This window comes from Ischnura elegans, chromosome 7, assembly GCF_921293095.1.
Source record: "Ischnura elegans chromosome 7, ioIscEleg1.1, whole genome shotgun sequence".
Lineage (NCBI taxonomy): Eukaryota > Metazoa > Arthropoda > Insecta > Odonata > Coenagrionidae > Ischnura > Ischnura elegans.
The window spans coordinates 15,057,507-15,201,685 of NC_060252.1; the positions used below are offsets into that span (position 1 = coordinate 15,057,507).

At 38.0% G+C, this 144,179-nt stretch overlaps 6 protein-coding genes across 8 annotated transcripts in view; 4 read left to right on the plus strand and 2 right to left on the minus strand.

The window, feature by feature from the left end:
• The window catches only part of LOC124162054 (Krueppel homolog 2), a 9,327-nt gene extending 6,460 nt beyond the window's left edge, over positions 1-2,867 (plus strand). The window contains exon 6 of the mRNA XM_046538393.1: positions 1,550-2,867. Within this exon, the coding sequence (XP_046394349.1) occupies positions 1,550-1,775 (226 nt within the window). The 3' untranslated portion in view covers positions 1,776-2,867. The remainder of the gene's footprint in view (positions 1-1,549) is intronic.
• Positions 2,868-7,537: 4,670 nt separating this feature from the next.
• Positions 7,538-15,291, plus strand: LOC124162366. Of its 3 annotated transcripts, none has more exons than XM_046538876.1 (4): positions 7,538-7,624; positions 11,471-11,614; positions 13,316-13,665; positions 14,194-15,291. In XM_046538876.1, the coding sequence occupies exons 2-4, from the start codon at positions 11,490-11,492 to the stop codon at positions 14,268-14,270; spliced, it is 552 nt and encodes a 183-aa protein (XP_046394832.1). In that variant the 5' UTR covers positions 7,538-7,624; positions 11,471-11,489; the 3' UTR covers positions 14,271-15,291. The 3 variants fall into 3 exon arrangements, with proteins under 3 accessions (XP_046394832.1, XP_046394833.1, XP_046394835.1); XM_046538877.1 differs by lacking the exon at positions 7,538-7,624 and adding an exon at positions 7,641-7,949; XM_046538879.1 differs by lacking the exon at positions 7,538-7,624 and adding an exon at positions 10,521-10,542.
• A 6,265-nt stretch (positions 15,292-21,556) lies between these two features.
• On the minus strand, positions 21,557-27,346 carry LOC124162357 (40S ribosomal protein S3-A). The gene is made up of 4 exons (XM_046538868.1): positions 27,246-27,346; positions 26,629-26,948; positions 26,075-26,262; positions 21,557-21,832 (listed from the first exon to the last, which is right to left on the minus strand). The coding sequence occupies exons 1-4, from the start codon at positions 27,273-27,275 to the stop codon at positions 21,648-21,650; spliced, it is 723 nt and encodes a 240-aa protein (XP_046394824.1). The 5' UTR covers positions 27,276-27,346; the 3' UTR covers positions 21,557-21,647.
• A 163-nt stretch (positions 27,347-27,509) lies between these two features.
• Positions 27,510-39,491, plus strand: LOC124162039 (cathepsin O-like). Its single transcript, XM_046538369.1, has 7 exons — positions 27,510-27,735; positions 27,815-28,047; positions 31,617-31,752; positions 33,409-33,557; positions 35,002-35,043; positions 36,316-36,584; positions 37,266-39,491. The coding sequence occupies exons 1-7, from the start codon at positions 27,550-27,552 to the stop codon at positions 37,301-37,303; spliced, it is 1,053 nt and encodes a 350-aa protein (XP_046394325.1). The 5' UTR covers positions 27,510-27,549; the 3' UTR covers positions 37,304-39,491.
• Positions 39,492-47,395: 7,904 nt separating this feature from the next.
• On the minus strand, positions 47,396-114,649 carry LOC124162156 (tryptophan 2,3-dioxygenase). Its single transcript, XM_046538576.1, has 9 exons — positions 114,469-114,649; positions 82,357-82,610; positions 70,124-70,191; positions 56,013-56,078; positions 55,222-55,359; positions 54,867-55,088; positions 53,962-54,211; positions 52,680-52,773; positions 47,396-47,796 (listed from the first exon to the last, which is right to left on the minus strand). Exons 1-9 carry the CDS (start codon positions 114,492-114,494, stop codon positions 47,577-47,579), a joined length of 1,338 nt encoding a protein of 445 aa, XP_046394532.1. The 5' UTR covers positions 114,495-114,649; the 3' UTR covers positions 47,396-47,576.
• A 2,861-nt stretch (positions 114,650-117,510) lies between these two features.
• LOC124162219 lies at positions 117,511-119,581 on the plus strand. Its single transcript, XM_046538679.1, has 2 exons — positions 117,511-118,063; positions 119,027-119,581. The coding sequence occupies exons 1-2, from the start codon at positions 117,710-117,712 to the stop codon at positions 119,546-119,548; spliced, it is 876 nt and encodes a 291-aa protein (XP_046394635.1). The 5' UTR covers positions 117,511-117,709; the 3' UTR covers positions 119,549-119,581.
• Positions 119,582-144,179: the final 24,598 nt, after the last annotated feature.

A 144,179-nucleotide genomic window follows, 5' to 3' on the forward strand; every position in this document is an offset into this window, starting at 1 on the left:
TTTTCATATAAAATCGTTTCAGACTTGTCTTGGTGGAATATGTCCATGATAAAAACCACAAATCGTAATTTCAGCACTTTCATATAAAACTCAACTACCAACCATGGTTTCCACATTCTATGTCATTTTCAAGGTTTAACCCTTTCACTGCTGTGGACGTACCTAGTACGTCCGCACGGCAGACTGCTGTGGACGTACTTTTTCCTCCTCCCTGCCATGCGGTCAGCACTTTCGCCGAAGCACTTCGAAGGGTCGCTAATCCGCGACCCTATCCTCGACCAGCTCACCCACGCAGGACCGTCTCCTCGACCCTACGAGCAGGCAGCCTACCTCCCGAAAAGTGACCGCTCTGACTGCAATTTGAAAATCAATCACTCAATACGATCATCAAAAACTTATTGTTTTCATCGCACTCCTGCCGATCATGCAACCAAGTACGTCTTTGAACCGTGTTTCTGCAATGAAAAATAACGGTTTTGTTAACTTTGCTAAAATGGCCATTTTTCCGGTTGTCCGCAGCCACATTTCTAGAAAAGTTAACAAAATCGTTATTTTTCATCGTAGAAACACAGTTAAAAGACATGCTTGATTGGCAGGATTGCGATGAAAACAATCATTTTTTGATGATTGGATTGAGTGATTGATTTTCAAATTGCAGTCAGAGTGGTCCCTTTTCGGGAGGTAGGCCCCCTGCTGGTAGGGTCGAAGAGACGGTCCTGCGTGGGTGAGCTCGTCAAGGATAGGGCCGCGGATTAGCAACCCTTCGGAGGGTGTACCACACCCATCCTGGAAGTACCTGCTCCATGGGCCCAGGAAACGCATTTTAACATTTTCGCTGCATGTGAGGAGTAGGTTTTCGGAGATTGAACAGCAGCGAAAGGGTTAAAGGTATCCTTGAAAATGACATAGAAAGTGGAAACCATAATCGGAGGATGAGTTTTGTGTTAAAGTGTGGAAATTGCCATTTTTAGTTTTTATCATAGGTATTTTTCAATGTAAAATTGCTATTTCATTCACCATAGGATGGTCATGACAGTCTGTATAAATTTTGGCAGGATTTAAAGAGGCATTCAATTGTCTAGAGGAATTCAAAATAACAATCTGCGAACCCACCATCCATTGTGAATCTCAAAGACATGCACACAATTCTCCCGCTCCTTCACCCACCCACTCTATCGATTCTCCTTTATTTTCCTAACTCCCAGACTAAGATTTCAGACCCCCAAACATTCGGCTTTTACCCCCACCATGCCTCCTATCTATAGTGTGTCCTCTCACCCTTCTAGAGGGCAGTTAATATGAAGGTGAAAGAGGTTCAACAGGAATAATTTCATGTTTTTTTAATTAGCCTTTAATGTTTATAGTTTTATCTTGCATGCTGTTGGGCACGATATGGTGGAAGTTCTTAATATTATTAAAATAAGACATTGCAATATTTCCGCTGAGTTTTATTATTACACAACGCGTTTCGTCATTACAAACAGCACTTGATAATGTTTTTTCTTGTTGTAACTTTGCTTTGTGCTCATCGCTTGCTTTTTCTCTTCAGGGGCAGAGCTGGCCTGCTGACGCCATTCATCTATTATCATTTCCTGTCCATGCGCTACTCATCCCGGCGCAATCCCTACACAAGGAACATGTTCAGAGACTTGCGTTTTGTGGCTGACAAGTATGCAAACCAGCCAAATGTGCCGTCGTTCATCCGTTCCCTCCTCACAAACATTGTTGCCCTAGTGTGCCGTCTCGCACCCCCAGAGCAGCATGTCGAACAGTGACGAGATGTGGAGTGATCTATGAAATCAGTTCAGCTTTTAAGGAAGTTGATTTGAGCGGGATGCAAAGACTGGAATTTGTATCGAACAGCAATGCTTTAGGAATCATCAATTTAATGGCAAATTGCCAAAGTTTTTTTTATTCAGTATTACCAAACAAATTTTTGGTATCTAAGTTTCTGACATAGATTTAAAACTTGTTGATAAATTTTCGATCATGAACTGCCATTGCTGAAATAGAGGTGTAAAAGGCTGCTGCAAGATCTTGTATTTATCTTTTCTACTGTTTACAGTAGATTTCAAGAGAAAATATATTATATACATAATTCAAAAGTCAATTATGACATTTCACACTTTATATCAAAGAAGGAAACTTTGGTCATTATCTGAACCACTTTTCCTCTATTCCCTCAGATTAGATTTGTTGAATAATTATAAGTAAGGAACAGAGCATGCATGATTTCAGGGTGTCTATTAGAATTAACTTGTTTTTGTACTTTAAGGTGTTCTTTATTCAGAAATTGTGTGTAAGCTGTTAGCCCACTATTTGTTGGTTTGTATGCAGCACAGTTTATTTGGAGTGCGTGATTGCTCAGGTTCTATATACATTCCCACTATGCCTACCGTGCCAAATATTCTCCATCCGGTTTCATTATTGTTTTAAGCTTGAAATTATTTTTTATATTTGGCACATTGTGTGAGTTGATGAATTTTTGTCTGAAAACTCTTATTACCATTTATAATGAATAATTCAAGTTTTTCCGATTGAATTTTGTCTTATTATAACATATAGGAGGGTTGAAGTAACATACATAATTTAATTTTTGGTTTAGGGAAAGTTCGCCAATTGTCTTAAGTATTATTAAATTTTCACTGCAGTGGTCGTGGCTATCTATTCTGCCACTAGTTCATTTTATTAGCACCAAGCAGTCTGGGGACTGGGAGAAGGCAATGGTTGTGTTTTTGTTGTATTTATGCTTAACATTCATGAACCAAGTTTCATTTTTATGGCTAATTTTTGTTGATAATTTTTAAATGTTATCAATTTTATGTATTTTTTCCATACTTATTATTAAAACTGAATTTGTGAAAATACTCTAAAGCTATATAGTTTCTTTCTGAATGATAATTGAAGCTGACAAAATGTCTTCTACAGAAGCTTTTTATTTATTATCGCAAAGGTGATCAAACAGCTGGAATTGCTGAGTGGAAGTATGAGCTCTAATGCAGATTACATATGTTTCCTCTCTGCTTTCTTCATCCAGCTCATTGCACACCTTAAGTGTGTCCAACCAAGTTTTAAGTCTGCTCTTTTCCTTCAACACTTCCTCAGCAACCATCACTCGGTGATGGATTTGAGTATTCCTCAAGCCCTCATTGTCCTGGTCGTCTATCTCACATATCATGTTGTGATGTTTTTGTCACTAGGGTTTTGATGCCAACGAGTGTGGCCCCTGACGAATTTCTTATTTTAAGAGTTATTCTGAAAAATGTCTCTTCCTAATATCAAGGTTAACCATCATCATTTTTGTTCATCTGATTTCTATATATTTTCAAATGAAGACATCTTGTACCAATATGTATAAGTCATGCACATCATGAGTCACAATTATGCTCCATTGAAATGTACCAGTGTTGACCAGTTATCTTTTAGTATGTCTAGGTATTTCAATAATCATTGCCAACCAAGAAGACATTTTGTCCTTGGTCGTATTAGAAGTGGTTGAAGGTTGATTGTCTTCTCCAAATAAATCCTTATACATATTGACTCTTATTTCTGTTATTTTCCACTATATATCTTCAAATTATTCATCTCTGGTGAACTGTTAAACCTCGATGTTGAACCTTGTGGAGAACTGTTGAAAACTATAACCTCTTCACATGTGAAAGGTGTGATTTGGAATCAACTCTTTCAAGAAAGGCCTTAAATTAATTCTACCCTTACATGGAGATGGCTATGTCCTCTCTATGATGTTGATCCATTCCACTTTACCATTCATTGAGTGTCCTACATTATCAAGTAAGCCAGCATAATGGAGGATTGTTTATGTAAGAGTGTGGTTCAATGAATGCAATGAAGTGGTCGAGTGTATTGGTTCTTCTCACAACCAGTAAAATGGGTTTATTTCAGTTGGAAATAATAGACATAAATGCTGTTGTAAAGTTATCTAGCATTTAAAGAATGAGAAGGAGTTAATAATGCATATTATTGGAAATCTGAATGAAAGTCTGCGTGAATCACTGTAATGTATTTACTTGGTATCGAAGGTATCACTCTACCACTTTTTTTCTTTATTTTTTTATGAAATTTAAGTCTGGTATGCTCTGGTTATCTTTTCATATCAACTCCTCTCTTCTCTTTTACATGTAAAACCATTTTTATATGTGTCTCATGAGGCCTTCTGTTAAAATTTTTCTCATCCTGCAGCTTATTCTTTGATAATTCTTTTTTTGCTTTACATCTGAGTGAAGGAGTCTCAGAACCAGGGCAGTGCAGAGGAGTCACGTATCGGACAGCGGATTTCAGTGGCAAAATTTTAAATATTTATTACCAAAATTTGTTTGGTTTTTCTAATTATGTATATTGTTGAATAATAATTATTAATTTATAAATTATTAAGCAATAATATCAATAAAACTTCTTCATAGTGAACCTGCAAATGTCGTTGCAACTGCTGCATCTAAAAAAATAGCTTACGAATGTATTACGTGGTGGTGGGGGTGAGGAAGAATTGCAGAAGGGAGGAGAGCAAATTGAATTTTGCCCACCCTGACAAAGCTCTTAGATTCGCCGCTGGAGTAAAGTCTACCATTTGATCAATTACTTCTTAACCCTTGGGCAGTGGGAGTTCACGATTTTAGCTGCCAGCCAGTTCAGAAGAGACCCACTGTGCAGGAAGCACCCTTTGCCATGAGGACTGGCCTGGTAGAGTTAAGACATTCAGTGCGGGGCACGTCAATAGACGTGGTCATGTCCAAGCCGAAATACGGAGCACGTCTGGTCGAGCCAGGAGCCCTTTCTCTGCCTTCGCTCGTAACTAATATCATAGAGGAAGTATATTCTATTTATTCTATGCTTATATCCACTTCCGATTGTGGGTTTGGCCTTCAGCAAGCTTCCCTCTTTCGAACCCTGTGCGTGCTGTTTGTAGAAAGCAGTATTTGAACAGAAGTTATGGCCCAGAAACCTCCCTCTATTTTTCTTTCGTTTTTGAACGGCCGATTTTGATGACTTAAATGAAAATCAGGCCCACATTGAGCGTGTTAAGCCCCTTAGCAATCCTTATGGTGAGGGAAAGTGCTCAAGATATCCAGATAGCAGTGGTATCGGAAACCCAGGGCAAGGGGTAAACTGTCGAGGACCGGGAACCAAGTCAGAGACTTATAAGCCCGCGCCATCTCAAGAGGGGAAGGACTGAGGAAGGAAAAGGGATAGGAGGCATTGCCGCGATGAAGCCCGTTGACACCTCCAGGGTAGGAATAGGAATGGAAGGGAGGGATAGGGAATACCCTCACCGTTATGAGAGCCACCAGGGCCCACTACTAACGAGAACATGATTTAATGTTTCTACAGAAAGGAAAAAAATTCCTATGAGATAGGAAATTTCTACAATTTTCTGTAGATATATCCAGATAGCAATAAAAATTTTTTGTTAATGCTGTAGCCAGCGTGCAAAACGTATATGAACGTTCCCACACTCTGAGGGTTAAAGGGTGCATCCAGCCGCACTTCGCTCAGTGATGACTTGATCATGACGTCATCATCACTCATTAAGAGCTCACTAAATGCAATGATTCACAGTATAACTGTCACTTGCTTTCCTCCCTTGTTCTCCTAGGAGATCAGAAGTGAGCAAAGATTTGTGCGATCACGAAAATGGTGTATGATCAGTATAGTGACGTCATGACTTTGGTAGTTAATCTTTTAGGTGACTCCCCAATACAAGATTTTATTTCCACAAATAATATTTAAAGGTAATTGGGAAATATCAGAAAGCCACCTGTCCAAGCAGACACTTGATCGCTCATGGGTGTACTCAGTATATATTATAAAAAAGTTAACATTGTGGTTCTGCAATGTTCGGGCTGGGTGAGGCTGTGTGCCCCCAATATAATGACCTTACTTGTTATCTCATCATTTCACCTACCGCAGTCTGGAGCAAATAACGGACCACTTGGGAGTGACCCGGAGCCAGCAAGACAGATTGTGGACATAATTAGTGGCTGATTCAAGATCTACAAAAAGGCTTCACTGATAACGAACTGATAAACACTTTCGCCAGAGTGGTACATCTCCCGTCCCAGCTTCATACTGTGGTGAATCACAGCTAGGTTTACCTAATACGTATAGCCAATGCCTAGAGGTGGTGCTTCTCTAAATTTCCTTCTGCCAATAGGAAGTGAATGGTGGTGACATGGAGGAATATGGGCTAGCTATCTTTCCACCCGACTTTTGCAGGTAGATCACAAGAGTCCCTTCATTGTAAGCCCTCCCTCAGTCCCAGTGTCTGTAGCAGTTGTCATCCACCCACTGCCGAATCTCCGCACTGCTAATTTCTGATACATCTGTGATCAGATGAAGCCACCTGCACAATCCATGTGGTTCCAAAACTATTTTTTCTGACCATGTGGTTTTAAAACTATTCTGTAGGGGCCTAGGCAAGTGCAGGATCAAGTAGCACACTTTATGTATGCATTGGATACAAAATAGCATACTGATGAGTTTGCTCAAATCGCAAGAGAAGGGCTGAGCTGTGCATGGTTAGCCATTTTGCTTGGTGGCATCCAGTCTGGCAAAAGAGATTGCTCCATCCTTGTGCAACAAAGTTCTTTTGACGTTATAAGGCAGCAATTCTTCCAGTTTTCCTTCCAAGTTTATCCATTTTACTGGACAATATTATGCCAATGTTCCAGATGGCTTCCTCAGGTGAATTTGGTCATCTTTATATACACCGTTTGTGGAGGTGTGACCTGATTAGTTGAGATCTTTGAAGACCTGTTTCCATACGCTGGCAAGAGTGTAACCGTCTTCACGGTTGATGTTCCTGGATGTTTTGGTGATTTCAATTGCCTTCCCGATGATCCTTGGTGGTAGTAGTGGCCTTCTTTAGTCAATAAGGAGACGTTGTCGAAGTCAATGTCATGAGTCGGTCCACTCCATTGGTGTTCCGCCACCACTGACTCTGGGTGAATTGTCTATTTTATACGGCCTTTCTGTGTTCTTGGACTCGGCATTTCAGTGTTCTTGATGTCTGGCCAATTTAGGAATCACTTCCAGTAGCACCACACAGGTTACCATCTATATGATGGATATAGGATTTCAATAAATAGTGACAACTGCAAAATGAGGAAAAATAGTAAAACTATATCATGTAAGTCACAGGTCAGGTGCATTTGTACTCAAAACTTGGAAATGATTCTTTCAATCTCTGAAAACTTCTAATGTTAGTTCATGATATTTCAAAATATTTCACTTAGGTCGTATTTTTTTAACATTCTGCGGATTATGAAACTTGCTATGACCTTGCATTGCCTGCATAATTAATAACATACCATTTCAAATTATTATCAATGCCTAAGAATAAACATAATATATTTTACTACCTACAATTAAATAAATTGACTCAAATGATAGAAAAATTATTTTTTAAAGTAATTTATTACATTTTTTTCTTCCTTTTTTATCATACCTCACAAGCGTAAAAAAGCACTCTTTCACAGTATGCTTAATTTTACCGCGTGAATTCAAGTAACGACCTATCGACTCATATCGACAACGATATGTCGCTTGACCAACCAATGGACGATTTCTCTAATTGCTAATTGGGTTGAGAAATAAGAGCAGCTGACAGGTTAGTGAGATTTTCGAAGTACGCGATTTGCTCTCATTAGATTGCTAGCATTTCCCGAGCGCATAATTATTGGGACTGCCCTCCTTATTTTAGAGAGTTGATGCGGTTGATATACTTCGTTGCAATTCCCCGCATCCATTCGTGTGAACTGGTGCTACACCGTTTTTCCTCCTCTCTTGTTGGAAAGACGCCAGCCAATCCATTTCTTTGTGATGAATATCTGTGATTGCTATTTTGTTGTTATTTCGGAAAAAATACAATTGCTCGTTTGTTTAGGATAATGCATAATATAATAGTGTTTGCGGTTTGAAGCGAACTCCCTATGGTGATTCCCTTGATATTATATTTAATAATTATTTATGAATTAGTTCTACATTGACTTAAATGCCATTTCGCGTGGAACAACAAATATAAGCGACTTCGTCGTATTAACTGTGAATACATTTTGAATACGATTGTAGTAATATGTTTTACGTAAGTTGTAAAAATAGTCATTTTTCCTTGTATTTATAGAGGTATTTTTGTTTTTGTGTGACCATCCTGTTGGGTTTATTTCTTGATTTTTTGTACTGCGTTAAATTTATTTAATGTGGGGATTATTTCTGTTACATCGTTTTCCTTCGCGTTAAAATCTAGTTTCTCCTACTTTTCCTGTATCATTTGCGATTTTCTAAAAGTATATATTAACTTCCGTGTATGATTCGTTTAAGATAATGCTCATGTGATCTTTGTGCCTCAGGAACTTGGTGAAGTACTTAGTAGCCTTACTAAGCGTAAGGTTTATGTGACATCATTTTGCTATTCGCCCGACGCCTTTTCCGTCGTGTTGACGTATTGTCATGAATTGACGAGATATTGAAGAAAAGTGTCGGCGAAATGGGAAAACTTCCCCGTTTACTTGATTGGAAATAGGCCTAATCAATTTCTAGTTTTCCTTGCCTTTCTGTGGTTCTATTTTTTTTACGGCATTTGCTGTTTCGGTAAGGGTTTTGTTTACATCTTCACTTGTAGATGCTGAATTGTATTTTTGACGTGGAGATTCATGTTGAATGGGTTCGGTGTATATCATTGAGAAAAAACGGGGTCAAGCCTTGGAAGCCTTACAACATTTAGCATGGAAATACTCTTGATCTCCCCTCAATGAATAGCTTGTAGCAGTCATTTTTCTCTTGATAAAATGTTCTGATGAGAGTGTAAAGGGGTTTTACGAGTTAGATTATCCAACATAATAGGAGTCATCTTCAGCTAATGAGACATTGCGTATAGTAGAAATTTGTTAAGAAAGCTTAATATGGCTTCACTCTAATAAGAAACCCCCTCTATGTGGGGTGTGTGAGTTTATTTTTGAGTCCGTTATTGTGTTAGATGATAAATTTTCAACAGATTTATCTATAAGGTAATAATTAAAGACTGGGTTTCTTAATTACCTTTCTTTTGGTTAGCAATATCCATCAATTAAACAACATGGTTAGGAATTTGATTTATCCCCATCATTGTTTCATGATGTGAGTTGGTAGGTGGTATAATTTCTTGCGTATGTCCTTTGATATATTTAGTCTCCAACAGGTAAAAATATTGTCCATTATAGATGAATATTTCTTTATTTTTTCATTGAAAAACTGGGGAATCTGTGATCAAAATTTTGGGCGGTGTCTAGCGTTACCATAAACGGCCCTCTTTGGGCATGTGATACAGCTGAAATGACTTGTTCTAATTCTCCTTTCCTTTATGTGGTTCTCATTTTTTGGTTTATGGCATTTGGTATGGTGCGTTTTTTGTTTCTCTTGTTGTTTGCTACTCTTTTATGTTTTATTTAGAGAGCGAAATGAATGTGTAATTTACTCTGTGGGTGAATGTCTTTCAACAGTTGTCATTGCAGGACAAAGAAATGTTAGCTATCACAATTTTTTCCTAATTTCATTGATGAGAGGCTTTTTCTGTAGACAAATAAAAAAAATAAATTAATTTATAAAATGAAAGCTAGGAAATTTTTCTGTCAATGGGGACTGCATAGAGACAGCCCAATTCCATCCCAGAGAAGGTTGATTTCTGTTGCCACTTCAGTCGCATTTTTATCGGTTTCCAAATATGTCCACTGCTTGGCGATGATTGCAATGCAATCCACTTTTTTAAAAATATTTTGCAGAATAAATTTTAAAATTGTGAGAAATAGCACAGGAAAGTTTTAAATTTCATAGGTCACATCATCATGTATATAAATTTTGGATGATACCCCTAACTACACCTTATTCCCCCGTGAAACTCTTATCAATTTGTCCATCAGGGATGCGAGTGGCAAATTTTGTAAACCTATTTAAATGCGCGGTGGGTGACAACACATGCAGAGGTTGACTTGAGGATCCTCCTTTGTAATATCCGTGATATTTGTATATCACGGATATTACAAATGGCATTGCCACAGTGGGAGATACATATGGGGGGCTCAGGCTGCACACACCCCCCCCCTTGCGGGGCCATCTGCATTGCCTTACATTGCAGAACCACAATTGTATCTTTTTTATGTCATATGATGGCATTGTCTTGTATGTGCGTATTATTAGTTTAAATAAATATTTCTTAAACTTTTCGTGTGACTTAATTATTTGTCATTAATACAAAAGTAAAGGTAGCTTTTGAGGTTTTTTATCCGCTACTGCGTTACCATCAAATTAATATAAAAATTTTGATGCTCATCTGAAAGATTCTTAGGTTGAAAACCCTAAGTTATCAATTATGCATTAAAAAGGACTTGTAAACAGTTAAAAAATTATGTCTTCAATTTTGATAGTTAAGTTGAAAGAAACATCATGCTTAAGATGCACAATGCAGCTGTTTAGTGCTGTATAAAAAATTTTGGCACTCATGCAAGGTCTGCACCAATACAGAAACCGATCAAGAACTTCTGCTCAAAATTATAGGTGAAATGAGTCTGGTGGAAAGATTGTAAGAATTACAGTCGCATCCTCTTTCTTCAATTGATGGTGGTAAAGTTGCACCATGGTAATGAATTAGCACTGAGGCCCATTGTTAAAACTAGAACTTATGGAAACAAAGTATGTAGTTTTTCAGAGGCTTCTTCCTGACAACCTGGCTTTCAGCCGTTCACGGTATAGCACTGGATTCTGAAGCGTCCGTTCAGTATGTTCCTTGTGCTCAGTAGTGGACTTTGAATAAGTGTTGGAGACTATGCAATGACTGAAAATAATTTTGATCAGTGAGAATTCTTTGTTTGTTAATGGAGAATATGATAATGTTGGTATGGAAGGTGGGAGACTACCCACAAGACTTCCAATGCTAGGGTATCAGATGCCTTTCCAGAATACTCCCATGCCTGAGCCAGTGTGAATTTCAGCTATCGCAGAAATAGTGTTGAAATTATTACATATTGCATGCCAATCTGCTATCAAAATTATACTTTTCTGTAGTCTTCTGAAGACAGAAATATTACTCACAATCTTACTAAACCTGTGTTTTTGCCCATCTGCTATTATGTTTTTCTGTAGGTCATTGCATTTTAGATGATTAAAAATAATGTGCTACTGAGAATGAAATCGATGAACTTTGTAATGCATTATCAGTCCTTGATATAAGTACACCCTTACCAGCTCTAGAAAAATTATTGTGTGTTCGTTAATGGTCATTCAAAAATATCATTTGGTTCTAAAATACTTCTTGATTGTTAACTAAAACTTGGAGCTAACAGTGGAAGATGGTAAATGGCTTCTGGAATCATATATTATTTTATAATTATCATGAGTTTTAATTAAGGGATTTTAGTTTTATCATTAGGTAAATAATTTGTCGATGTATACTTTATCCTTGCTCAAAACCTGTTATGTTTTCCAGATGACAGACCATTGATCACATGGAAACAAGCTTATGGACAAAATTATTAAAAAGACACCAGGTCATCACTATGAAACAGAGTAGCCCAAAACTCTTTGATATAGTTGGAAAACTGCCAGAGGAAATATCAATCAGCATTCTTAGGTAAGCCAGGATGTGTAGATTGTTGTCTCATTGCAAAATCACACGTTGATATGGTGCTCACTTGGGGAATTATGCCATTTGCACCACAGAAAAACTTTATAGGGCGGAGAATGAGAACTTGGAGGGGATTATTAAAGTGCATACTACATCCAAAGGTGTGAGGTGAGGAAAGGCTAGGGATGTAGCTTTTGGGAGGAATTTGCTATCAGCATTGTGGGGTTGGTGCCTAGAGGTTAGTGGAAAGGGCATAAGTGCATTGACCCATTTGCATCTACTAGCATAATGGTATGCGGCCTGAAGCCGGCCACAAACACCTCAAGTGTACCAGTACGCAGAATTCATAGTGATACATATCTATCAGTTGATCCTGCTGCAATCATATGAGTTTTTTTTTGTAAGTTTTTGGCCAGATAGTCAATAATAGTCAAAATCAGTCAATAAATACTCTATTAAATGTCTTATTCAAACCAACACTACGAATGTGTTCAAATTCTTTAACAGTCAGCAGTGTTTGGTGTCGATTTGAATCCCAGGGGATGGGAGCAAATGGGTTGAAGAGCAGCCGGCACTAGCCAGTTAGAGAATGTGGCTGCCATTGTCATCTACATACCATGTTTGATGCGTTTACCATTAGCCTGCACATTAAAATACATCATCAAACTTTGCTGAAATCATTGGCTACCAAAGCATACAATTAGTCCTTTGAATTATAAATTTCATATACATAATGGATAATTAATACCTTTTACAAGAAATTAAGAATACAGTAGGCCCTCGTTTTACAACATTAACCCATTCCAGAGCAAATTCCATCGTATGTAGAATCGCGATTATTTCTGATTAAGGAATAACTAAAATGAGCATTAGCAGATATAAATAAATATTTCAATGTTAATTAATGTGTTCCGTCAAGAAATAAGGCTTAGAATTAATAATTTAAGACATGTTGTATGAGTGGAGTGTTCTGAACAATACCTTGTATGTGAGGTGGCCTAGGGAAAGGAATTTTAAAAAGTGCACGCAAAATCAGCTCACATAATATACTGTATGTGTTCTGTACCTATGTATCTTTCTTCTCACAAATTCTGAAAAATTAATGTCTTACTGTCATGTTTATTTCAAATATCAAGTTTTTATAGCCATTAACATCATAAAAGCTGATCTGTATATTTCGCTTTACCAGAGAGAAAACAATATGATGACACATGCCAACAGTAGGGCGCTTAGAGAGCACCCTTTACGTCAACCTCTTTGGGTGACCACCTCTGGTGCTGAGGCTGTTTTTTGCGTTAAAATACATGGTTTCTCGGGTATCTGTATTCATGATATAATTTTCTATTGGTCCTACATTTTTCTGTTACACCTGAATATTTTTCTTTGAATAAATTGTGATACTGTTTCAAATGTATTTAAAATGTCTGAAAATGTTGTGTGGCTAAATACCCGGGTATCCGCATTTGGGATGCAATTGTATGTATATGCATGCATAGGTTTATATTCTGTTTTTAGAGTTATTTTTTCTCTACTTTTTGCATTTACTGAGTCTTGATGCAGTGTTTTTTTTCCCTTTTGAACCTTTGTCAAATGATTTTTACTGAATTGTTGTAAACCTGTAAATTATCTCATGGGCCAAATGGCCCACGCTAATAAATTAATTGAAATGAGTTTCTCTTATAATTATTGCTATTAATTTTCTTGTAGGTTGCTGGACAATGCCTCTCTGCTGTCATGTGCACTGGTGAGCAAAAGGTGGTTTTATGTCATTCACTCGGATTCAAGTCTAAGGTTTAGAGTGTTCAACCGCCTGCGTAGATTGCGCTGGGTGAAACAAAAATATGGTGAACCAAAGGAGCCCAAACAATTGCCTCGCATTGTAGCCTATGGGCTTGATAGAGTGCATTCAGTTTATGAAAAGTATCAAATGTATCAAGATAGAAAAGAAAAGGAGAGAGATAACAAGAGGAGAACTGCAATCATGAAGGATAACAGCAAGAGAAGAATTTTTGCAGATTACATGAGAAGAAAAATTTTTAGGGAGCCCAAAATATTGGGTAAGAGCAAATTTGTTGCCTTTGAAAGAGAAACTAAGGGTAGGAGAGCTAAAAAATCTATGATAAGTGAATTCCGTTGTGTATTTTAATCCTGCTATGTTATCCCTCAATGTGAAATGGGCAGAGCACATATTAGTTGTCACTTTACTGTTCTGTGCATATATTCGGTGTATTACCTTTGATGTTATGCTCATGAAAAAAATGGCAATGGCATAGAACTTACCAAAAATTTCAAGCTACTTCAAAATCGACTAATCCCCCAAGCGTATGTTTCCATTCATTTAACCTGGCCTTGCTTTAATGAATGCCACTGTTGATTTATGACAGTGGGATCTCATGATGAATGTTCCATTTGTTTAATTTTCTGTCAATTTCCTATAAAAGTATGCCTTTTCTAATTGTTTCCAAGCCCATATGAGTGCAATCACTAGCCAGCCCTATCTCCTCAAAATAAATATGTAACATGAATGGGATGAAATAAAGCATGTTTCAAATTTCTTCCACTAATAAATTAACCTTCCTTTTCAGTGCCCGGTTTGAATCCACCTCCAGCTGAAATAAGGGTATACCGACGAAACCCATTCAGTGATGACGATGCTTCATGATGACTCTTTTATACTATAACAATACTCAGACTGATTATGGAGCAGTGGCTGCATCCTTGAATTGTGTCAAATGTTGGTAAATGCCATAAAGCCAATATAGATTCATGATGGTGCATGAAATCATACGCAAGAGGAAGAATAGCAGTTACAATTACATGTTTTATTTCTATTACTTTTGTAATGTGCCTGATATTTTTGTGTTAGCTATTCTTCCAGTTATAGGAAAATCTCAAACAAATCTATCTCTTAATTTTTGGTCTAGTCATTGATATTTTGGATTACTGGATGTGCCTGTAGAATTGAACATGATGTAATGCGTTTCAATTTGCAGCATTCTCATCTAGAGGAGTTAACATTTACTCTCTCTCCCTGGAAAATGTGTGGAATGTTAAATCTAAGGTCTCCCTGGCATGAAGCAGTAGAGATGTGCATGTCTGATGGAATATATTATGCTTCTGTGATTATTTTATGGTTAATGAATAAGCACTCCATATTTAATGTTTTTACACTTTTTACTGCCACAAACTGCCTTTTCAGGATGAATTATAATGACTGCTAAGCTTGTTGCCGTTAACCTTATGAAAATAACTGCGATTGGCGGGTGGTCATACTTTAACATGCATTCGATGTGTCCGTCTGATGATGTTCACTTCAGCAGTTCAGTGTGATGAAAAGCACGCTCTTTTAGTGCACCCCAGCTGAGAGTTAATTGCTGTCATGACTAAAATCCATGCATGTATTTAGTGTTCAGAATCCTTTCATGTTGATAGTGAAGTCGACTGGCCTTTTTAGTCATGTTTGAACAACTTCTCTTTGTGATTGTGCTCCTCTATTTTGAATATAATCATGTTTCTTTAGGTGTATATTTTTAATATTTATATGTTTGTGTATATTTATTGTGTTGATGAGTCATTTTTGTGATCAGTTTATGTTTATTTGCACAGCTTTTATAGAACCCTTTTATCCATTATTAAATATGAATTGATTTTGTAATCTTTTGTTAATAAATATTTTAACCATTTAAGTTTTGTAATTTTTTCCCTATAGGAATACATATTTCATATCTTTCCAAGATACTTAGAAATGGAACAAATTCAGGATCATGTGGTCACACAGACCTCTTACACGGCAAATTATTGTATGGGGGAACTTGAAGATCATTACTCGTAATGAAATTAATTTTTTTATTTTAATTTTGAACATTCAGTAGGCACTTGAAGTATGTAGGTGCTTAAAAATATGAATTTAAATTCCAACAATTTTATCAGTTTTCCATAGACAACACAAACGGAACTCTCCATAAAACTAAGCCTTGGGTGATATATATCACCCAAATCCTTAACCCAAGGGATCAAATCAGTAATCCAAAGGGTAGCATATGAAGGCTAAATTCCACCACCATTATGATCAGCTAAATATTCTGCAGCTCATTTCCAAAAAATGTAATTCCCTAGTAAAATGTTTTCAACCTCCAGAGCCAATAATTAAAGAAGCCCTCCAGAGAAACCATGGAGGACTTCCATCCATGGTTTCTCTGGAGGGCTTTTCTAATTATCGAGTCATGAATTTTCCCATTTCACTAGGTAGAAATACGAGGGAAGTTCACAGTCTTTAAATTTCAGATTTTCTCCATAGGTACATATTATGAGTCATGGAATTGCTCCCAGATGATGACATGATTACCTACCGCATTCCTCCGAATATAGTCCCTCCCTAATTTTGGCTTGAGTTTCGGGAAAAAATGAAAAAAGTGGGTTTGAATATAGTCCCCCCCTTAACTTTTATCACAGGCATTTTTGGAAAAAAAGGGGGGGACTTTATTCAGACATATACGGATTGTTTTAATTGACTAGGCTGCAGTTGAATCTGATAAATGTAGGATATACATTGACATTCAACTCGGCAGCTTTGGATTCATGAATACAGTTTTCTTCTCTATACCTTGCAGTATTCAATTGATGCAGACAATATAGGTATAATATTGTTCCTCTTTGATTACTTGATATCATTACAAGAAAGGCACCCTTGCTCACATGAACAGAAAAAGAAAACAACAGAAAACCAACCCAACCTCTATCTATACGACATCTTATCATTGCCACCACTGTCCATTCCAGAATATAGTGCTAACCTCGTCAGTCATTTTCATGGCCTCCTCTTATTTCCAAAATGCAAATATGTACATAACCCTGAGAAAATTTTCCTCCAGAATATTACAGCATTTGCCAAATAAATATGGCCCAAAATTTGGTATCACTTCAGTTACAGATCTTAATCCTTCACATAATGTGACAAGAAACTTGTGCATTCAACCCTTCCTTTCTACCTACTCTCTTTTGTCTATAAGTAAATTATCTATGTCTTTCTTTTGATTCACAATTGAGAAGCCTCCCTGCATTGTCTAATTGTAGTGCCTAGCACTGCAGGGGTCGCCATAGGCTAAGATACATACAATCAATTATCCTCATCTGAAATTATAACATACTAATGGATTGCCTGATGTTTGTTATCATGTCAAACAGAAATTAAGATCCACAAACTCCCCTTAATACTTCATAAACTCATGCCAACTAACAATATTAAACTTTTTAATTAGAATAATAACTTATCTAAGCTGAGGTGGTTTCCTATTATTTTTTTATTGCCTAAATCGAAAGATTATTACTCCTGGAGTACGTATTTCATGCTTTTAGATTTTTAAATGACGATATCTATTTTTTGCAATTAAATGAAAAGTGAAAATTTAAAGAGCGCGAAAACGCGACGGGTAAGTATGAATGCCAGGAAAAAGTCCGTGTGACGTCGTTCCGGTTCCCACTGCCGCAACTGAGGTGACCTTGGGGCGAGGCTGAGCGGATACGATGCAGGATGCTAGCAGGTAGCTGAGTACCATGCTAGCTGGTAGCGCTTGGCTTTAATAAGGATTATTAATACCTAATCAAACGAAGAAAACTTTCCGACCTTAGCCAGTTTTAATAGGAGATTATGAAGACATGTTTCCCTGAGCTCTGTGCCTCACGCATGCATTGGTAACCTCAGACGATGTAAAACTCTAATTTACTCGTATAGAAACTAGGTCTGTGACATCACGTGGAGTGGCATCACATGGGTGCCAATCTGGCCTTTTTCAAATGAGGATAAAATTGACCCTTGCCATTAGTCTAAACCGGTATTTCTAAAACCAAATATGTAATTTGTATATTATGAATACACTAATGGGGGGTTACGAATCGCAATCAATGCCTTTCGTTTTCTTTGATGAAGGAAACTACCCTATGATGAGGGTCAACTGCTCTGCCTTGCAGAGGATTTGGCATCCTTCAGATATTGCCACACACAAAGACTTGTGATGCAGCTACTAGAGTTGGAAACCACCTCTCTGAAGGCAGGATTCACACAAGTAGCCTAATCTCTACTAAATGAAGAAATACTTTCAGGATCCTAAAGAGATCCAATATCAAAACTATTTGCTTTAATCATGATTGAGTTAACATTTGGTAAATGTAAAAGATTTGGTCAGTCTGAAATAACTACAATGCCAAACCCTGAAAATTTAGCCTAGCATACATAGAATAGGTAGGTCAGACATTGGAAACAAGATTGAGAGAGCAACCAAGATGCCTCCAACTGGAGTAAGTCAACAAGGTAAAAGTAGCCTAGCTAAGTATGCAAGAAAAGGTATCACCAGGAGTAGACTATTTCCCTAATCCCTTACGTACTGGGATTAGGTATACCATTAATGAAGCCACTCAGGCATGGATGCATGATAACATTATAAACCAAGACACTAGCTGCAGCATAAGCAGATGTAATTGATCATTGAAAATCAGAAGGGACAGTTGGCCAAGCAGGAGATCCCGAAAAACCAACACGCACCTCAAGTATGTATTAATCAAATAGTGTGAAGGAAATGGATATAAGTTCCTGATGACAATGTGCAATTCCCATATCAATACATATATTGGAAGAAGTGTGAATAAATTGTCCAGCAGGGAAATTCTCACCCCAATTCTTCATCAGGAATTATTACCCAGCAAACATGATTATTATCCTCTAAAATCCCCCATCCACTTTTAATGGCCAATGTCCAATAAAATAGGGCTGAATTAAAAAAATTCACAGCAACAATGATAAAAACTTCTTCATGGCCATAACTTTGAAAATTGTTGAATTTGTACTAGTCACACGGCGACCTGACCAAGAGGCTGATTAAAATGGAGCAGAACCATATGACATAGCAGCCAATAACCATTACATTATCAACCATCATACTTTGAGCAAATTCTTCAATCCTCTCTCTCCTTAGCTTTTAACCACACCCACAAAGGGGAATCTTACTTCCTACAGAATTGACCTCTTTCATAAACGCTAGTTATTATTCAGGAAAGATGTCAACTGCATGCCTGAAACTGTAGCATCTGGACTGAACCTCCACACTTGCCACTATCTTTACAAGACTTAGTTCTACTTCCAACACCAAGCATTACTAATTCAGTACTAAAAAACAATTTGTTCCAGATGCCCAACAAATAAAAAGGGACTAGGGACTATTTACAGGAACTAAGCAACCCATTCAGAAAATCAACTCTTGGACTACTCGTATATAGCAGAATTGGAAAGGAAGCTGAACAGCCGCGGTCTTTCTACCTAAATGCCCGCGAAACAGAAAAAATTCCAGGCACCAATTCCATGTTAGGAGGGAGAGGGGGGGAAGACTTAAACCACAAAAATGGCTTCATTTGGAAAGGACCTTGACAAGGATGAGGAACTCAAATGTGCCAAGATTCTATTCAATTGGAGCCATCGAACTCATAAAAATTATAAGATGGTGCAACACAGCCCTAACTGAACAATGGTGGGAAAAACAAAGTTTACAAAGTGCTTCATGAAGGGAGGAGGGCTAGCTGGCTACATTTTTCCTCGCTTAACCCTTACCCTACTAATGACGAAAATATGCATCAGAACATTTCTTGACCCAGGGGGCGAAAGCCCCTCGAATCAAATAGCGTAAATATATGTTCCCTTTCTCTCCCCCTTTTATGACTGTCGCGGGTTCTCGAAGTCTTAGTTTCTGGACCCAGCAAAGCGGGACTTTAGGCCGTACCCTCGAAATCCAGGAGCAGGTACCCGGACCCCTCGTCTTGTATTATCCCTCTTTGTGGTAAGGATCATTCAATAATTCATTCAGTCAGTTTTCGAATTAAATATTTGTTCCTTTCTCAAAAATATAAACTAAGAATTGAATTCTTTGTCTTTTGAGCAGGGTTTACCATTTTTGAACGAAGTTTTCAATAAATATAAACTTATATCTCAATTTCAGTAAAATCATCATGACATGGAAATTGTTGCTGCATTAAATGCAGTAATATGGACGGTAGAGCTTCGTTCGAAATTTGACTATCTCAGAATAAAATGAGGAATTGAGTTCCAAGTCTGCAATTTACATTCAAGCAACAATTATCCATATACCTAGCTAATTCATACAAACGAAGCATGATTGACCACAAACTAATGCCGCTGGTAGGGTCATAAGCCCGGAAAGGAGGGAGCCAAACTACCTTTGGAGTCTGAGATAATGGGAAGTCTCCCCTAGTAAGGGTCGAAAAAGGTTGGTGCTGAGAGTGCAGGATAATCAGCGAGGCCCTTCTTAACGAATGTCACGCAAAACTGCTCCCAACGGAGGGGACGGAAGAGTCTCTTGGGGCTCAGTACAGCAGTGGTGCTGATGCCAGAACTCTATTTCAAAAGGCTTAAAAATGACAAAAAAAATGGTGAAAATGTTATTGTGCTTTTTAACATTTCTTGAGACGACAGCCTTCCCTATTGCCACACAAAAACGACAAAATTACATATTTACTTGGTAAAATGCGAGTCTTATGTAACAATGGCAGAGATTATGTACCAACATAAAGACTACTGTACACACTATTTTAAGTCAATAAAATGGAGATTTTTCAGCACATAAGGTTCTTTTAAATGGTCTGCCCTAATTGAATGGTTAGGACCATGAGATAAGTTGTTAATTGCGAAAGGCGAAAATGCATCATTTTGTAAATGTTAGGTTGCCTTCTCCTGTGTATTAGGATTATAAAAAGGACTACTTACAATTAACCAATGCTGAACCCTACATATCAAACGATTTTGTATACACTAGTGGTTTTTTACCATAGCCAGCAAATTATGACTCAAATCACATCCGGCACATCCCCACTGTAATTCCCATTAGCTGTAAATTTATGTTAACTCATGAAAGAATTCAAAGGCCAAGTGCAAATTTCTACAATACAATCAGAATTGCTATTCACCGCAACTGAAAGTGCTTATTCTTCTCAAAATCCCCATTGACAGTTAATTGTATTACAGACCACTCCCACAGCACTCATCTACCAACAGTTGCAAGCAACTAGTGCAATCAAAATGGCCAGCAATAACAGGTAAATACAGAAGAATCCTGATTAACATTTTTCAGGGGGGAAAAAATTTAAAACACTAAATGAGGACCTGCCATTTTTTTCAGGTTTTAGGGTCTGTAATGATTGGAATGGCTTTGTATGAATAAAATATATTATTATAAGTAACTAAAAGGTGCTGCATGCAGCAAAAAATTCATTAAGTATTCTCTACCCAATGAAAGTTTTGAAAACATTACGAGAAAACCATTATTGTAGAGGCCCTCGGAGGATAGCTTGTGTCATCAGTCGTCACGTATCATCGAAGTGAAGGATAAGGTAGTTTGAGGTTGAGGGATGACTGCTCAATTAGATCACATCTGATACAAAAAGTGCCTGGTGTTTGGATCAGGAGGGGAGCGAAACATTACGAGAAGACAAATCACCCAGCTTGCGAGTTGAAGGTCCCAGCGCTGCATTCGCAGAAGAAAGCAGTCGAAGAAGCGTTCCCCAGTAGATTATATCGACGATTTGGATTATCATTTGCATGAATCATCATGAAAAAACGTTAAATCTGACAACAAAATCTGGAAAAAATTTTACGACCATAAAATATGAAAAACGCAAAATGCGGAAACACTAAATATGGATCATTTTTACATTGTCATAATAGGGCATGAATCAGGACCCAAAAAATAAACGCTAAATGTGGAAAAACGTTAAATGCGAAGACGTTAAATCCGGATCCGACTGTAATGCGTTTTCACCAAACATCTGAACACAATAAGTCTAGCATAAATTAAGGCCATACGAATTTCATGACAGAAATTCAGCAAGAAACATATTCTCAACCAAATGAAACTCATGGTGCTTCTCATAAACAATGAATAAAAAAGATTTGGAAGGCATATTTACAGTTTATTTCTGATCACCACCAAAACTCATAACAGAGGTTTACCATAAACTGCCTTATGATTATTTTGAAAAATCAAGGGGCAGGGGGAGGGACAAATGCTTCCAGCTTGGTAGCTTTTGCCTCACTGGAAGGGGCAATCGGAGGGTCATCCTCTTTCGGTTCCACAACAGATACATGGTCAGGAAGAGGCTTCTTTGGTCCAATCTTGCCATTTGGATCCCACGGCAGCATGATCTTGACCTTAATGCCAAGCACACCTATTGAAGAGAAGAATAGCCACATAAGAACGTGAACTACCAAAATAAATCTGTCAACCAGAGACGAGGTTGTAAGTGTACTACAGCAAGACTTATTCAGAATATTTTGACCAGATGGCCTGGAGGTTCAGCTCAGTTTAAGATCATAGCAGCTTTCAACTTGGATCATAAGGTAGCATAGGACTGGACATAGTTTCAAGGCTGATACGAAGTGCCTTACATTTATGGTTTGCTAGTAAGGTGCCTAGAGCTAATTATAGTAGAATGGCAGTCAAGAGGCATTGGAAAATTGAAGCACAAATTTTAACTTAAAATTCGCTGTTGCCTTCCAGGCTGAAGTCAGAAAAACTGCTGATTACCCTTGCCATAAACGCACAGCTTTCCTATCACCATCCAATTTACATTTAAATGGGATCACATGATTACAAGAGAAAGTAGCATTGTTCCTCAATTCTTTTAACCCCACCACCTCTGAAATTTCACAGCCAAGTATCTCGATCAGCGATTTAAATGGACTCAGATTTCAGCTTGCAAGTGTTACGTTGGCCAAAGTATTAATAGGCTATCCTGGATTTTGCATGATGCTTCTTACCCTAGTTTCAAATAAGAGCCATGTAAAAAGTAAATATTAGAAATGCATAGATGTATATCTGAGTGAGGGTCCCACAGCAAAATGTTGGCAACAAATGGTTAGCTTTGCAAAAAAGGCCAGCAGAAATAAGGCAACAGAGCCAAAAAAGTTCAGTTAAAAATCCTCGTTATTACGAAGCAAATCCTAGCTCCAAATAAAAAGGCTAATCTGATCTATAGTAAAAGAAACGTTATCACAAAATTTACGATACTACAAACCTCAGTCCCGGTGGTTGCAAAAAGAACTTTGATATGAAGTCCAATAGATAAGCAAAGGCATTCAGGTGGATACTCACAATGCTACATTCTCCCCGTGCACTGTGCCCAAGAGAGTCAATTATTGTTCTTTCTTCAGTAGGATATACTTCAGTACCCATGCAACAACATAAATTGAGCTTCATTTCATAGGAATCACTGTCACCCCCTCATTATGTACATAAATTGGTATTTCAGTAAGTCCTCTTCTTATGAACATTTGATTAGCAAACTTTCAGAGATAGAAACATTAGAAAATTCCAAGTGTGCCCAAAATAAAAAATTTGACATCTTCCGAATCAACCAATGCAATACAGCATTTTTTTTGGCTCCGGCTGTATCAATGCCCAGCTAGATCAGTATGATCACAATCGTGAGTTAACGCACAATGGTAATGTAGTGTTAGTGTTCTGCAATTGTAATGAAGTGTCGTTCTGCAGGACAACTGCACTTATTGATGCCTTGCATAGGTTTATCATCATACGAGCAAGGTCTTGGAATGCATCTTGTTCACATTTCTTGGACTTGCTGTACCTAGGAAGATATCAACCCTCAAGTGCATCATGTCACATTCTTTTATAGATAAAATCAAACGAATTTGCTTGTTTTTTTACACTTGCACGCAAATTAATCGCGTATATTATGTATACGCATGTCCTTGAAGCTATTCCTCATTGTGACTAAGTACTGGAGATTGAAGAGACAAGAAATTATAACGTAGAAAGTTTTCCGTGATGATCCCTAAATATAAGTAATGTTCATACTAACATCCAGTTTTTCCATCCCGTGAACATCGTAAAAATGAGAGCTTACTACATATGAACTACTGAAAAAGGCACGAGAAAAGAGCATGAGTGATAAATTCAATACAGCCACAAGAAGAAACGTGAAGGGCCCGATGATAGGACCTCTCTGTTAAATTACAGCAAATCTACCTTCCTGATGGTAAATTTTATTAATATACAGCCAAGCGCAATTGAAATTTTCCAATACGTTCAGCAAAGTTCATACAAAGCACAAAATCGGCATCAGCATCATCTGCTGGAAGACTAAAGCTTCTCCATCTTTCTATTCCTGTCAGGTTTTTTCAAACTATGACCTTGACGACGACTACTACAATGCTACCAAAGATTTTCAGCAATCTAAAATGATGGAAATATTTTGATGTTTGGTGTATTGCTTCCATGTAATTTTTAATCAGCATTGAACTGGGCTGAGTCGTGACATCACGGAGCAAGGACTATATTGTCATAAAAAATCGACTCCTCAGAAACATGTACAGTGGAACTTGGTTAGTACGTTCCTCCTTAGTACGTTTTCCTCCTTAGTACGACGATTTCTCTCGGTCCCGGTACCATCGGAACAAAATACAGGCAAAAGTATTTGGTTAGTACGTTTTAAAAAATTGCGCTTTCCTGGTTAGTACGCTCAATTGCTAGCCGTGACGCAACCCGCAATTCGTTCTCCAGTATCCTCTTAAGGGTCGTAAAGCTCCGAATTCATGATTTAATTTATTATTAATAGCCATTAACATTGTTGTATTCATTCTACATATCTTTATTCGACCGTGATTTATCCAAATGCATTTCTCAATTCTTATGACGTGATGAATTTATCTGACTATGCAAAACTGCAGCCAATGAGAAGCCCTAATTTTCCCCACCCCGAGCTCCTCACCTTCTGTTGCCTCTGGAGTGCCCACTGCGCACAAATTTCACGAGTGGGCAATTGTTGCTATTGCACGAGTTATCATGATGAAGAAATGAGTCTTATCCAATTCCCACTTTATCTAAAGCAGTACTGCACGACGTCAATGCTACGGACTACGTGCGTATTTGACTACTGCTGCACGAGCAGACGATGCTCTGAATCTCCACGCGAAGCTTAGCTTAAAAATACTTGATCTCGGCACGAAAGCAGACGACATTAAACAAATTTTTAAAGTAAATTTCAACTGTATAATATAAAATCTTCTTGTAATTACGTCGTATTCTAATAATCTTGCGTGTTATTATTCGATATATCGATCGATATAACACTCGATATGGCTTTATCCCAGAAGCGAATGTGTACTGCTATTGCCGTAATTTAAGGTCAATATAATTTTGTCCAATTTTTATGATGTTTAAAAACAACCCGTTGACATACTCAGGGTTGTTGTTATATTCTCCGAGTATGCTGTGACAAAAAAGAAATGACTTAGCTTTACTTGTCCTCTTTCTATAAATACACATAGGATAAATCACGGGAGAAAAACGCCGTTTTCATGTAATTGTCTTCGGGAAATCTATGAAACATTGTGATTTTTATTCACATGGTATTGTTTTTCAATGTAGCGCCCATTTTCTTTATTTTAAAGGTGAAAAGAGTTCAGGAAGGCGATCCTACGAGAACTACCGATAGTAATTGTAATTATGACGACTTTTCCACAGATTGCAATTACCCCGACTGCTATTTTTTACTTTCCTCGTTAGTACGTTTTCCTGGTTAGTACGTTCATTTTTTGTGGTCCCTTCAGAAACGTACTAAACAAGTTCCACTGTATTAAAATTTTATCAAATTCAGCCATTCATTCAAATGTGTGGTGCCACCATGGGGTCAGAAGAGGGTCAGCCAATCAACTGACAAGAATATAGTTAATACCCACTTCAACTCAAATTCGCACATTAGAGAATGCTGTGCCCTCATTCCACCACCTCACGTTCACCCGACTGGTGTTAGCATTTATACAAGGAAGAGCATTATATCATACAATTTACGATTAAGCATTCAGAGTTCTCCATCAATATATAACAGCATACATACTATTACTGGTAGTCATGCAAGTCATTTTACTATTTCACCTTGGTAAATGCTTTTATTTCACAGTAATGGACAACTGTTTACTAATATCCTTCACTCAACCACTAATGCAAGAAATTAAGCATCGGAAATACAACAATAGAAATAGCAGTGCGTATAAGGTCATGTTGTTAAGAAAGAACTGAAGCACTTTTAAAGGGGTTCACTAATGTGTTCTGTCTCCAACTGAATGTGTGCTGTTTACCACTAAAATGCAGCTTGTAGACCATAATTTAGTCATTAGTTTAGTTAAAAACTTACTTGCCATTGCATATCATAGGAAAGATTTCACACTACATGTATGCTGACATACTGAATACTTGTAATTAGTTCACATATAGTAAACACATTATTTAACAAAAAGCAAAGAGAAATTATATTAAAATCCAACTGACTTGTATTCCAAATAACAATTACTTCAGTTTCCCAACACGTAGTACTTGCATGTAACGTAAAGACAATTTTTTAAAGAATCACCACAATCTAAGAGAAAACATTTCCATAGTCGATAATTACCTTGTCTGAGTAGTACGTGTCTAGTGGCTGTATCAACATATTCGTTGGTAGGCTCACCACTGTGGATCATTAAACCATCAACAAACTTCATTGACTTCGCACGCTGGCCTCGAAGCTTGCCGGAAACAACGACCTCACAACCCTTGGCACCACTCTCCATTATGTACCTCAGCACACCGTAGCACGCTCTGAAAATAACATCATTTCATCAATCTCATGACCATAATGCACAGCAAACCCAGTAAACACCACGTATAATTAATGGCTACATGTACCTCAGCAAAAACAATGTAAGAAGGCGAATGATAGTAACACCAAACATTTTCAAAATAGAGGCCAACTGCTCTTAACATCAAGATTCCAAAAAGCGAAGAAATTAATAGCCGACCTGGTGGCTTCGAAACCTCAACCACGCCAAAGTAAAACAGCACAAGATTTCAGCTAGTTTTACCGCAGGCACACCATATCCGTGAGGTACATGATAGAAACTGTTCATATACGTAACAATACTACATGCCAAGGCAGGATGGCCTGCTAAAATTAATTCAAAATACCTTCGAACAGCTAATCCTCCAATAAGTTTGTAGCGAAGAGACTCGGCCTGTGCGATCGCACAGAGACCACGAGTGGCTACTTTCTCGGCATAAAGCTCCAACGAATCCTCTGCGAAGTTGAACCTTTTCCTGACTACAGATGTCAATTCCCTAATGCGCCGTCCTTTCTCACCGAGCACGTTCTGTGTCCGGGTTGCCATAATAATAATTTCTGTAGTTGAAGGCGTAACCCTCACTTCTACCCCGGAATAACCATCCTCGGCCAGTTCTCGAGTAAGGAACTCGTTGAGCTCCGCCTTGAAAACGCCATCTCCGACAAACTGAAATGGAAAATAACAGCTTGAATAAAACCCGGCGGTAACTTTCTAGTAACTGCAATCCATGATGGATTGACTGCTTACACAAAATATCTCAAGCCACTACCAATACATATTACCCGAATACCAACAAGAGCCACGGGAAAAACACATGGGGGATCGTGTCAATATCGATTGCATCTTCAACATAAGGCTCACATACTATACATTACAAGAGTACAGAATGAAAATAAGGCTATGCGCAATAATATGCACTTAACATTTAGAATTAATAATCGAGTAAATTGGAATCTAACTTACTTTCCTTTTCTTCGACACTGTGGTGGCCATGATGACGTTCACCGGATGAAGACGGAAGTGGACGATAAACGCACGGCAGGAAAATGAGGAAGTCAGTAATACGTAATCAACATAGAGATACATTTGTAATATGAATTTAATATAATTTAAAACTAATATTTTATGATAAAATAATCATTTTTTTATTTTAAAACGCGAAAATTGCGATATAAATTACCTAAAACTAATTGTCTCCATATGTAATATGACTTTCATAGTACATATCCTCTTTACATAACAAAACAGAGAACAGCGAGAATCAGCTATGGAGTGGAAGAATGCATTGGCTACAATTGGACTTGTACTTCTTTGTTTCTTTGGCATTCCATTGCATTTGGACACAAACACGCAAAACGATACAACAGAATTATTCGACGACTTCATAAAGAAATTTAACAAGAGTTATGTCAATAATACGGCGGAATACAAACACCGACTCTCTATGTTCAAGGTAGGTAAACAAGTGAAGAATCGGTTTCGCGTAAATTTGAATTTAAAATGTGTCTAAATTATTCTTTTCCTACTTGCAGGAGAGTCTTAAAAGAATTGAAGAAATGAATAAGTTGAAACCTCATAATAGCAGTGCTACGTATGGATTGACGAAGTTTTCTGATATGTCACCTGACGAGTTCCTTCAGGTCCATCTTCAGCCTGGACTTAATAACCGTGTATTGATGCAAAAACTGTTATCTCCTAAACACAATACACATACGTCAAAGAAGAGGGTTGTCAAAAGGGCTGTATTACCTGATAAAGTGGATTGGTAAGTTTTTTCAACTTCCACATTAGTTATGGAACTTTTTCAATAGTTACGTAATGACAGGTTACAATGATGATTTCATGTTTTAATAACCTTGTGACCACCCATTAGAAAGTGCATTTGAGTCTCTTACTCTTCTTTGTGACTGAAGTTCGGTTATAGGTTACTGGGCGATTGATTGTATGAGTGAGGTTGAGTGCATTGCTTTCGTTTGAATGTTTTTTCTATGGTAGTCGTTCTTTGGGGGTCACTTAGTTTAATCTTTGGTGACGAGGCAATAAATTCAGGTGTGTTGGTTCATCAAATAAACGAAAATGTTGGAGCGTAAGTCGGGTCTATCTTTGTTGCTGCCTTAAAAATTGTTCGCACTTAAGTAATGGTATTTCTTCTGTCATTTCCCGGTCGTATGCATTCCAGATCTTCATCTCCTTTGATCATATTTTTGAATATCAGGGATAATTTTTTGTTATCGATTGTGTGACAACTGTGCGCATTCCACCCAATTGAATTGTAACTTGGTCACTCCTTGTAGTTGTAATATGTCGTCCAAAAGCCCTTGTCAATCATATTTCCCTTAGCAATCAATCGTCTTCATCCGCTGAAGGTCATCATGGCCACTACAGCGTCGAAGAAAATGAAAGTAAGTTAGATTTAAATTTACTCGATTATTAATTCGAAGTATTACGTCTATATTATTGTGCATAGCCTTGTTTTCCTTCTGTACTCTAGTTATGTATTGTACGTGAGCCTTATGTTGAAAATGCAATCGATATTGACACGTTTCCCTGTGTGTTTTTCCCTGTGGCTGTGTAGTAGTCATTTAGAATAAATGGTGTCAATCAGTTTTTCCCAAACTTTTTTGAGCCACCATCCCTATGGGTCCATTAATATGTACCAAGTCCTCAAATCTGTCACATTGTCAGGAACTCCTGGTGCCTCCCTGCCACCCACTTGGCTCTTTTCCCCCCACAGAGTAGAGAACTGCCCACCAGGGAGCGGTAGCACCCACTTTCGGAACCACTGATATAAATGATGTATGGGCCTGCTCCATTTCAAGAGAGCTATAATTTTATGTTCTGCCAGGTCATGCTATTTATATTACTGCTTGGTCATTCAAAATTAATTCAACCAATTTTTTGGGAATCCGCACACCTGTATTCCCAGATTTTCACAATTTGCACTTACAAATTATTTGAATTCCTCATATCATTTAAAAAACTGATTTATCACCATGTATTAGTCATGAAGTGATTCAGGCACTGTAATATCTTCAGACAAAATATTTGTTGTCGAGCCTAATCCATGGGTGGATCTCATTGGTTAACTGATCCATTTCTTTTTGTGGATGGCATGTCTGATTAGTTCTTTAGCTTTATTTAGGGTAGTTATACTCCTTGAAGTCAGAATTATTTGAGGGAAACTATAATTTGCAAAACTTGATGAAGCTGCAATAGTTAGTGGAAATATTTTCTTTTTCCCACACCATTTACAGCATCATTTCGGTAATCCGACTTCATGTTATCCTTAGTTCAGTGGTAACCTTCCAGCGGCTAAAATAATGTTGTCAGTTCTAAATGAAAAATTTTTCAATGCATAGTTATAATTTTTTCATTATTCTGGATATAGGTGTGTGTCTGTTCTATTGTGGCGGAGGGTTGCCCCCCTTAATTTCTGGAAGAATTGAAAAGATTGTTATCTCTAATGTGTATTTCCAATGAAAGTTTTTATTGCACTGACTTAACAGTGAATATAAATTAATGAAATTGAAAAATTTACTCTGCATATCTAGTCATCCTGAGGCCAATTAATGTAGAATTAAAGTTTATATCATATAAAAATAATTTTGCTGTTATTTATATAAAATCTTAATCATTTTCCACAAAGTTTGACTCAATTACCTAACAATGTTTGGAAATAATGATAAATATCTAAAATTCACTGGTCCATGCATATCAGACCTCATTGTCAGACAGAGTATTGTGGAGAGAAATTGCATACCTCCGTGGTACCATGAAAAGTCATGAACCACCTCCTTTTCCCCTCATTCCCCCATAAAATAGGTAATAACCTTAGTGTGCCCCAGCTGTTTCATTTATAATTTACATGAATTTTTGGTAACATGACCCATTTTATTGGGAGAAGGAAATTAAAGTAAAATCTGGTATGACTCACACCCGAGGCAATCAGAAGGAGAAAGCAGGCACAACCTCTCAGGGTACAATCACTCCAAGCCTTTTCCCTAATTTTCCAATAGAAATCATGGTATTATTTCCCCGTGGTTATTAGCATTTAAAATGGATTTTTTTCTTTCGTTTTGCTGTGGTGGTAATTTTTTGTGACAATATTGCTCCTGGTTAGTGTTGTTCTGTGATAAAATAATTTAAAATATTGTTAAATTAACATCTAAAAAACTATGTTAAGGAACACCAAGCTTTACTATGAGCCATGATTAGGATTGGCAAATATCAGTACATTCTCAGAGAAGTTCCAAATTATAGTGATTATGTCAGTGAAGAAGAATTTCTGATTGGAGATGGCACTTTGTCATGATTTTGTGAAGGAGTTAAACTTGCACTGAATTTTATTGAATTACAGTGCAACCTCGATATAACAACACCCCACGGTGCACTAATAAACACTCGCTATAGCGAATTGTCGCTTTACCGGAGGTGGAGCAAATAATAGCCAATATACCTGTTGCAAACAGATATACAGGAACAGGAGTGGTGCGGAGACAGATAAACATCAATCCGATAAACGTAAGCATAAATCCAGACGAAAGGCGATGTTTTTTTGCATCACTAAATTTCCTTACTCAAATAACGACTAACTATTCAAACAATTTATAAGCACCGCAAAATCATGCAAAGCATTGTTTCGTCAATCATTATATTTATCGAACGACAATTTACCACATAAATTTGAGACTGAGCACTCCATTAACTTCATTTCTAACAGATCGCTAGCAATTACAGAGGTTAAGGAGTCTTGATGTAAGTTTTTCCGGCGATGAAACCCTCGCTATGGCGAGAGCCAACACCGAAAGGGTCTCGTAAAAACGAATTTTTTAACACGCTTAGTATAGGGTCAATTGACGGTGCATCGGCTATCTCTCGTAATAGCGGGGGTGTCACTATAGCCCGTACTCGCTTTAACGAGGTTCCACTGTATAGTGTGTGACAGTTGAATGAGGAGGGATGTAGGTTTTAAAGCTCAACCTTAAAAATTGAGCCATTGATTCCAATGGCTGTAATATTGATAATAAACCTCTTTAACTCAATCCAATGAGGGATTTGATGTTGATATGGGTCCAACTTGATTTTTTTTTTCTCGGCCTACATCCAATAATTACCTAAATCCACACTCAATAAAGTAAGCTGAGTAAAGTCCAAAGTTATGGATGGTGCCAAACTAAGCAAGTTTCTTGGAAATGCAATGAGGAGAAATCTCATAATCATACTCTGTCGTTAAAGTAAGGTTTAGTGGGTGGTATGACTGCGTGAATTGACATGGAATCCTATATGTATGTATTATCCATGACTAATTCAGGAGTCTATGTGATGTTATTGCAGGAGGGATAAGAAAATTGTGACGCCGGTGAAGAATCAAAAGAACTGTGGTGCATGTTGGGCATTTAGCACCGTGGAAACAACAGAAAGCATGTATGCGCTGAAAACCGGAAAACTGGAATCCCTAAGTGTGCAACAGGTCTGTATTTTGATACATACCTTACTTCCTTCTGTACATGTAAATCTACTTTCTCCACTGATGATTGCACTGTATTTGGGTAGCAGTGACCTATGATGAATGTTTATGTAGATAATAGTAGGATTGCAAATTTTGACATGACGTACAACTCAAAAGTGTGGATTATTTCTCATATAAATTGCCTTAAAATTGCATGACAGGTTTGAATGGTTTTGAAATGTGTGGTTTTGATTTTCAATCATTGTGTTCCCTTGAACAAGTGTCGTTAAACCAATTGTGTGCAACGCAAGTGACCGAGCATGTCAGTCAGCATGCTTCACTGTTGGTGTGTCAGGGTCAAGCCATAAGACATGCTTTACAGTCAACCTGTTGAAATGAAAATTTGGCAAAATGTCAATAAGTCACCTATTTTGTTAATAGGGTGGTTTCCTATTATTTTTTTATTGCCTAAATCGAAAGATTATTACTCTTAGAGTACACATTTTGTGGTTTTAGATTTTTAAATGACGATATCTATTTTTCATGGTTAAATGAAAAGTGAAAATTTTCAAGTGCGCGAAAACGCGACGGCTAAGTATGAATGCTGGGAGAAGCCCATGTGGAGTCATTCTGGTTTCAGCTGTCGCCGTGTGTGGTGACCTTGGGGCGATGCTATGAGCGCCGATACGATGCAGGCTGCTAGCAGGTAGCGCTTGGCTTAAATAAGGATTATTATTACCCTATCAAACAAAGGAAACTTTCCGACCATAGGCAATTTTAATAGGCGATTATTAAGAGATGTTTCACTGAGCTCTGTGCCTCATGCATGCATTGATAATCTCAGATGATGTAAAACTCCTGACTACTCGTATAGAAACTAGGTCTGTGACGTCACGTGGAGTGTCATCGCATGGGTGCCATTATGGCCTTTTTTCAAATGAGGTTAAAATTGACCATTAACATTCGTCTAAACTGGGATTTATATAACCAAATAATTTGTATATTATGAATACACTAATGGTTGGTAACGAATCGCAATCAATGCCTTTTGTTGTCTCTGATGAGGGAAACTACCCTATTGTCAATTATGATAAAGTTTGAAAAATAAAGTGACCTATATGTTTCCATTTCTTGATCCATCTTGTACTTCTCAAGCTATTGGCGACAAAATATCAACTGCATTACTCTTATGCATTGAAGATGGCGACATCAATAACTCCTGCCAAGCAGGGTTACCGCTTCTCCTCTGTACCTTAGGCCCTGTAAGGTTCATTGTTGTTTACAACCGTGAGAGCGATCCCTTCCCTCAGTAAAAACGTCTTCCTGATTGAGTTGATGGACCAGAATTGTATTGACATCATTGGTTTAACAGCGACTGGGTGCAGCACCTTCCGCATTTTTTATTTTAAAATAATGATACAATGGCTGAAATAAAGAAAATTTTTCTTTCGTTGTAACTTATCATTTCCTTCCATGCACTTCATTCATTTAATGGAATGCGATATTGGGTCATAATGAAAAACCCAATTGCTTGTAAAAAAATTTATTTGAAGCTAGAAAAATAATGTGCAGTTGTTTATTCTCTTCCTCAAAACTGAATTATTGGTTGTGTTCATATATGTCAAAGAGCTCCAAAGTTTTCTAATGATGATGATAAGTGAAAATTTTGTCCATCAGGTCATAGACTGTGCGGGGAATGGAAATAAAGGCTGTGACGGTGGCGATACGTGCAGTGTCCTTGAGTGGATGAAAAGTCAGGGCATTCACTTAAACCCTGAGAAAAGTTACCCTCTAACCTGGGTCAATGGTGTGTGTCCTCTAAAAAGGTAATTATTTGTGGTATTTGGAAAAGATTCGATTTGATCCCTTCTCATACCCACTTGTCCAAACAAGAACTAACCTGTATTCCCAATTGCATCACACCCTCTTGCTGAACATGCAGGTGAACCTTTGGCTGTTATCCATATGTCTCAGAAATTTCAAGTATATGTATTTTGCTCAAGACACCGGCTGAACATTGGCATTCATTCATACCCTGGGAATCATTGGAATTGGCATTTTTTAACAAGGCTGAGGAAAACCTTTAACTTTTACGTGAGGGAATGTTTAATTTATTTCTAAAATTTATGAAGTGAGGAAACTTTAACTAAACCTTCGAATAATGGGATTGACAACCACCTGGTGATGACGCTACGATGTTGAAACCCGGGTCGTGTTCCAGTTTTATTTATGTGGTTTAGTAAAAGTTTCCTCACCTAATAAAATTTGTGATGGAATACCACAAAGTTTCCCAAGATCATGTTTTATTCTAATTTATTTCTCTTTTCGCTTTTTCACGATATTAATAACGTTCATCAAATTGCTTTGAAGGTTTTACTGTCAAAAAATGTTTAACTTGCGAATTGTACTTAAGAATTAAGGGTACTCCCTTCTCCACCACCCCTCCCTGGTTCTCCTGATTGAACAGTATTTAAGGAAAAACATGGTCGGTAATAAAGTGTCAATGTGGAAAGTTCAGGATTAAATTTCTTTTCCTGTTTTGTTGTTCCACAGAGTAAAGCCGCAAACATTAAACAGTTGTGGTATTTGGTTAATGTGAAGGCACTATCCTATGATTATGGGAAATAAATTCACCCATTGCTTTAACATTGGAGAATTAATCCATGCATTTACTTAATATTTTCAAAGTGCTTGAATTTTGTAGTTTTTATCTTCATACTTTTTAGTGCTGCCTGTAACAAGTAATTTTTTTGATAGTAATGTAAGGCAGCATTCCTTGCTGGCAATCAGGAGGTCTGCTTTCAAAACCCTGGCTAAGACAAATGATTTTGTTGTGACAAGTTTCACTCATGGTGTTAGTATGTATTGTGGGTATAAATCATTAAAAAAGATAAATACTAATGATGGGTATCATGCATGAATCAAAACGATAAAATATGGATCAAGATTTTTATGATCACTTTGTTGATCCGATCCCTGTAGATCCAGGTTGTTGAGTTAATATTGGCCCTCTCAAAAGACTTACATTTGACTCCTTACACCAATAAACGTTGTTGGAATTAATCCTTCGTCGTCATTATGGGAATGCTTCCTGAATCTATTGTGTTGGACTTCATTATTTTTCTTGATCTAATAAATTTAATAAAATTCTTCTTTATGTAATTAACTTTTCACAATCATTTTCATTACGGTGTTACATAATCTGGTTACGTAATGGCTATTATATACTATCCATTTTCTTATGCCATTTCCCCATTATTTTAATTTCAGTCCTTCAAGTGGAGTGCAGATCGCTGACTATGCCTGTTATATGTGAGTGTTAGTTGTCTTTAAGTAACTTACGTCTGAGTCTATGATACTGTATGTGTGCACTTCTCCACATTTTTGAGACCATTTTCATAAATAAAATGCTGTGCAACCCTTTATGATTAGTGCTGGAGATTTATGATCTCCATGTTTTTATGTTTGCCATACATGCATTTTCCCTGTTTTTTCTGCATCTAAGAAATGGGTTGAGCAGAGTGCACATGTATCATATACGAATTAGACACTTTCCTTCACTGTTGCACAGCTTCTGTAAGTAGAAAAATGGAAACTTCAGTGGAATATCTTTTCCATCTACCGCAGAACCATTGTCCTCGTGCTTTTTATCCCTTTCTTTCCCTCTCTGTGGATGTATATTCTTGTATGTTTGCTCATATGGCGTTTTATAAATGAATGAAGCAGTGGTGTAATTACGGTGGGGATGAGGGGATAGATAAGCCTCAGAGAATTAAAAAAATATGTAAAACTATTGTCTAGTTTTTAGGTGTCATAACTGCATCTGGTACAATTTAAATCTTTAGTGCCAAAATGATGTAAAATTTATTTCCAAGCATGTCATTTTTCAACAATTTTTCCAGACCCTGTTGTCTGGGGGGGGTTGTCGCCATCCCATCCCCCCAGAAAGAATATTCCTAGTTATGCCACTCGAATGAAGGAACATAAAAACATTGTATTTTGAAAAGAAAATGATAACTGCCTTAATTAACACAGGATTAATACATATTTGTTAATTACAGGATAATTAATCTCACCAGTTATGACCTTTTTATATTTGCTCTAGTGAATTTTTGTAATGTAAATTGTATCCAGAAAAGTTTTCAAATTGGGTTTGGGGAAAATAATTCCGGTGCCCATTCTTTTTGGCTGTAGTTCCAATTCCCATTCTACGTAATATACTTAAGGGATATCAGTAGTTTATTTTCACTGAACATAACTAACCATCTTCAAAATGCTGTGAATAATATTGCTCTTTAAGTAAAGTATGGAGGTGAAGTGACTTCTACTTGGGAGCACTTCAATTTAATAAGTTCTTCTTACATTAACTAAAAAACCAACTTTTAATGTGTTAGCTCCTATTCCTTACCTTAAATCAGTCAATTGTTATTGGTAACATTTCAAACTCTAACTTGCACATAGTGGTTCCTGTTGGCTTAAAGCTAACCGTGGAGGAATCATAATAAAATGGTAAATTTTTGTACATAATAAGGTAGTGAGTGTAGCTTCAGCTGTGCATTACAGTGTTTTTGTGTTGTTTTTTAGGTTCACTGATCAGGAAGATTTGATGCTAACGTTATTGGCGGAGCATGGGCCTTTGGTAGCAGCTGTGAATGCTATCAATTGGCAGAACTATGTGAGTGGTACCATCCAGTTCCATTGTGAGGGTGGACCTGCATCCGTTAATCATGCTGTACAAATTGTTGGATATGACAAAACAGCTGTTGTTCCACACTACATTGTCAGGAACTCATGGGGTTTGGATTTTGGAGATAAAGGTTACCTTTACGTGGCCATAGGTGGTGATATTTGTGGTGAGTATATTTATTTAATCTACTAGTCCTTAAAGATGTGTGCTTTGGTTTCATTGGGAGAGTATTTGCCTAAAATGAATGTGTCTTTATGAAATAATTCACCTGGAATTTTGTTAAATTTCCCTGGAAAACTGGGTATTATGAATGAATTTTTCTGCTTTGATTGGCTAGACACCCTGTTTAAGCATTATTTTCTCCCTGTATTGTAGGCAGTATTTGCTGTCCTTCACTGTTTTTTATTTACTGTTCCACATACTTTAATACGTCATTGACTATTTTCGATGGCTATAGCGTTACTATCAAGACAAACAGAAGGAGCACTTACAATGCCAAGCCTTATGTATCCGATGACAGGAGGGGGGGAAGGGAGGGAGACCAGATGAGGGAAAGGGGGGGTGGGGCAGGTTAGAGGGAGATTCAAAACATCAAAGTGTAAAATATGGGGAGGGAGAGGCGGATAGGAGGTCGGGTGATGATGAGGTTAATAATAGAAATAAGTTTGTGGAACAGTAGTGGGTTTTTGCTTTACCATGAATATCTCATCGTTCCACAAAGTCTCACCAAAATCAGTTGATTTCATCATAGGTATTTGTTGAAAGAATTCCTGTATTATTTTTAGAAGTGCCTGAGTTTTCAATTCCTGTGTAGTTACAGATAATTTACAGATCTTCACCATTACAGGAATAACAACGGAGGTGTCTGCCGTGGATGTTGTCTGACAATGCATCACAATTTTGTTGGAGATGCTCTCTATTGTTTATACTTCATGATTTTTCTGTTGCCATGCTTATTATACATCATGCATGTTATTGTACGCATGATAATCAAAGATTCTTCTTGCTTTTCTTAGATCATTTATTATACCTATAGCTAGCTTTAATTTCTTTATTTCTTATTAAAATTTTGTTAAAGTACTTAAAGTAGACAACGACCAGCATTTCTTATTATTGTTGTCATCTGGTGGCATTTCATTCTGTGGAGGTTTTTTAAGTAATGCTTTTCTTATAGAACTTTTTAAGGATAGAGTTAGTAACTTCTGATGGATGTTTAATTGATTACATATTGTAATCACAATGGGTATTTCCCGAGGGTACAATCATTTGTAATGCCATCAAGTGTGATGTTATGTGAAAAAACTGAAGTGTTTATATCCATGTTGTTTATTATTATTATTTTTGTTGTTGGATTTTGTATATACCTCTACATTTTTTTATTGAAAATGTATAGAGTATGAATGAAGAAAGTGGTTACCAGATAAACTTCTGTATTGGTATTATATGAAGCTTTATGTTAGTTTTCAAGGAGAGAAATTTTTGTACTGAAGGTGAATGATCTTTCCTCCATAGTGGGATTAGAATTTATGAATGCGTAGTGAGTGAGGTGTGATCATTAACCCTAATGGTACATTTTAGGGTTATGTTAGCTTGCAGCTGAAGTTTATGGGAAACCAGGTTCATGCTGCAGTTCATAAAGCTGTAATTTTGGTCTCTATAATATGTGCATTTCATCATGAAACAATATTCCTATGCATGAAAAACCTACTGGAGGTGATAGCATGTCATGTGCTTCCTGAAAAAGTTGAAGATGCTCAGTAAATGGGAAATAGTGACTAAATGATGGGGACTTTATTGCTGTTAATCATTTTCATGAAAATTTGTTGTCTGGCATTTTAAAGTGGCATATATCTTTTTTTATACCTAATCAGAATGATTATAAATGTCCAATTCCATGTCTTGGTATATTTTTATTGTTTCATACAGATCACTATCAGGAACTAAGTCTGGTATTTGTAGCCATCAACCACAATCAATATCAATTGATCCATGATAGGTGTTTAATTGAGGGGAATAATTTTTGACTTGTATAGTTGTAATTATCCTTCTACAAGCTGGATAACGAGAAACTGGGGTAATCTGGTGGCTTTTTTTTGCATCCATCTTGAATACATGAATTGCATTTTTGTGGAATTAGAGCAGCATTCAACAGATACCTTCAGCCTTAGACATTTCCTGCATTTGCCTATATTAATCTCTCTTTTGTCAGTATTTAACCAAATATTGTTCAAATCGGAATGTTTAGTCACTGTTGGTTGAGTAATAAACCCCCATCTTGCTGTTATTATTTTCCATTAAAATGCACCTATTGGTCTGTGAGAGCTTTACTAAGAAGCTATTTCAAAGGCTTCTATCCAGCCAAAATATTCCCAAAAAGGTTTATAAAATGTTGCATTTAACTGTATCTACCTGAAATTTACCTTGGTTGACCACCAAGTTTTATATTAAACAAGTGATACATCACAAATGCATATCTTAGCAATAATGTAAGGGCATACCTATTTGCCATATTTTGGACACATTGTATGACAGTATGTTGTCTTATTTATGCCATTTTTTACTGGCTTGCTATATTGCAGTAGCTAGTGTATTATGTAACTACAAATATTGTTGTTACAATCTAACATATGTCATTTTCATAGGTGATAACTGATGTATACATTTGTAATTGTTGCCTTCTATTATGTCTTTCTACAAGAAATGTGTTGACATTAATTTGCTGAGATCTGCTGGACAGACAGTGTCAGAGCAATAAGACATTTTATGAACATTCCCTTTTTGACCACTTTACATGACTAATATTTAATAAAATAAGTGCTTTAAGTGCTTCCACTATTGCATATATACAGTTATGATGGATCTACTTGCTTCAAAAAGCATCCAGTACTGATATCATAGCTGTTATTTTGTAAGTATATATTCAATTGTATATTTTATCAATGAAAATCCTGGATTTTTCATGTAAATAAATATACCTGAAAGGTACCTTGTTGAAAACTTGAATGCCAGTAGTTATCCAATGTGATACGCTAGTCCGTCCTTGCATTTATTGAATAAATACTGAGAATTAAAATTTTATTTTCATTACCCTGCCTTTATGCCCTGGGCAATAAAATTTTGACTAATTAACAGTGTTTTGGATATGCTTATTTCAAAGCAACTCTACAGCAGATAAAACATGTTGCAGCAAGTCACTGTATTGGAAAATGATTGATGTTCATGAAGTGTGAAATTATTTTTGATTGTCAATAACATGGTTTGAAGTATGAGGTTGGGAATTTCTTCCTCATCCAAGCTATGATGATGAATTAAACAATTTATTTTAGTGCTGCACTGAATGCACTATTCAGTAGTTATGGCACATAAGGAGTTAAATGCTATGATATTGTATTTTCCACAAATGATGATTTGGATATACATCACATCTATGATGATGACTTTCCTATGTTCCAATGTATTGAGTAAGTACGAGTTTTCCTAATGATCAGAGGAAAAATTCTCCTCATCCATTGCATGACATCATCAAAATTAAAGGACACATAAGTGGTTTCAAACTTCATGAAGAAATTATTGCTACCACTCCATTTGTGGTTCAGATGAAATTCAAGCCATGAATAGTATAGCTATGTTCACAGTTTATGGCACCTGCACAAAAACGCAGCCTAGTCTTTTTAGGTAATATGAAGGAAAGAAGGGTGTGGGTGAAAGTTAGTACTTCTTATTCAGGACTTCGTTGAGAACACTTGCTACCAAGTTGGCATTTGTTTCGTTCAGATATACACCTTGAATTGTGCTAAAAAGCCACAGAGAAAAAATCATACACCTTGACCAGGATATGAACATGGATCTCATGATTTCTGATTGAGTGCTTTTGCTAGTTAAGCTACCGAGGTGTCATTCACCTCTGTGGAAATTTGAGGACTATACCAGACAAGGTGGTATGGACTCTGAGCTTGTGATGCCAAAAGCAGTCAAAATTGTGTGCACAGCACCACTGCCGGAGAGCAAAACCCTAACTTTGAACACATAGAAGCGTTCGCTCTCAGCTAATTTAAGTATGCCAGGACTAGCCACGGTGATAACTTTACGGAGTTACCCACAATGCACAAATTGTGTGAAAAATCTGCAGAGAAAAAATTATTTGCTTTGACTGGGAGGCGAATGATTTTTTTCTCTGTGGATTTTTCACACAGTTTTTGCATTGCAGGTGACTCCGTAAAGATATCACTATAGCTAGTTCCGGTATACTAAAACTACACAGCTTGAAATAAACCATCTTGGGTTGGCCGCTGTGATGACTTGGCCTTCCCCTTTAGGCCTAGAGCAGGTTGGATCTATTGCTGTCCCACCTAACAACCTGCCTTAAGGTTACGTTCCTCTCTTCACCTGGCTGTACAGCACATCCAGATACCAAGAACTTGTAGCAGAGTTATGTCAACCTTCAGTAGTCCCGAATAGTTTTTATTAGCATGAGGAAATGTTTGCCTTTGAGACATCGCTTAATATGTATATACTGAAAGGTTATGGGATAAAGGGTGTCTTTTTACCTTTCCCAAATGGAACACATGAATGATCAAGTCTTCTCTCATCTCAATCTGTGGCATTACTTTGAAAAATCATGAGCTGCAACAGTAAATGCACTAGAAATCAATTCATGGTATACCTAACCAGTAGAGATGGGCCAAGAAGAACGGGACTGCCAAAGCGATCTATTCACTTTAATGAATTGGTTATAAAATGAACAGTTCTCTAAAATGAATGTTCTGTTCACTGTTAATGAATGCACTGCAAATGTGCCGCATATTCGGTCCAACAGTTATGCTCACTAAGAGGTATTTCGAACTGCAGCTTACTCCATCAAGTGCGTGGTGGTTGCAACAGATGGCGGGTAAGATCCAGACCATCCAAGGCCACCAAAGTGCGCCATAGAGGACCGAGCCCTTCCCCTTCTTTCTCTACGATTTCCCTCCGTCCAAGAAAATGAACAGGATAGCTGCTGAACGGTTCGAACCGGTGTTCAAAATATTAGGTTCGTTTTAGCCATTCTTTTTCTCAGAGTATTCATTTCTATAAGGCTGTTCTTTACCCCACGGCGTTCATATTGCGGAGGGCATCCTTTTTTCAGCGGGTATTTGGGATCTCGCGTTCATTTTGATTTCGTGTTCATTTGAACATTTGCGTTCGATGAACAGGATACGATGATTCAGGTTCGTGGTCAATTTATGGGTTGGTTATCTGTTTGTAAATTGTGATATGGTTCGAAGTTAATTTAAAAATTTGGTTAAAACTTTATTTTGAGTAGATATATTAATGCAAAAATCTATTTCAGCAAACGGAAAAGTTAAACATGAAATGTTTAGCTATGTTATATCCACTATATATTTTGCTATTAAATTATTCGTAATGGAATTAACTGTTGACTGGGTTAATCTATGTATTTTACCCTGCGTTGCTTTAAGAGGTCTGAACTCATGATTTTGGGGAAAAAAAATTTTGCTTCAACTTTCCTCAAACTACTTATTTGTACTGTAATTAGACATCGAAGGGAAAGGACTTAGTTCTCTTTCGGAGAAAGTCTATGGAGGCATATATCTATCATTTGCGAAGGGATGAAAACAATATGTTATCTACCTATGGCGATTTTATTTGATGACATTTCGCGTCACGACATTTTATGAATTTTATTGTGACCACTTAGCTTAATTGCACATAAATACACCTCATAGCATTAACTCTTTCTTTGCTTTCCATATGTAATATTTAAATATGTTACTGAATTCCATGGGTGTAACATATTTTACTATTTTTTTACATTCTACCAAAAGTACTAATTTAGCAATGAAACTGATTAATTCTTATCATCTTCGGCATGCTATTATTGACAGTTAATTGCATCATTAGAGTGGATAGATACCTGACACAGGCTGTAACAAGGAGAAAAAAATCGATATCTTACCGAGGAGTCTAAGAGAGAGATTCACAATTGACGTCTTTATAAAAATATCTATAAAGAACATTTAGCTGTGTATGAAAGTCTAACTTGATCATAAGAGAAGCATTTAAAAAGCTTTTCCAGTGCTAAATATGCAAATTACATCAGATGCTGGGTTGATAAATATTAATTCTGGCTTATTTTACATGTGGACAGCAGATATTGTCCTGCACACAGATAACCAAGTAAAGGCCCGGGAAAATTTGCTTGAAATTACTATGACAAGTTGCACAAACCAAATGATTCCACACTAGGCTTTCATTTACTCTAAATGTCCGATAAACAGTATTTTCTACCTGAATAACCCTGACTGTTCCATGAAAAAATATTTTGAACTGTTCTTTTTGCTAAACAGGTTCAAAGGGAACGGTTCATCAAAATGAACAGTTAAACCCACCTCTACTAACCAGTATGAATTTCAATAAAATAATCCATTTAGGAACTTGTCTTTTCCAAGAAATGAATAATCTATTTGTTTCATTAATAAAATATGTTTTACGTCACCTCTTTTGCAGTAACACTGACCTGTGAAGTTTTCATTGCCTCCATCCAGTATGGATTTCTAAAATTACTTTTTTACCTTGAATCAAGATTTGATATTTATTTTCCCTAATCTTGTCACATTTTTTTGGACTTAATGTTTCTCACATTTTCAAAATTAATACTACTCTTACTCATGCATATATATATTTTTTTAAAGGGTCGTTAAGGGTCCTATTGATATGTTATAAATACAGTAGTTTTTAATTCAACTGTTACCTATTGCTCGCGGCTGAGCTTAAAGCCACCGAGTGCGTCCACCGGGTTGCGGATGGTGGGTCGACCTATAGATATGGAGGTTAGCTGCGAGATAAGCGAGTTCTCTCGTCGAATAAGCAGTCGTGGACAAAAAGCGGCAGTATTCTGAGGGGGTATTGGGCTACCCTTGGGTAAGGTAGACCATTTAAATGATACCAAAACCTGTGAAGATACCGTGACTTGGCGACTGAGGGCCGCCAACAACTATGCCTCTCATCACCCGGGGGAGAGGGCAGCAGCTCTTCTTCAGATGTGCCAAGGTGGAGACCATACTGGTCGATACGGTGACACATATTTCACTACGGGCATGGTAACATTTACTTTAATGGCTGTAGTACTGGGATGTAGAAGGCAAGGGGAAACCACCACATTATCATCCCGAGGAGTCGCAGCTACTCCACCCATTTTATATAATGACATGATGGAATTCTCTCTAGTAAAATATTCCGGAGGTAAACTAGTCCCCCATTCAGATCTCCGGGCGGGGACTACTGGAGAGGGTACATTGGTCAAACGAGATAGAATGTTACGGATAGGAACATGGAACGTCAGATCACTTCGTACCTGCAGTAGGCTAGAGAACTTGAAGGTGGAGATGCGAAGAATGAACCTCGACATATTAGGCATCAGCAAAATGAAGTGGCCCCACTTTTGGAGGGGAAGCTACAAAATGATACACACAGGATCGCTAAATGGTTATGCTGGAGTAGGCATAATGCTTAGAAAGAGCGCCGGGATGCGTGTTAAAAGCTACCTGCAGTTTAATGAAAAGAAATTGAGAGGCCGCCTATAGGATAGTGAGGAACCACTTTAAGGAAAGGGGCATAAGATGTAATACCCTTAGGGACAAAAACGGAGAACTAATGATTGAAAACGAAGACAAAGGGAAGAGATGGAAGGAATATCTGGAAGATTTGTACAAAGGAAGCAGCCTAAGAATGAATGCTATCGTAAATGAGAGGGAAGTGGATGCCGATGACATGGGAGCCCCAATTTTAAAATCAGAATTTGATGTGGCTGTAAGAGACCTTAGGATAAATAAAGCGTCTGGCTTTGATGATATTCCGCAGAGCTAATTAAAAATTCAGGAGAGAAGACGTTGAACCAGCTATACAAAATCATTAGTGAAATGTATACGACAGGTGAGATACCAAAGGACTTCGAGAGGAACATTATAATGCCTATTCCTGAGAAGATAAGAGCGGAGAAGTGCGAAGATTTTTGGACCATAAGCCTAACTACACATGCATCGAAGATACTGATAAGGATCATCGATAGAAGAATAGAACGAAGAGCCGAAGAGTTCTTGGATGAGGACCAAATTGGATTCAGAAAAAACAAAGGCACAAGAGAAGCAATATTGGCCCTAAGACTGCTGATAGAGAAGAGAATAGATAAGAATAAGCCAACGTTCGTTGCGTTCGTGGACTTAGAGAAGGTATTTGACAACGTGGATTGGAGCACAATGCTTGGAATCCTAAAGGAAATTGGGGTTCTTTACAATGACAGAAGAATCATCCACAGTTTATACAAAAACCAAGTAGCCGTGATAAAATCAGGGCCCAGCTGTGAAGAAGCAAGAACTAGGAAAGGAGTGTGACAAGGCTGTACATTGTCACCCGTAATTTTCAACGTTTACATAGAGAAAGCCATTAATGAAATCAAAGAAAAGGCATTGGGAGTGAATATCCATGGAGAAAAAATTAGCATGCTAAGATTTGCGGATGACGTAGCCGTTATAGTAGAAACAAAGACGGATTTGAAAAATATCCTGGTTATTATGGGTAAGATAATGGGTGAATATCAACTGAAAATAAGCACGAAGAAAACCAAGATATTAATATGCAGCAGAAGAGAAGAAGTCAAGACTAACATTAAAATAGGGAAGCAAAAACTGATAGAGGTGGATGAATTCGGTTATTTGGGAAGCAAGATAACTAGTGACGGGAGAAGTAAGAAATAAATTATCAGCAGAATAGCTCAGCCGAAGAGGACATTCCACCAAAAGAGAGACCTGCTTACAGCAGGAAACTTAAATATGGAAGTAAAGAAACAATTTATGAGAACCTACATTTGGAGTATGCTCCTATACAGAAGTGAGCCATGGACAATGACCGCAGCGGAGAAAGCAAGGAAAGAGGCCTTTGAAATGTGGTGCTACAGAAGAATGATGGAAATCAAATGGATCGACCGAGGTAGTAACGAGGAAGTCCTAAGAAAAGTAGGAGAGAAGAGATGCCTCATGAAAACCTTAGCAAGAAGACAGAACAACCTTACAGGCCACATCCTGAGACATGATGGCCTGATGAAGATAATCGTCGAGGGACAAGTTGAAGGCAAGAACGGAAAAGGAAGACCTCGAACAAAATATATGGAGCAAGTAAAGAAGGATGTGAAAGAGAAGAAATACGTAGGTGTAAAAAGATTGGCTGATAGGAGAACTGAGTGGAGAGCTGCGTCAAACCAATCCTAGGATTGTTGACCAGTGATGATGACCTATTGCTATGCCATTATTGAAATGGCTGCCTTTATTTTCCACAAGTGTGTGAAAATCTACAATACATGTTTTGTCAAGATCCCTTTATGCATGATGTATGAAGAGACTTTCCCAGCATACATGAGAAAAGAATTTCTCTCAGGCCTCCTCTTGGGTTAAAAATTCTATTGTTGCCTATGTTTCAGGCAAGATTTCAAGGATACCTACTTGGTATTCCATCCATCACTCCATATTACTCCTGCCAAGAGGGCTGATCTGGTAAGGGAGTTAAGCCCCTTAGTGATCCTTATGGTGAGGGAAAGTGCTCAAGAGCAAGATATCCAGATAGCAATATAATTTTTGGGTAAATGCCGTAGTCAGCATGCAAAACATATAAGAATATTCCTGCTCTCTAAGGGTAAAAGGGTGCATCCAGCCGCACATAGCTCAGTGATGACTTGATCATGACGTCATTGTCACTCATTAACCCTTTTGCACCGGACCTTGGGTGGAGTCGACGGGCATTTTCATATGCAGAACACCTGACGTCGGGTATGGCTGTCATGGATTTTTCAACGCAGACGACCGGACGTCGGCTCTGGCCGACGCGAGGGAAGGGAAGTGACCCCTGAGGTAGCAATTGTTCGATGCATTCAGTCCCAGTCTGAGACCCAGCTTAGCGAGTCCTTAGGGCCACTCCCCTTGCAATAAAGCCCGACCCTCCCGCTCATTTATGACCATCCTCACCGCAGGAATCCGTTGCATAGTGGTTACTCTTTCAATGGTTTTTTCAGTGATATGTTTTATTGCATACTACTACATTTTTATACTTTGAAATGAATTCTTCATTTTGTTCTGTGCCCAAGCAATTTTTAAATGGAACTTTAGCGTTAAAAATAATGGACTTCCGGACTTATAGTCTATATAATTTGTATTGTTGTGTAGGACAGAAAGAAACTCTGCTGTAGGTATATACTATGTATTGGTAATACCCTTTACCTCATCTACTTAAGAAAAGGTGGTGGTGCTAAAATAATGTTGTGATAGGTTTCGTGCAAACAACTTCCTCAAGAAAAAAATGGGTGACAATTATATGGAACATGGGGAATCATAGGGAAAACCTTCTGCAGGACAACAAGAGCTCCTACACTGAAAATATAATGATGTGACATCAGTTGTACGGGATTGATATGGAACTAACCGCCTCCATATTGACGTATACAAAGGAATGTACCTACATATTTACGTAGAATATCTTAGATTAGAACGCATCAGGCTAGAATATGGATTCGATTTATGACATTGAGTACTTTCCCTCAGATAAAAACTATTAGGAATTAATTAAATTTAATAATGGAGGTGCACCAAAATTGATATCTCAGTACAGCATTGCATAAAATTATTTCAGGACTACATATATGGTGATATCTTTTTAATAAGATGCTGGATGGGAGAACTAATATTTCATAAGGGAATTGCAAAGGAATTCATTGTCACTGCTCTTAACCTTATTTGTCATTCCAAAATTCCAAGGATTAAGGTGGGAGATTATTTTCATAAAATCAATACTTTTTTAATACATATTCAAAATACGTTCCTTCAAATTCATTTCATATTGACAATGATAGAAAGTATCTTGAAAACATAAAAAAGTCTTACTTTTATGTAAAATGCATTGAGTATCTGGAAAAATGATATTTTTATAACAGTCTTTATGGAATGAAGTTTTGGTCCATTTATTACAAATAGAAAAGAAATTTTTTAAACATTCTTGCTATTTCATTGATGCTTAGCACATAGATCTTCACTTCCAGCTTATACGTACTAATTTTGTACATAATGAGAGAAAACACTTGAGAATTCATTTTTCAAATGTCTATGCGGCATAATCATTAGCTACTTCCATTAGTTTCTTCTTCTGCCTCTTTTGTTTGCTTCTTTCCTTTAAATGGGCAGGAAGAGGAGTTGAGCTCTGGAGAAGGCATGTCAAACACCTCCTCATCCCTCATCGACAGAGTACTCTTCATACCCTTACTTAGCGGTGGAATATGACTTCTTGGAATCAAGAAAGTAGACAAGTTGAACAAATCGAGGAAGACTTTGTAGCGGTCACTGAAAGAAATTAAATTAATTAGCAGTTAGCTGGTCCAAAATAAATGATGAGAAATAACAGAAAGAGACCCTAAAAGTTAAAATAGATGATTTAAAACAGATAAAAAATCAAAATTGCTTTGAATTAATTCATCTTAACTGGATGAATCCTATCCCATTTAAATGTCCACCAATATATTGAAATTAAGTTTGTAGAAGTTACCTATTTGTTATTGAAAATGTTACCGTAGTAGATGTCAATGGTTTCGACCGTGGTCTTTATACGAATCATGGCCTACATCTCAATGGTAAGGGTAAAAACCAATTAAGTGCTCTAATTGTTGACTGTATGGGACTGAAAACAGGACAGGACAGTACTGTGAAAGCAGATGTCTTGGTCACTGCTCATGCACCTGAAACTGAGACTACTCCCTCGCTCTGACTAAGAGACAATATCAACACCGGGTTAATAGACCCGCCCGTGCGTGCTCCTCTCAACAATGGTGATCCTCATATGGTAGCTACATACTCAAAACTGCGTAAGCCAAGTGAATTTTCTGTTTTTCACGCCAATGTTCAATGCATTCGTAATAAACTGGGTGAGCTAGAAACTCTTTTAGATGAAGTGGCCCCGAACGTTGTGTGCATTTGTGAACACTGGCTTAAGGATGGTGAACTACCCTACCTCAGAATCCCAGGTTATGTGCTTGCTGACGCATATTGTAGGAAAGTTCTCAAGAATGGTGGTGTCATGATAATGCTAAAAGAGGGACTTGAAACATCCTCTTCTAATCTCTCTGTTAGTCACCTGTTGATGGAACGTGTGTTTGAATTCTCCTCGGTTAATGTCGTCTTGGGTTATCAGTCCATTTGTATTTTATCTGTGTATAGGTCTCCTATAGGATGTTTTCAACTTTTTTTGGAGAAACTTTACTCCTTACTGGAGCAAATACTTTGTTCCAGGCCCGATCAATTAATAATCATCACTGGTGATTTTAATGTGGATCTTTCTACTGTCTCTAAGGATCGGACAGACTTGCTCTGCCTTCTTAAGTCTTATAATCTTTTCCCTCTCATTGATCAACCCACCCGTGTAACAGACCATACCTCTTCTTTATTAGATAATATAGTTACCAATTTGGACTCCACTTTAGTTGTGTCCAAGATTCTCAGGTCTGACCTTTCAGACCACTACCCTCTTGTTGCTAATTTTTCAGTGCCATCTACTCCGCGGGTTGAATATCGCATAGGTCGCTCTTGGTCAGCCTCAAATACGGCTAATTTCATCAGATTACTTGAAACTGAGACGTGGACTGATGTATACTCTTTTAATGATCTCAACTCCAGCTTTGATTGCTTCTACAAAAAATTCTTAGCTTTCTTTGATTTCTCCTTCCCTGTAACTAGAAGGAAAATTAAACCCACTCCTTGTAATCCTTGGATCACCAATGAAATTCGTTATTTCTCTCGCCTCCTTAGAGACACTGCATACACCTGCAAAAACTCCAACAACCCTGAACTCAAATCTCAGTACATTGAGCTAAAAAAACAATACAGAAAAATGATCTCAGAGGCTAAACATAACTTTAACGACCAACGAATTTCTTCTGCTGATAAGAAGTCCAAAGTCATCTGGAAAATTATAAATAGTTCTAAAATGAAGCAGAAACCCACCCACCTCCAGTTAAAAGATGAATCTGGTAATATAATTAATGATCCATCGAAATTAGCTGCAGCATTTAACGATCATTTCTCGCAACCCAATGGTTCAACTCCCACCCCTGGACGTCCATCTCACCAACCCAACTGTTCAACAGCTTCATTATTCCTTTACCCCTGCTCTGAAACTGAGTTAACCTCTATTATCCGCAAGTCTTGCTCTAAATTTTGTGCAGGTACTGACGAAATACCATATCACTTAATACGCCTGTCTTATGATTATATTAAATCACCTCTTCTTTTCCTTGTTAATGCCTCATTACAACAAGGAGCATTTCCTGATTCTCTAAAGGAGTCTAAAGTAATACCACTCTATAAGAAGAAGGGCTCTATCCATGATTTCAGCTCCTATCGACCCATTTCACTTATAAATCAGTTTGGCAAGGTTTTTGAATTAACTTTTTATAGAAGACTGACCTCTTATTTAGAGTCAAACAACTTCCTATCACCTTTTCAATATGGCTTCCGTAAGTACAGATCTACCAGTCATGCTATTGCCCAGGTAGTCGACAAAATTTTAACAGCACTAGACCGCAAAACGGAAGTACTTGGCATATTTTATGACTTCTCCAAGGCTTTCGACAGTGTCAACCACCGTATCTTGCTGAATAAGTTACCCTCTTTTGGCATAAGAGGTATTCCCTTTCACTGGGTAGAATCATACCTCTCCAATAGATCTCAAATTGTCTCAGTGGTGTCGAATGGTCATAAGTTTAATTCTCTTCCGAAATTTCTGACCCAAGGTGTTCCTCAAGGATCTATTCTTGGCCCAATTCTATTTTTATTATACATAAATGACCTCACCAACTTTGTATCCTCTGCAACTGGTATTCATCCAGTATTATATGCTGATGATGCCAATTTTATTATAACGTCCTCAACTGTCAAAGGGTTACATACAGCAGCCAACTTTGTCTCCGATCAGGTTCTTACTTGGTGTAAATTGAATTGCCTTAATCTCAATGTCACAAAATCCCAACTTATTTACTTCTCTAATTTCAACAAAACCCCTAGTTTGCTTAATGTTGACCTAAATGGAACATGTATTCCACAGGTTGACGACACCATGTTTCTGGGAATGAATATCGATGCGCATCTTTCCTGGGAAAAACTTGTCTCTAATCTAGCTGGTCATCTTAGCTCTAAGTGTTTCCTAATCAGATCAATTAGATCCACTGTATCCATTGATGTTCTTCTAATTATTTACTATGGGGAATTCTACCCCCATTTACTATACACCATTCTACACTGGGGCTCTTCACCCCATGCAGTGACCATTTTTAAAATCCAAAAAAGAGCTATACGTTTGATTGCAAACAAACCATGTAGAACCCCATGTCGCCCTTTGTTTAAATGTCTCCGCGTGCTACCCATTCCCTGTGTCTACATACTTTCTGTTTTATTATATGCCAAGTCAAACTTTAAGGACTTTGCGCTAAACTCGGATATTCATAACCAGGGTACTAGGCAGCAGGGAGACTTGCATATCCCATTTGTACGTACTAAGAAAGCTATCTGTGGCTTTAAAACAATGACTCTAAGGCTTTATAACAAGCTTCCGAAGAACCTAAAAGCTCCCATGAGTTTGTCGACCTTCAAAACAAAGTGTAAAAACTTTTTATTATCCAATTGTTTCTACTCAGTTGATGAATATTTATCTTTGTAACTGCCTTTGTATTTAAACTGCCATTTTGTATATAACTTGATTTTGTATTCATGACGTGCCATATACAATGTATGTACAATACTTGTCGTCTGGCAAATTAATAAATTATTATTATTATTATTATTAGTATGTTAATTTCATATTAATTATTCATAAGTAGTTTCAGTTATGCCAGTACCTATTCATAATAAAAAATGACCTGTAATTCTATACGATAAATTTACAAGAAATATTTAAGATTAACCTTCATGATAACAGTCCCAATAATTATTTTCAATAGAAGACAAACTGTAGAGTATTTTGTATTAAATGACATAACTTAAATATGGAAGTGAGGCATCGACTGGGAATCCTAGATTTTGTTCCATAATTCAGTGACAAATAGAAATGTCGCAATTAGGAGATCATATATCCATCTCTGAAAAATGAGGAACCACTCATTCCAAGTTCATCAGACCTAGGAATCCTAAAAGTTCCTTAACAACATATCCACATGCCTAATTTATTGACAAGATAAACAATTTTCCCAGCCAGAGTTCATCTTTCAGAGTCCTCAAAATCAAATACAGAAAGACCAAAGTTAATTGAACTTGGGTCAACCAAAACCATTCCAACTGCAAATACCACCTGCTGAGTTTATGCTACAGGCATAAGGAGAGATATAACCATGTTCCCAGAGTAGAGAGGTCTGATCACAATTTTTTTAACAAACCCGCTTATTTTCAAATCTACATCTTTTTATATTAAAAGAAAACCTCAAGGGCAGCCCAAATAAATAATTTTTAATTCATTTTCTGAAGAAACCCATTGGATAAGAATGTTTTTATATGCATACACAAAGACCTACCAAAACAGCTTTCCCCATTCAGTTCAGTTCACTGGGGTTCTGACCCAGTGAGAAATGGGTGGTGGAATCCACGTGGAACCCACGTGGAATCCACGTTGAGTGGTGGATATTTGGTGGTGGTGGATATTGAGTGGTTGGACCCACGTGGAATCCACGTTGATTTCAAGTGGATTTGTGGTGATTATCATAAAATGTTAAACAGAATTTCTAATTTGTGGAACTTAACTCTCTGGTGAAATTGCGTCATTTATCATCCTGAAACCATGCTAGTTATGTGAAAATGTATCGCACATTCTATTTATATATAAGTCGTGGAAAGGCAGCCATGAGAGCACATGAAAAATCGTAGACACATATATAGAAGGTTTAGATATAGAGTGGTTGAGGTTTTAATGGTTTTAGGACAGTACCTACTGCTGTTTTAATTTTTCCACCAAATTTCCACGTGGGTTCCACGTTGATTCCACGACCAAAAACACGTGGTACCCACGTTAATTCTCCACGTGGGTTCCACGTGGATTCCACCACCCATTTCTCACTAGGGATGTATGCAATACATACCTTTCTCCCAGCTCAGCTGCCTTGCACGAGAGAAAATTGCCAAAAAGAATACACATGAATATAAGAATAGAAAATATGATGAGATCATAGCTGCATAATGATAGTGTTTACCTTAGAGTTGATCTCAGATATTGGTATCCTGAAGAACCCCCTGTACCTAGGTGCTGGGAGCCAATCATTCTTTGAACCATGATAACATGATTATCTGAAAAATATGAATATTTATTTATATTGGGATTGATAGAAAGGAACTACAGTAAGAAGTGATTAGGAAGTTTCCAATTAAGTCAGTCAAGGTTCCCTTAGGGAGGAAATTCATCTTCAGTTTTCTCCTTTCCAAAGAATCACATAGGTAATATTTTAATCTAAAACCAGAAGAATCTTGCAGATGTCTGAATGCTGGAAATTATTGGCTTTCAACCAATGGAAGCTCTTCTGCTTCACAAAAGGTGCTGAGTACAAGAAGGAAAGCTCAACTTCATCTCCTTCAAAGCATAAGCTCATATTCCCAATTTATGAAAAATAAAATAGGGGGAATTTAGTTCAAGGATCAATTTTGACTGATTCAGTACAATAAGTATTCAATGAAATACTACTTCCTATAAAATTTCACTCAAAGACAATTGTATCTATCAGGAACCTTCGTGATGATGTAGTTATTATGACTTCAGATCTCAATAGGGTGGTTTCCTATTATTTTTTTATTGCCTAAATCGAAAGATTATTACTCCTGGAGTACGTATTTCGCACTTTTAGATTTTTAAATGACAATATCTATTTTTCACGATTAAATGAAAAGTGAAAATTTTTAAGCGCGCGAAAACGCGACGGGTGATTGCCGGGAAAACTCCCGTGTGACGTCATTCTGGTTCCCGCTGCCGCAAGTGAGGTGACCCTGGGGCGAGGCTCTGAGCGCTGATACGACGCAGGATGCTGGCAGGTAGCAGAGTACCATGCTAGCAGGTAGCGCTTGGCTTAAATAAGGATTATTAATACCTTATCAAACGAGGAAGCCTTTCCGACCTTAGCCAGTTTTAATAGGTAATTACTAAGACATGTTTCCCTGAGCTCTGTGCCTCATGCATGCATTGGTAACCTCAGACGATATAAAACTCCTATATACTCGTATAGAAACTAGGTCCCTGTGACGTCACGTGGAGTGGCATCGCATGGGCGCCAATCTGGCCTTTTTCAAATGAGGATAAAATTGACCCTTGCCATTCGTCTAAACCGGTATTTCTAAAACCAAATAATTTGTATATTATGAATACACTAATGGTGGGTAACGAATCGCAATCAATGCCTTTCATTTTCTTTGATGAAGGAAACTACCGTATTCAACTCCAAAGTTATTTTCAAATGATGAGGAAAAGGAAAGACGGAGAGGACTTACATCTCCATTTGGTGATAAGCGAGTCAATGTCCATCAAGAGGGTGAGCATCTGGTGCGGTTGGCTGAAGCGGGGCTCATCCCTGTAGAAGGTGATCATGATGGCGCCCTGCAGGGCACGGTGGGAGAATCGCCTCTCGCCCCGTGCCACCAAAGCCTCATGAGCAGCCTCGTCAAATACTGAGTCAAACACGGCTTTCCTCCTCTCAATGTCGGCCAACTGGTGAGTTCTGGCAGCCTCTGTTGGAGCATTCTGAAATCAAGGGAGATGAGTGGAAATAATTATCCCCATTTTGATTTGAGACCCGAGAGTAGGTACTGTTTGCATTCCAGCAGGGTCATCATAACACTCTTGCAATGAAAAACTACCCAAAAAAAACAACAACAGCAAAACAAGTTTTGAAAATTATTGCTCAGGGAATGAACAAAAATTTTTACCTCTTCTCAAGCTAATTGCCATTGGATGCAATTGCAATTTACAGCTGGTCAGTAGTTCAAAAAACAAGAAAGCAAACAATAGCAAAAACTTCAAACTATAATTCAAATGAGTATGCATCACATTCCAGAACGGTATATATAATTGCTGAAAATTTTTGTGTGTTACACATTGATTTACCCATATGTACTACATGCTAAATATTAATATTTTATCATGTCAATGTATAAATTAAGGTGTTTAAATGTCAATTTCTTTCTTATTTACAGCCATGGCTATAAAAGTTTTGGGGGAGGATGTATAAGTCAGAGGAGGAACACATAAGAATTCAAACTTGATACATTCCTGAGGGGTTTAAACCCCAAGACCTTCTCCCACCTGCAATGGCCTTGTTCTCATTCAAATATATTTAACAAGAATCCACCAGTTGGATAAAAGTGAAAAATTTTGAAACCACTATACACGCAATTACCTTGGCTTTCACTTTGTGTTGATGCAAAAGTGCTATGACAGCCCTGCGGTATTTCCCCCAGAAATCAAAGCCTTCAACTTGCAGACCAGGGGTCCTTTCCAGCCACCTCTGCACCAGCTCAACCAATGATGGCTCACTCTCTGACTTCTCAATGGCAGCTATTGCAGACTCATCATTGCCAAACACACGTCTGTAGTTTTGATTATATTTTACTCGTTGCTCCTATAAACACAAAAAAAGAAGAGATTCAAACAGGTGCATTTGAGTGGAAGATGTTCAGAATGAAATGATATGTAATGCTCTGCATATTTCACACTGCTTCATTACATAGGAGCTCACAGACGTTATCACTGACCTGCCTGACTCCTAATTTGTTTTCTAGCAATCGGAACTGTAGACTCTGGAAACCAGACGCTGGAGATAAGTAATTCCGGAAGTCCATGAAGTCGAGGGGAGTCATGGTTTCAAGGATCATGACCTGATCCACAAGCAGCTGAAATGGAAGAAAAAAATTGAACTCATGATCAGTAAATTCTGGATATTTGGGCCTCTTTAAATGAGAGACAGCACATTGGAACAAATCTCCAAGAACAGAACACAGGAATCAACTTGAATTTTCCTCGGCCAATTGAAAAAGAAGAGCTCTTTAAACGGGCCACTCATTGGTAGCACTTGCCCACTTCTTATCTGAAGATGTGAAATTTTCTAAATACTAGAAACCGAAAGATGATAGTCATAATACTGTAATAATATTTTGTTACATCTCAACATTCATGAATGAATATTTACGGAATACTTCACATAAATGCGACAGACCCAAGAGATAAAGAGACAAAGTCCGTAGTCCCAACTAGTGGAAATGTGCTGTGGTTAGCGGATATCATTCAATTCGTGGTACACCAACATTTACCACAATTACTAGGGTGCCTCTTATTTGAGCAAAGAAATCTGAGTCTAATTTGTTACACAACTTACCCTAAAGGTGGCTGATCAAAATGGCGACAACTAAATAATTTGCTAATATTAATGGCAAGATTGCCCTAAAAAATATAACTGACAATGGGGATCACAAATTGCTCTCGTGGAAAATTTTGATGCATGTATATACAATCAATATTGAAAGAAAAATTACATGCATGTACTTGCCTTCAAAATGAGGACGATTCTGTGAAGTCGTTTCAGTATTTCCAAAGTCTGTGATTCGTCCATATCCTGAAAAAAAAACACAAAACCAATGATTAGAAGCAGAGAAATAGACAGAAACTAACGTTCCATTAAAGCAACAGGATCATACTTACGGAACCACACAGATAAAAACATGTTCCATGATTATGATATTATGCCGTATTAAGTTTAGAGGGCCGTCGTCTGATAGCGTGGAGAGAAGGTATTAAAAAAATGTGGGATTTTTTTTCCTCACTTAAAATAAAAATTTAATTAATAAAATCTAATTATAATTTTTCATTTTTAAAGGCTATCATATTAATGACAGTTCCCAAGGTACTAATAAACGTGTACTTTATCTTTACTCGCATCAAAATCTTTTTAAAAGAAGGATGGCTAAATATGTTAATATGGACATTCTTAACGAAAGATAAAATGTAAAAACAATGGCAAACACTTTACTTAGAGGTTCTGAAGTTGCTAACCAGGGAGCAAATCCATTCTTAAGTTTATAGCTTACTCAAAAAGAACACATAGGATTATTGTTGCTTAGTGCTTTTTGATATCTCTCTTTAAAAAATCATCAAAAATTGGGAAACTAACGATTGTCTTTTTTTATACCAACAAAAAATTTTTCACCCAACGGAGAAAAACAGTACATATTTAATGTACGATATGCTTCCTGCTAATATTGTTTTTTGCTATCAGTACTTTTAATAAATCTGCGCTAACATAGGCATACAGCTGTAATTACTTATGCTCTCCAACATTAGCAATAGGGATACAATTATATTCTCCACAAATTTTTTACCTCGTCAGTTTCAATTCATCAGTAAAATTTGTTGAAATTCATTCAGTAGAGTTAGTCTTTACTTGCAAAAATGGCACTCATGAGATAAATTTAGAATTAAATTATTAGATAATGTAACTTTCACGACAAAAATAGCATTGTAGTTCAAGATCGTACCCAGGATCAAAACTAGAGGGGGCCAAGCCATGGTCGTCCGAGTTGTGACACAAAAAAAGTTATGAAAACAAAATTTGAAGAATATTATAACAGCGCTTCATTAGTTTTGAAAATTATTTGCTCAAAAAAAATATTTTTATATTAATTAAATGTTTTATACTAATATCAATTTTCTTGGATTTAAGGAAAATTTGTTCAAAAATTTCGTTTTCAACTAAATTTACTTTGCTGCTAGGGGGACAGCCCTCCTGCCCCCCACTGGGTACGCCCATGTTGTAGTTCACAATTTTCACGGGCACTTTTGCGATTAAAAAAATCGATGAGTGCGCAGGTCCACAAAACTTAAAAAAAAGTCCCTTTCCCCATAATCCGTGTAGCACTTACAAAATGAAAGTTACATGATGCTGGCTTGATTCCACTTTCAACATTGAAAGAACCACATTCCACAAATAAAATATGGCTTTCTGATCTCCTGTATTCCTTCTTTCCTCAATGATCCTCAACAAATCCTCGAGAATACCTCAGAAAAAATAACCATTACGAGAGGAAAAGAAAGAATCACCTACCTAGTGCTCACCCGTAAATAAGCTGAAGAAACGTTGCGTCGTTTCCGCGGTGTCCCTGTATATAGGCAACGCCCAATGCATAGGGAGTTATTTCCGTTTTTTCCGTTATTTTTATAAGCCGTAACGGGCATAACTAACTTAATACGAGTTGGGTACATAGCGAACCGATGTGTAAAGGATTCTTACGAGAGATTGTTCGTATCAACGCGTTTTTTTTTGAGATATCACATAAATTCACGCAGACATGAATAGTAATAAATGATGAAACATGGAAAAAGTATGCTCAAATATTGTTGAGAAAATGGTCATGTATGCAAAATTGACTGACATGCCTTGCAAATTTGATAAAGACTGAAAAATAAAGACACAATAACGTTCGATTATAACGCAAGGATTCTTGGGTTACGCCCACGTAACAGGTAAACCACGTAATTATGAGAACGCATACGTAAAGAGCCTGAATAATGACTTGCACATATATTGAAATTTATTGGCATATTGCTGAGCATAGACCAGCGTATGACGTAACCTTGAAGCCGTGGCTATACCAATTTTTTTACATTTTTTTCAATGAGTTACTTAGCACTATTTCATTCCTGGATAGTAGTACTTCATATTTTGCAAGCCTGCGTCAAAGGGATCAAATCAGTTTCATCATTTCGTTGGCTCTAATCAGTAATAAGGCTTAAATGAAACGACGATTAATTTTACACATTTCCCGCACTTCTTCGCCAGCAGGAAAAAATAAGTAGCAATATAACTCTTGATCAACTTATATGCATAAACGGTATGCAGCCAGGGGGGGGGGATTCATCCCCCCGAATTTTTTCCCTTGTGGCGACTGGCCGCGAAAGATCCGCTGAAGACTCCAGTAGCCCTGGGGAACCTATCCTCTAACGCTCCTTTTTTTCATTACAGTTACACGTCATAATGACTTCCTCCGAATCACTTCGGGGAAAGATACCGATATTTCAATCTCTTTCGCAACTACCCATATTCACTAGAGCAGTGGCATAACTAGGAATATGCTTTGGGCGGGGGGGAAGGGGGTAGGGAGGCCTAGGGGCGACCTCTTCTAGGCAACGGGGATTCCGGGAAATTTTTTGAAAAATGGCATGTCAGTAAATATATTTTACGTCATTACGGCATTACGTATAGGCACTTAAAATTTAACTTTAAAGAGATGCAGTTATTATATATCAAATCTACAAAATAGTTTCAATTTTTTTACATTTCTCTGAGGGTTGGGTGGGGATCTATTCCCTCACCCCCGCCCCCCTCATAGTTTCACCGATGCACTAGAGCCCTAAAGTTGAAAATTTTTCTAAATTTCAGGCATATTTCGGAAACAAACATCTATGGAGACCGAACCACGATAATCACGGCCGTTTCGGTGACAACTAACCATGAATACTAATTTATGGGTTATGCAAAAGAAATTTAGAGCTAATTTGATGAAATTTATGGGTTTCCGTCGCGTGTGAATAGGGTAGTTTCCTTCATCAAAGAAAACGAAAGGCATTGATTGCGATTCGTTACCGACCATTATTGTATTCATAATACAAATTATTTGGTTTTAGAAATACCGGTTTAGACGAATGGCAAGGGTCAATTTTATCCTCATTTGAAAAAGGCTAGATTGAGGCCCATGCGATTCCACTCCACGTGACGTCACAGGGACCTAGTTTCTATATGAGTACATTGGAGTTTTACATCGTCTGAGATTACCAATGCATGCATGAGGCACAGAGCTCAGGGAAACATGTCTTAATAATCACCTATTAAAACTGGCTAAGGTCGGAAAGTTTTCTTCGTTTGATAAGGTATTAATAATCCTTATATTTAAGCCAAGCGCTACCAGCTAGCAGGGTACTCTGCTACCTGCTAGCATCCTGCGTCGTATCAGCGCTCAGAGCCTCGCCCCAAGGTCACCTCACTTGCGGCAGCGGGAACCAGAATGACGTCACACGGAGTTTTCCCGGCATTCATACTTAGCCGTCGCGTTTTCGAGCGCTTGAAAATTTTCACTTTTCATTTAATCGCGAAAAATAGATATCGTCATTAAAAAATCTAAAAGCGTGAAATACGTACTCCAGGAGTAATAATCTTTCGATTTAGGCAATAAAAAATAATAGGAAACCACCCTATTGATAAAAAAAATTCCGGAGAGGGAAACCCACATACCACACAGTCACTCTCGAGCAAATTTCTGTCTCCGCTTCAGCGCACAAACGTTTTTCACTGGATTTTTGGTTTAATGAAGAGAGTCAATTAATTCCGCTGCCGGAGTGTTGGTTTTCACGCAAGTTTATTTGGTGCTAATCGTCAAACTCAAAAATACAGCAACCGACATAAACACGAAACAAATGGCTGGTTTTATAATGTCTGGTTGACGCTAACCATAAGACGATACAGCATTTCACTTTAACCCGTGGAAGTTAAAAGTTCTGATTAGCTTCCCCCTATGAAAAAATTGTATAAACCTGTTTCAAAATTTTATACAATTTATACAATTACCATGGCAATTGTATAAATTGTATAAAATTTTGAAACAGGTTTATACAATTTTTTCATAGGGGTCTGTATAAGATCAGACTTCAAACTATCCACAATTTGCAGCCACTGCCGGATAAACCTAAAGGCTGTATCATCTTACGGTTAGCGCTAACCAGAAATTATGAAACCGAATCTTAAAATTGTTTTTCCTACAGGACGACAAAAGTTTTGCAAATTATAAAAAACGTTTCAATTTCAATAATGCTAACAAACAGGACAAAAAAATCGTTTTAAAATTATAAATTGGAATCGATATGAAATATAGAAGGACAACTAGATAGCGGATTATTCAAAAGGAAAGGTAAGTATGGAGGAATATCGTGATGAAAGGCAGGCACTTAATGAGACAAAGGCGACCAAATATGAATAAAATGAATGATGCCAGACTGTCCTTTTGTGGCTTTCGGGGGTGAGGAAAGCGATACCTCGTCTCGTCGAGTACGAGGCTAGAAGAGGCAAGGGTGTCGCGTATCACCGTCCAATGTCATTTTGCGGTGAATGATCCAGATAGGTATCATCTGTCTTCCCGTTATGATTCCGGTAAAGGCATGAAATATTTGAACACACGGTCGGAAAACCCGTTTGCACCGTCTGGAGACATGGATATCGATACCTTAATATGTGAATTTTATTTTTTCAAAGAGTTAAGAATGATTCAAATCATGGACTCTACTAACTTTATGAACATAAATTTAGTTTTTCTTTCAAGATGATTGGGGTGTAGGTATAAATAGCTTTTAGTATACATTTTCTTATCAATATTATAGTTGAAAGTACTTGAATTACTCAAAGAAATAGAAACCTAAGAAAATCTTCCCGGTGACCAAAATGTGCAAGTTTTATGTATACAACACGACCTAAAGTACGGCCTGAAGCGAGTGGGAGGGGTCGGGGACTAGGAGGTTGGAAGAAAAAATTTGCGAAGAATTTTTTTAAGTCGGAAGAAATTCATGTACATAGTTTAGGCTGTTGACCGAAATTACACTCGTGATCATGTGAAATGCCAAATTCGTAACATTCCGAATCTGTTCCTCACGTTTATAAATATTGGTTAGTAATAAATACTAAGAATAAATGGGTTGCTCTCACCTGACATCTTTGCGCATGCGCTGCGGACATCTTTGAAAACCGATTAAAGGGAGCAAACAAAAAGGCAACAAAAGTCAAGGTTCAACTGAACGGACTGGGGACTCCTTTATGTATCCTCCTTCTCAGGGGCGAATCCAGGATTTTTCCTTGGGGGGGCACAAGGGTCTGACTAGTGTTCTCATATTTGAGATTATAAACAAAAATGCAACAGTTACTGCAGAAAATATTCTCTTTATTTAGATATGAGAGGGCGAAAAGCCATGGGGTACAAGTGATATATGTATATTTTTCTCAACGGAGTTAGGCAAAGTAAATTTTTAGAAGAAATACACAAAAACTTGGTTGCTAAGGGATACGAGTGGGTCTCTATTTTGTGCTGACATTGAGTGGAAAATCAAATGCACTACTAAATATCTACTAGTAATTGATCTTGTTTGCTTTCTGTTTGCTTCTTTTTGCTTTCTGTTTGCTTCTTGTTTGTTTTACCTAATTTCAGTACTTGACACTGCATAGAAAAAAGAAATCACGTGTACCCCCAAGGCTTCTCACCCACTCATATGAAATTTATTAATATTAAATTTGAAGATTGCGGCTCTGTAATGCACAAAACAAAACGAACGATAACCGTATTAAATATCTTGTCTAATTTTTAAGCATCTGGAGGGGGGGGACAGGTGCCCCTCCCCCCCTAAATCCGCCTATGTTTCTGGGTACATTCGCTTATACTCTTCGATCCGAAGTGACAGGATAGCACGCCCAGATGGCGCAGCAAACTGACCGAAGAGGAGATCACGCGGAAATGTAGAGGAGCCAGCCGATCAGTCGCGCGGAAGATTGCAGCAAATCACTCGCGTAAAATGTCATAGTGCCTCAACTCAGTCTGCGCCACGCTAAACGGAGCGTTAAAGAGAGCGACGTGATTGGACATCGGTTTTCTGGGATATCGGATCCTCGGCATTGTAAACGTCTCCATGAGAGCCTCTCGACAAAAATCGACGACGGAGAATTCCACAGGCGTTTCTAACCTCGAGATTCCCAAAAAAAAAACATAGGTTCAGGTTTCACGCACAAGGTAATGGCTTATTATGCGGGGTGCACACACCACTGAGGTTAGATAAATATGTTACGCCATATGTATTATAACTTGCATACACCTCACCGCAACTGAAGCATTTGCGGGTGAAACACAAGTCAGTATGCGATGAGAAAGTGACAAAATTCGGAGGAAAGTTATGTAAAGAATTTCAAAATTCAGTCAATGGTTTATTCGAAGATTGAAATCTATTTTAATTTCCAAAACGCAAGCGTAACTGTTTAGATCCTGAGCGTGCAAAGATTTTATCGTTTAAAAAAAAATAATTTTTAAAGCTTATAAAAATGATATTTAATCAGAAAAAATATCAAAATGTATGTAAACATAAAAAGCATTCCTTTGATTGTATCTACCCAAAAGAAAATTGAATAATTACTTCGTTTTATAACAGACAATTGAAAATGCACCAGGATTCGAAAATATCCGAAGATCCGGCTCCGAAAATCAAGGATCCAATCGGGATCCGGGTCCGAAAAAATCCTGGATCCGTCCATCCCTAATAATAAACCTTCGAAAAATAATCCGTCTTCCTATAGGAGCCAGATTAACTTTCAAGCCTTTAATTTGAATGTAAATATATTGTACCTTTGTTTCAAAAATATGAAAAGGTCGATTAAATTTTCAAAAAGATGTTCACCAACCTTCTGAAATTGTCGATTGTAGTAGTTTGGAATTAAGAGACACGTATTGTTCCATTTTGCGATCCACCGCCAGCTACTACAGCTTTACTCGGTGAAAAAAATCAACGACCTTAACGTAGTTTGAGAGAAAAATCAATCATCATAGAATTCTATGATTTTTATGTCATTGCAAAGAAAAAGTCTAGTTCTTTCCAATGATATCAGAATACACACCCCTTACCGGGCAAAATTCAGAGAAATTTGTGTGTAAAGAGAAGCTGATTTACATGGCATAGTTAGGAGCCACGCGCTTTGGCGGCAGAATTTATTTAAAAAGAAGTATTTCTCGTTCATAGAAATCGACAAAAAATTAACCGAGTGTAGTGCACTTCATTTATGAATTTTTGGTCACATTAAATTCCTTCTTCAGATGATTTGATGACGTCACGCACTGTTTCTGAACGGTTCAGCTGATTCTCCGCCCTACCCTTGCTCTGCCTTGCCGCTCCAGATTGCCCTCACGTGGTTCGCAGTTGACTACTTTACTGCAAGCGATTCTCTTCCTCAACGAGCGATTCTCCCAAAAAGGAGTTAATAAACCTTAACTCTAATGACGGCACCAATTCATGAAGTGTGGCAGGAAACTTCTCGTATTTCAATTTAAACTTATGAGAGAATGGCTGAGTGAGGAAGAATATTTTCTCGCCATAGTTTATAACACTCTTTTTTCGTCTGTTTCATCGATGGAATCTTGTAATTGATTTTTAATCCCTTCGCAATGTCGGATCAGCTTGAAATATTGCACACTTGCAACCTTCTGATGACAGAATGATATTCAATCCGAGATTTGAAATTCTGTTGTATTATACTCTAATTAATTAACTAAATTTTCACAGTGAAAGATAGCTTTAAAATGTCTCAATAAATAGCGATAATTATAATTTTGAGTTTGTGGCAGAAATTTATTTGACAGATTCGATCGAGTAATCGATAACACGAATCACCACTAAAAAGTAGAAAATAAAAATAGAATTACAAAAGATTTTTATAAACACGATTTTTACGAATAAAAATAAGCTTTTCATCACTCAGAGATAAAAGCGTGCGTGCTGATTAAGGGCGGGTGCTGGCGAAAAATCTTCAAGACCTCGCCAAAAAAATATGTATTATATCAGAAAAGGTTCAGGAAGTAGACAGGTAACAAGAGTCCCTTTTTCAACGTATGGATGACATTTGTTTCTGCTACCACCGGACAATGTGCCCACTTGTATCTATCTTCTTAGTAATAATATTAATAATAAAAATGACATAAACGCTGAATGCCTTCTTTCAAGGTTATTTTTGAAATACTTCGCCGTGTCACGTGGGGGTAAACATGGATTTCCATAATATTTGAACGAGCTTTAAGGGCTTTTATAAATGTAATAATAAAGGGCTAATATACACATACCACTTCTGGCCTGCCTGATTTATGATATCCTCCCAGGACGACGCAGCAATGGTTATGATCACGTTGGATAGCATGCATTTAATAATTGCTCAACGTCGCTATGTAAATGCTATTCGAAGCGCAAGCATTACTCAACTGCTGCGATGTCGTATATCTTCGCACAAGTGGTTAGAATTTACCCAAACATTGAGAGGAACTTTAATTCCATCTCTTCTAATTCAACACATGCCAACGGAGTTAGTTCATACCAACTTCAACATTTTAAATTTCCCTCACTTTTCCCACATTCCGAGTCCAAATGTTTAAATTTTCCCTGAGTTTAAATAAAAAAAGAGAGCGATATAAGGATTTCAAGAAAAATGCTGCAAGGTGTCATCTACGGCCAACTAAGTCCTCATAGTTTTGGAGAAAAAGTAATTCTTATACCCATATGTTCGGTAAAGTATCTCTTTTACTAAATCGTTTTAGTCGGGCTTAGAAACATAGCGATATTCTAAGATGATGATCTCTCTGTAACTCAGAAAGATTCTCTTAATAACTCAAGCAATCCAAGCCTAATACGTAGCCTCTAAGTATAAGCAACATTGTGAATAACGTTTATGTGAGGAGCTAATGCGCGGACTAGAACTTAACTAACGGACTAGGGGGGGACTAGAACTTAAATGGAGCAAATGCGCGGCGGTACATTCCTCGCGTAGGTCATCCATCTATCCTTATGTCTATGGTGTGAATGCTGTCAACATAAAGGCGACAGATGAAGTATCTAGGAGTTCAGATAACTTCGACCTTATCGTGGGGAAGACACTGCAATGATTCGTCAAAAGCGTTCAGAAGAGAAGCATCCTCATTAGTGCAGCAGCTGATGAATATTTTGATGGATGGAGGGGCGAATCCCCCCCCAAAAAATATCTATAACTTTTAAACCTTTTCGGGTTGGAGTGGCATCACATATAGATAGATACTTATGGTAACTAAAGTATGTGGCCACATAAAGACCATTAGAAGGACATTAGGAAGAGAATTTCATTAGCAAAGGAGGCGTTCATGAACAGGAAGGATCTTCTGAGAGGATCGTTATGTAAGAGTTTAAAGAAAAGGCTAATGAAGAGTTTGATCTGGAATGTAGCGGTGCGGAAACGTGGACATTGAGGAAAGAAGACGAGAGAAGATTGGAGGCATTCGAGATGTGGGTATGGAGAAGAATGGAGAGGGTGAAATGGACGGAGAGGAAAAGGAACGACGAAGTACTGGATATGGTTGGCGAGGAGAGGCAGCTTTTAGATGAGATACGGAGGAGACAGAATGTATGGATGGAGCGAATACTTAGCGGGGAGGGGATGAAATGGTGTCAGAGGGTAGAATGTTAGGGAAACGAGGGAGGGGAAGGAAAAGAATAGGATTTTTAGAGAGATTGAAAGGAAGTAGGCCTTACAGTGAATTGAAGAAGGCAGCGCTGGAAGAAAAGGGAGGCTCCCAAATCACTTCTTTAGTACTCCATGGAAACCTACCTTAATCGGTAGAATACTATAATAATAACTTATGGTAACGCTGAACTCAATTCATTTGGCGGAGAGCCAGGATGCCGATCTAAGGGTACCCCATTCAACGACTGGTTGAGACCTAAGAGTACCTCACCACAAAATGTGTGAAATAATAACCACTAATGTGGGAAATTCTCACGCCTGTGGCAAAATCTGGGGGGCTTTGGGCTATCACATATCCAAACCAACCTCCGGGATGAATCACTGAACAAGCGATTCTGTAATAATACTATATTTGTATATAATAAAATTAATTCTTTCTGGAGACGTTCTTAACTCGTTCAACTGATTCAAGCGTTATGTAGTGAAAGTTCGACGTTTAAACTTGCGGATTCGGATTCGGATTGCGGATAGTGCAAATTCATTTCATTTCAATAAATTCTTTCGTGTTTTTCTAGACTACTTCCTTATCAATTGCTAGGAGGTTTTTTGTAGACTTGGCCATAAATTCATTTTGCAAAGCTAAAGTTTCGGAATGTTAAATTCCACCATCAGGGCTACGATTTAGCAACATTATATGTGAACGGGTATGATTTAATACTGAAAAATATTAGGAAAAAAGAGCAAAGAAAAAATACAGAAGAGAAATTAAATTTTGAGGCAAAAACAACGGTTATCTTTGAATGGTGAAAATGAAACACCACTGTGAAAACTAAGTATAAAATTAAAAGAATAACACATCAATTTAAAAATAAAGGTTTACAAAAATTTACATGCGAATTAAGGGCTTTTTAAGTGGTGTCACAACAATAAAATTTAAACCAAATTGTCAAATAATTTTTAGAGTTGAAATGGTTGAAGTTTAGCCCTGATGGTGGAATCGTAAATTCCGATACGTTTTCTGTGAAAAAAGACGTCACTACCATGTCTCAAAAACCTTCCTATTCATTTAAAAGCTCATAGTTTAAACAAATAACTCGATTTTGCGTGCGACAAATTTTATTGAGCTTTTAGCAATACCAGCAAACAGCAATCTTAGGCCTACACCAAATATTTCCATTACTTTTGCGTAAATTAATATAAATATCTGTGAACATACTTATGCAGTAGCTGTCTTACATACTCGCTAGCTAATTACTGTAAAACTAACTATATATAAGCAAGGAAGAAGACGAGGGAAGTAGGAGCCTTCTGCCTGTCTCCCACGATACCAGTGGTGAGGGCTCGGGGTCCCATCGCCACCTTCAGCCACTGGTTGATGGGGGCTATGGGTCTCTCGAGCGCAGTTTGCTGGCTGAAGGTGACCTCTTAGTGGAGGATATCTTTCGCGAGTGGTGCCTCAGTCAGCAAGCTGTGGAGTGAGTGAGAATGAACGGGGCCAGAGGAGGGTCATGGCCTTACTCTGACCCCGTGGTATAGACCTGACTGGAACCGAAGGGGACCGGAAGGGGAATCCCCACATTAAACAGGATAACGAGCCGACAGCGCGGCCTCCTGGGCTCGGCATGGAATGCGCTAAACAAATTATGGAACAAAACAATTATTCATTGTAAATAAAATCGAAATCAATCCATGCCTATTGTATACTACAATAAAAATATATTCTTCAACCTCCAATAGCCTCTAAATAATGTCATTGACTCTCTTCACCATAATTCGATCAGAAAATTGACCAAATTGACACTAGAGGTAACCGATTTGGACCAAATTGGGCAAATCGTATTATTTTTATAACAAAATGAAACCCTCTTAGTCTCTACGAATAAACGCTCTAACTGTCCTGTATCTGTTGCACCAGAAAAAGGATTTCGAAGTTCATGCTAATGGCATTTCAGGCAACATTGCACCGAAAGGGAACTGAGTAATGGACTAGGATGGATGCCGAATATTTAATTAACACGAGTCATTCTGCATCGCTCTTAGGGTTCTCGGATTAAGACTTCTGAGGAGAGTACAGATTGGGAAAATCATTTGGGCAAAATGAATTGTACATCGAACTTAAACATGCGTATTCCATTTCTTGCAGCTGAGAGAAAACTATCCGACGTAATATGAACATCGAGAATTCAGTGGAAACGGAAAAAAACGTGTTTACATAGAATTACATTTTTAAGATAAGTAAAGGAACAAAGAATGGAAGGAAAAGTATGCGAGCTAAAACATCTATTAGAAATCATTCAAATAATATTTTGATTTCCATTCGGGTGGACCTTTGTCCTTCGGCCGTGGTGATGGAAAATTTATTGTTATCCTTCATACAGTTTTCTTTTCTTTCTTAAATGAAATATTAACGCAACTAAACTTCTTACACTTGTAAAGGAGAGATATATCTACAACATAAAAAAAATAGAATACTCGAAGGGGTACCTACATCGTCAAAAAAACGACTGGAAATTTTTAATTAGTCATAAACTCTATTAAATTGTTAACATTTCATAAAGCTTACCGTTTCATCAAAATCCATTGATAGCTTTCCTCGATTCAAGATATATAAAATTAGCAATAAAATACTTTTGTATTTTCGTTATTGTCGGAGATAATGATAAAAGCGCCTAATACAAAAACGCTTTCGGAAATGTAGGAACTTGAACGTGGAATTGGGAATGGGTGAGCGCAGGGCGGCAGGGTACTACTCGGAAATTTAGAAAAGAAAGGAATTCAGGACGCTCTTCGATAGAGTTGCGGATGTTGTAAATTAAGTTTAAGTCATGTAGGTTCGAAGATTTTCGCGGCGTTGATTAGATGATCTCTGCATTCTCTTCGGGTTTTCACCGCGTCCGTTCCCGAATCCTTCTTTTGAAGGGAAGTTGACCATCATGTTCCATTTCCATGGTGAATTTGATAGCGTGGTGCTGCGAGTTGAGATGCTGTAGGAATTTCTGCAATTCTTCGGCGCCATGGGGCCAAATGATGAACCTGTCGTCAACGAGAGAGCAGCAGCGGGATATATAAGGCGGAAAATTTTCTTCCTATAAAAGGCGGAAAATTTTCCGGGTTACCTCACCTTCGACCTGAAGACGCTGACTACAATGTCAGCAAAACTGTTGTCACCAAAACACAACGGACGCGGTGAAAACCCGAATAGAATGCAGAGATCATCTAAGTTTAAGTCACTTTTAGGGCGTGGCAGAGGAAGACTGCGAATGAAGAGTCCTAGCGGTCATATCGAGCCGGAGAAGGATTCTTTATTTCAGAATACTTATAAAGAAATCCTTACCTATCAAGGCAGCCTTCGAATGGATGCACAGAGGGCAGAGATCAATGTCACGAGGGAAATGATTAGCGTCTCTAATAACGTACTGCAATTCGAAAGGCACATTCATGAAGCGCTGGACCTGCTTACGTATTTTCAGGCATATTTCGGCATTCCGACCACAGAACTCAAGTTATTTGGGCTATTGAGTATCTATAACTCGACTATTTTTATTGTGCCTAGAATTTCTATTAATTTAACTAGAAACGCTAAGGAATTGAGGAGTAAAATCTATATTTTGTAAAAAGGTCAGACACAGGCTATTATCTCAACCTGATATAGAAGTTTTATTAAGATTTCATGATTGTGCATCGCATATAAAGTGTAACGTAAATAATTTCGCAACTTTTACAATTCTATACTGTAAAAAATTAAACAAATAATTATTTATCATGGTATTCTACTCATTTTTTGTTTATCATTATTACTTTCTTAAATACTTTTGTTTGTGTCATATAAAAAAGCTATTGCTATATTTTGAATCAATTTTCTAATCGTGATTAATTTCTGGTATGTTCTACACTGGTGCAAGCAATTGAATCGATCTTAAACTCCGCTGTCGTGTTGTCAAATTTTTTCCAGCATTGCATTTTTATGTGGAGCAATAAATTTATCTTATTATGATGATCTGTGTGATTTACTGTAAAATTATGCTAAAACAATTGCGCTTCTCAGCAATCTCTTTTATCTCTTAGAAGAAAATATACCTCAGTAGTTTACTAAGACTAAAATTTTCAAACTTGGGATTCAGATTAATGTTAACAACAGTCAACACAAATGTCCTAAAAATGTATAGCATTGTAGAAAAGTAGTAAGAAAAGCAGTTATGGTCACGTACTAATATGTCATGAACCCGAACTACATGCAACCGGTATAGCGAAAGTAATACGTCCTATTAACATTTATAGCACAGTTTTCAAAGCAAAGGCATCATAAAATATTTATAGCTATGTCATAAATCGATAGTAGCATTTTGAAAATTAAGCCGAAGAATCAATAAAATTCAATGTAAACATACCTCGCTGTTCATTAGTGCTCGGACTGAATCCAGCTCGAAAATTATTTGCTTGAACCATAGCTCGTACGCTGAAAAAGAAGAATAATCGCCCATAGAAACATAAATTTACAACACGTCAGCAAACAGGTAAATCATATAAGTAAAATAAATTTTCCGCCATTGAGAGAAAACTGCAGTAAAATATTGTTGAGGTATGACTTTTCACAAGTAAATGAACGTATAAATAATCATTCTTATGGCATATGATATATTTGACGAAAAAGGAATCACATACCTAGTCCAGGAGAAGATATCAAATAAACATAAACAGGAAAACTTTAATTACATTTATAATCTTCAATAACAATGTAAATTAGGTGACATTTTTTGATCATTCTCAGACATTAAAAAGACCATAAACTCTTTAAATAAACTTAAAACTTCGTAAATGTAACGCAGAAAGTTATACCAATCATTGGATATTCTTGAAATGGGCTAAGTTGCAGAGATATCTACTTCAAAGGTATTTGTCTTTAAATTCAGCTTTAACTATCGAAAAAAAATTAATTTAAGGTTCCGATTGTAGTGGCTAATATTTTCTAATTTTGAAAATAAATCGGATCTGAGACCCTGAATTTCCGCATGGGACAAATTTGATCCCGAAAATAAGCCATTTTTCGGCAAAGCTGAATGCATGTTTCATGTACACATGTACTTGCTTATATACACTGGTTGAAAATACACTTGAAATATAGCTGTAAATCTTTGCTAATGTTCTGAGCCAAGTTATATATAACGGCATATTTGACGGAGTCTGCCGACAAAGCAATGCGGTTCGGCAGCACTGAATTCTTACGAAACAGTTTTTTATTATTTTAAAAATGTCAGAACCATTTTCTTATGGCCCAATAATAAGAAAAGTTTCACTCTTGTTTGTTGATATATTATTATTTTTCTATTAGTCCTTATTTGGAACTTTCAATTTTAAAAATTATATCAACGTATATTTTGATATTGATAATAAGCAATTCTTTGTATTATGATATGCCTAAGATTATTTACGATACTTTTTTTTTGACGAATGATTTTTATAACACCCTCAGTGGTAAAGTCGCTCTTCTTCGTGTATTCACGATTAGAGCATTCCTAAGTTTCACAATTAATAATACAGAAGGCAACCAATATATATCAGGCCATAGGTGGATTTAGGGGGAGGGCACGTCCCCCCCCCCCCCCCCCAGACTTGCAAAACTGACAAGATATTGTATACGGTTATCATTACGTTCGTTTTGTTTTGTGTATTACGGAGCCTCAATGATTAAATTTCAAATTAATAACTATCATATTAAAATAAAGAGAATATTTCGTTAAATAATTGTTATACGTTGTTTTTAATTTAAAATATGGGAAGGCCGTTTGCTAGTCAGTCCCATGTGCCCCCTATCCCCAGAAAAATCCTGGATCCGCCCTTGTTTCGAGCTGAAAATCTGGTTTCTGTCTACAAGAACTGGTCTATCAAAGCAACGAGTGATATGATGTGACGAAGTAAAAGTAATCGAATTACCATTAACGATTAATTCTTTGGTAAGTTTCATTTGCAATCGATACATATTTTTTAAAAGCTATTTTTACTTGTAATCGATCCAAAGCTCGTGTGATTAATCGTTACATTTGAGTAGTCGCTTAAGTGAAATTTTAAATTCAAAAAGCGCTGATATGAAGGCAGGAAAACAAAACAAAACTCATCCACAGGCATAAATTTTTGCAGAACCTATTTATTTATCCTGAAATGCCAAAATCAAACATTAAAATCATTTCTTTACGAATTGGCATTAAAAAATGATTGAAATACTGGTTCGCATGTTAGTACTCCCTATTTAAGAAAATATTGACAGCGATGCGTGATCTTAGGTTTTCCTGGCGTATCAGCTGCAGAAAAGTTTCTCGGGTTTTCCACCGTTTGATGTCTTCCATGTCTCCCGACGTTTCGAGCAGCAACTTGTTGTTCATCCTCAGGGGATCTTCCGAATCATTCTGTTCATCCCCAGGGGAGCTTCGGAAGATCCCCTGACGTATAATGATCCCCCGTACATATAAAGTCGTCGTTTTAATATTACTGATTAATTTTTGAAAGACTTATTTATGATTGAAAAGAATCATTAATTTTAATTATTGTAATTGAGCCTGATTAGATTTTTTTTCTGTACTTTTCTCATCACTGAAAGCAATTCCACTTACTGACACCAAAGTCATCTCGTGGTAGCATTGACCTGCCTTTTTTTAAAATTTCCTTATCTGCCCATTCTCCCATTGCAAGAATTCGGCTAAACGCTCTTAATACTCATTTTCATTATTTTCTAATCATTGATACCACATTTCCCTTTCCCCGTTCACTTACCACTCCTTTGATCTTTGACGCATTTGCCCTTCAATGAGGCTATCGCCGGCTTCTAGTAAACAGATAACACAGCGTTGCCCACAGATCTATTCATAGTCATCGGCATATCCATACTCACATTTTTTCGCTTTCGGCGTTACGATATATAGGCTCTCAAATTCGTTTTGTCCATCGTAATCGAAAGAATCTGAGCGGATTTTCAGAATTATCAGAACTATTCGTTAAAACTTGTTAGCGCAAAATACAGTAACGTACATCTACATCTATATAAAAGCGTGTGGCAGGGGGTGTCCTTACAACCCCTGCCACACGCCTTTTAGGCGGCTTAGGGGGAATAATGTAGATTTAGATATATACTACCCCGCAAGCCGACTCAATAGGCGCGTGGCGGAGGGTGTTAGGACACTAGCCGTCAGAAAATAAAAAGGAAATGGTGTAACAAAATTACGCCTAGCTATTATTAAGGTCCTTTATTATACGGGGGAAAACGAATTCCAATACCTATCCGTTCGCCAAAATATCTCTTTTTATTTATCGCTTCTGTCGGACTCGGAAACATAATAGGGTTCTAATATGATGTTCTACGAGTCGCTTTGAAGGATATATATTCTTAATTGCTCGATTTATCTAAGCCTATCGCGCAGCCTCCGAGTCTCCAGCGGCTCCCAGCCTAATTCGTATAACATCTGTGCAACGCTTTCTGAACGCCCTCAGCAGTTTTTTACGAATCAAGAAACTTTCCTTAGTATTTTATGAAGTTCACGGATTAATTTTTACTGTAGCAGATGCCATATAACAGACATATATGACAAAAAACGTTTCTATGGTCCATAGAAGTTTATTTACTGACCCAGGTTTCAACAAGCAATGCCATTGTCAAAGTACGTAGAACAACAAATGATTCAATTCAAGCATTTATACAATCGTTTCGGAGGTGGAAGAGGGAGGTCCTAAATTGGGGGAGGGGTATAAGGAATATTGATCGGGGTTGAGAAAGGTACCAACACATGTTAGCTGGTTAGATACATTTTTTTACAGTTCCTTGAAAAAATAAAATCAAAAGATCAATTTTTCCGCCGTGTATCGACGAACCGCAATCAGAATAGGAAGTTTGTTTTTAATTTTCAAATTCTTTGTCTCTGGTACCAACCTCCTGAATGAATCATGCAAGTAACGAATTAACCAATGTCATAAATAATTATTTTTTCCTTGTAACACGAAGCCAATAAATACTTGAGGTCGTGTAGACAGGCTAACTTTTAGCACCTTGCCAAGTGTTCACTACTATCATCAGGTCGCGTTGCACCCTCATGGTACAAGTGATTTCTCTTTTCTATACAGAGTTAGGTGCAGAAATTAGGTACAGAAAACAAACGACATCAATTAGATACTTAGCAGTGCATTTGTTTTTCCACTCGACGTCTGTACAGAACAGAGACTCACTCGTTTCCCTTGGCAACCAGGTTTTTGTGTATTTATTCTAACAATTAACTTTACCTAACTCTGTCGAGAAAAAAATCACTTGTACCCCTTGGTATCCAACCCTCTCAATTAATTGTTTAGTCTCTAGCCTGAATATAATTTATGTAAGTCGAATTTATTTAGGCGAAGGCAATATTCTGAAAGGATCGAAGACTAGATGGGTTGTGCTAATACGGATCAGAATCATTTCGAATAGTTTTCATTGCCAACGGTTGATTCCGATTGGTTAGCAATTGGTTCTCTTTAAAAAATTTCATTCTATCGACGATATTAAGCCCTCATAGCCTTAAAACTTTCTAACACAACGAATCCGATCGTGTTGCAGCCAATAGGGTTGAACTTTTCGGAATGAAAATCTATCTGAATTATTCCGATCAGTCTTGATCACATTTCCCCCAGGAAAGGTTTCGAGTGGAAACCTAAGCGAGAACCACACATGTCTACCTATCCATATACTCCTACGCGGAATGCTGCAAAAGAGAGATTCGCGACTTCGATTGAGGCAGTCCACTGCAAGGGAAAGTAAACTAGGAGCCTGATTCCCGAGCAAGAACTCTCTTGTTTGATACATTCCTCGTACTCCGTTATTTTTCTAAAACTGCTAATTCTTCAGCTTTCGTTGTTTACCACCCAACCCCCCTCCTCTCCCCCCCCCCCCCCCCCCCCCGAATGAGAATATTCGTCGCCCAGAGATTTCATAGCTATAAGAGGTGAAAATGCTCCATTAAAACATATCCATTTCTAACTGATCGAAGCTTTCGCGGACCATTGATTATAAATATTCTCGGGTGTTTTCCACGTAATTTTTATTCCCTTTCGAGCACAATGCTTCTTTAGAGTGTAACGGTATGTTACACGGATCAGAATCATTACAATTGGTTTTCCGTGCGGACCATTGATTGTAAATAAATTTCTTTTTTTAGTTTTTCTCCCTCGTATTTTTTTATCACGTTCATTAACGCTTCTCCTTTCGTGCTGGATGCTTCCACAGTGAAAAGGTTATGCTATGCTTCACAGATCAGAATTGGTTTTCCGATTGGTTAGCAACGCGATCGGAATTTGTTCTGCTTGAAAAGTTTCATTCTGTCGAGAAGATGAGTCCTCGTCGTGAGTTGCTGGCGTGGCAACTTGTGACACAACAAATTTGGAGGCTCCTTCAGACGGTATCGGCTATGCTACGTGTTAACCGTTAGGCCAGTGGCGGCTGGTGGTAATTTATCTAGGGTGTGCATTAGAGCAGATATAGGATGATTTAATTATATTATGTTAATCCTAATCCATGAGCGTCATATTTCGTCGTAATAGAATACATAGCAAGCAAAACATATCACTGGTACACTCTACCTTTAAAATTGAATGAACAGAAATAATATTAGCATGCATGAAAATAATTATTCTCAACACACCTTTACAAGTGACGGTAGTTGAAATTCATTCTCTTTTCCTTACACCCTATGAGGAAGTAGTGTAGAAAACGGCTATACAGATGGCTCTGTAGACGGACTAGGATCCTGGGCGCAGGTAGTGTAGGTGGCGGCTACACCACTACACTACCTGCTAGTCAGTCACCAAAAACATGCGCGTGCGCATTCGCATGGTTTTGAGTCTGCTCCCCTCGCCCCTTTGATCAGCACATACCCCCCCGCTTACCTCGTCCCGCCAGAGCTCCCTCAAGCAATCGCACAAACCGAAAATGCGCCCGGCATGATGCCACGGGATCGCACACTCGTAGAGCGGTGAATTCGAAAAGGAGATAGCTGTAGCGTTCGGAGGCTCATGTTTCTTGCATATGCAGACAGTACTTTTATCCTTCGCGTTGCAAAGGAATAGTTTTCTTTTATAATTTATTCATCTTTGGGTGTGCACTTGCTAACATGCGTATACGCACGCGCCGCCACTGCGTTAGGCATCTCAAGAAGCGTACAGCATGAGAGGGAAAAGATCAGTGAAAGTAACAAAAAATGTGCGGAAAACCCCCAAAAACAGAATTTTATTTATAATATTCATCTTTGCCATTAAGCGTGAACTACATTCGAAAAAAGCTTCACAAAATTCAAAACTGAATTTTTTGAGAAAGGCACATAGCACTATGTAAAATGCTTTGCGTACTCTTCCGCACAGTTACGGGGGCAAAGGCATAGGGGAACTACGACATAAGATTGAAAACCCCACTTATATAGGTAAGAAATATCACCAATACAAGATGAAATGCTGGCCTCAAAGGACTAATGTAAAGAAAGTTCTCATATCCCTACAGGATGATAAATGATTGGAATTGACTCTCTGTAGAGCTGTTTCGGCCCTATCCAAGTAAAATAAAGATTTTCGAGAAGAGGTGTACAAATTTATCTTGGTAAACTAATTTGAATTCTCATTTTAAAGTTTCGACTTCACTGATCTAGTTTCATTTTGGTGATGAATTTTCATTTATTACAAATCAACTATTACCAAATGGTAAATGGCCGACTTGTATATTATAATAATATAATACTCTCAAGTGATAGAACATCAGTGAATGGTGATATAAATTGAAATTTTCGTGCTCCTTTCTCTATACTCAAAACGTAAGAAAAATTCCGTAGCTATGGCTGAATTTAGTTTTTACGAAAAGGTTAGTATTAAATTAGATAGCACTATGGACACAATCCAACGGAATAAAAATGGCATCATCCATTAATATGATACATTTTATTTTATATTTATCCTGTTTAACAGATTTTCAGCCGAATGCGGGTTCCCCTACGTTAAAAAATGGCGGAAGTAAGTTTAATCTGATGTTTTTTACATATAGAATAAATTAGCGAGTCTTATTAGGGCACATATTAAAGACTCACAAAGACATGAAGACTCGGGCTAAATTTATACTTCTGTTCTCGACGCCCTAAGTCACACCTAAGTTTTTTCACCCGGCCTAGGGTCTCGCTACGCATGCTCGTAGCTAGAAATTTGCGATTCGCTGTAGTTTTTAGCGTTTTTGCCACTAATTTGCTATTTTAAACCGTTTACACAATTAACTGAATGCTTAGGATATACAGTGATGCTATTAGAAGATTATTGAGTCAATTAAAAGGTACTACTAAATAATATGTAAATAAATAAAATGTAAAATACTGATGTAAATCGACAAAATGGGGATTTTTCAACACAAAATGTACTTTTAAATGACCTACCCTAATTGAATAGTAAGAACCATGAGATAAGTTGCATAGTTGATAAGCATTAAAATAGTTTATTTACACATTTTGCAAAAATACTCTAAACCCAAAATTAACCACGTAGTTCATCCAGCTTCGTCACACGTGGAGGTAAAAGAGTCCATGACCTTCATCTGGATATATGCTCACATGATCTAATTACAGTGCTCAAATTGTACCACAAAACGTAGGTATTCACGACAAATGTGGCCCGCTAACTATTCCTAATTCAATCCACCAAAGTTTATAGGTTCCTCTACTTATGGAGCATATAAAAATCGACGACTTCACCAATTCTCTATTTTTTCCTATTTTAAGACCATTTATCGTAGAACCGAATGATTGATTGTGTATCCACATATATCTCGTGCCATCAAGTTGACTCCATGAGCCTCCATAATCAATATTTTTACCATATAATTCAAGAATTGGCAAACCATCAGTATGATAACAGAAGAAGCGGAAATTCCATGCGTGAAAAATTGAACCTCTTTGAACAGGATTCGAACCCGGATTCCTCGAGTTCGACCCTTGTGCTATTCGGTAAACCTTGGTACCGGGTTCATTCCCAGTCGAGGAAAATTATTTTCACCAAAAGGAAATTTCGCACCTTAAGTGCACTTCTGGGTGACTTAGTAAAGATAGTTATCCAGCGGTTATTTTCTCAAAAAAATCATGAAGACTTAAGTTGGAGCGCCTGTTATCACTTCGTCATCAGTGTAATTAATACAATTTTAAAAATAAACGTGCTTATCATTAAAAAATCTCCTTCTTACCAGCTACACAGTTAAGAGTACCCGACATTTATAATCTCATCCTCCCTTACTCGACAGGAGTTCATCCATTCTGGTCTAGATGGCGATGTTGTCACTAAGACGTTTCGCATACATTGCCTCGTACTTTGAAGTAACTCGCTTAAATGCACATGAACTGCGTAGGCTATTCTCACCAGTGACTTGCACTGCTTTACATAAGCCTTTCATCATTTCCTCCTCCGCTACATATAGTCCGATTTCTTTATTTCAACTCTCTCTTTTTCCATGAGATAGAATTCCACGTTCTTTCCCGTCGACTTCTGAATACGATTTGAACCTGGCTGTCCATAAAAATCTCCATATCCTGTGTGTGTGTGTGTTATACAATCAAATATTATGTTTTTCAAACTAAACAAATTTCCGACACGCCATCGACATTGATGGAGGATAACCAGGAATTTCTTTGGGGAATGGCTCGAAAGCTTCGAGGATGGCGGGCTTGGTCCGTGTTGAAATTTTATCATATGACCCTTGTCTTAATATTTTCAAAAGCTTGATATGTTCTATTCCTTTCTCTTGTCACTAGATTAGATAGCTGTTTAACTTGGTATGAACTAATCAATATTCAAGGACTATTAACACTTTCACGCAACTACAAGAAATTGGAATGGAAAATAATTAACTGAACACATGCATTAAACATTCATCTCGCCCCAACACGCGGTTAAACTTTGAATTTAATTAAAACCACTGTAAGTCAATTATGTAATGGAACGAAATGCCGAATCGAGTGAGTTGCCATAATGAAGCAAAATTTATCGGGCGGAGGGGAATATGGATTATTGAGACATAATTACTACGTATTTATAAGGTAACTATCTAGTCTATTTGTTCGCTCGTTTTCACGACCGGGAAAATATTTCAACTCCATTTTATCCCACTTTCCGATTAGCTATCGACTTAATATTTTCAGTAATTATCATAACTGGATGACAATGCATTCTCACGCTATTCCTAGGTCTCCAGAGACAGTATGAGGTACAACTTTAGACTGTTAAAATGTGAAGTGATCGTACAGCTACATCGTAAATTTTAATGATTTAATTCTTCGAAACTCCACCAAGTGCGCTATGACTTACCGGATAAAGAGTAAGACTACCGATCAGAAGATTTCAGAATCTTAGCACAGTCATTGCTATATCCATATATTTTAAATGATTTTTACAAGGCGGCTTTGCGCCTCATGCATCGTTTTAGGCTTTGCAAATCCGCTACTTTTTATGTAGAGGCGTTTGAGAGCCTTATAGGCCTAAATTTAATAAAATAAAATTGAGAAAATAATGTAAAAAATATAAACTAATTTATATAAAAATGCCTTTACTTAAGCTAAAATAAGAAAATATTACAATAAATTAAATAGTTAACTTAAAAACCCACGTTTTCATTCGCACTAAAAAGAATATAATAAATTATACTGCCTAGCCATAAGGTCCCACCCTTAAATTTTACACATGGAAGACTACATGCTTGAAACCAAAAACATGTTTTGTATCAATTTCAACCTTATAATAAAATATTTTTTCTTCCTAAATATCCACTACAATACCACAACTTAAGCCTCACTTTTTGTCATCATCAACACTGGTTATTCTGTCCGGAGACGTTAGTTTCAACAGATGTATTGTCTCCGCAGCACTCTGTCCTCGGCTTCTCTCTTCATTTCCTTCCTTCTTTGATGTCCGTCAGCATTCCGTGTCTTCTCTTCCCTTCCATTGTTAACTTCGGTACGTAGTCACTCCTTAAAATATGTCCCATCCATTTTGCCTTTCTCCGTTTAATGTCGCTCTGTATACTTCTTTCTTCTCCTATTCCCCTCGGTACTGCTCCATTCGTAATTTTATCTTTCAATCCAATCTTCTCCATTCGTCGCTATAGTCTTATTTCGAAGCTTTCTAGATATTCTTTTCTCACTTCCTCAACGTCCATGTTTTGCATTCATATAATACGATGCTCCACAAAAAATACTTTTCAAATCGTTTCCTAATATCCATATTGATGTTCCCTTCTGTCACCAGTTCCTTGATCTTGCTAAATGCTGTTTTTTTATTATATGACGACTTCATATCACTCTAATCAATGGTAAACTCGCATCTCTTAAGCTACTATTGAAACTAAGCATCTTAAGGCATCTATGCAACACAAACACTCCCCCCGCCCCCACATAACTACGTGTCTGCTTATAAGTTTCGAAAGAAGCACGGCGTAATCAAGTGCAGCGGCGGGCAAGCCCCTCCTTCCACTCGACACGGCCGTGGTTATCACGGGCACGCGGCACGGAGGAGCAGAGCACGCAAACCTTCTCACGCCCCCCTTCCCCTCCTCGCTGCTAGACGTAAACAAGGCAGAAGCGAGATATTCCGCGCTTAAAAGACACTTAATGCCAAGAGATGATCCGTCAGGCAAACTTATTGGGTACGGAAACTAATACCGCCTCAGCTTCACCTCATCGTAAGACTTCAAGAAAGCCGTTCTGCCTCCACGGGCAAAGAAAACATAATCAAACAATACGAGGTTTTTTCAGACAATAACAGGAATTTTTAAACAACGCAGGTTTGAAGAGGCGGATTGTCAATGTATTTTATTTATGTTGGTATTCATGCCCCTAAAGATTAATAAAAATTTCAGCTGTATTCATTGATTACTTTCTACGTGGCAACCGCTGAGGTTTAACTTGTTTTTATGAGCTCGGCGATTTTCGCTTATTTCATTCATTTGAAATTTTGCGTGAAAATGAAATAACTTTGGATTGTGAACTGGTGGTAAAAAAGTTATGAAATGAGGTATATTTTGAAGTAGACAACATTTATGTAGACGAATAAATAAATATTTTCTTCAAAAGCTAAAATTCCCGTTATTTTCCGAACAGGCGTCATATTTCGTGAAACGCAAGTGCCATCATAAATATTAAGATGGATTAAGGGCAGTAAAACTCACTTGCTAGTTGTGTACAAAGCAAATGTCACCAGTCACGCCCTCTGACTCTCTTTGTCTCCGTCAATTCCCAAAATAATGCCTTGAGAATTCATAGAAAGTACACGGCACATTTTCCTCACTTAATAATTCTATTGCCAAGCCTCCCAATACACACTGTTAAAAGGCGGAAAAAATAAAAATAAGCATATAATCCTTAACGCTCCAAATCAAAAACAGCTTGGAATCCGAACGAAATATTTCCCGCATATCTGGCACACAATGTGCGCACGATAATCATAGGTACTCCACTAACGGTCATCGATTGTCATTAAATAATGACATTGGAGATCGCAGTTAACGATTGCAAAACCGAGTACTACTGCTAAGAAGGTTAATTGCTTCGAAGCCGGTCGTTCACTTTCTTTTTGGCGGTAAATATTTAAATCGGTGGCGGTTCACAGATAGCTTCATCATAGCCACGAAGATTCGTTTGAAAATTCGTTCTCTTTGAAAAACTCGAAGATGCCGGCGATAATCCGAATTTTATCCCTATTTTCCACTGTATTTTTATTTATCTATCATAAAATACATAAACATCGGAGAACACGTTTTGCATAGGATTTTAAAACTTGATCAAATAATAATATTGTAAAAAACCAAACAACATTCTACACATCATACGCACTGAAATACTAAAATCTGAATCACACGATCATTTTTTTCGTCATTTTCGAGTGATCACTCCAGCGATGAAGTTTTTAGCCCGAGCGGAATCCTGAGAAGTATTCAGGGCATAATCTCCCTTAATATTTACCCTTGTCCGGAGGGGTATTCCAAAGATTTGATACACGCACATACAACGGATCAGTAGAGAAAAATCACCCCGATTGCACTCGTAAATCCCTTAGTGATCCTGAGTGAACCGTAAATGATACGTCTTATTTTCAAATATTTCATGCGCTGCAGCACTCGAGCACCAGACGCCACTGAATGCTTGTATATATATATGTTATATTTTATATCGTAATTGCATGTGTAATATTTGTGTATACTTTGTACCTCATTGACTATGATGTATTTTACAAATAACACGACTTTACCTTTCACTCAGTAGGTTTTCGCAGGTTTTTCACGCCCCCCTTCTTGTGTGAGCGTTTTCCTGCAGTGGGTTTTTTCGCTGAAGGATACTACACCCTTATCCTCATGTTTTTTCCCATAAACAGAAATATTTTTCCACAAAATTTTCTCATACAGTTGTTCATATTTTTGACATTTCACAAATATTGTATATCCATTTTATTGTAAACGTTTGCCTACTATTTTTTAATATGTTTGCATTGACGCTATGGAGGGGTTAGGTGGAAGAGGGGACTTCTTAGTCTCAACCTCGCCCGAATAAAGGCATATTATTATTATTATTAAAGTAAGGTGAAGTTCAGAGTATCGCCTCACCTTGGTGCGTGATGATGAAGAGGTGCTCGTCGTGCACGGGCCTTTTCTTGGGCCTATGACGGGCCCCTCCTCCGCCCCCCGCCTCCTCCTCCTCCTCCTCCTCGTACCCATAATCCTCCTCTTCCTCGTCCCTCGAGGCCGCCTCCTCACTCAGCATCCGCTGCGCCCCCAGGATCTTCTCCAGCTGAAGGTACTCGGCGTACAGCATGCCCTCCTGCTCCGTCAGCGTCTCACCCTCCTGCGACGCCTCTGCCCTGCAATTACATATTATATACACACGATATAACAATAATATGGAGAAATTATAATAATGTCGTATAAAATCGGAAATTATAATAATAATAATGGAGAGACCGAATGGTTCATGCTTGCAGGGGCGCAGCGAAGAATTAAGGCTAGGGGGGATTTTAGACACAAATAATACATAGAGATGTGGGGGTATTGCATACCCGCCAGGGTAAGCAGGAGTTGCGAGGGCCCTCCTTTAGAAATATTTTAAGAATAATAGTTCAAAATGGCGAGTTTTACGGCCTTCTGATGGATATTTGATTAATCCTTACACTATTCTATAAGTAATACTGATCAAAGTAAGTAAAATGGATTAAACTTAAAAATTTCTCTGAGCTCAGATGACTACAAATGAGCTACAAATGTAGAAGATGTTTTCAAGTGCCTGAAAAAATCCAACACATTATATCTGGCTGTAAGATGTTAGCTACTACAGAATATTTAAGTACACATAATCAATTTTCAAAAATTATCCACCAAAAACTCGCCTACCAACTCAAATTAATAGATACCAAGACCCCATACTATGAATACCATCCCGAAACAGTGGTTGAAAACAGCGCATTTGAAATTTTCTACGATTTGCCTATCCAAACAGATAAAACTATAGTTAATAATAGACCAGATATAATGTTGATTGACAAGAAGTATAAAACTTGTTAAATAGCTTATATTGCTGTGCCACATTCGCATAACATCGAAATGACAATGGCCGGAAAAATAAATATCAAGAATTGGCCATAGAAATAAAAAGAATGGAATATGGAACAGATTTATATATCTCCAATTTTCATCTCAGCTACCGGTATCATCCCAAAACATACACAAAACAGTTTCAAAATACTCAACCTTCATCCAATTACATACATCAAATTGAAAAAGGCTGTAATAATTTCAACCTGCCATATCACGAGAAAATTTCTCATCGCAACAGAACCGTAAAGAGTTACCTTGGTGAGAACCCGTGTTCTTTACAAATAAAAAAAACTCAGTGAAAACTGAAGAAACTTTAAAGAAAAAAATAAATAATAACAATGATGGCTGAATAAGAATAAGATCCAAACACATAAAACCATTGTGAACAATAGACAAGATGTCATGTTATCGGGGGATCGGGTTGGTGTGGTGGATAGAGTGTTGGCTTCCCATCCCGTGGGCTCGGGTTCAAATCCCGGCGGTGGCAGTGAATTTTCAGATACTGCCCCTTCCCTGCTTGAATGTAGTGTGGAGGACATTTCGTCCAACGGATGGGATGTTAAGCCGTGGTCCCCTTGGCGCCCTTCGTTAAGAGCAGCCTAATGCCGACGCCGAGTTTCTCTCCACCCTTCCTCACCTACCCTTCCCTCATGGCGCAAATGACCTAAGCTGTCGGTCGCCTCCTTCAAATACCATAGCATACTATGTCACGTCGATTAACAAGAAAAATTGAACTTGTTACTGTTGATATTGCGGTAACAATCTCACATAACATCGGAAACACAATAGCCGAAAGATAAAAGAATTGGCAATAAAAATAAAAAGCCTATGGAATATGGAACGGGTTTTTATAATGCTTATTGTCACGTCAACTGGCGGTATCGTCCAAAAATAAATACAAAATATTTTTACAATGCTCAATCTGAATCCAAATACATATATCAAACTGAAAAAGGCTTAATAACCTCAACTTGCCTCATCACGAGAAAATTTCTAACCCCTATGCACAATGTCTGGGGATCGCCTTTTCCCGGGAAAAAGTAATGTTTCATACATGGAGGAATATGTGGACGTTTTACTGCTCTGCGGTATCTTTTTATGCCTCATTTATCATATATAAAGGGCTTTCTAAAAAGTAAACATATAATGTATACATTTCGAATATTTACGCTATTTATTGAGTCGCAGTGGTGGTTTTGATAACGCTTGAAGTTCGCTAATTCGCTCTTCATAGCTTGTGGATAGGTCTAGATACCTCCACGTGACATACAACAAGGCATTTTGGGCCGCTAAGGAAACTTCTGGGGTGATATATGTCGCCTCGATCATCATGATGATCACCCATATAAACGGTTTCGGAAACATTTCGATACTTTGAGGGTGTTTCTGCACATCTAAATGATGTAGGTTCTCTGGATGCTGGAGAAGGAAACTGAAAACCAAATGAGCGCACAAATTGATGAAAGCTGAAATATATACAAAATGCTGTTTAAATGTCGAGTCGTTACGAGTAAGTTTCCTTTCTCACAAAAAACAACACAAATCTCCGACAACGAAAACAAATGTGCAATAATCATGCAATATCATAGCAACATGCGAAATGCCTCACCAAAAATATCTTCTATGCTTCTATCCTATGCCTTTGCCCCCTTTGCTTATTAGATTTGTTGTATTTAGTACGGCGAAATCGAAAAAAAATATTGAAGAATACTTTGATTTTTAACTAAAAAGAAAAACAAAATTCATGCAAAAAAGAAAATATTTGTAGGCAAACGAAAAAGGATATTAGCGACATTGAAAAGAAAAAATTCAAGAAAAATCAAGTGTTACTGATTAGAAATAAAAACAATAATTGAACTTAATAGCGTTTTGTAATTTGTGTAAAAAAATATAAAATATTAGGCTGTTTGAAGTAAATTTACTTTTTTAACACAAACCACGCAAAATTTCGACAACGAAAACGTATGCGCAAAAATTATTGGCTTTTGTAAACTGACAAGTTTGGGTGAGTCCCTGGGCTTTGAGCATTTGAATACGCGCCTTCGGTGCTGTCATCATATCGCAGTCACTGGGATACCGTGCACAGAAGGCAAAATAAAACATTGTTGAAGATTTGAAACGAGTGAATGGAATTTCGCATTCCGTATTCCCGCCGGTGTTGACGATCGGGGAAATTGAATCGCTGTAAATGTCCACATAATTACTTAATTAATGGAATCCAACCGGTTTTACCGGTCTAGCGTCATCAAAGGTGCATGCTAAAATCCGATGGTTTCAGTCATCATAATTTCTTCATTCTTCCAGCATATCTACGTCAAAAATTTCATTAAGTTGATACCCAGGAATATTTGAATAAACGGAGTATAGTATATCAAAACATCTACTGCGGCACATCAGACATTCCTTCAAGACCGTTGACTTCGGGTAAGTTGATATTTTTTCTCCCTATATTATATATTTCAATAACTTAGTAATAGCACATAATAACAATGTCATTTGTGCCCTCTCCAACAATAATGAAAGCACATAGACTTACATTTGTGAACATTTCATCTCGATGAATTTTAGAAATACGAAGGGAAGAGTAGGGTAAAATATCATATTTTAAGAGAAGATATAATTCCCATGAATAAGGTTATGGACAGGAAACATAATATGCTACCTTCATAATAATAATATGCTTACCTCTCCTATTCGCCAATAATACGCTGAAGATAGATAGAAATGAGCGAAGAATCAATATACGAAGAAGCATGCGGCAATTGTTTAGAAATGTAAAATCTTATGGGCGAAAATAGGGTGAGAAATTACCCTTTTTATAATATGAAAGGACTGTGATGCAGGCATAAGCTTGATAATAAAAAGCTATAAATTCTTCGAAAAATAAAAATAACAGAAAAAACATGAAATAAATTCATTCAAGTAGGTACGTTTTGACATTGGCGACGCATTGACTTTCAATAAAGAAAGCTAAGCTACTAGAATCGGAGGGCATTCTTAAGTAAAAATTAGCATTCATTACTTCGGATGAATGTCTTGTGCACTGTGCAGTAAGAAAGTTAAAAAAAGAAAAATGGTAATGTGATATAAAACTGATCAGATCAAATAGAATCTCGCAATTTGTTGCCACCACCTTCTATCAGAAACAGGATAGCCGACTGGAGAAACATTACCAACATTGGCACTTTCGAGGACAGAATTATGTGCACAGCGAGGATAATATCCCGTTTTCTTACTCATGTAACAAAGAATGGATAAAAGGTAGACTTAATTGAGTCACAATTTACACTTTGACTCACTCAAGCACTGAAACATACTCTAAAATATCTAAGAGAGCTGTTAAAACCTCAAGTGCGCGTCAATTGAGAAAATAATAGCACCATTGCGGTCGCCACAAAATGGAATGGAACGTGATCTCATTCGCCTAAAGTTAACGCTGTTCACATTCACTCTCGCAAAATTCCAGCCATTATCTAGAACTTGTTCATTACTGTTTGGTGTCGTACGAACCCACTAATGAATATATCACACAGGCCAACGTGAGAACTGGTTTAAAAGCACTCATTAAACACGCAAAGCGCAAATGCATAGCGGGAAAAGTCACTAATGCAGCATTCACAACTTACAACTAGAAAAATCTGGATATAAAATAGTCCAATAGCCACCGAGGCTGGAATTATCGCTTATTGATAGTGAATTGAAAACTACCTCAACAGGAGGTTTACATTTATTAATAAATATTTAAAACATTTACGACAAAACAAACGAGAAAAGCGTTCGGAGAGGATGTATGTCTTCCGAAGAGAGCACGGGATTTCGAACTCACCATTTTAATGGAGAACCGCCAAACAGTTTCTCAATTATTTGATTAGGAAACAATTCCACAAAAAATACATAAGGAACAGACGCCGAAATTTTTTCTTAGTTCGTCGAAAAGGTCGAGGACACTTTTCGATGGACTATGTCCGACCTCCAACGTCCGCTCTCCACATTGTCCATATCAGCCGCATATACCTCCAAAGAATACCGACTGCCGATGCCTTTTCATTCTGAAAATTATCCCAATTTTCCTCAGGTGTATTCTATTCCGGTAAAATCAATCGCGGTGGTAATTTCACTCCGAAAAAGTGAGCACGCTCTTATACGAATATATTAGCAATAGCCCCTTACAATGAAAATTAAAGAACAAGTCATTAATTTAAGCAATCTAAAGTCTCAAACGCGACTACCTACTTTCATTTTGCATAAACAGAATATTTTAGGAAAAAATCAAAATAAAAAGGAAAAATCTTTGAATTAAGTGGATGAAAGGCGGGCATTTCTTCCTAAGCTATGTGCAAATGTGCCCCACTAAGATGGAAATATTAAAACAGAGCACTTTTCCACGGTTTATTCCATTATTACGATATAGTGGTTTGATACATTTTAGCATAATCACTATCAGAAAAAATGGCATTTTTACCAACTGCCTCATGATAATAAATTACATCGAACGCATTGTACGCAAGAATAAAAGCAGTAAAGTTAGTGAAAGTTACAATCAATGCTACTTCAGAGACTTTTCTCGCTGTATGTTTGCGCTTCATATGTGTAATAAGTGCTTAAGAGTATTAAACGGAAAACTGATTAACTAGAACTAGATTCCCTCAATTTAAACGGTGTCGCGTGATCTCAATTGAATATGTTAACTGAGTGAATGGACGAGAAAAGAAAGAGAGAAAAAAGGCTCTTTCTTTTAAATACACGCGGTCACGTCCCACGTAGACATGTATGCTATAATATGCAAAATGTAAGCACGGAAAGATTAGCGACCCCTAATTTGAGACAGTAAAAGAATTGGTGTGGTCCACCTTCAATTATCAAACACAATCTGATAAAATCACGACCGAAAGGCACCCCTTGAAGGTATATTTTGCAATCAAATCAAATACTATCACCGTTAAGTCAATGAACAGATTTGTTTTTTGGGCAATCAAGTACTGCATTTGGTTACCTCATGACCCCGTACTATCTATACCATGCACAACACCACTGTATTGATAGAAGCATACCATTAAGGATAATAAGGGTGTAAGTAGGGGTCTACTTGAAATTGGAACCGGAAGTAAACTTTCGGTAATATAGCCTTTAAGACTTGAGAAGATAAAATAATTAAAACCATACTTTTTACATCAAAATTGGTGGAACCTCTTAGGTATTACATAGGAAATAACATACATACATTCTTTCTCAGGCGTTGTAAAAATAGCATTCCTCTTTGTAGGAGATTGAGGTAGCCGACGGGAGGAAAATAAGTAACATCAGCGAGGGATTAAGACAAGTCAACAGTTCACTTCAGGAAAATTACCTGTATAATATGTTATTAAGGTTTCCACGCGCACTTAGTAAAGTTTGAAAACAGGAAGAGTTCGGAAACACAAACTTTAACACCAGAAAAATATAACATGCAGATATGGTGATCATCCCAAAGCTTCAGTCCAGAATAAGGTAAAATAATCGGTTTGAGGATGCGACGCTAAGGGCTAATCTGAGCTCGTAGGCTAGCGTGATGAAACTCAGAGAGCACCAGAGGTCACACAAGAGATTCGAGTAGGGTAAATACTTTCTGCGGTCCCCATTAAATTCCCACAAGCAATAAAATCGGAGAAATAATTTACACAATTTAATGAGCTAAATGAGGTGGTAATGCAATTTAAATAATGTAAAGACTCTCTAGAAATTGAGGGCCAATCATACATAAATGAATTTTCTGCGGGTTTCTAGCCGGTTACAACCTTAATAGACACCGATACATGACCCACGCTTCGAAGGTATTTGATATCATCCACAGTGTGAGCGGTGAACCGCGCCAGACAAATACATTTACCCACTGTCCTCGCGTTCGCTTTTACGGGTGAACGTATTATTAATTGCGATTTAAAGTTTAAGGCCCCAAAATCGACTCCGCATCGTCTCCTGCTCTAAAAATGAGAAACACCCACAAAACAGCATTTTATGCATTAGTAAAAAAGCGTAGAGTGAAGACAAACTTCGAAATCGCTCATTTCATTCCATACTTTCCAGTTGAAAGGCAGCAGGAAAAATTATTAGGAATCTAAGTCAAATCATCTCCGCGAGGTTACGCTGTAGAGGCTAAGTGGAGGGCATGGAATGCTACGACATTTTTCAACCTGGAACTCTGAAAGGGTGGAGACATTGACTGAAATGCAATGGGTTGCGGGGTTTTTCTTGTGATGAACACGACAATCCCCCCCATAATTAGGATAGGTCCGGAAGGGTGGGAGAAGGAAACCCTTCGGAGTCATTCTAGGGCTGCACCGGCTATCATCATCGAAACCTGGTGCTTACTGTTCTCAAGTCCGTTTTAAGCGATTGCAAAACCTGAAGTAAACATATACGAGCTCGCGTTTCAAAAAGCATCGCGTAAAGCCGCGAAATGCATGAAAGCAAGGAGAAAAAACAGTCCCTGTTCTAATAGAGTCGTCCCCTCTGACGCGGAATCGTTATTCATTAAAAGAATAAGGAACATTTAAGGGGAAAAGAAGTCAAGACGAAAAAGAAAGCCTCCTCATTCAACCAATCTCTACTGAGTTAAAAAGAAGGAGACGCGAAAGTTTCACTTTTCATGAGTCGGTGACGTCATTAAATTTCTTGGTTCGTTTACTCGATAAGGAAGAAAATTTCACTGAAGGGAGGAATTGCTAGAAAGAGTAAATGCAACAATGAAACACATGAGGCTCATGCGCAAGGCCAGAGAGTTGCGATGCGGAGCATGCGGGCACGAATTCGTGATGTCATTAACTCGTTCTAGGAAGGGTTAAGGTCGTACATTTTTCGCTGTGAATAGCTCAGTAAGTAGTTGTAAGATGGAAAAACAGAAAAATACTGGTCTCTTAATTTTTCAACCTCTATCACAATCGGCGATACAAGAAAATTGGCGAACGAGCCTATTATAAAATTATTGCGTGCCCGATTGATAAAAATATGCGACAATAAGATGTGTAATTTCATGCTCCGTGCAATGCGCGCTTTAGAAAAATTTCTAACCATGCAATGAGCAAGATATGACCGAAGATTTTACTCTTGGAAATAGAAAGCGACGGCGAGAAGATTGCATGGATGTAATAAACGCAAGCGGGGTCTCCTAAAGCACGTTGTCGCGGGAGATGCGGGGGCAATGTCCACGGTGGCCTCGAGATGTCACTCTCGTCTGCTCTTCCGTTCGGACGGAAACTGTCATCCTCGACCCCGCCCCATTCCCCAAGATGCTCTCCAATTCGATCCATAGGCAGATGAAACGCTCGCGACGGCTCCGAAGCGAAGAGCATTTGAAGAGCTCAACAATTCGAACTGGCATACCAACCGATCTTTTGTAATTCCTCTTCGAAATCTACATACTACCCCACAAGCCGCCTAAACATGCGAAAGTTGGGGGGTGTTAGAACACCAGTCGTTAGCAAAAAAAAGTAGGAAATGGAAAGAGAATAAGACGAGTGTACTGAGACCCACCTAGCATTTATTTAAGATGTTTATTGTTGGGGAAAAACGAATTCCCACACCTATTCGCTCGGCATAATATCTATCTTAATCAATCGAGTGTATCGGACCCAGAAATATGGTGAGCAGTGGCGCCGACTCCATGGGGCCTGAGGGGGCCTGAGCCACGACCACCGAGAGACAAGGCCTGAGCGCTGATGCCTTCTAATTGTCTGACGTCACGAGCCGTAGGTTATCAACCACGCCTTCCGACAATGCTTGCAGTTGTTTATATTTATAAGCCATTGCGGTGAAAATGGTGATTGGGTTGTTGAACGCTAAGTTATTTGGAGTTTTAAAGTTTTGCGATGGTTTTGTGGGCAACAGTATTGAATATAAGTGTTCAAGAGATGGTGTGCTAAAGTTGTCTTTCTCTGTACAGAGGAAAATACAAGGAGGAAACGAAAGTGTGCGTTTTCAAATTTCCTAAGGACGAAGAGACGAAGAGGAAATGGATACTTACCAATCCAAGAAAAGACTTCCAGCCGACGAAATATTCCAAGGTGAGTTACTATCTTTTTCTTTCTATTTGGACGGCGTGATTATTCAGGGAAATGTTAGTACAATGTAAATGTTGATCGTCATTAAAAGTGAATTAAAAAGATACTTGATATAAGCATTGACCGGTAGACGAATTGTAATTGGTTTCTTGAAACAATTCTACTCTCGAGTGTATTTGCAGGTTGATTTCAATATTATTTGCGTTATCGCTTGAATAATTAATGGTTTTAATTATTTCATAGTACCTAAATGTCTGTGAAATTTTCGTATATCAACGCTAAATAGAATACGGCGCTTATCCTCGTGTTCTAAGGTGTTGTTATTAAGAAGAACTTGATTTTTTGAGGGTGTTATGAATAGTTTTTGTTATTAGTAAATTGTGGAAACATGTGAAACACTCGGGATGAATAAATGGGATACCTACTTGTGTAATAAATATGACCCATGCCTACGATGGCATTTTACATTATTTGTATGTTTACGCATGCATAGGGTAGTATTACTGTTTTAGAAAAGAAGATTTTTTTGCATTAAGCAGTTCTTACAAAGGTAATATGTACTAACTAATCGTGTTAATCTGAGAACGATTGTGTAGAGAGCGAAATCTTAAAGTCTTCGAGGGTATTAAATAAATGATTCTTCAGTAGTTAATCAATTATGGAAACATGTGAAACGCTCGGGATGAATAAATGGGCTACCTACAAGCGAGATAAATATGGCCCATGTCTAAGTTGGCATTTTAGATAAAATATTGTTAATCTAACTACCATTGTGTGCACAGCGAATTATTTAAGTCTTGTTTACTACACCCTTATCAGACGAAGGTATTCTTCACTTGAAATACATTTGATTTTCCGTCTACCAATAAAATTATCTCTGTTTTTAAGGTGTGTATCCGGCATTTTCTGGTTGAAGATGTGCTTCATTAAAGCTCCTACTTCGATGAGAAGTCAGGAAAACTGCTGGCTGTACCATTGAACAGCCCAAAACTGAGGGATGGTGCCATGCCGAGGATCTTCCCTGATTGCCCTGGGTACCTTACCACTTCAGAGCAGACCAGGGATGCGCCATCAATGAGGGAAAAGCGTCTTGAAAGTGCTACTGTGGAAGCTGCTTTAGCTGAGAGTTTGAAAACTCAGGAAGCATATAAGGCTTAGAAAAAGCTAGACTCTTTCGGAAACGTAAATTCTCTGGTGAAGATGAATAAGCATTCAGCATTTTGGGATGTGGTCGTGAAGCCGTGTGCTATAATATTAAAGCATTTGGAAGAGTGTGCACCACCTGTTATTACTTACTCATTAATAGAATACATTCATAATAATATCAAAGTATACCACTGAAAAAGGGAATTAAAAGCAATAGGCAAATTCACTCCACTTTTTCAAACCTCTTTCATGTATGAAAAGTACCAATGATGTGTTGGATAGAATTTAAAAACTCCACAAACTGTAAATATTTATAGCTATAGTGTAGCTCTACTGGAAGAATGCAAAATTAAAGACTTTGCAAATTAATCTTTGAATAACTTTATCAAATCACAAATGTCTCTTGTTCCAGAAAAAAAGGTAAGTAGGTTCAAGAAAAGAAGGCAAGTAAGGTACATCTGTGACATATTTGTATTTGCTGCAATGTTTTGTTAGTATCTCCTGAAGTTCATATATTTGCTCGCAATTCTGGTAATTTGGTTTTCCCACTTCCAGTTACTATCAAACGGCTCTGCTCTTCTTTTAAAGTTGGTCCAATTAATGAGAAAAATGAGCATGGGTTTCTATCTTACGTGAAGCACCGAGTATCTCATTACAGAGCCACGAGCGTTATATCACCCTTATTCATTAGAAACCCTTTCTTGACTACAAGGGCAGAGTATAGTAGAACCTGCATATAACTCCAGCAGTTTAGCTTCTAGTGCTCATGAGTTCGCGGTAGAGAACTTACTATATTCATTTAAAGATGTTGTCCATATTTTGCCAGTGAGTACTCTGTCAGCCTGTGTTCTAAAAGATATCTGAAGAAAGTCATCATTGGTCTCGAAAAAGTTGGTCTGGAGGTGGTTTGTGTTATAAGTGAAAACAAATCCATCAACAGGAAGGCAGTATCTCTCTTCACCAATCCACCAAGGCTGAGTATAGTTTATCCACATCCTTCTCATCATTCTTGACCATTACTCTAAAGGCTTGACTGTCCATATGTTTAAATGTATTCGCAACAACTGGATCAATAAGAAAAACTATTATTTTCCCAACTGAATGCGTTATATATGCTACATTTCTGTGTTATTAGGTAGGACATGGTATTTTTCCATTCAAAACTATTTCCCCAGGTACTTTAAAGCAGCAAATCCTAGTTCACCGTTTCTTAAAAGGTTACAATTCGCCCCATTAAGTGCATAAATTGCCATGAAATTATAGTTTGCAGATAGGTCAAATCAAAACAATCCCTATGTCATTTAACAGAAGCACAATCTAGTTTTATCCTAATCTTGTGCATGTGTAAGAACATAACTTTTTTATTTCATTATCGTTTAATGCAGCGATGCTGAAAAAATAGAAGCCCCGTGAAGGATGTAAAAATCCTATGACTTCTATGTTATAAGTTCCACTGATGCGTAAAAAATGTTTTACTGAATATAAGACTTTTGATGATATTCTCGAGGTTTCGAATGCATTTGGAAGCAAGCTGTTTCTCTTCGAAGAAGATTTTTCGGCGAAGGCGTAGGTCCATTCGAGACAATTATGTTTCCCGAGGTAGGGATTTACTGTTAACATCATTTAAGTGTATGTACATATGATATTATATAAGGAAAATTGTAGCCGGAGAAATGTCTGTTCACATATCGTTTGGTTTTCTTACGCATTCCCCACCAATCGGCGCTATCAAAGGCAGTCTTCGCTACTCCCTCCGTCCGCCTACGACTCGTGACGTCACAATTCAGCGCTCAGGCCTTGTCTCTCGGTGGTCGAGCCCCCTCAAAATTCGTTATGGGTGTGAGGAAAAATGTGTCAGGCTTGTCGATTTTCCCCGGAGTGTCCAGATATTGAGATTCGAGTTATCAGGGTTCTAATGTTGATCATATGACTCATCTAAAATGCATAAAAAACATAAAACTCACTACTTATAAAATTTCCCGGGGTAAAGTCCCCGGTTTGGGCCCCCCCAATATTTTTTGTAAGGCGATCCCTGATGGTGAGGTTCTAAGATAATGTTCACCCATTCACTCTGAAAGGTTGATTCTTGATTGCTCAAACATTCAAAGCCTAGCAAGTAGCCGCCGAGTCTCTAACGGCTCCTTACCCAATTAAATCTCCAGCCTCTTCTAAGAATTTAAGATCATAGAATAATACTAGCAACTTTAGGACTCTTCTACTTGATACGGCTAGCTGAACTTGCAGTCTCAAATGCCGGAGGGAAATGGTGGGATGAATGACGAAAGCTCGTGATGACCTCAAACACATCCGATGTAACTCGCATCCTTAAAGTATAACAACGGGAGCAATTACAACGGCTGATTCCAACATTATGAACGAGTAAAGAATTCCAAACGCGGCGTAATATATATTGATTTGAAAGCATAGCAAATCAAATGGCGATACTTTCAAAGGAAAAAAAGAAATACGATACAAATCATGAAAATTGTACAATTTCTTGTATCGGTATATGACTAATCAATTAATGGCCAAGGGCTAAAAGTTTTCATAATGGTGGTGAAACTTCCATGCTGTCGGACTCGGAAAATGATTCCCACGAGAAATCATGCATAAACTCGCCGGGGTTGATTTTATCGTTAAAATAAACGCTTGTGCATTTTTTTACAGTGGTACCCACCCCATCAGATGATGATCATTTTTTATTTGTATTTAAGGCTTCCCCAAAGAATACTTATGTGCGTTCATCAGCATCATCATCACTGGTCAGCAGTCATAAGATTTGATGAATTCTTCTTGGATTCTCAGCCAGGTTAATTCTGTCGTATAATTTTCGACGTTTCGAGAGACGACATGTCTCCCATCTTCAAGGCCGTGTTACTCTTTGAAATTCCAATTTCACAGTGAACCGATACGACCGTTTACCGAGGACAACAATACGGCTCAGGTGGCGTTCGATTGGCTGTAGGTCTTTTTAAATTCTTCATGTTCTTCCCTTATGTTTTTATACAGCTGATTATATGTATCCATGTATTGCTAAGATGAAATCCGGTGTCCCGATAGAAATTTTTGGGATTGAGGCGGATCTCTATGGCTTCCTCAATTCTGCGGTCCCAGTAACGTTGTGCATGGCAACCAGAAAAGTCGGCCGTGGCGGAACACAGCATTAATGAAGACCATGCTATTAGGTGGGGAGTTACAAAAATTCTTTGCCACGCACAACGTTACTGGAACCGCAGAATTGAGGAAGCCATAGAGATGCGACTCAATCCCAAATATTTCAATCAGGACACCGGATTTCATCTTAGCAATAAATAGAGACCTGTAATCAGCTGGATAAAAAACATAAGGGAAGAACATGAAGATTTTAAAAAGACCTACAGCCAATCGGACGACACCTGAGCCGTATTGTTGTCCTCGGTAAACGGTAGTATCGGTTCAGTGTGAATTGAATTTTCAAAGAGTAACACGGCCTTGAAGATGGGAGACAAGTCGTCCCTCGAAACGTCGGCTTATACGATAGAATTAAACCTGGCTGAGAACCCGAGAAGAACTCATCAATAGTATTCACCAGGAGAAATTAAAATAGTCATAAGATAAGTTTGACGCAGCTCTCCACTCAATTATCCAATCACCTTATCTTTTCACACCTGCGTATTTCTTCTCTTTCACGTCCTTCTTAATGTGTTCCACATATTTCTTTCGAGGTCTTTCTTTCTGTTCTTTCCATCCATTTTCCCTCGGCGATTGTCTTCATCAGGTCATCATGTCTCAGGATTCTAACGGTAAGGGTTCTCCGTCATCTTATCAAGGTTTTCACGAGGCTTCCGTTATCCCCTATTCTTTTTAGAACTTCTTCAATACTCATTCGGTCGATCCACTTGTTCCTCCTCATTCTACCGTAGTACCACATTTCGAAAGCCTCTGATCTTGATTTCACGGCTGCTGTGTTTGTCCAAGCCTCACTTACGTGGAGAAGTATAATCCAAATGCAAGTTCAGATAAATTGTTTCCTTACTTCTGTGGTTAAATTTCCCGCTGAAGTAGACCTTTCTTTTGGAGGAATGCTATTTTTGCTTGTGCTATTATGCTGATAACGCACATTTGTTACCCACGATAAGTTTGGAGTCATGGCCATTCAAAAAATGGTTTTCGTCTGAATCCACCGCGTCCACTCCTTCCACTATGGAGATAGGAAGTCGGTGGGACGAGCCGACAGTTCAGAGAGGTCACTTCTATTCTTGTGGCCAAGGAGTCTATATCTTGCGATACTGGAAACGACGCGCAAAAAATAGTCTCAGCAGGTTATAGGTTATAAGTGAGAGAAGAGCCCTTCACGTCTGTCCATCTCGGAGCGTGATTCATTGGCAGGAAATTTAATGACAGAGGAAAGCACGCCTCCTATTGGTGCGAATTTCATCCTCTACTGGCCACGCCACAATCTCCGCCAATCACAACTGGGCCCCATAAAATAATTTTCTCTATCCCCTCTAGTTAGCATTCCGCCAACACCGTCTTTAGGAGATTAATCGTGGGAAACTCGTAGTTAAATGGGGTTGAAATTCTGACCTGTAGAATTTGAAGGACAAAAAAGCTCATAAAGTTAGGCTCGGCCTCATGAAAGCCATCATCTAAATAAATTCACGTTTAGAAATAACTGTTGAAGCCAGAAATGAATATTTTGAAAGGCAAGCCATGTAACTAGAGCAAAAATTCACGTGAGTGTATAACTCGCTTTCAATGACCTTATTACTGCATGCAGTAAAGTGAAGGTGGGTGGTTTTATCGAGCGGATAAGTCATATTATAGATTAAGAATCTAATTAATCCAAGGGTTAGCATATAGGGTTTTGTCGTCCAAAACATTCCCTAAGCAAACACGTATACCCACTCGATAAAGTCGTTAATCGAGGTTCTATCGAGGAAAAAAGAGGGAATGTTATAAACTTAAGGAAATATTAAGTTAAAATTATTTAGCTGAAATCGTCACAAGTGTATCATAATGATTATCGAATAATTACCACTGTCTTATAAATATTGAATTTTTCAACCACAGGGATCATAAGAAGTAATTCTGGAAATAACAGTGGTTTACAGCACGCCCTAGTGCCTAACCAACACAAACTCCCCTCAATATTCCATGAATGAAATTACTGGATAAGTAATGACACAATAGTCTAAAATCCGCAAATTAAAATAGCCAAATATTCATACCGACTTGTATTTAAGCTTGATTATAAGCATTAATATAGGATCCGCTATTTAAATAATCTCTTATCTCCATTGAGGAAGTCTACGTCATAACTGAGTACATGACGTCCACTTACGTTGCCACTATTAAATTCTATCTTTGTGACTTTTGGCAAGTTTTAGCGCAAAATCTGCATGTTTAAAACCAAGTTAATGGTTAAAGTTTAACCTTTTATTACAAAGGATAATACTCATATTTGAATAAAGTTACGCGTTCTATGAATTATCTTGAGTAAAAGAGCTCAATAGACAGGTATTTAAAGGTACGATGCCAGCAAAAAGAGTACATTTCCAGTATTTGACATATTTTTTCTACACCTCTCGTTGTTAACAATTTATTGTATATAATCTTAGCGACGCCCATTCAAGCATCAAATACCGCAGAGGTTGTTGACTTGGATAAGGATTAATACATTTGGGTACGCGTGGGAATGGCTCCGGAGAAATCACTTGACGGATTTCAAACACGTAAAAGCACTATCTTAAATGGAAAGCTGCAAAATAAAACGGAAAGAAACTCCAAACGAGAAGAAACTGGGGAAGGGACAAGAACTTCCACTGCAACGCAATGTGGATTGGGCAACCATTACATCACAACGGCGCTATTGCCTACCACAGAAGGTAGTTCAACTTGCCGTCATAAGCAAATATTATCCAAAACTACAAAGGCAAAACAGAGTAAAAGAATCTATCCCTTACTCCTACACAGTAAAATCTCAAATTTTGTACTTCTCAATTACTATTCTACATGGATTACCTAGACACCTGATATAACATGAATCCTATGTAGAGTTTTTTTTCAGGATAATTTAGACTGAAGTTGTCTTCAAAATAAAAAATGTTCTGTAGATAGAGGCAATAAACATATTTGGTTTGGAACACGCAAGCCAGCATTGAAATATGTGACTACAGTGAAAAAGAATTTTCAACCAGATAAAAACGCAATTGATAAATTTAAATAAAGTACTAGTCGTAAAACCAAAATTTACCCTATTCCATGATTTATGTATGCCTTGCAGTTTTCCCGGAATAATTATCGTTAGTATCATTGATTTTGTTAAATTTTAACACTTATTTTTTTGTTAGTCTTTCTGTGACACCGATAAATAAGGTCCTATGAATAGATATCTAAAACAGTACGATAAAACTATTCAATGATGCATGAGTTACCAATTTTAACTTAACATTTATTACATCGTCAGTAACATTTCAAATTACTTCGAAAAATTTTCCCATAAAAATTTACAATGCTGAGTTATAGCATCAAAACTCTTTGCTGTACTAGTTTCAGAAGGGATGTTTGTTTTTATTCCAATTTATTTTCATCTTTAGCATTGCAGCGTACACTATCTAATATCTATGGGCTTTAAAAATTAATTCTCCACTATCACGACCAATACATACCCTTTTTCCTTTCATAGCAATCAATGGGCACCCTTGCATGTCTTCGCGTAAATTCTCCCAAGGAATATATAGATATTTATTTTCTTACAGATTGGATCCTCTCACAATATTTTATTAAAACACGCTTAACACTGAAATACAATTAAACCCATCCAAATATTAAAGTATGAATTTGAAAACTTTTAATGTCTTTTTACAAATACCTCTCTTGATGATAGTACTATTTGATCTTTTCCCAATTTCTCCTTCCACTACGGCGAGTAGAGACACTATCAACAAGTAAATCATCCATTGATGAGGTTACAGCACTTTACTAAATTTTCCGCGGCTCCGCAGAGTGATTTGCTAAGAATGAAGCAACTTATTTATGAAAAAATCCCATTTCTCACCTTTGGAGTGACAAAAAGTGATATTTGCGACTTACTTTGAGTTAAAAACAACTTTTCAAAACTTTTATAGTCTTTATAACTCAACGCTCATATACCCCATCACATTAATAATAATTTATGCACCATTACATTCGCAAAAATTTATTTAAATTGTGCAGAAATTCACAAGATGTCAGTAACTTTCCAGGGAGTAAAGTAAAATGTTTCTTTGGGACTGAAATGCTGCGCCACAGATTTTTCGTATTTTTTAGTATTTTATTTCGGCCACCCCATCGTTTTCGTCAAAGGTCCTTGGAATTTTATTTCAAATTTCAACGTCTCCTCATATAATTAGCATAGCTGCCGAGGATTGCCATTTGTCGATTCAAGGGTGTGGCCCAAAGCATGCGAGCCCGTCACCAATAGGAACGCTCCCTCTAATCACTACTGGGCCACACCCGATCTTCGCCCTGACGTAAAAGCCGATTCGATACGCAAAAAATCGAATGCCGCCAATAAATTTTTGATAGAGATAGCCTTATTCAAATTAAACAATCAAATTTTTTCAACGGCAGTTTAGAGACCTAGAGATATTTCTTCCTTGTCATTAGTAATCGATAAAAAGTTTAGAACGAAATGATCGACATTCAAATATACATTTTGCTGCGTAGTTTAATCCTGCAATCAACCTCTAAAAATGTGACTTGCAATGAACGAGTCACGCGAGAACGACCCAGCTTAACAATCACGAGCTTCACGAATTCACAAATGAATTTGAAATCCTACCACCAGTGGCCGCTAGATCGTCGACTTACGAGATCAAAAATTGCAATGAAATCCATACACGACGAAAATAAAATCGCAAACTCACGAGAAAAGCTAATGGCCACAGAAATGTGATATAAATTGTTGTGACTAAAAGGTACGAATTTCCATAAAACTGTTGAATTTCACAGAGAATATGAAAAAAAAAGAGCAGGCGAGTAACGTTACATGAATGCGAAGTTCATTGCAGTCCATAATTGTTCAATAAATCAACAGTTTTCTCTTATAATCAGGTGATATTTGAGGTACATGAAGGTGGTTAGTATTTATTGAGTTAATCTGGGGAACCCTGACAGTAATGACAGGAAGTAGGTCTGCGAAATATGATTCTGCACTATTCAAAATAAAAATTAAATTCCAACGCGAATATTTAGAGACATGGATTGAAGGATTGGCTTACTTGCTGTAATTAAGTTTGTAATTAAATAGTTCCATAAAAATATTAAGCGTTTGCGCTTTCACTTGTTCATAGTTTTCCTTTTTATGCATTCTCTAGGGGAAGAGTTTCGAAGGTAATTGAAGCGTTCGTGAACGGGAAGGAGCTGATCGTTATGTAAGGGTTTAAAGAAAAGGCCAGTGAAGAGTCTGATCTAGTGTGTAGCGCTTTACGGTGTGGAAACATGGACACTAAGGAAGGAGGAAGAAGAGGCATTCGAGATATGGGTTATGAGAAGAATGGATAAGGAGAAGAGGACGAAAAGGAGGAGGAACAAGGAAGTGCTGGACATGGTGGATGAGGAGAGGCAGCTTTTAGATGAGATACGGAGGAGACAGAAGGTATGACTGGAGCGAATTAGCGGGAAGGGGATGTTGAAAATAGTGTTAGAGGGTAGAATGTTGGGTAAACGAGGGAGAGGAAGGAAGAGATTAGGATTTTAGATAGAATGAAAGGGAGTAGGCCTTATTGTGAATTGTTGACAGGAGTTTATGAAGGGAAGGGAGGCAGCCAAATTACTTCTTAAATCCTCCGTGAATAACTACATAAATAGGTAGAAAACTTAAATAATATAGATGCTAACACCAGGAGGAGAGGGTCTTGCAATGAGCCCTTAGCCAACATGTACCTGAGAGCATGTACCAATATGGGCAAAGAATGGGGGCCAAGACTATTGTGACATTTGGATAACCAATTTAAATTAACACGCTTCATTATATTTTGTGTTTGAATAAATAGCATTTTGATTAAAATTTTGAGTGAGACTGCAATCCACGCCTAAGGCTTCGCGCATGATTCATGAAAATAACTCCGAATACGACTGCATTGAAGAGGGAAGTCCATGGAGGGAGGAAAGACAACCAGAATATTTCTCAAATACTCCATGGAGACAAATCTTAATCGGTGGAATACTTTCTAAATAACGATTTAATGGGATTGATATTGGCTAAAATACTTTTCATTCATAGGGCCATACATCGGATACCCACGCCTTTGAGTCGCTTCCGGAGAAACGGGAAGTTCCCCACCCCCCGAGCACCTAGCTTAAAACTCAAATCACGAAACAAAACACGCCTCGGCAGCGCCCCCTTCCAAACGACCTCGGGATGTAAAATCTGGACCTCGACCTCAGATTGGAATGATAATTGAGAGGACGGCTGATGGTTATATTTTTCGAGACATACGACAGACACCTCTCCGTTTTATTTTTAAGGACTCGGATTGGCATCAGCAAGAGGGAAATTGAACGTTATAAAAAAAAGAGATCCAAATCAGCCATGAAGCGGAAAAATCTGGAATTTTTACGAGCTGCCATGAAGTCATTGACATATGCATTGCCTCGTATACGACCTCGTTCAATACATAACGTGCATATTTTTCATTTTTCTCCTTTCCTTATATTCTTAAGCTATTAACACAATTTTCGTTACCACACAATTCATCTTAAATCTTATCCCCATCCCTAGACAGGAAAATGACGAAATTGTTACAGTGCCGTTAAATCGGGTTTAATACACTGTTTAAGGGATAATTTCGAAGATGACATATTTGCGACAAAAGCGATATTTTCCGAATATTCCCGGCCATATCCATTTATTATAATTGACGTAATAAAATTGACGATTCGATCATATGGTGAATTTTTAATACTTTCCTGTTTTAATAGGGTGGTTTCCTATTACTTTTTTATTGCCTAAATCGAAAGATTATTACTCCTGGAGTACGTATTTCACGCTTTTAGATTTTTAAATGATGATATCTATTTTTCGCGATTGAATGAAAACTGAAAATTTTCAAGCGCGCGAAAACGCGACGGCTAAGTATGAATGATGGGAAAACTCCGTGTGACGTCGTTCTGGTTCCCACTGCCGCAAGTGAGGTGACCTTGGGGCGAGGCTCTGAGTGCTGATACGACGCAGGATGCTAGCAGGTTGCAGAGTACTCTGCTGGCTGGTAGAGCTTGGCTTTAATGAGGATTATTAATACCTTATCAAACGAGGAAAACTTTCCGACCTTAGCCAGTACGTGATTATAAAGACATGTTCCCTGAACTCTGTGCCTCATACATGCATTGGTAATCTCAGACGAAGTAAAACTCCTATCTAATCGCATAGAAACTAGGTCCCTGTGACGTCACGTGGAGTGGCATCGCATGGGCGCCAATCTGGCCCTTTTTCAAATGAGGATAAAATTAACCATTGCCATTCGTCTAAACCAGTATTTCTAAAACCAAATAATTTGTATATTATGAACACACTAATGGTGGGTAACGAATCGCAATCAGTGCCTTTCGTTTTCTTTGATGAAGGAAACTACACTATTCTCGTATAATTATAATTCACCACCCTGCTTTCTGCATCCATAGCTCATAAATACTGTAATTGGTGTCAGAACAGCTCAGTACCGAGGTTGGGAAGCTTTCAGTGCGTGTGGGCCATATTTTCAAGATCGCTCAACTCACGTAGATACAGAGACCCTGACTCCTAAAGAAGTTTCGATTAAAAGAAAATTCATTGACTACTCTACATTATATCGCAGTAAAATTTCGCATTATGAAATCGAAGGATGTCATACGTGGAAGAAATGTTTTTTAATTATGAAAATTAAAAAAATGTGCATTATTGAAACGTGTTCCCGCAGCGCAGACTATTTAAGTCAAGCCAAGATGTTGCTCACCTCCTCTACACCTTACATCTGCATATATGGAAAGAAATGTGCGTTAATAACACGATGTGATTCATTTAATTCCTTGGGCACTCTTTGGACTGCAATCCCATACTCAAAACCTAAGTATCTCAAATGAAAAGAGAGGCATTGATCCGCTTAACTAGCCAACTTCATTCCAACGTCATCTCATATCTGTGGGTGACTCACAGGCAATGTAAAATAGTTATTTAAATACATGATAATTTATTTCGGAAAAATGTAATAAAATAAATTGATAGATATCTAGAAAGACTGGATCATATTGATTTGAGGTCCTACTTTTTCTTAACATCCGCATTTCTCATTGGTAACAGCATCGTCAAGATAAAAAGGAAAAACTTTGTCCACGATGACCCGTATATTGCGTACCACATTGTATGCCTTCAATCCAATTATATAGGTGCAATTGTGGTGTAAATATTTGAGCACACTCTACGCATCTTTTTCTCGATGAGTATGACGACACAAGCAGCAAGAGAGGGTGTTAATAATAGACACAAGTAAATTAAAATTTACACATTATATTAAAACACATGTGACGAATATTTCTCGAGTATTCAGCCAGGTTAATGCTTTTATGTAAGCCGACGTTTCGGGAGACGACTTGTATCCCATCCTCAAAGCTGTATTACTATATGGAAATCCAATTTCTCACTCCAATTTCACTTGAGGATGGGAGACAAGTCGTCTCCCGAAACGTCGGCTTACATAAAAGCATGAACCTGGCTGAAAACCCGAGAAATATTCGTCACAAGTATTCACCAGGAAAAATTAAAATCGTTTATTATTAAAACACATTATTTCCCGATTAACGTCATAGGATATCACCGATTAAAATAATATTTTTGCATAGCGATCGTGAAAATGTGGAATAAATTATTTGTTTTGAACTGCCTAGTCATTAGTCAAGGCGGAACCACGCTAAGGTAGGCAGTGAGTGTGTGAGGAAAGATTTACTGCTTTCCCGGCGAATAGACTTCGTGAAGAGTTCTCGGGATCGCCACCGGGTCTGAAACCGCATAACTGCCGACGTTTCGATGTCCGACTCGGCCATCGTCCTCACTCACAGCCCAGATGAGTTACTGTTAACACTCTCCAGAATTAACATAAAAGTTATACTGATGGTATAACATATGGGTAAAGTCCTCGCCTGCCCGGCAAGAGGTCGCGGGTTTGAGTCCCACCAGGATAGATTGCCCCATATCTAGAGGCATGGTTGCTTTTGCACGTGTAATAGTTAAACTTGTTGACAACCCCGATATTACAGTGTGTGTTGTTTTCGGTGGTGTGGGAATAAATGAATTATTGAATAAAGATTTGGTGCTTAACCGTCGGATAGACTCCGTAAATAGTTCTCGGGTTCGCCACCGAGTGAGGAACCGCATTACTGCCGTCGTTTCGCTCTCTGTCTATAGCCCATCAATAGCGACGTTAAGTCAATAACTCTGAAGATGATGGCCGAGTCGGACATTGAAACGTCGGCAGTCATGCAGTTCCTGACCCGGTGGCGATCCCGAGAACTCTTCGCAAAGTGAGAGTGTGAGAATGTGGGAGTTGGCATGGAAACAAATGCCTCCGAGAGCCGTTTGCCGCTGAGAAGTGCGTGAAGAATTCATGGCATCAGTCTATGTCGTCATCGAAAGGTTCTTATCGTAAAAATGAATGCGTGACGACTTCCGAGATTAAGATTGGCATAATTGATGGGAACGCCGTCGACGAGTCAAAACAGAACGAACGCAAAATAAGGCAATGCATGCTGGGAAGAGGAAATGAGAGGGAGGGCAGAAAGATCAAGTGAGCACTTTCCACATTCAGAGGGCAATACTTGAGTGACCATCAGTATCGGGAGAAAACGGAAGATTTAGAGCAAGAATAAATTTCTTTTTCGCATCCCAAAATGGAAAGCTTTGTACAATGTACAATTACCATACATTCACATTGATGTACCTACAAGTGAAATTCGAATGATAATTTTCAATTAAATCAATGCACGAAGGCGATACTTGGAATAAGTGAAAATTACGAACATTGATTTTGGTAAATGAAACAAACTTAGGACAAACTGACTAAGTTAACTCCCCCTTTAAAATGACGCTAAGTCGTCGATATTGATCGGGGAATACGTCAAGATGTCTGTGTTTCATTTACCATGTTTAACGTTCGTAATTTTCACATACACTCACTTTTTGACAAATGCTTTTTAATTTCTTACTTAATATATCAAACATTTGATCTATCTTTCTTCTCTCTTTTAAAGTAATCTTTGAATCTACTCTTTACGGGGAAAATAATGTTTAAATCCATAAAATTCCTTTCTCAATTACTTTTTTGGGTCCAGCCAACCGTGGCACACAGATGCATAGCTACCGCTGTAATGTTTCCAGTCTTTTAAAAACTTAGCAACAAATCATTAATCCCGAAATAAACATAAATACTTGACGCATAGAATTCCACCCGGCAAAAAACTAAAAGAGGCATATCATTCGAATGATTTCTTCGGTAAGGTCACTTATAACATCTACGAAGAATTCGTTTGAATTATCACGATTATCCACGAAATTGACATTTTGATAAAATATTTTGATCGGCAAAAAATAAGAGTTCAAATTCATAAATTGAGAAACAAAAGTTGCAGCTATGCATGGCCTTTTTTCAGGACAATGATTCGAATAAATCATTTAAAAAAGCCAACATATTCTATATCTCCAACCAGCAATGCCTACCACAAGCTGTCCGAAAGACTTTCGGAAAATCTATAGTTATAAAGTAATAACGGAATTAATTTTAAGGCTGGCGGTTACCACAGCATGAAGAATTGAATGAAAGAGTATTGCGTATGAATAGGACGACTAACTTAAATGATTCCATAACTTTATATAATCCTCTGAGATTTCTGTTCCACATGTCAATACAATACACTGCATCGCATTATCTATGAAACTATTTGGTCCTGAGTTACGCCAGAGGAATAAGCGTGCAGTGTTCTTACTTTGTGAGAAGTGTTCTCATCATTTCTACCGGTATAAATCGCTGTATATCACCTATGTTTCAACGGCTCGGCCAGCGTCACCAGGGTGAATAAATAATTTTGAGTGAACAAAACACCAATGAGATGCAAGCATAAATGTCCATTGTCCACAGCATCGACGTCAATCAAGTTGGATAGGATGGGTGAGAGCATACGCGGTGTGTTCAGAGCTTGGCGATTTTCGGCTCAAATATTACTGCTTGGTCGTGAATTTTTGGCAAAAAACAATACTGTAACAATGCCCCAGCCTCAATATTCACCATACATGGCACCGTTTGAAGTTTTCTTATTTCAATATTGAAACAGAACCTTGAAGGTCCGTCGTTTTACTAGCATGGGTGACATCAAAAGAAATCGCTGACACAACAAAAGTCTGTCCCAAGAAAGCTGAGTTTAAGAAGTATTTCGAGGATTGGAATAGGTGCTGGTGCAAGTGCATAATATCCGATGGAGACTATTTTGAAGGCGATAACATTAATTTAGAAGAATTAAAATCTTTTTCAAATCATTAAAATCTCCGTTATTTTCTGAACACGCCTCGTAGCTCACTCCAGACCAATGCAAGGAGACTGATTTTCCCGCTCAGGACGGGGTAGAGAGTATTCACTTTTCCTGCAACCCCACGAATGGCTGCGGGGGTTTTTCAAAGGTTTCACGCGGGGACTGAACCCAAGTTTCTTCGGTGAACTTCCTCTATCGCATGGGTGGTTACTATTACATGTAAACCCCCACGACTTCCAAACCAAATTCCAGTAGGAGATAATCGCCTTTACACACAGACCAACGTGACAACTGGTTTAAAAGAACTCATTAAACTTGCAAAGTGCAAATGCATAGCGGGAAAGTTTCTCCGGTGAACTTCCTCCATCGCATGGGTGGTCACAATAACACTTTGACTCACTCAAGCACTGAAACATGCTCTAAAATATCTAAGAGAGCTGTTAACATCTCAAGTGCGCGTCGATTGAGAAAATAATAGCATCGTTGCGGTCGCCACAAAATGGAATGGAACGTGATCTCATTCGCCTAAGTTTAACGTTTTTAACATTCACGCTCGCAAAATTCCAGCCATTTTCTAGAAGTGGTCCATTTTACCGTTTGGTGTCGTATGAACCCACTAATGAATATATCACACAGACCAACGTGACAACTGGTTTAAAAGCACACATTAAACTTGCAAAGTGCAAATGCATAGCGGGAAAGTTTCTCCGGTGAACTTCCTCCATCGCATGGGTGGTCACTATTACATGTAAACCCTCACGACTTCCAAACCAAATTCGAGTAAGAGATAGTCGCCTTTACACTTTGACTCACTCAAGCACTGAAACATGCTCTAAAATATCTAAGAGAGCTGTTAACATCTCAAGTGCGCGTCGATTGAGAAAATAATAGCATCGTTGCGGTCGCCACAAAATGGAATGGAACGTTATCTCATTCGCCTATTGCTAACGTCGTTAACATTCACGCTCGCAAAATTCAGCCATTATCTGGAACTGGTTCATTATCGTTTGGTGTCGTACGAACCCACTAATGAATATATCACACAGGCCAACGTGACACTGGTTTAAAAGCACTCATTAAACTTGCAAAGTGCAAATGCATAGCGGGAAAGTTTCTTCGGTGAACTTCCTCCATCGCATGAGTGGTCACTATTACATGTAAACCCTTACACATGTTCCGACTTCCAAACCGAATTCGAGTAAGAGATAATCGCCTTCTGCGCATGCGACCATGATTGAAATGGCAATATCCTAGATCAAGTGATGAGCCTGATGGATCTGATTGGCTGCTTCCGAAGATAGCGTTTGTTTACATCTTACTCATTTTGATTGGACATTTATTTCTACGGAGAGCGTGGTAGCCAAGCGAGAAGAGCATTATGCAGCTGAGAGAGGGATCCTGCGTTCAAATACAAAGAAAGTTAGTTACCATGTATGTTAGTATGGTGTGCATGTACATAAATTACTGGAATATCACAAATCACAACTGAATGCAAACGATAAGAAAAAAATGTCACTGAATTCAGCGAAAGAAAATTATTTTTCGTGTATTGATAGCACCAGTCCTGTGTAAACAGTGTATGATGGTAGCCCCACAACGATTTCATAAGGGGTACCTACACATTACACCATTTTTAAAAGATTTTTTCTGTTGTAATGTAAATGCATATGAGTGGAATAAATTATATTATTATTATTTTCCTTTTGCCCTATCTTGCAAGGTTAGTTCACAGTGAACGGACCAGGTCAAGTTCAACTATGTTTTGTTATTAGTTCAGTTATTATTCTTTTGAAAGGAACCCTCTGACAATATGACTGGTGTCCAGGATGACTGATTTTTGTATTTTTGGTAGAGTTTTCTCCAAGTTTAGCTTCTTTAGCTGGTGTAAAACTTCGCACGGTATTATTCCTGTTGTTATTATCACTATTGGGCATATATCTACTGACGGCATCTTCCACAAGTCTTTGATCTCTGCTACAAGTTCTGCATATTTATTAATTTTGGTGGAGTGTACTTTCTGTACATTATGGCTTAAGGGAATGTTCACGTCTATGAGGGTAGAGAGTTTTATTTTGTCTAATATAATTATGTCCGGTCTATTGTTTTTAATTGCTCGGTCAGTCCAGCTCATCATCTATGCGGTTTTTTTATTTTGGGGAATTTTTTATTTGTTATTATTATTATTATTGTTAAATACCGCGTGAATCCTTTGGAGAACCAATTTTAATATCTGCGAGTGCGAGGGTAACCAGGGAAAGGAACTGGCCCCTGAATGTGTGTCGAGTGTACACGACTGTGGCCTAGTCAAAGTGGCCTAGTGAGCTATACCCTAACCTATCCAAACTAACCTTCGTAATGAATCATTCAGCGAGAGTTCGCGATTAAAGTTAACACTAACGAAGAAGGAAAGCATCGAGGTAAAATTCATCTTAAAGTACTTCTAATACTAACATTTACCAAGTATATTTTATTCCGGTCCATCAATGAAGCTACCATTGTTAGCCAACGTTTTGCACTTCAATAAGATCCATCTTCGGGGAATTTCAAAGTAAAATCGCTTCAAACCGTTGTTTGCTTATTTTCAACTGAGTTCATCACGGAAGGTACTACAAACAATAAATCTCTACTCCTTATTCAATAGGTACAGAAATCATCGATTAAATACAATTAAGTTCACATTGGGAGCCGAGTCACCGTGGTATTTGAGCGTCTGCATTCTCACCGAAGGGTCTCGGTTTGAACTTCAGGGCGAAAACATTTGTAAACCTCTTAACGATGATAATTGGTTCAGGATAAATATGAAATCCATCCGTTTCATCAACACACAGGTAAATCAAAGGTTTCATCAACACATTTGTAAACCTCTTAACGATGAGAAATGGTTCAGAAGAAATATGAAATCCATCCGTTTCATCAACACACAGGTGTCTCGATTACTGGGCCTTCTAAACATGCTTTTCAACATGTACAGCAAATATTTGGACGGTTTTTATTTCATAAATAATTATGATTAAAACCTGTCTATCAATATGGAAGAAATGCATTATATAGCCTTTGATTAATTCTAAGGACAATTTAAACTATCTGTACATGGTATTTGTGTTTTTTGTGATGTTTTGCGAGCGTATTTTTGTTTTCAAATATTGTTCTTGCAGCCCAGAGGATGGAGCTAAATAAGTCCAAAACGTTGTCTGAGAATAGTAAGTTCTTTAAAGGATATCCACTCGCGATCCGGAATAACATGATTGACAACAGGCGAAAACAAAATATTGAATTTTTACATATCCCACAAGTAGAGATTTGGTAAGTTCAATGTTAGCTCTGAATGAAGCAATGCTCTGATTTCGGATACTGCACAACGACTAAACCACTCCCGCTTACATTTAATCTAAGTTCTGAATTTACTATCCGATATAATGGAAGACCATGACCAGCTCGGTTGCGATCAAATCTACCAATTTCCCGTCAAATTAAGCAAATCACCCGTACCGGCCAAACGGCAAGTAATTGCCAGACTCCTTGGCGCCCACCTCTTGTACGGGGCGGAAATGGAAACTGGCTTACTTATAAAGCACACATTCCATGCGTTGTTAGGCGATCGATTCACTAATTGTAAGCAGCTGCCATTAACTAACGCACATTTTTCCATTTAAAATACTCCAGTCAGTCGCTTTTCTTCTTTGTCTCTCTTCGGCTACAGTTGACTCAAAATACAGGATAATGGGTATTTTTTCATTATATTATAATCGGCATACAATGCGGAGTACTTTGATTCATAATATGTGAAATATGACAGGCAAACCCAGCGTTTTCAAAGAAATACTTGCGAACAGTTTAATGAGTAGTTTCGTCGTAATCACGCTGAGGAGGAAGAACCTCGTTTAAATTTAACAGTCCACTTATGAGCAGCAATATGATGACCTGTAAAGCCATATTTTGGATATTTTACGCCTGACCATGCATCTTCCATCACTTTGGGCTCGTTATGAAGATTTTACAGCTTCTGCATCAGATTAGAATACCAACAGACCATATCATACCATAAAGACTGATCTACATATTAGCTCGTAAGTTCACCAAAAGAAATACTTCATTTCTATCATAACATAAATAACTTAATTGTTTTGTAACAATGATTCATCTAAAACGAAAGCTGCCACAACACAGACGCGCTTCACACGACTTAGAGCAGTAATTGGGGCTAGATAATTGGGATAGGCGACCAACGAATGGCCGGTGTCATGGGCGCAGCTAGGAATTAAGGCTGGGGGGGGGGGCTCAGGCGCAACTAATACTGGGGTGCTTTGGGTATTGCTTACTCGCCAGGGTAAGCGGGAGGTGCGGAGGCCGCCGGAAAAAAATGAAGATAAATGGTTCAAAATGGTGATTTTTACGGCCTTCTGGGGGATATTTTATTAATCCTCACACTTTCTATGAGTAATATTAATCCAATTAAGTAAAATAGATTTAAATTTAAAATTTCTGTGAGCTCTGGGGGGGGGGGGGGGGGTTATCCCCCAAAACCATCCCCCTTGCGGCGCCACTGGCCGGTGTCGACTGTTTTTGTCGGATTTAAGCGGATTGTAAACCTGGGTTTACACGATAAGGATGACTGGTAGTGGTGTAACATGACGAAGTAAAAGTAATCGAATATCAGAGAGCACTTAGGAAGACATAGCAGGGATCGCTTAACAAGTGGAAAAACTAATTCCAATATGTATACCTATTTTTGGCAAAAAATCTCTCTTAATTTACCGTTTCTGCCGGAACTGAAATATAGTGGGGTTCTAATATGATGTTTTCCGAGTCGCTCTAGAACAGGGAACTTCCCAAACTTTTTTGTACCACGCCCCCCCCCCCCCCCCCCCCGCTACACATATCAGCTTTCCATTTTGCAATACCCTATTTCCACGATGCCGTACATACCAACTCCTACTTGTGCAAGTACTTGTACTCGTACAAGTATGTGCCTACTTGATACGGTGAGTAGGTAGATTTTTTTGTTTTGTTGAATGCGGTAACGCAGAATGGAAAGATTCAATAATTTTACGTATGATGAAAATTAAAACAAGTATTACATGAAAAACGAATATAATTACTGATACAAAATTTAACATTGTAACACAGATACATTTTCAATTTAAGGAAGGTGAAACAATAGGCCTACCTACTTACAAAAACAAAACATAAAATGTAATTTAGTGAGATGGGTGCGCTTGCATGTTCTGTATAAGTTGACAGATCCTGGGTTGAGTTTCAGACAAAGCACAGGCCACTTTCGACATCAAGTTTGTTGCGGTACTCGGTTTTGATCGCCACAAGAGTTGAAAACGCTTTTTCGCACATGTATGTTGTCGAAAAAGTCAAGTACATCCGAACAGCTTTCTCTGAAACTTTTTCAAAGATCTGAGGAAATTATTTTTGTAATTTTTTTATTTATTTCATTTGGGTGTCACGCCCCCCCAGGGGGCGCGCCCCCCAGTTTGGGAACCCCTGCTCTAGAAGATATCTATTCTCAGTTGCTCAAGAAATCTAACTAAACCTCGCGCGCAGCCTCCGAGTCTCTAGCGGCATCTTTTGTAGGAAAGATTCGCCCTTCCTTCCCCGAAATATCCATAATCAACTGCACTTATGAAGATACATCCCTCCCGGTCCGATTGTTTTTTTATGACGGAGTACTCGCTAAAGACATATGCTATCTTGAGGATATCATGGAATTGAGATAATAACTCAACTTTGTGTTTTCCTCTGCTTTACTAAAAATTTTCGACGGGTTTCGGCGATATATGGAAAGATTCTACAAAGCTTTACATCATAAGATTTTGTATCAGGGTCAAAAAAGAAGAAAAAAATTTTACCAGTCGAAAGGGAGGAATGCGTTCTTTTAACACAATTGATACCCTCAAGGTGATGGATATGTTAGCGCTGACAACCGGGCCGAATTAAGAAGCTTTTGTTGGGAGTATTATTCCAATACCATCGTAGCAGTCAACTTCTACGAGAGCTTACTTTTCTTTTCAAAGTAAATTATACACACGGCCAGATTGCCAAATAATGAGCACTTAAACACTGCAAAATTAAGCATAGACGATAATAAAATTAAAAACCAAACAGTAACAAAATAAACCAACAATAAACCGATACGTTGGCCTCTAAGGTCGTTGCAAATTAATGTCATACCTGATTGAAGTCGGAGACGGGAGAGACTGGAGATTGATGGAGAGGAAACACTATATCTGTGGGTGCCTCGAGGCGATTAATGTTTCTGTATTTTACGATTTTTTTCGGAAACAAGCTGTAAAATCGTTTAGAGTAAATTTTATTGGCCAACAGAAAACGAAAAAAAGTAATTAGACGATTTAGAGTGGGAGCCGCCAGAGAATCGTAGGCTGCGCGATAGGCTTCGATTGCTTGAGCAATTCAGAATAGATATCTTTCAGAGAGACACGGAGAACATCGTATTAGAAGTTAGAACCCCACTATCTTAACAGGTCCGAAAAATAGGCTCAGCTCAAATAAGAGCTTTTTCAAGGCAGTGGTAAGTACCCAAAAGGCGGAGGGTTACAAATGCTACTTACATGGCTCCTGATATCGTTAATTTGGTAATTGTCTCATGGTTTCCGATTTTAGTGGCCCCGTTCGTTTGACTGATTTTTTTTTTAATTCGCTAAGAATAAATTAGTGCTGGAAATAGGAATGTATAAGCGGAAATACCGCAGTATCTACAATGGCGGCCTTGTTTATTCTTCCATGCATGTTCTTTCTCGTGATTTTAAAGAGGACGATACGGCAAAAACTGCTGTATTTATTCACTTTAATCACTTCCTACGATAAATTAAGAGAGATATTTTGCCAAACGGAAAGGTATGTGGATTCATTTTTCCCTCGCACAATGCAGGATTTTAACAAATGGTAAATAAATGAAGAGTTCCCGGTCTGAAAGAAGCGATAAATTAAGGGAGATATCTTGCCGAACGGACAGGTATAGAAATTCATTTTTCCCACGAACAATAAAGAAATTTAACAAATGGTAAATAAATAAAGAGTTCCACGTCCAATAGAAGCGAGAGATATATCAAAAGCAGTTTTTGGGAAACTAATTCAAGTAGCAAGACTACAACATGAAATCTGGATATTTATTCCAGCTAAACGCACGAATGAGATGCTATTTAAATTCAATTGAATATTTTGGCATCCGATAACACTTGATTCACTTTTATAAATATTGTGAGAGATATTTTGCCGAACAGATAGGTGAGAATTTATTTTTCCCCAAAAAATGAAGAACTGTAATAAATGCTAGGCGTAATTTCGTTAGAGCATTTCCTATTTATTTGTGAGCGGCTGGTGTCCTAACATCCCCTGCCACACGCCTATTCAAGCGGCTTGCGGGGTAGCACGCCGATGTTGAAGATAAAATGGAAAAACTCACCCATTCTTGAAAGTGCATCCGCTCATATCGCCCGTTGATGAGATTTATATATCGAAAGCACGACCACTCCGGCTGGAGTCGAGGTCAGCTATCGCGTCGTCCGCAGCACAGATCGCTTTCTCGTCGATGTCCGCTCTCTCTAGCCGACTGCGACCAACCACTGCCCAGCGTCCACTGACACTCCGCGTCCGCGGTCACGAAGACCTCTCTTCCTCCTCCCCCTCTCCCTCTTTCCCCCCCCCCCTCCTTTCCCTCCACATCACTTTCCACTCCATCGGACAGCTCTGCTCGCAGGCAGCAATAAAAACATCACACCAAAACAGAAGTAGAAGCGGGGATGGGTGAGGGGGTGGGGGCGTGGGAGAGAGGAAAAGTCTAGCACACAAATAGATAGTGATGGACCAAGTCGGTCGTAGCGGTGATGTTGACCATCGTTCATCATTCACTTGAGTGAGTCATTCGCGATTGGTCGATCTTGGTCACTACCTATGACAATTACGACCGATGTCGGACACTACCAATAACAATCACGACCGATGTCCGTCATTACCTAAGTCGGTCAGTATCCACGTCATTCACGACCGATGTCTATCGCGACAGGAATCCATGACAACCGACAAGGGCGTACCCAGGATCATAACTAGGGGGGCGGGCAAGCCATAGTCATAGGGGAGGGCAAGTAAAGCTGTGAAATTAGTTTATGATATTATTTCCTTGAAAAAATAGTTTTATTTTAGCCACATATCTTATACTAACACACATCATTTGTCGTGGGTTTAAAGAAAATTTGTTGAATACTTTCGTTTCAATTCACTACTGATTTTTCTCAAAAACTTTTCCAATTTTTTCTTCTAGGGGGGGTAGTTGCCCCCCCTGCCCTTCGCTGGGTACGCTCATGACAACCGATGCAACTGTTCTATCGGTGAAGTTCCATATTAATACCTCGGTCGTTTCAGTGATGTCGATTGCTTTTCGTCATTCAATTGAGTGAGTCAATCGCGAACGGTCGATCGTCGGTCACTACCTATGACAATCACGACCGATGTCGGTCGTTACCTCACCCGGTCACTAATCTTGTCAATCACGACCGATGTCCATCGCGGCCGGTGTCTCTTTCGACCGATTCAATTGTTTTTATCGGTTATATCTTCTATATTATTTCTACTGTATAGATACATTTGTCTCAACTTATACGCAACCAAACTATACAAATGAGGTACCAAAATGCACAGAATTTATCAGAGATCATGCGACGGCATGTCTTACTTCCTAAATATTGCTATTGTTTCGTAAAGTTGGCTTTTAAATAATTAAAAAAAAAACAAAAAAAAAACAAAAACCGGTAAATATTCCTGACGTTAACGGCGCACAAACTGATTAATTTGTTCATTTGCAACAATATCTCGCATTATTTAAATAACTCTTATCAAAATGCGGCTGATTCCACATTCAAGTCTCCTGTTGACACGTAAGTATGAGTCATCATGTGCTTTTAACAGAGGATAGAGTAATTACTTCCAGTGTTGAGTTTAAAGAGGTCCTCTGATCTCAATTTGTACATAAACATTCCAATTAAATTTGTACATAAAACTCTGCCTTTTTTTCTACATTTTAAAATTAGAAACGCGCCTATCCCTCTGTGTACCTGCATTGAAAAGAGCGGGGGAAGCCCTCTGGGAGCGGGCGCAGCACGCTCGTAGACCCATATTTACATCACGACCAACTTCGGCCGTGAATGACAACTACCGACATCGGTCGCGAATGATCGGCTAAAAACATTGTGCCGTTCGTCGGAGTGATCCCGTTCATCAATCGATTACACAATGATCTCAATCTTGCATGTCGGTCGCTCACGAATGACCCATCACTAGACGCGAAGCACGAATATTACCAAAGAGGCTTCTCCAGTCTGTCACTGAATATGTTGTCACCCGCCGTGTATTTAAATGGACTAAAAAAAAGACTCCACCCGCGTCTCAGTAGGGTAGACCGCTCCTTATTTCACGGAGAATGGAGCTATAATTTGGGGTGCTAACCGAAATTTATAATCGTGACGGTTTGATCTATCAAATTCCTAGCGTCACTCAATGGTTTCCGGCTCAACTTTGTAGAAGTTGAAGTTCACAAACGGCGAAACGACTTCGTTTTCTTCCACGGATTTATTTTCTTGGTACGACGTGTTTCAACCTTAAGAGGTCATTTTCAAGTACAAAAAAGTTTTGGCATGTTTTGTAAAATTTATACCCAGAAGGGACTTAGGAAGGTTGGAGGGGGGAAGGAAGTGGGTGTTAGGAGGTTGTGGGTGAAGCCGGAGAGAGGTAATGGGTGACAAAGTCCCTTCTGGGTATAAATTTACAAGACATGCCAAAAATTTTTTGTACTTGAGGTTGAAACATGTCGTACCAAGAAAATAAATTCGTGGAAGAAAACGAAGTCGTTTTGTCATTTTTGAAATTCATTGCAATTCCGTGGCGGATACAGAGCGAGTTAAAGGGCTACCCAGTCCCCCTCCTCCTCCGCCTCCTTAGGGTATCCAATTTACACTAGTTAAAATGGTAGTTTTAGTTGTCGAATACATCCATGAGAGGAGAGCCCCCTAGCCGCCTCCTTGTCCCTATCCTGATCCCGCTGCTGTAGTTATTCAATACTATTCCTCGCGATTCAAATACTATATTGCAAATATTGGGAATAAAGTGTTCGGTCTGCACTCAATGCCACCCTGCGGACAATCTTGAAAACCGATTAAAGTGCGCCCAAAGTTAAATTAGATTACAATTTTCTACCTCAAGGACTGGGGGCTCCTCCATGTAGTATCCTAAACACAAAGTCTCGAATCGGATGAAAATGTAAACGAAAGGAGAGGAACTGACAGCAAGTGGTAACGATGCCCGAGGGGTGGTAAGTAAGAATAAATATAAACAGAGCTCTCAAAGAGGTGGCTGCACAAAAGCCACAAATCGTGGAAAATTTTTCAAACATTGACCAATTAACATGCCAGCATCAGTGGTGGCGGGGTGAAGTCTTAAGGCTCAATTACACTGGGCTAGTTTACACGCTACACGCCGGCGACTAAACAAGCTGGCTTGTTGGCGAGTGAGCTTGTTCCCGAGTACACTGGGTTTTTTCCACTCGCTCAGTAGCCAATAGGCTAGCGTGTGGACACCACCTGTTTTTGCCTTCATCCGTACGGTTGAGTGTTTACTAGTGGTTTGTGTTCTGTAGTGTGCAAGCAGTGCCCATCATGAAGTGGAATGTGAGTAATATTTCTTTGTTTTTACAAGTTTATGAACCGTATGCTGCATTGTGGAACGTAAAACATAAAGACTACTGCAATAAATCGTTGAGAGATACGTTGTTTCAACAACTCATGTCTGATTTGGAAAAACATAAGTTGTTAGGGTCAATGGATATGAAGCAGGTTAAGGCTAAAATAAAGGCCCTCAAAGATGTCTATAGAGGAGAATTGGCTAAAATTGAGAAAAGCAGGAAGAGTGGCTGTGGGACGGATGATTTGTATGTACCTAAGCTACAGTGGTTCAACGAAGCAAGTTACTGGAGTGAGGTTTTGGCAACTAGAAGCAGTACATCAAATTTGGTAAGTAAATTTATTAACACATCAATGTAGCATAGTACAAATGATTTTTTGGTGCTCAGATACATTGTTTAAGGTTTCTTTAGTCCAAGTTTCTCCCATTGCCAGGGTAGAGGATTAACTTCCGTGAAGTATTTCATGAAATCTTGTCTGACTTCCATAGCAGTTTTACTTGCATTGCTATTGCCTCGTATGTTTACTGGTTGTATTATGTTAGTTTCTTGCCTCCATTGACCTGGTGTAACATCTCCTGTGTACAAATTTTCTCTGTCCACTGCTTGCTGTGGACAGTAATAGCCTGGGGAAGTTTTTCGAAGCCAGTTATGCAAACTGCAGGCAGCCCAAACTACTCTATCAACTGTGTCGGTTTTTAGTTGAATTGGTCGGGAGAACACTCGAAAACGCCAGGTTAGTATGCCAAAAGCATTTTCTGAAACTCGCCTGGCTCGGGATATCCGATAGTTAAATATTTTTTCTTCATCACTGAGTCCATGCTTACTAAAAGGATTCATCAGATCAGTGCGTAATCATGGGAAAGCATCGTCTCCAATGATAACAGAGTTCTCAGGAAACCCAATGGTTTGATTTTCAATTGCAATGTTGAGAGTACTATCCCTAAATATTGCACTGTCGTTCGCTCTGCCATTTCCTCCTACGTCTACATATGTAAAACAGTAATCAGCATCCACCATTGCAAAAAGTATAATACTGTACGCTTTCTTGTAGTTGAAGTATTCTGAACCTGAACAAGGAGGTCTTTTGATGACCACATGTTTGCCATCAATCGCCCCACAGCATCTGGGGACATTCCAGCGTTGGAGGAATAACTTTTCAATTTTTTTCCAATCCTCAACAGTTTTGGGCATCTGAAAAACGAAAATAATTTATTATAACTTCTTTTCCAGCTGAAATAAGTAAGTAACATATTAGTACTGTCTTTGTTGTAATTGTTGTGCCTCTTTTCAGGACCTAAACCAGTCTGAAAATTCAGAACAAGGTGTAGAAGAAGAAACTGATCCTGATGAGCCTGGTATACCAGAAAATACGCCGGCCAAGAACAACATCACCAAATCGTCTCCAATAATGAAGCCACCTGAACCGCCTAAAAAAAAATTTAAAAAATCTGTAGATGTAGCAGACAAAGAAATATCGCAAGCTATTCAAAAATTAGATGAAATTGCAAACAAAACTACTGTGGACAAGCCGTATGACGAGTTTGGCAAGTATGTAGCTGCTGAATTGCGTCAGTTACCTACGAGAGCAGCCATCATACTACAACAAGAAATACAAAAGTGTATCACCAATAGTAAGTTACAGTTATTGGACAGTGAAACAGCTCCAGAACAATTCGGTAGATATCTTGAATATCCTCAATCAGTTGCTTCTAGCGACGAGGCAAGCAGTAGCTCAAGGCAATCCCATGATGGCGAGGACATATTGAGATCATCAGTTTTGCAGTCGTTTTCAACATTTCAACAGCTGTATTAATTTTCACATGTCAACAGAATTTGTGCTTTGGACAAATGGTATATTAAACGACTGTATTAATTTTCGTGTTGTCAACAGAATTTTTGTTCATTAAAAATTGTTTATTATATAATTTAAAACTTGGAATGTGTTTTTATAATTATTACGTCATTTTAAAACCAATTTTTGTCATTCTGCACTAAAAACAGCTGTTTATGACACTAGCGTTGAAGTGCTAAAGTGGCTCTTTTTCTCCCTAGGTAAATAAACATCATTTTGATGATCTTTATATGTCGAGGGCAACGACCTTTTGACACTTCTGTTGTGTATTTCAGTTTTGCCAGCTGTTGTTGTCGGTTCACACAAAAATGGCCACGGCCATGAGCTCGTATCAAAAAGTGTCACTTTTGGACCTAGTGATGAAATATACTATTATCAAAACAAGGGATGTGAAAATTAATCTAAAAGGGTCATTCCGAAAAAAAACAACCATTTCTAATTTAGGATGTTTAAACATTACAAAATACTGTACTTATCTTTTGCTTTACCCATTTCTTGCTTTCATTTTCAACTCGGGTATAGAAAAACTCTTGAGTGTGTATATAGGGCCTATATATAATTATCATAAGAAATTTTCACTTACCTCGATGAATGGTCGAAGAACACAACAAATTGCCGTAAGTACATAGGGTATGAACTTTGATATTGTTGTTTCTGGTACTCTAAATAAGTACTCAAGAGACTTGAACGAATCACCAGTCGCTAAATAACGTAATGTTATCTCTAGTTTTGTGGTTACGGGGATTGCCATCCTCAACTTTGTGTTCTGTTTTGACAACATTTCCTGTACCATTTCAAGTAGTTCATCAAACTTATCAGCTCTAATTCTTAGTAAATTTCTATAACCTGCAGGGTCCTCGTTCTTCAATTCTTTAACTAATGCACTTGATGCGCCAAAACGAAAACGTCTTTCTACCCATGGTTTCACCCAAACTTTCCTATTTTTTCGTTTTGCACTATGTCGTCTTATTAACGCGTTTTTTAGCACTGTTGACACGACTACCACTCCCGCGAGAACCACTTCTTCCGACATTTTCTACACAACTGCTTCTTGTCGCTTGTGCACACGCCACAAGCAACTGTGAGTACACTTGGCTAGTTTGCAATCGCATTCGCTCAAAAGCAGACAAGCAGCGTGTAAAGTCGCCGGCACCATGAGCTTGTTCAGAGCTTTTTTAAAAGCAGCGTGTGAGCGAGTGCGGTGAGTACACTTGGCTAGTTTACAATCTCATTCGCTCACAAGCTGGCTTGTAGCGTGTAAACTAGCCCAGTGTAATTGAGCCTTTAGCCTGCCAAACTGAAGGTCACGGATTCGACTCCCACCTAAGTTGATTACCCCTAAGGCAATGTGGTCATCCATTGTTATTTGATGTACCCCTTAGGTGTATACCAGGTGTAAAGCCCCCTATTACAGGTGTAAAGGCAAAATAGTAGTTTTCTGCGAGGTGAAAATAAATAAATAAAAATACGTTCATAACCGACCGCGTTGACGGCAGTGAACTTTTATGAAACGGTGGTTTTTCCAGTGGCAATAATTGTGAATTCTAAAATCACTTGAGATCAATTATATATTTATTATAATAAAAATACTGAAAACATCAGCCTCAATATTATTATGGAAAATGTAAAATTTGAAGAATCAAATACTTATAAATAGATAGTTTGAACATCTTGATGCCTCTCCCCCAACTTCAATATCACCAAATATCAGCTCATAGTACACTTCTATAAGTGTTATCTACCTTCAACTACATGCATTATGAAAATCTCAGCTTCAATATTATTTTATAAAATGTAATATTAAAGCAATCAAATGTTTTTAAATATATTTTACTTCAATCCTGATTCGTATCCGTCCTCTTCCAGAGTGAAATTCAATGCAAATAAAAATTTCCAACTTAAACAAAACGATAAAAAAGGCTATCGCTGGAATGAGCTAATCAGCTATCTTCCCAGACACATTGCGATTGGGTGAAAAATCACGTGATCTGGAGTTTTTCCTTTCCGATTTCAGTCGCAAGTATAGAATACAAAATCGTACTCCTCCACATTTATTCAAGGAGTGGCCATCACAACCTTTAAATGGCAAAAGACTGAGAAACTATGAAAATTTTCACCGTGGCAATTATTGATTCCGAACCATAAAAAACCATAAGGTTCTGATCAAATTGCGTAAAATCATAGATATTTATCGTCATTCAAAATAAAAAATGGCATAAAGGTTAACATGTAAAGCAATATATTTATTATTTTACCGATCTATTTCACCAGTTTTAGGTTATGCAAATACATGTTATAACTTTTACAAATGCCAAATGAATATTATATCAGAGTTTCGATGGCCAAATATGATTTGGTGATATGTTTTAAATTTATTAAGGAGTTATTGTTAATTTGGTGGTATCTTTTAAATTTATAAAGGAGTTATTGTTAATTTGGTGATATCTTTCAAATTTATAAAGGAGTTATTGTTAATACCTTCTAGGTGGATGATATAAACAATCTTAACCGCCCAAAACGATACTTGAGATTACAATGCCAAAATTCTCATAAGGGGCCTGAAATGGATCGGATCACCGAGATATTTGGCAGTAACACTCACTCACACTAATACACCCAAACATTTGGAGTAATTAACGAGGGAAACCTGAAAAGTTCTGTTTAAAAGATGGCATCCGATGCAATCGTGAAGCTACCGTTGAACTAAATTATCCTGAAAATCCATAACTTGATACGTATTCTGATTGAAATATTTTCACAAAGGTTCCACACTTCCAAAATAAAATGCGCGATTTCAAGCAAAATATAATGACAGATATGTGTATTTCACCCACTCACAGCTAGAGATAACAAAAGTTCAAGCCGCTGACCTTGAATGAGTCCCTGCGATTCGTATGATTTGACCTTTTGCCCACAATAGAACCATGGGACCTGTTTTCATCCACGGAGATATTGCTTAAGAGGAAGTCATCAACTACGCCGGTTTTTTATCCACACAGTGCAAACGAGCTTCACTAGCCGTATTTCACTTTGGTTCTGGGCTATTAATGCGCTCCGTTGTGGATAAGAAAATGATGGAGCCAGTCTTATAAATGAACCCATTGGCCATTTCAAAAAAAAACAGAAAAGTAAGCTACATAGACAATTTAAGACAATTACCATGAACTGCCGTAACTGATTTTATAAGAATTACAAACCGTTAGTATTTGATAGTTGCATTTCAATTAATTCTTAAAACAACTCCCCGGAAACTGAGCACAAATCTACCCGCTATTTTAATTCACTAAGGTGGAACAAATAGCTTTTTTAAGAGTTAACTGCCATACAACTAATTTCTACGAGCGATTTTTCTTTATAATTCAACTAAGATATCAGACCAGCGATAGCAGTTAATAGTATTTGTCTTCAAATCGTCTATTTATAAAGATTTCTTTAATATGTACATCAAGGATGAAATTCTCCTTGAAAAAATAAAGTTGGAAGATGAAGGCTCGGTGTGTGTAACTGGCAGCATAACTGACCGGCAATCGAGAGATCCGGGTTTGAATCCTGGGCAAGACAAATGCTTCTTTCACGGCGATTGTAATCCTCGGAGTATATAACTTTGCATCCGTGCGCGTGACTGCGAACAAAGCTATTTGTTTCATGAAGTGCTATTTTTTTACCGTTTTGTGAAATGGCACATGAGTATATTTTTAAGGCTTACACCAAATGTTTTATTTAAACGATTATTTTAGGATATATCTAGAATTTGCAGCGAGAGATTTCTAAAAATATGCTCTGATACCAGGAAGAATTTAGCAAAGAATTGGTCTGGTGATAAATGTAGAAAAAATATCAAAATTTAGTTCACTGATTCGGGATAAAAGGGGCATAGCGGAACATCGTTATGATTGTACACATAACCAGGTCCTTTCCTTTTTAGCATGTCCAAAACAATTATTCCTATGATTGTTTCCCATTTTTGTCATGAAAATCCGACCCAACTTGCCTTTGCATCGATTGAAAGGAACAGTTATCCACACTTTATAGATGAAGCCAACTCAACTGCTGACCGCTATTTATATTTAAACATCAATTTCGGCAATGAAAATCCATTGTGCGATTAATTAAATACTAAGGCATTTTCCAAAATGCGTCACTTAAATTCAACCAGATTCATCAATGCAGTGTAATTATCAAGCGATTATCAGTTTAATCATGGCACTTAAGTTATGGAATAATAAAAAGCTTTATAGAATTCGGCCTAGCATAAGCCTAAACAGGGCGGTCACACTGCATTATCAAGGGATTATCATTTTACAAATAGCAATTGTGTTACGGAACATTACTAAGCTTTATAGAATTCAGCCTGGCATAAGCCTAAACAGGGCGGGAACACGGCCGCATTCAATCGAGTGAAGAAAAAATAAAGGTTACGAGCGTGATGCGCCCGCTCCCAGCGGGCTTCCCCCGCTCTTTTCAATGCGGGTCCACAGAGGGATAGGCGAGTTTCTAATTTTAAAATGTTGAAAAAAAGGCAGGGTTTTATGTACAAATTTAATTGGAATGTTCATGTACAAATTGAGATCAGAGGACCTCTTTAAACTCAACACTGGAAGTAATTACTCTATCCTCTGTTAAACGCACATGATGACTCATACTTACGTGTCAACAGGAGACTTGAATGTGGAATCAGCCGCATTTTGATAAAAGTTATTTAAATAATGCGAGATATTGTTGCAAATGTATTAGTTTGTGCGCCGTTAACGTCAGGATTATTTAACGTTTTTTTGTTTTTTTTATTATTTAAAAACAAATTTTAGGAAACAATAGCAATATTTAGGAAGTAAGATATGCCGTCGCATGTTCTCTGATAAATTCTGTGCAATTTGGTACCTCATTTGCAGAGTTTGGTTGCGTATAAGTTGAGAAAAAGGTATCTATACAGTAGAAATAATATAGAAGATTACTGGTATGATACAAGAGTCTTTGCGGATTTCCTTAGTTTGGCCATTCTCGGCAAGGTGGCATGTCAGGAGGATGCAAGGGGTGAAGCTGGAAAAGGGGTTGGGGCCCGAACGACCTTAGCAGACTCCTCAGTGTCGAAGAATTGCGGAACCGGCAAGCACTTATAAAAAAATCGACCATCAGAACACCGGCCGCACGTGTGCGCAAATGACGCGGAGGCGAAAAAATTCGCCTGGTTTGGGAGTCGACCCCGAAACCCTCAATGTCAGAGCAAGGGCTCCGAAGCAGTCGAGCATCCCAAGGTTCCATCTGCCACGGCGACATTTACGGAGGCTGTGCACTTTCTTCACGATTGCATCAGACGCAATAAACGGCGCTTTCAAACACTTTACCAATGAAGCACAACCACGTACAATCTCGCTGTTGACCCTTCGATAGGCATTAGAACGTAAAAATAAGGTTCTTCATCATCACCATCATCATCGCTGGCCAACAATCCTAAGATTGGTTTTGATTAGACTCAGATCTCCACTCAATTCTCTTATCAGCTTATCTTTTCACACCAACGTATTTCTTCTCTTTCACATCCTTCTTTCCCGGTTCCATATTTTTTTTTTCGAGGTCTTGCTTTTCCGTTCTAGCCATCCACTTGTCCCTCGACGATTGTCTTCATCAGGCCATCATGTCTGAAGACATGACTTAAGGAGAAAATTTAGTCATCTTACCTCAATTTCAAACGATCAGTTCTAAACTCAGTCAGAAAACCCGAATGCTTCGACTTTAATGAGTGACCATTACATTTTAACCACAATAGACGCAAAGATTCGGCTGTTGCCTCAAATCATTACATGCAATCCCGCGAGCTGCCTTAATGGAAGTATGGCAGGAAGTACTACGGCACAGTCCGTTAAACTTTAAGAGAATAATGAAACAAAATTACTGATCTGAAAAAAATCTGATGAAAACAATAGCTGAAGGAAAATGGATATGATGAGCGCCTTAGGAAAGCCTCGGGTAAGATAAGTGGATCAGGAGATGGAGGATCAAAATCAGAAGACTAATGGTAGTGTTGAATCATTAGCGGACAAGGGAATTGAGTGTAGAGTTGCGTCGAACCAATCATGGAATGTCTGACTGATGGTGATGATGAGTTCCAAATGGCAACAATTAAATAAATTTTGCATATTGCTAGAGGGATAAACGAATTCCTTTACCTTAAATGTGTCGATATCTTAATGATGTATATAAATCTTTTCTCAAAATATCTGCACTTAAGTGGGAATTTCTCGCAAAAAATATAAAGCATTTTGGTTCAGCATTGCTTTATGCAACTTAGTTTAGATAAAATGTATTCAGTTTAGCATTTTCCGGGGCAAATTTCAATTCATTGGTTGAAATAACTTTATTTCACTTCATACCACGAAAATTATTAAATGAAGTTGAAAATCAGTCGGCAGCACACATTTTCTCTGTAAAATACTAAGTTGATCATTTAAATTCAATTAATCAAAACAAAGTTTCTCACATTTTCATATTTATCGTATATTCAGAGATGTTCCTGCAGCCTCTCCCTCTTTCATACCTACATCAACATACATACAGTAGTTCTAGTGACTTTCAATCATAAAGAAACGCCTAATAGGCAGGCGATATTTAATAAGCCTAGTAAAAAACGTGACATTCCTTCCAAGTTAGACTCATAAATTATAGAAATGGCTAATGATTCCAACAAGGTAAGTTTCACAGGGGTACACACTTGTTTTTAAGAAGTATCAACTATGTTTAACTTGAGAACTCTTGTCTATCCAATGCCAATTCGCCCCACGGTGAGAAAAGGATATCCTCTTACTAAAAATGATAGTTTAGGAACAATTTTTAATGAAATTAAACGTTATCAGAGTGGCTAAGACGATAATTTCGCATCTTCTCGGCGGCCGGGATGCCTCGAAATAGCCTGAACGGTGTTCGTAATACATTATAAAACTGAAATCAACAAACTTGTGTACTTGGAGATACAGGCCCGAATACTGCTGAAAGTAAGGAGAAAGGGTGATCAAATAACAATGAAGAAGATGAAAGCATGCTTTCCATAAAATTCACTTTATTCTCGGCATATTGGTATAGACAGTGTGGAGTTACCCTCAGAGTACAATGTGGAGCGGCTAGCATCTTGATGTGTTGCTATGATAAACATTTCCGTGTTTTCCAAGATGCACGACTAGTTGGGCTGGGAACCCTTACTTGAACGTAATGCAAAATAAAAGCTGAGCGGAGTGAAAAATCTGAATGGAGTATCTCTCATACGATGTGAGTATATTCTTCGATGTCCGTCGCACTATGACAGAAGAGATCACGAAAGGAATGCAGAGGAAATAAACAGCGAGAATAAAGATATCAAAGATACACAATTCAAAGGAAACAAAGATAAACCACCAATAACAAAGATAAGGATCTAAAGATAAATCGAAGTAACAAAGATGCAGCGGTGATGCATCTTTGTTTCTTCGTGCTACGATAGACAGTAACAGTTGCGAAAAATTCATATCATAATCACTTCACCCTCTAGGTCGACTGATTGAATATTTTTCTTTTTTCATTTCATCATTCAAAGAATATTGGACCTATTTTTCTTCGGAGTAATCCTTTCTTTATATTAAACCTACATCGATAAACCAGTTTTAATTATTGGTAATAAATTTTACCTTTTGATGTAAGTCTTTCTGTAATGCAGTCCTGGCTTACATTCTCAGTGGAAGCTCCAACTGTCTGCACAAGTGATAACTTTTTTTAGGCTTTGGTCAAAGTTTAACTAACTTGCCGCGCCAAAGTTTCATTTTGTTTTTAAAATTTCAAAAGGGCTGATTAACCAAAAAACAACAACAAAAAGCAAAGAACAAGTTTAGAACACATTATAAAAATTTCAGAATATTACTGGGTACCAGAAGAATGTTTTTATAAACATGTTTTAGCTTTCGCTGCTATTTTTTTATTATTTAGAACTAATGAAGCTTTCATTGTAAAATGAAACGTAAGAAAAGGAAGTCAGTTAAACTATAGCGAAAACTAAAAAAAAACATAAAAGAACATAATTCGGTTATATCGTTTCCCTCGAGAAACAATAAGTGAATACATACTGTTTTAGATAATGCATCTTGGCGAAAAGTCAACCCCTGCCAAAAACCCTATAGAAGGCTCAAAGTGTAACACGTAAAAGTTTTTACATTTTCCCATAGCATTCAAGGAGAGATTATATACATTTTGGGCAGATGGGGCACACTTCCAATGGTTTATTAGATTTTCCCCGAGCTGGAATCTCTCTGGCAAGGACGCAGTTTTGCGCTTGCATCACCCGCGCTCAATAAGATTTATGTAACGACGAGAGTTTTACGTAAGTGCGTAATCACAGAAGCATTCGCTTCACGGGGTACTCGAGCAGCATTATTTCCGAGGGAAGTTCGGTAACAATGAAATACTGGTGATTCTGAGCACATATGTCACTTGAATCGTCAGAAACCGCAAGCTTGGAGCGAGGAAACTCATCTCGCTCCTTTGACAGCAAGGGATACGCGCAGGTGTCCGTCACGTAAGCTACGCCCACCGCAGGATGACTTATTACACGTGAAACGGGATTTCGATCGCCGTTCAGTAGCGATTCTCATCCGCGACACGACCGCACTAGAGGCCTTCCCCTCCACTTTCGCACGTCGCATCAAACAACAGCTAGAAAAATCAAAAACAATAATGCAATCTAAAAAGTTCTAGAAATAAACCCTACTAATATCCAATATTAATTAACAAGCACACATTATCAATATTATCCTGTGCGGTATTATCCTGTGATAATTTTTCCAGTGGAAGGTCAAATGAGGTGGGTACCTACACGGCATTTTTATTGCTCCCTTGCTATTTGATTTGTGGTGCTTTGGTCAATAAGCCCTAATAAAGTTTTGAAGTAAGAAAAAAGTCGTGAAGTCTGGACAACTTTTTCATCTTTCTATTTACTTATGCAATAATTCCATTGAATTTGCGAGAGACGAATAAAGAAATTCAATCCCGATTAAGTAACTATCTTATTTGATCTTCTACGGTAAAACTATTACGAGATATTATCACACTTCCGCGTTGAGATTTTGCCACTATCGATTTGAGACGAATGCATATGCTCTCAAGATCTTACCCACGTATCCTTTTGTAGACTTCCGCAGATAGTGATTTCATACAAGGTTCTAATACATCTTTCAGGCTCCATTCCGGGATGGTCCATTTCTTTGGGCCTCCCGAAGACTTGTATCATTAAAATCATACCTGGTTAATGTAGTATATGAATGCGACTACCATTTCGATGAACGGGTATGCGAGTGAATAATGGAGCTTGCAAATATTTTTTCGCTCTACCAGCAGGCGACGCGACGCGAGTGGTCACTTTTGTCAACCTATTAAAATGCACGGTGGGTGGCATAAAATTTAGGGCCGACAAGAGAACCATCGAGTTGAATATTCATGGCATAGGATCGCGAGTAGCATCTGGATACTAGAAGACACCTCGAGTACGAGGTGTGCTCAGAAAATAAGAGGAATATTTAAATTTAGCTGGTTTGGGGTTTTGGGAGCCCGATTGCCAATTTTATTATTATGTAGATACACATGACCAAAAGAAAAATTCTGAATTCTAAAAGAAAATAACTTGAAAGAGCCGTCGTTTTACAAGCATAGATGGCATTAAAAGAAATAGCTGACATAACTTGAGGCTATCCCAAAGATTGAGTTTCAGAAAGGCTTCGAGGATTAGAAGAAGCTCAGGCACAAGTGCAGAATATCCAATGGGGACAATTTGAGAGGCAACAACATTAATGTAGACGAATAAACGAATGTTTTATCAAAAAACCAAAATCTCCGTAGTTTTCTGAGCACACCCGTATTTACTAGGTGCACGAGTAGCATCTGGGTAGTGAAAGGTATAAACTGGAGTACACATGGAGAACTTCGAATTAGGATGGGGATCATCTATGTGACTAAGGTCCTCCTGTTCTTGCCTCCAACCTTCATTAGCCCCTTACAATGCCTTCCCTCACCTCCTTGGGCTCGTGGCCAGGGTACGTGGTCCCCCCCCCTCCTCCTCTCTCCAATGGACGCTCCCAAGTAACCGGATGCCGCTGGGACGGCAAGCACCGACCACCCTCACCCCCCCACAAAGGGGTTTCTTCCCTACGTGTTTACGTCGCTTCACGGAATGGCGAAAGGCGAATTCCTCCCTCGAACACGTCGCAAAACCACACGAGACAGTACGAATGCATATCGGACTGCACACGAGATGCCAGGAATCCGGGGGACTGCAGTTGAAAATATAGAGAGATCTAGGGAATGTAGCAAAAGAGTGTTACATGTCCGGACCCAATAATATTTCAATAGAGGATTCTACATTCGGCATCTAGATGTGATGCCTGTTGAGATGGACTCATCGAAAAAAAACGAAACGTTTTAAATATTATTATTATAGTATTCTACCGATTAAGGTAGGTTTCCATGGAGTACTAAAGAACGTTCTACCCTCTAACACCATTTTCAATATCCCCTCCCCGCTAAGTACTCCTCCCATCCAAACCTTCTGTCTCCTCCGTATCTCATCTAAAAGCTGCCTCTCCTCGCCAACCATATCCAGCACCTCGTCGTTCCTTTTCCTCTCCGTCCGTTTCACCTTCTCCATTCTTCTCCATACCACATCTCCAATCTTCTCTCATTTTCTTTCATTTCACACCGTAGAGAGCTACACTCCAGATCAAACTCTTCACAAACATTTTCTTTTCCTTCCTTTCAATAACCGTTTTAAACATTATAAAGTTACGAAAACTTCATTCGAACTTAAAAATAAAACTTTTTTTGTGAAATTTGGAGATATACTTCTTTTGTTTTTACTATACGATTTTTTAAACTTGATTTGCCCGTTTAAAAAAAAAACACATTTTCCAAAAATAGTCTAAAACTCACTAAAAAGAAAAAAAAAGCTTTTAACCAACTGGGTGAATAAAGCGTTAGCGCCGATTAAGTTTTCGTATTAAATTTGCGTACCAATCCTTACTCGCCCATCAGGCTCATTCATACTCATTTCCAATAAACCTGAATAAAATCCGACGATTTATTCTCCGAGTGGTAAAAAAAAGTTTTTTTGTTGGTGCATTTGATACTGTTTATGGAATTTTTAAAATCTTTTTAATTTTATTTCTATTCCGATTACCCTCCCATCGTAATCGGCTACTTTTATTTATAAAGAATGTCCTTTTACATTTTTAACACAATTTACGTTACGTCGCTGCGCTGCGGGTGACAACTTATAATCCAACCGCGCATTTAAATGGATTCACAATAGTGCCACTGACGGGCAGAGCGATCCGAATTCCATGGGAAAATAAGCAATAACTAGGGCAGCTAGCCGAAATTTATATTCGTGACGCCGTGACACATCAAGTTTGTTACTATCAATGCGATTTCTCTCTAATGGTTTGTAATTAAGTTTAATTGTGAAAGTATTGTGCTGTTAATACTGATAAAGAATAGATAAAAATAGATCGGTCTCTCCTCATCGTAAAAATTTTGAAAACCAATTAAAATGCCTCCTAAGTGGCGACAACAACCTTCTAATAATAAGCTTAACGGGATGAGCTGGTATATCCTCTAGGTTGAGTCCAATCATGGACCACTTCCCTCATGAATAAAGTACGATAGGAAATGCATGGAACAACTTCGTCATACATAATGATTTCACTTCCTGCTTTCCTGCAACCAGTTCGAAATCTCAGGCAGTAATTAAAATAAATAAAAAAAAATGGCAACTAAGTTTCAATCCACAGAATTATTTTATTGCCACAACTAGTTCCAACACGAGGGAGTAATCTCATTAAGAACCATTGAAACTGGCTCGATAAAAAATTATGTGGGTTGTAACATCATCAATTACAATCGACAAGGTTACACCTTGAACGACTCTGACTTATATAATTTGAAAATCTGATTATAATGATTTTTCGAGCACTCTCAGAATAAAATTTATTGGTTCTTACGAGGGAAAATCTCAAAACATCTAAAAGAATTCTATAGAGAATCATTCAGAGGCGTGATAAGCTTATTGCATTTTAGTTATACTAATCATAGTCTTCATCTACATCACAGCACAATAGCACGCATCAGAACACCTTTTCCTCAATTAATCTGTTTAGCCAGCCAGCAATATTAAAAAGTAATATTTATATATGTTAATACAATTCGAGCTTTATTTACTCAAATAAGCTTAATTTGAGAAAGAATATAGCTTTTATTAAAGAAGAAAGCGACGATAAAATACGTAGGAGAATCAAAAATCAATGGAGCTATGATAGTAGTGTATGTAAGGGCAACAAACCACTACCAACAAATAAATGAAGAACACGAGAACTGGAGAGAGTCATTTAAATTTCACTAGGGCGTTGTCCGGAATTGGGCCGACGAAAGAAAGCAGGCGACGACAATATTTAAAATTGTTCGCAAAGATCAAAAATCCTCAAATTACTTAGTTGTAGTAGCAATCAGCAAAGTTGAAGCTTTTTATCGCGAAAATAATCAATTTTACCCTACTTTTCATGGTATCTTCCTAGCTTGATTTTTATGAGAAGAACAAAGGGTTCTCCGCTCTATTTTCTCTTTTTCCTCCGTCAAGCTATATAAAAATCGTAGATGCAGATTCCTAATTCCCTGCGCATGGATAAATTCGCTTGGGTTTCTTCTTATAACTACCCGACATAAATATAGACGGGTCGTTATAAAAGCAGTTTCAATACACTAAAGAGGGGGCAATAGGGGTCTGATTGCATTAACGAGGAATCTCCGACATCATTGGACCAATTGACGTCGCCCCTTTGTAACAACGACTAAAAATAAAAATCAATGAATGCAGAATACATTTTACTAAACTTTAACCGTTATTTATAATTAAATTAAACCCTAGGCTTGAGTTCTTTTTGAGGTCGTGTGGCTTTCGCCAGAACTCCTAGGTGCCAACTTTCTCACAATAATATAATGCGTCGGTAAGATATAGAACACGTTATGTAACGTCCTCAATAAGGTTTTTAAAATGAGAGCGAACGAATGCTGTTGATATGCAGACAAAATAATCCATAAACATATTTACCCTTTTCGTAGCAAATTATTAACTTCTATGTACGCTAGTGATATACGCGTTTTGTTTAGTCATACTTTCATGCCCTGAAATTGCATTCATTTATTGGGTACCCATTAAGAATCAAAAAGACAAAATAATAGACGCGGGCGAATGCACAGAAAAGTAATCGTTCTACCCATAATAGCTCTACAGCTGGGAAGTGTTCATGAACTACGATTCTGCTATAGTTAATTCCATCCATTTCTCGTTGACTTAAAACCGAAGAACATACCTCTGAGTAAATATAAACAAGAGCTAATTTCGTTTTCTTAGGAATACGACTCAAAAAAGGGTTTTTAATTGATATTTTTGTTTAGTATTTCAGTGGCTAATTATTTCATTTCCCCTTGTTAAAATGAAGTAGGGGTTTCAATGTTGGCTCCAGCTCATGGTTACTAAGCTGCCACTTTGAGCAATCATTTTCATATTTACTCAAAAGTGCATACTCGTTTCCCTTCCGCCTCTTTCTCTGACAGTAACGTGGACTCCAAAGATGAAAAGTTTCTCCTCGAGTGCTCACCTTGATTCCCATAGCTGCACACGTGGTGCGCTCATCCGCCTCAGTCTTTCCTTTCCTCCTTCCCCATTTCCGAGCGCCGCTGCCTTGAAAAGCGCGGCGGAAGGTCACTAATTAACACCCGACAGGCCATAAATGTAAGAGATTAGTTTTGATGAAAACTTGCAGGATTGCCCTGGAGAAATGACTCAATTACACAAACCATTGTCTCGAAATAATTCTGTGCGCTAATAAATAAAAGATTTATACGCTCCTCTGTAAATAAAAGCTACTTATGTTCAAATTAATGCATGAGGGCGATATTTCGTGGAATTTTCGTACGCTAAACAGGTTTTAAAAAACTACGTGTGTGGAAAGTACGATTTATAAGTTTTTTAACATGTTTAACTACTAGTGGTTGCGATAATAACACAACACTCCCCTTGTTGTGGTACAGAGGGCGCGATAGCGACGAGCATCCTGAAGATAATATCAGATCACGTCCCCAAAACACCAATACTCATCAAAATCATCACTCGCTAAGAAAACAGTGGCTTAGTTCGGGCTTAGCCCTAACCTCGCCTATCCAAACCTACGGTCTGTTTGAAGCACTGAGAGTGAGCACAGTGGAGTATGGCATAAATAGAACTAATTGTAAGACAACTATGTACTATTAGGCAACTAGGTAACAATAATAAGGTAAATATATCATAATTTAAGCCTGAAGATCATGATAATTCATCTAAACTCGGGTCGCGTCATACTACATAAAAAAAGATTATATAGAAAAAATTATTATACAATGTCGAGGAAATGTTGACCTTTTTTATATTATCAGTCAATTAATTAAATGTATAATAGCAAGAAAATGCATTTAAATTTTCAAGAAAACGTCATTGTAGTCGTTTCTACAATCACATTATTTTTCAAGCCGCTGGAGCATTACCACTGTTCCGGTAAACCATGTTTACCACAACCATTTAGTTAGCCATAAAATAATAATGCTGCGCATCTGTTTGTGTTGCATGGGTGGTGTGTTGTTTCTGTTAACAGATACTTATATACTAAATAGTAACATTGGTTACAATACTTTGATACATAGAATAAGACAGCGTTACAAGGATGTTAAACGAATTAGGCTGGGATCCGCCAGAGAATCGGAGGCTGCGCGCAAGATTAAATTGCGTGAGCCATTTAAGATAAATATCTTTAAGAGCGACACGGGGAACATAATATAAGAGCCCCTCTATATTTTCAGGTCCGACAGAAGCGATAAATTAAGAGAGGTATTTTGTCGAACGGATAGATATTTGAATTCGTTTTTCCTCTGAACAATTAAAGGACTTCAATAAATGCCAGTCGTAATTTTCTTTGAGCATTTCCTTTTTACATTAAACGGCTGGTGAACAAACATCCCCTGCCATACGCCCATTTATTTACGTCTTGCGGGGAAATATGTGAATGAAGATAAGTAAATGATTGCAATTTTTCAATTATTTGTCCATTTTTTTCATATGACATAGTTTTTAACTTATTTTTTGCTAACTGATAACTTCAGGCTTTACTTTGTGAAACCTTTCCATGTTGGAAATAAAGAAATAAAAATATGTAAGGTTGACTTTTATAAATAATACTATAATATTAATAATATATAATACTAATATTATTATAAATAATAGTGAACCTTAAAAAAGTTTAATTTCTGACTTATATTATCTGACAATTGCTTCTCCACCCACCTCGACGCTCATTGAGAGAAGACTTCCTTCCCTTCAAGAAGCAACCCTTCCCAGCCCCACCCCTCCCCTAAAAATGTTCACCGAGTACTACGCCCTCCCCTCCCTCCCCCTTCGGAGGCAGAATAGTGTGCGGTGGCATCGTCGTCAACCACCAACCCACCATTGACGCAAACCATTCAATCCACCCTTCCCTAACCCCAGAACACAACCGGACGAGCCCTCCCCCAACCACCCCCCACGTCTGCAGACTGGTTCCCTCCCCTGAGCATGTCAAACACCCTCTGCCGCCCACAGTCCACCCGCCCCCCACGTTACATAACCGTCGCACGAAAGAAAAAGGATTCCCCGACGGCAGAGTAAATCGCTCCGAACGTGCAGGCGCACACAACCCTTTAACAGCCGAGTGCCGTATTCAATTTTCAACCTCGTAATGCAACATTATACAAGCCTGATGAAAAACCTCTAGAAGCCACACTAAACTGACAGAAATTCTAATGCTGAAAAAAGTAACAACAGCGAATAGTCCTTTTATTTTGTATGGACACTCTTCGCAGCATTGTTTTTTATTTAAGTGTACAGCAGAGGCATTTCAAACGCATTTTCTGAGTCTTAACGATGATGCCGTGAAAATACCTTTGAAAAATGCTGAATTATTATGTGATGTTTTCATTTTACTAAAATAAACTAATGAGGAAATACCGTTAGCTTTCCCGTCCAAACACTAAATGTCTCGTAATGGCTATAAAAATTCATCCTTAAGTTAATTCATCTAAGAATAAACTGAACATTTCACGGGCACCACGACCAGGATTAATTAACGAAATGGAAATCGAAATAGCGTGTAGCTACGCCTACCTCTAACATTGACGGCGGAATTCTAAAATAGTCGTCCAAATAATAAAATGTTCACTTTAATTAAGGTAATTCTATACGACTAAGTTATGCAAATTGTGATACCATTGACATCATTAGGTAACATTCTCTTAAGGCCGTTTTACACGGGGCAAGGAATTGCGCAGGTTAGAGCCGCATTAATTTCTAAAATGGCGTGGAATTGCGCGAATGCATGAACGAAATTAGAACAGGGGCTATTTTGCCGTCTCGCATCCACGCATTCTCGCATGTGTTCTAGCAATTCACCGCTTTACACGACGCAATTTTGATTGCGCCTTCAGACGTACGTCAGATTGCGCAATTCCGTGTTCCGTGTAAAACCGCCTTTACAGATTTCCATGTATAAAATACTTCTCCCATGATTTTGGGATCCCTATGTCATTGTTTTTACACAATTTTTCCGAATTTACGGATTTTAACGTTGGCTTTAGCTTTAATTCTTTAACTGCACAGCCAAGATGAAGGCTAAGTGTACACTTACTCCGCCAAGGCGCTTCATCATCCATTTTTAAATACTTACTCAATCGACGCAAGAATTATACGAAAAAATAAAATCAATTCGGAAAAAAGGCCAATGGTCAACCGAGACGCGCGGTTGAATAAAAAAATCTTGGATTCCACGGCTAGCTCGTCAGCGTCTACGCAGCACAGATGAAAATTTTCGCCATCCCTGACCCCTGAACTGGAGTCGTGACTTGCTCACAGTCATCATAGGAAGGCTGATAAGTCCATCGTACGTACATATGACGATGTTTGCTATCTCTCGCTCAGGCATTTATTTGAGGAAAAAAACTTTAACTAAAGCACTCCGTCGTGAGAAATTGTGATAAAACTCCAACACCACGAATCCACTTATCCGGTGAGACCTAATATGACGTTTCCTTAGCACTTCTCCGCGACAATCGTTGTTGTTGTTGATGATGATTTTGCTGTGAATAAATTCACCAAAGCAGATCTGAAAGAATGAACTAAAATACTCGACCGACTTCAATATTCGACCCAAAGTCACACAGGCGAAGAGAGAATTCTACAAAAAGAAGCATTTTATTACATCTGAAACTTCAAGCTCAGAAGTAAACAAACAATAGGGTAGTTTCCTTCATCAAATAAAACGAAATACATTGATTGCGATTCGTTACCCACCATTAGTGTATTTGTAATATGCAAATTATTTAGTTTTAGAACTCCCAGTTTAGACGAATTGTTAATGGTCAATTTTAACCTCATTTGAAAAACGCCAGATTGGCGCCCATGCGATGCCACTCCACGTGACGTCACAGGGATCTAGATGCTATACGAGTAGTCAGGAGTTTTACATCGTCTGAGATTACCAATGCATGCATGAGGCACAGAGCTCAGGGAAACATGTCTTAATAATCACATATAAAATTGCCTATAGTCAGAAAGTTTCCTTCGATTGATAGGGTAAAAATTATTCTTATTTAAGCCAAGTGCTACCTGATAGCAGCCTGCATCGCAGCGGCGCACATATTCTCGCCCCAAGGTCACCTCACTCGGCAGCAGCGGGAACCAGAATGACGTCACACGGGCTTTTCCCATCATTCATACTTAGCAGTCGCGTTTTCGCGCGCTTGAAAATTTTCACTTTTCATTTAATCGCGAAAAATAGATATCGTCATTTAAAAATCTAAAAGCGTGAAATGCGTTCTCCAGTAGTAATAATCTTTCGATGTAGGCAATAAAAAAATAATAGGAAACCAACCTATTCCTCAAATGCTACCGATGGAACATGTTTCTGTATGCGAGCGAGTCTTCGACGTTGACTTCAGCGGAAAAGTCAAGAATGGAGGAATTAGGAATGTGGTGGTATCGAAAGATGTTGAAGATGAAATGGATCGACCGAAGAGGTATTCAGGTAGATCTAAGAAGATTGGGAGCGTAGAAAAGTATTCTAAATTACCCAAAGGAGATGAGGGAAAACTTAGTTGGCAACATGGTAAGGCATGAGGGCCGAATTAATTACATAGAAGAGGTTATTAAGGACGCGAAAGAGCAGAAAACAGACATAAAAAGGCTAGCTAATACAAGAGCGGATTGGAGAGCTGCGTCAAAAAAATCTTAAAGTACTCGAGTTATGATTATGGGGATCACGAAGAAATGAAGTTTCCACTAACGACTGAAAAAATAAAGAGTTCCCGTCAGATTAAAATTAAAATTTGGCATATTTTTGCCTGTTTAATAAATCGAAATTTGAAGGTAAATTCATGCGAACCGAACTCTTACCCGAAGGATTGTGAGAATGTGAGGATAGGGCTCACCCTGGGCTAAACCAAGAGCGTGTGACTTAGTGAATAGTTCTCGGGATCGCCACCGGTTCAGGAACTGGAGTTGTCCCGGTGGCGATCCCGAGAACTCTTCACTAGAACTCTTAAATCATCGCTCCGCGAGGATTTTCGTTGGGGTGTCCGCGGGTCTTGCCGGGGAGTTGAAGCCAGGACCCTTTGGTATTCCCCGGAGGCTCCAAAAATAAATTCACCCAACACATTAAAACACAGCGAAAGTAAGGAAGAAAGTAAAAGACTACATAGCCAGCGAAAGTGAGGAAGCGTTCAATCTCCGGTCTCGGTGGCAGCGGGGTAAAGTCCTTGCCTGCCAAATGAGAGGTCGCGGGTTCGAGTCACGCATTAGTGGGTTGCCCCATGGCAATTTGTGTACATATAATTATTAAATATTGAAAATCCCCATGTAAAACGCCAATATGTGCTGTTTTCGGTGGCGCGGGTAACAGTATAAAAATAAATTCTTTCTTCGACGAATTTGAGAGAAATTAACTAAAAAACCTGGGAAAATAGATCAATTAATAACTTCAGTACCAATAACAAACGGGAGAAAAACGACTTGATATATTTTCGCGCACGAAATGGTGGCGACGCATTTTTTACAAGGTGTCGAATGAAACGGATTTTAGAGGAAAGACCTGCTTCCTGTTCCACTCGCGACCTTGACACACACAATTTTCTCCACGTGTCTGCGTAACCTTATCTTCGGAGCAACCTTCCGGGAAACACGTTTTCAGGCTGGCCCTGAGAAACCCTTACGGCGCCACCCTAATACATCCAAATTCGCCCACAAGTAGATTCAGGAGGAGCAATTAATAAATCAATGAAACTGACTGATATTGTCGAGACCAATCGAGCTCAGGAGACGCCCAGTTTTCCAATCAATACATCAGGGTACCTGCCCAACCTACTATGGCGCGGAATTTTTTTAGGTAAATGATCCAACGAAGAAATAAATTCTCTTTCTTTTGCTTTTTGTTGCATTGAAATTGATCGCCTAGTTTAGATGATAGAGCCCCTCAAACTCGTGTCTTGCTTTTTTTCTACAGACAGTAAGTAAGACGCAAATCGAAAAGTGGAGACGCGCGCGCTTAAGTGCGAAGTTTACTTCGTCGCCATGAGGATAGGAATGAAAATAGCACCAATATTTAATCGTTCTCTATTTCTTGGCCTCAGTTTTATAATAATGAGTAACGTCTTGGAGCGAAGTTTTTTTGTTGGTATATTTGTTATATTTTCTTCGGGGCTATGAATCGTGATGGTTAACATACATAGATACATGAAGACATGAAAGATCGTTACAATGTTTTTTTAAATAATAAAATAAAAAATAAAAAGAATTCACTTGTTCGTAAATGAAAAAGAAGAGACAAGAATTTTGACATACCTTATTTGCCTATGTCATTTGAATGCATAGCCCCGAACAAGATATAAGCAATATTTCGAAACATTTGCAAGCAATTTGCATGTCATTCTCAGACCTATACTCCAAGACGTTTTTTCAGGATAATACCAAAGAGGAGATATTACTCGATAATACTAATCGTGTGATGGTGAAGGGAGTGCTTACTCTATAAATGGACGCAGAGAAGAGGCCGAAATAAAAATGTGTTTAACAAGACGCATAACTCCTGCCGGCCGGTCATATTTCTTGATATATTACGTGTTTAATGCTAACGCTATCTCCTAGAAACTACAATATTAATCGCATCATGAGTGAGGGAGTGGTTAAGCTTCACATGGACCCGAATTAGAGGTCGTCACAACAAAAAGTTAAAGAGGACGTCCGATCGAACGGTCTTTTTTTTTCGCGAAATATTACCAATTTAAAACTTACGTCATATATTGAACTTATTGCATGTATATGAGAAGTCCTTTCCCAACAATTGCATTTGTCTAACGTACGAATTGTTTACCTTAGTATTTCCTTAATATAATTTTTAATATTTTTTAGATACAAACAAATGTTGGCGAAGGTCAACTGTAATCACCTTAAAAACTTCAAGATGATAGCAAAAATAAAACGACATTCATTATCCCTGAGGATGATCCCCGAGTTGGAGCTTGAAATTTCGGCAGAGAAGGAGTTTTTAACCCGGTGGGAATCCCGGGAGAAGTTTTCCCAAATAATTCGCTGGGAAAGAATCAAATCTTATTCCATGACAACACAATTTCACAATGAGCAACACGTGTTTGAGTGATGCGTTCTATTAACCGTTGAACTAATCGCTTTCAAATTTTCAAAAGTCGTCATCGGTTTCCCCGTTTTGCTGTACGAATTCTTCATAAAAATAAATGCAAATACTCGTGTTACCTTCCTAAATTTCAACGCAGCCATATTCTTTCATCTTATATCCATGATCTAGGGCGGTATAGCGGGTTTGGGTGCTGTTTTTGTACTTCGTCTGCGCAAGGAAATGTTAATCATGGAATGGATACAGCAATTTCCAAATGTAAACGATGCGGTAATAATGCAGCAATGTAGTAAAATTAAAGCTGAGCATCCTGGGAAATAGAACTCCAAATTCGCAAATCGAAATTTCTGTTCCGATATCAACACGTGCTCTTAAGATTTCACCTATTCACACTAATTGCGTGGCATAAGGCTAACACGCTCCCATGGAAATAAATAAACGCACTATGTAAACAGTAACACCTTACATTTCTTACATTTTCCAATTACGCTCGCAATGAATCTGTATCCAACCTGATGGAATGAATTCAATGGAATATTCAACGGAAACTGATCTGTAAAATTTTCACCATGCTTAGACGTTCTTTGTACTCATTAAGGAATTGTTGTACTGTTCTTTACATAAAAATTGTAAATATAAAAGAAATGAACTGCGCTGCAAATAAAAAAAGTTAATTTTCTTTTTAAAAAATTTCGTCTCGGAAATGTTCGGATCAAAAGTGCACGGATTTGCGCGACTCAAATTTAACTTAAAATGTTGGCGCTACGCGCAGCGAACAAGCTATATATCAAAGTGGAGGTTTTGCATAATTTCTCCTGATATGATGCAGCAGTTGCTGTCAAACGGGAAGGAGTCACAGGGAATCTTTCAACGTCAAAGTTCACCCTACTAGTGGCGTTACATAAAGCGAAGGTTGTTACATAATCCCCGAAAAGCGAATGGGGCAACAGTGGAGAGGCGATAGATAGAAGGATAGGAGGAGAGGGGTGGGAGGCCAGAGACGATCCCACGTGCACAAACCGGAAGCTTGTAAATATTTGAGACCGGGAGGGGGATGGGGAAAAGGCGGTTGAGGAATAACAATTAAGACGAATTTAAAAGCGACCGCGAAGACTACTCAGCTTCGTTCAGTCAATACACTCGAAGCTCTTGGAGAAGAACTGAGGGTAACAGTTGAGTTTTATGGCCGATTTCTGTCGGAATTACGCCAAATTTAGTATTTTTCACTAACTTTACATTCTAAACAATCCTCTAAAGTGCAGCGACAACGATTAAATTGTGCACATGGTACTTATCTTAATGAGGGATTGTTACCACGTTTACATCAGCGTCTGTCAGATGACAACAGACGATCAAACCAACAACCAGCTAAGTGATATGACATCATATAATAGAATAGTTCGTTCTTCTAAATTATATTAAATCCGAGCGAATGGATATCGAAATTTTGATGTGGGCTGGTCGGATTATGATGGGGTGGATTTGGTCTAGGGTTGGGTCGGGGCATGGTTTTTATATAAAGGAGACTTTTTCCTCCTCATTCCAAAGTGTATACTCGAAGAATCATTTTCTAAGCTCAAGATAATTTATTTTCCTCTGACGGTTCCGGAAAGTGCACATTCACTCTTGTTTTCTTTCATCTCGCAGAGCCGCTTGTTGATTTGATCGCTTGTTGTTGTTGCTATGGGAGACGATGTAAACGATGTACCATTCACATATTGAGATAAGTACCATAAATTTAATTGTGGTCGCAAGGCCACATTTCTAGTACTGTTCAGAAAAAGATAAAAATGAAAAATCCATAATTTTGGGGAAATCCGACAAAATAAAACTCAACTATTACCGAGCTGCGATCAACAAATTGTTGATCTTTTCTTAATCAAAGGACTGTTAATATTTATTTTTAAATAATATAATCTTCCTCGGAAAGTCAAATTAACATTAATGTTATTGTCGACCGAATATTTAAAAATTAAACTTCCTATCAGTACATACTTAAAAGGACGCCTCACTCCCTCTCAACCTCACAGTGCCACCTCGGGGCGTGTTTCTCATTTTAAACTTTATCGTTGTCGTATTGGAATCTTAAGGACGAAAATTGTTTACCTTTTTTAATATTTGCCTGTATCTCACATATCAGCATTTCGCATTAAAAAATACAATGAGAAAAGTGTTACGAGACAATGTCAACCTATTTTAAGGAACCGATTAGTGTTTTTTTTCATATTATAGCAATTTTTTTTAAATGTGTAATAGCTCACGAAACTAGATCGGTAAAGCAATAAAAATACATCCTCTAAAAAGCGCTACGCGTCACGTCTTGATCACAACAACTTAGCTTGGCGTAACTATGTCGATGTGAATTTGAGTAGACCGTTAACTAGTGTATACTAAACTTAAATCGAGGATGCAAAAATTGACGAAGATAAAGTCATATACACTAAATAGAATAAGATAAACTATACTCGAGAAATGATATACCTTCTCCTATTTCCAGTCGGATAAGGAATTCATCGAACGTCTTAAGAACCTACTTAAGTCCGTTCTTTTAACATGTTATGACTGAAGGGGGATCTGAGAGTTAAGGATTGTTGATTTCAGACTTTCGTATGGACGATGAGAGAGCTATTTTCGGAAAAGTATCACTAGCCTCGACGTGAATGTAAATAAGAAGGCTTTGCGAGGATACCCAGCAACCTAAAACTGGGACCAAATTTGAAACTTCAGTATCATTATGGACATTGGTAAGGTTAGTTAGTGAAATATTTAAAAATATTTCAATCGAAATCGTCATAATTCTCTCTCGTCTGTTCTAAATTTATTGGGACAAAAAGTTTCCATAGAAACAAACGACTTTTGAAGGAACTCCCTCCTCAATAGTCAGCCAATCAAAATATTCATGAGGCATTACGCAATCATCATCACGGCGAACAAAACAAAATAATAAATGTCCTGGTCTAAGCAACCATAAACGATTTCATTTCCCATCTGGATAATAATTTCAAATCCTGGCAAAGAAAAAAATCAATTAAAAATAATCGAATGTTATTTTATAAACATTTGTTAAAAAGCAATATTAATGCCTCTACATTTTATGCAAATCGTTTTTCAACGCTCAAGTCATAGATTTAAGTTTTCTTTTTCACACAAGCCACGCCGAATACGCAAACAATTGAGCTATAAATAATTTTTATGTATATTGGCTGGTAGGGGTGAGTGACTACACCCATTGAATGCGCGCCTTCTGTGCGGTCTTAAAATCGTGAGGGGAGGCGATATTATGAGTAACTTAAAGGGTTTCGTGAAAGAAAAACTATATAAATCGAGTGAGAAGGCATAACGGTTGATGGATATGAAGAAAAAAAAGTGCAGTCGTCACAAGGAGAAAGCTCTTAATCAAACGAATGAGATTCTCATTCGTCCTTCGCCGATCAATCGACGGGACACGCGTCTTGTGTCTGGGTTAGCGCGAGGGACGCATATTAATTGCCCCCTCCACTGTAGCGGTCGCATCGCGAGACGTCGGACAGAGTCGTGAATGGAGGACTGGTGGGTTTGAGCGGCCTTTGAATCGCGCATAGGGGAAAAATACGAATACGCAAGTGTACGTATGAGTAGAGAAGCATACGGTGGACTCGGAACGATGAGAACAAGGCCGTCTTAACCATCGGCATCCGCAATTGAATTCAAGTCCAGTAGAATCTGGATAATTCGAATATTTCCTTTAGACCATTTTGTATTCAAACAATGCTAAAAACCGTGGATAATTCGAATTTTATTTTGTTTTTTCTCTTGTCTTGACCTCTTTTAATTAATGATCAAAACATTCC

What these genes read in the sequence shown, in the direction of transcription:
- LOC124162366 (XM_046538876.1), top strand. Translation starts at nt 11,490, where the DNA reads ATGGAAACAAGCTTATGGACAAAATTATTAAAAAGACACCAGGTCATC. An exon ending in ATATCAATCAGCATTCTTAG is followed by an intron (nt 11,615 to 13,315) that starts GTAAGCCAGGAT and finishes ATTTTCTTGTAG; the next exon opens with GTTGCTGGACAATGCCTCTC. An exon ending in TAGGGAGCCCAAAATATTGG is followed by an intron (nt 13,666 to 14,193) that starts GTAAGAGCAAAT and finishes CTTCCTTTTCAG; the next exon opens with TGCCCGGTTTGAATCCACCT.
- LOC124162357 (XM_046538868.1), bottom strand. Translation starts at nt 27,275, where the DNA reads ATGGCCACCACAGTGTCGAAGAAAAGGAAA. An exon ending in GGAGGATTAGCTGTTCGAAG is followed by an intron (nt 26,263 to 26,628) that starts GTATTTTGAATT and finishes TGTTATTTTCAG; the next exon opens with AGCGTGCTACGGTGTGCTGA. An exon ending in ACACGTACTACTCAGACAAG is followed by an intron (nt 21,833 to 26,074) that starts GTAATTATCGAC and finishes TCTCTTCAATAG; the next exon opens with GTGTGCTTGGCATTAAGGTC.
- LOC124162039 (XM_046538369.1), top strand. Translation starts at nt 27,550, where the DNA reads ATGGAGTGGAAGAATGCATTGGCTACAATTGGACTTGTACTTCTTTGT. An exon ending in GGTGTGTGTCCTCTAAAAAG is followed by an intron (nt 33,558 to 35,001) that starts GTAATTATTTGT and finishes TTTTAATTTCAG; the next exon opens with TCCTTCAAGTGGAGTGCAGA. An exon ending in GCTGACTATGCCTGTTATAT is followed by an intron (nt 35,044 to 36,315) that starts GTGAGTGTTAGT and finishes GTTGTTTTTTAG; the next exon opens with GTTCACTGATCAGGAAGATT.
- LOC124162156 (XM_046538576.1), bottom strand. Translation starts at nt 114,494, where the DNA reads ATGAGCGGATGCACTTTCAAGAATGG. An exon ending in ACAAATTAGGAGTCAGGCAG is followed by an intron (nt 55,089 to 55,221) that starts GTCAGTGATAAC and finishes TTGTGTTTATAG; the next exon opens with GAGCAACGAGTAAAATATAA. An exon ending in AACACAAAGTGAAAGCCAAG is followed by an intron (nt 54,212 to 54,866) that starts GTAATTGCGTGT and finishes CCTTGATTTCAG; the next exon opens with AATGCTCCAACAGAGGCTGC.
- LOC124162219 (XM_046538679.1), top strand. Translation starts at nt 117,710, where the DNA reads ATGAAGTGGAATGTGAGTAATATTTCTTTGTTTTTACAAGTTTATGAA. An exon ending in GAAGCAGTACATCAAATTTG is followed by an intron (nt 118,064 to 119,026) that starts GTAAGTAAATTT and finishes GCCTCTTTTCAG; the next exon opens with GACCTAAACCAGTCTGAAAA.